Source organism: Thamnophis elegans, chromosome 6 (assembly GCF_009769535.1).
Source record: "Thamnophis elegans isolate rThaEle1 chromosome 6, rThaEle1.pri, whole genome shotgun sequence".
NCBI classification, from domain to species: Eukaryota; Metazoa; Chordata; class Lepidosauria; order Squamata; family Colubridae; genus Thamnophis; species Thamnophis elegans.
The window spans coordinates 78,864,484-78,969,751 of NC_045546.1; the positions used below are offsets into that span (position 1 = coordinate 78,864,484).

The window sequence follows — 105,268 nt, forward strand, 5'->3', positions numbered from 1 at the left end:
CACTCACTCTTCCTCCTCTCTTTCTCCGTTTCTGATGCCTCCACCCCCACCCCACACTCCCTCTTTTCCTTCAAATTGCCTTTTTCCCTTTTTCCTTTAATAAATGCAATGCTCAGTCATTCTCTCCTCTCCTGTGACATCCCACTGACTAGAGCAGTTTCTTTTGCCCGCCTGAGCTCGCGGCAGCCCGCCTGAGCTCTACCGCGAGCTCAGGCGGGCTGCCACGAGCTCAGGCGGGTGAAAGAAAGCACTTTAGTCAGTGGGGTATCAGGGGGAGAGGACTGCCTCACCAGCCATAAACCTCACCACACGTCACTGGTCAGAACCCATTTTTATTTTTTTTAAAAATGAGCTCCTCTGTACAATGAATTGCAACAGTTACTCAGGAGCAAACTGAAACAGATTTTTTTGAAATGGATAAAAGCCTAAAGGCGACATAACATATAGATGTGTACTTCAAAAGTGAAATGCAGCAGAAAAATGCAACCTGAAGTCTCAGACAGTGAATAGGGTGATAACATCCATTTTTTTCCTTCCAGAAGAAATTGTGTGCCTGTCTTACACAGCACAGATATGCTCCTTGTTTGAGAGAGACAGACAGAAAAGAGTACTCTGTTTGTAAAACGGTCTTACTTATATAGTGCAGTTTATCCTTACCAACAACGATTTAATACTGTTCGAATGGAAGAAATAATAAGTGTTCTTTGTTACCATAAAGGGAGACTCCAGCCTTTAATTCAGGATTTGTTAGCATCACGTGATGTACAGCCATTCCACCCCAGGAAAATCCAACGATACCAATCCTGATGGCATTACACTGCTCTTTTAAATATTTCAGGACTGCATCGACTGTCCTAAGAAAATGAGATGCATAAACAAAAATGACATCTTTGTATGTACCTACAACAAGCTACACGGTTATCAAAATGTATCTTTCCTGTTCGTTAAAAAAAAAATTCTTACAAAACATTATTGAGAGACCGCCTGCTGCCAATTACCTCCCAAAGACCCATCAGATCCCACAGATTAGGCCTCCTCTGGATTCCATCTACCGGCCAATGTCGATTGGCGACCACCCGGAGGAGGGCCTTCTCTGTGGCTGCTCCGGCCCTCTGGAACGAACTCCCCGCGGAGATTTGGACCCTCACCTCCCTTCAGGTTTTCCGTAAAGCCGTTAAAACCTGGCTGTTCCGGCAGGCCTGGGGTTGACGAGTTCCCTTCCCCGCTCGAATTGTGTGACTGTTGATTGTTTTTAAACTTTTCTCTGTATTTTGTTTGCTGTTTTACCTTGTGTGTACTACCCCCTCCCCCTGAGTTTGTTAGCCGCCCTGAGTCCCTCCGGGAATAGGGCGGCATATAAATGCAATAAACCTATAACCTATAACCTACATTATCCACTCAGATGTTGGTTTCTTAGGGGGATAACAATACACTACCAAGTTAAGAATGGATTTTCTGAAATTAAATGCCAGTTGTGAACAACTTATTGTTGTATTCACTACTCATTTACAAATAAATGCACCAATGACAAATACTGATCATATTCTAGAAAGCTGAAACCTGCATGAATTGAAATTTTATAACCTGCATAATTACAAAAGTCTTATTGTCCCTTTGTTCTGCTCAGACATTTTTACAGAGAATTAGGGTTTTTTTTTTAAACCTGTTCTTCTGGTCGTTGTCCTTTAGACTTCTCCAATTCAGCTGCAGGGGGATGGGATTAAAGCATGATAATATTGGCCCTTTACTCAACTGACCACATGGCATCTGAGAACTCAACCAAACCTGGATTCAAAACGCAGCCTAGAGAGTTGCTCCTGCATGGCCCTATGAGAGTCTGACAACCAATCAGAATACATTTCTTACACAGGAACAGGAAACAGAGAGGTGGGACTGAACAGGTTATGAAAAGCCTAGCAAGCCCCTCCCTCAGCCCTTCTCTTCTTCTCCACCAACATTGAAGCATGTGATCACCTTTTCTGTTCAGGGCTCAAGCCATGTGGTCCTGTCCACCAATAAACCATCTTTCCAAGCAGCCTCCATGTCTCCGGTGTCTTTTTCCCCACTTGGAGCCGAACCCAGAAGGACATTTCTTTCATCACACTGTTGTGAAGCTAAAGCATATTTTATCTTAAAGGGTATCAAGGCTGCAATTTTCTCTCCTCACTCTTTGCTTGCTTATCCATTATGAATAACTGTCTGCCTTTGCTTAATTAACATGTTTTCTTTATCAAACAGATATCAGTTGCATTTACTTTTCAATAAATACTAATCTTACTTGTCCACTTTCATGGGATCTCGATCCTTTAACCAGTCTCCAAAATTCTGCCAATGATCATTAGGTGTCCAAGGTACCTTTCCCAGAAAAAAATCTGGACAGATGGTTCTGTAGAATTAATTAAGTTAATTAATAAGTTATTTGAAGATTTCCCTGACAGATAAATTCCCAAGCTATCTCTTTAGTTCGCTCTTTATTTTTCTGCTGTAGTCTAAGTTATCTAAAATATTAAAAGTGGTATTCATCTCCAGTCAATACTATACAAATATCACAGAGGTGGGTTCCTACCAGTTCACACCAGTTCGGTAGAACCGGTTCGTCAAATCTACTGAACCGGTTAGAAGAGGTTCCACCAGTGGACCCGGAAAGCAGGCCACACCTACAGAAGAGGTTCCAAATTTTTTTGAAACCCACCACACTCACTCTCTCTCTCTCTCTCTCTCTCTCTCACACACACACACACACACACACACAGATAGAGAAAGAGAAAGAAAGAAAGAAAGGAAAAAAGAAAAAAGAAAGAAAAAGTGAGAGATGAAAGAAAAAAGGAAAAAGGGACAGAGACAAAAGGAAGGAAAGAGAGAGAGAGAGAGAGAGAGAGAGAGAGAGAGAGAGAGAAGAAAGAAAGAAGAAAGAAAGAAAGAAGAAAACACATGGCCGGCAAGCCACTCCCATCCAGTCACATGGCCAGCAGCCACTCCCACAAAGGAGGGCCACACCCACAGAGTAGGTTTGAACAATTTTTGAAACCCACCACTGGCCTCAACTCTATTTGCCTTTCCTTGTGCAATGAAGAGCTGACTGTTAAGCACACTCTGCTGGCTGAGGTTGTTTTATTATCAGTTGAAATTGCAGGTTATGACCTTGGACATTTGTGATTTTACATGCCACCCACAGACATTGTTGTAAGACTACATAGTTTAAATAGATGACTACATCTATGCTTTTCCTTTCAAAAAAAATAGCTGCATTCTTGCAGGGCAGTGTTGATTACACCAGCTAAAGAAGAATGCTCAGATCTCTACGCTATGAGGCAAATTATTTGTACTTCTAAATTAGGGCTACTATATCTGGGCTGACAAATATAGCAATAGCAATAGCAATAGCAGTTAGACTTATATACCGCTTCATAGGGCTTTCAGCCCTCTCTAAGCGGTTTACAGAGTCAGCATATCGCCCACACAATCTGGGTCCTCATTTTACCCACCTCGGAAGGATGGAAGGCTGAGTCAACCTTGAGCCGGTGAGATTAGAACCGCTGAACTGCAGATAGCAGTCAGCTGAAGTGGCCTGCAGTGCTGCACTCTACCCACTGCGCCACCTCGGCTCAATGTTTTAATGTTACTAGATAGCAGCAAAACAAATGCCCGTGCCCCTTTCCTGCCATCGAATGGTAGTCCTCACCATTTATCACCACCCATTTTTTTTTTAATTCTTGACATAATAGGAACCCTTGCTTACGTGTATCCTTTGGAAGCAATTATATCAGCAACGTATCTTGTGTCTGGGAATTGCCACCCAAATATGTCATGAACCAAAATCACAGCTGTGTTTGTATCAGAAGGAGGTTGACAAACATATGCTTTGATGTTCTGAATTTGCACTTCCTGGCCACGCCCTTCATAATTCCTTCTTTTTCCGATGTCATATTGGAAAGGCAAATCTCCACTCGTCATTTAAAGAAAACTGAAAGAGAAACACAATGATTAGTCTTAAACCCCACGAAAGGTATAATTAAGGTGACCAGACGTCCCGCTTTTGGCGGGACACCCCCACTTTTTGATGCATTTTCCCGCGTCCCGCCCGCTTTTTAAAAAGGCACGCTTTTTTTGGCGCTTGCAGCTCCCGCCCATCAGCTGCTGGGCTGGCTCATCGTTCTGTTCTATGCTACCACCTACAAATTTAAGCCAGCCCAGCCTGCCGCTCACTGATTTGATTGGCTGGACTTCAGCCAATCAGTGAGCTGGCCAACCAGCTCACTGATTGGCTGGACTCCTTAGCTGAGGACGCATGCGCGAGTCTCCATTTTATTTCGTCTTTGTTTTGGGCAGCTGCGCTTACTCACTGGTGGTGAGTAAATCATGTTTTGTATTAAATTTGGTACCGTGGGAATCGGGAGGCGCTGGGCTGGGGGAAGGAGACAGCCCCCTTGCGGAGTTCGCAGCCAGCCCCTGTGCTGCGCTGGAACGGGCGGCAAAACCTTTGGAACCACGTGGAAGTTCTCGGGCGGCTGCTCCCAGCTCTCCTGCCCCGGAGGGAGCAGCCGGCGGCGGCGGCGGAGGAGGAAGCAGCCCGGCATCGCTGCTCGCCGCGCGCTCCCTCGCTCGCGGCCAGGCTTTGGTGCTGCCTTTCCCGCTCTGTGCGTGCTGCCCAGACCAGACCTCTCTTCCTTCCGTGGAGTCCGTTCGTGAATCCATGGGATTCGCCGCGGAAGGAAGAGAGGTCGTGGCAGCGGCAGACGCCAGCAGAGAACGTCCCCTCGCTTCTGGGCCTCCCCGCTGCTGTCCCGATGTCTCTTCCTTCCGTGGAGTCCGTTCGTGAATCCATGGGATTCGCCGCGGAAGGAAGAGAGGTCGGGGGAGCGGCGCCGCCAGCAGAGAACGTCCTCTGGCTTCTGGGCCTCCCCGCTGCTGTCCCGATGTCTCTTCCTTCCGTGGAGTCCATTCGTGAATCCATGGGATTCGCCGCGGAAGGAAGAGATGTCGTGGCAGCGGCGGACGCCAGCAGAGAACGTCCTCTGGCTTCTGGGCCTCCCCGCTGCTGTCCCGATGTCTCTTCCTTCCGTGGAGTCCGTTCGTGAATCCATGGGATTTGCCGCGGAAGGAAGAGAGGTCGGGGGAGCGGCGCCGCCAGCAGAGAACGTCCCCTCGCTTCTGGGCCTCCCCGCTGCTGTCCCGATCTCTCTTCCTTCCGTGGAGTCCGTTCGTGAATCCATGGGATTCGCCGCGGAAGGAAGAGAGGTCGGGGGAGCGGCGCCGCCAGCAGAGAACGTCCCCTCGCTTCTGGGCCTCCGAGAGCGTGGACGCAGCGGCAGCTGCCCGCAGACAACTTCCACGCGCTTCCGGGGCTCCTGTCGCTCGGCAGAAGCTCCTGAAGCGTGTGGAAGTTGTCTGCGGGGCAGCTGCCAGCGCACCCACCTCTCCTCCTGCCTCTTTGTGCATGGGAGAGCGTGGGAGCGGCCGCGAGGAGTCCGTTCGTGCAGCGCCCCCACCTCTCCTCCTGCCTCTTCGTGTATGGGATCGCCGCCTCCGAGAGCGTGGGAGCGGCCGCGAGGAGTCCGTTCGTGCAGCGCCCCCACCTCTCCTCCTGCCTCTTCGTGTATGGGATCGCCGCCTCCGAGAGCGTGGGAGCGGCCGCGAGGAGTCCGTTCGTGCAGCGCCCCCACCTCTCCTCCTGCCTCTTCGTGCATGGGATCGCTGCCTCCGAGAGCGTGGGAGCGGCCGCGAGGAGTCCGTTCGTGCAGCGCCCCCACCTCTCCTCCTGCCTCTTCGTGTATGGGATCGCCGCCTCCGAGAGCGTGGACGCAGTGGCAGCTGCCCGCAGACAACTTCCACGCGCTTCCGGGGCTCCTGTTGCTCGGCAGAAGCTCCTGAAGCGTGTGGAAGTTGTCTGCGGGTCAGCTGCCAGCGCACCCACCTCTCCTCCTGCCTCTTCGTGAATGGGATCGCCGCCTCCGAGAGCGTCTCTTTGGTTCCCTTCTCCTCCTCCTCCTCCTTTCTGGCGCCCCTTCCTTAAAGATTTGGTACCAAAGCAATGGCGGTGAGGTCGTGAGGAAGTTGTGTCTTTTGGATTTTGCTGCACTGTTGTCTTTTCAATGGTTCTCAGACTGGTTGAACCTTTAGCAGCTGGGGTGATATTCTTTACTGTTAAGGTTACAATTGGATGTGTTGGACGAATCTTAAAAGATGAAACTTTTATTAAAACGTTTGACTTAACTAAAAACGTCTTCCTTTTCTTCTTCTTCTTAAATATGATTTATTTATTTATTTTTACTTCAGAAGTTTGATGACTGTTGTACAAACTAATCCAACCTAAATGTAGAGGAGGAGAAGAAGGGGGGGGATTTAAAAAGAGCAGAGGAAAAAGAAAAGAAAGCATGAAGAAAACATAAAGAAAACATAAAGAAAGGGATGGGAGGGAGGGAAGGAAGGAAGGCACTTATGTTGAAACAGAAAATATTATATAAGGAAGAAAATGGAAATAACTTAGGAAGGAAGGAAGGAAGGAAGGAAGGAAGGAAGGAAGGAAGGAAGGAAGGAAGGAAGGAAGGAATTGCACTTAATATTGAAGGAAAAGAGAATGAAGGAAAAAGTTGGAAGGATTGAAAGAAGGAAGGAGGAACAAAGAATTACACTTAATATTGAAATGGAAAAGAAAATATAATGAATGAAAGAAGAAGTATAGGAAGGAAGGGAAGGAAGGAAGGAGGGAAGGAAGGAAGAAACAAAGACTGTTGAAACAGAAAAGATAATATAAGGAAGAAAATGGAAAGACGTATAGGAAGGAAGGAAGGAAAAAAGGAAGACAATGTTGAAATGGAAAAGAATATAAGGAAGAAAATGGAAAAAATTATAGGAAGAAAGGAAGAAATGTACTTAATATTGAAACAGACAAGGGAATGAAGGAAAAAAATATTGGAAGGATTGAAAGAACAAGGTTTTCCTTGTATGGGATTGATAGTGTCATTCTTAAATTTATTCCCCAAATTTTTCCCATTGTCTAGTTCAATGTTATAGCCAAAGTTCTGTGCCCATTTTATCATTGGTTCTTTTACAGTTTCCAATTTCCTCTTCCATTTGATACTTCAAGAGGAATTTGTATATTTTCCCTATCATCTTTCTGTCCAGACTTTGAATAATTTTATTCAATTTGTGTGGTTCTGTTTCAATACCATATATTTTAGTGTCTTTATTGTATTTAGTTTTAATTGGAGGTAGGTTAGCCAGTCGCCTTTCATATTCTGATCTGCCAATTCTTCAATTGTTTTTAAATTTCCCTGTCTGTCATTAGATCTCTGTATCTTAGAATTTTGTTCCAATCTGTAAAATTTGGGTGTGTCGTTCTTTCTGTTGGTGATAGCCAATTTGGGGTTTTCACATAGTGGATTTTTTTTGATTTTGAGCCATTGTTGCAGTAAAGTTCTAATTAAATGATTTTGAAAGTATTTGTGCGTTTTATGTTTGTCATTCATTCCATAAGAAATTATGCCAGCCTGCCTGCAGGTCATGGCCTTCTAAGATCAGAATTCTTTTATTCTTTAACTCAATCCAATCCTTCATCATTGTCATTGTTACTGCAGTTGCGTATATATAGGCTCCCTGTGTGCTTCCATCCATCCCTACGAAGATCTGCTGACTCTGCCTGCCTGCTGGTAAGTGAGCTGGGTTTTTTCTTTTATTTTTTTAATGTATTTTAAAATAATATTTTATTTATTGTGCATCTGATTTTTAAAAATAGGTTATTCTGTGTTGATTCTTTTTTTAAATTGTCTTAAACTATTTTAAAAAAGATTCTATCCAAAATAATTGAAACACAGCCATTTTTAAAATTTCCCTATGGCACCAATACTTTGAAATGGACTCAGGGGGAGTCATGATTGACACTGAGTGAATTTGCAACTTTTAATAATCAGGAAGATACAATGGCATTGACAAAAGTGACCTGATGACCATTTTTTTTCACATCTTAGCGACCCGTTTTTTGCGACCATTTTTCACACTTAGCGACCTGTTGCAGCATCCACATGGTCACGGTGATCAAATTTTGTTTGGCAACAGATTCGTATTTATGCTGAGTTTCAGTGTCCTGGGGTGACCTTTTGACAAAAAAATTTTTTTTAATCAAGCCCCCCCCCCCCCCCCCCCCCCCCCCCCCCCCCCCCCCACCCCCCCCCCCCCCACCACCCACCCCCCCCTCCCCCCCCCCCCCCCCCCCACCCCCCCCCCCCCCCCCCCCCCCCCCCCCCCCCCCCCCCCCCCCCCCCCCCCCCCCACCCCCCGTCAAGGGCGTCCCTCTTTTCCAATCTGACAATTGGTCACCTTAGGTATAATGACACCAGGGCATTTCAGGTGGTAACACAAAGAAAAGATTATTGGCTTGGCTTAGGCCCAGGATACCTGCGAGACCACCGGTAGCCTCCCACCGTCCAGTGCGATCTCACAGAGTTGGCCTCCTCAGGGTGCCGGCAGCCAGACAGTGTTGGCTAGCGACCCCCAGGGGGAGAGCCTTCTCTGTGGGAGCGCCTTCCCTCTGGAATGAGCTGCCCCCGGAGCTTCGTATAATCCCCGACCTCCGGTCCTTCCGACGCGCCCTAAAAAGTTGGCTTTTCCAGCAAGCCAGCCTGGCCTGAACAAAACAAAATAAATCCCACAGATTAGGCCTCCTCCGAATTCCATCCGGCGGCCAGTGTTGACTGGCGACTACCCGGAGGAGAGCCTTCTCTGTGGCTGCTCCGACCCTCTGGAACGAACTCCCCGTGGAGATTCGAACCCTCACCACCCTCCAGGCCTTCCGCAAAGCCCTTAAAACCTGGCTGTTCCGACAGGCCTGGGGCTAAAGAACTGTTGGCCCCCGTCTCGAATTGGTATGACTGTTGTGTGTTTTTAATTATGTATTGTTTTGTGTTGTTTTAATTTTTTGTTTGTATCCCCCTTCCCTGGTTGAGTTGTGAGCCGCCCTGAGTCCCCTTTGGGGGAAAAGGGCGGCATATAAATAAAATCAACATTCAACATTCAAATGATTGATTATTGTTAATTTTAATCAAATTTGTTTTAAAAAAATGTTATTGTTAATCTTAATTGGGTTTGTTTTGGATATTCTATTTAATTTTTTTTAACTTTTGTAATATGTGTTTTTTTTTTAATGTTGTACGCCGCCCTGAGTCCTTGGGAGACAGGCAGCATATAAATCCAATAAACCTATACCTAAAATGAAATCTCACTGGCAATTATGTGACTTTTCACAGGTTGTCTCTTTAAAGTTGTCAGGAAGAGAACAACTTCTCTTATCAGGAGTAGGAATCAGCTACTCCCAAAAGTCAGTGAGAACTCTACAGGATGTTGGGCTTGACAACTTTACTTATAAGGAGAAGAGTTGGAGTCAGCAAGAAAAAAAGTTAATTAAAACTTAAGTAAAACGAAAAGATAAACAGCCTGAAAAAAAATAGGAGCTGGTCCACAGAACTGCTGAGAGGCAGACTTGACTAAATAAATAGCATCAAGATTATCTCCTTCTGCAATTAAGAAGAGAAGCCAATGCAACATGAAAGGATAATTTCCTAGTCACAACTTTGAATCTGACTCTGTTTCCATCCCATTGTTAAAAATGGGAACTTTCCAGTGCCTTATTGCTAGGCAATGCACAAGTTTGATGGGTGAGGCTTTCATGTTCAGTTTCAAGTTTTGCTATTATTTAAAAAAAAAAAAAAAACAGCCAAAAAGTCATCAGATGCAATTTTCCTCTGCATAAAAATTATGTGCAGGTATCGTTTGCTCTAAATGGTTCTGAGTGGCACTGGGAATCTTCCTCTCTTGACCGTTCTATCTTGTTATAGTCAGATTATGACTGATTCCTCATAAGAATCAACGGCAAAATGTTTTATTTTAAAAGGAATTGATAGTGGTATTGGATGAACTCATGTTCACCGTGACCCGTCAAATGCGCGCACGTCAAAAGCGTGCCGACAAAAGCGCGGCGAGAAAACAGCGAGGACAAAATTGCGCCCACAGAAGCGCGCCGATGAAAGCGCGATTAGGGTTAAGGTAAGGGTCAGGGTTAGGGTTAGGGTTAGGGTTAGGGTTAGGGTATTACGTTGTTTTCGCATTGTTTCTTGGCGCACTTTCGTCGGCGCGCTTCTGTGGGTGCGATTTCATCCTCACTGTTTTCTCGCCGCGGTTTTGTCGGCGCGCTTTTGACGTGCGCGCATTTGTCAGTGAACCCATGTTCACAATGCAAGGCATTATAAAAAATAATTCAACATTTTTTCTAGACATAAATCTATGCTCTGTATACACAACAGAAGCAACAGACCCTCTAATGTGGCATCTTAAATGTTCAGAAGAGTTTTTGCTTCTTTGTTTCATAAACACTTACATTTTTTAATGTTCCATAATGCTGCTCAACAAGACTATTTAAAAGAAGAAGACTCAAAATAGAAAAAAAGGATGTTCAAACTACAAAGTTTGAAAATAAAAATCCTTGGAACGCTAATCCATTCTATGAGCAAAATAGATGCTAAGCTAAACCAGAAAACAGTTAGTTTTGATCAAAATAATAAAATCAAATTTTGAAAAAAAAATAAAATAAAAAATCCTGTGGAGATTGGGTGGCTAAGAGCTTTTAAATATATGTTGGTGGTGCTTCAGATTAAGAGAACAAGTAGCTATAGTGATAGTCCTAATAATGATCACTGATAACATTAATGAAGCAAAAATCTATTCAGCGGCAAAGAAGATGCCAAATAATCAAGGCAAGTTATAACTAATCATCAGCATGTCAATAAGTTCTCTCTGTTAGCATTTTTGTGTAAATAGCCAGAGGGAAGGGTGTATCAAAGCATCATCATTCAGAAAATACTGGAGACTGGAAGATGAACAAGTTATTCAAATTCAATGCATTATTTGTCCTGATTTAAAAGAGTTTATTGAGAGAGATGCATACAATCTTCACAGAACTATATTGCTGAAAGGATATTTTGAAAAGAGTGCCAACTGCAAACAGGAAGATGGAGTGATGCTGAAGACAAATTGCTAGCGGCACACTTTGTTTAATGTTTGTGTAAACATTACACACATTTTATTTTTATTGTATACAGCTTGCTTTAGTTTAAACAAACAAATATTTTAAATGAGTAAATGAAAGGGCAGAGCGTGATTAACTAAATTACATAGAGAGCTGTGAGATCTTATCCATCCTCCTTTGATTTTAATGTACTTTCATCTCAACTGTATATTCCTGTACTTCCACCTGCCTGATGGCGAGAAATTCTTATTTCTCAAAATTGCTTTCAGAAAATATTTACTCAGCAGACACACTACTAAAGGAATTGATATCCAAATGTTTGTAATTTAAAAACCACAGTAAATAAAGTTATAGCTTTTTAATGAACATTCTGAGAAAAAGCTATTCAATTAAATGAATTATTTTGTAAAAAAAAAAATCTTAATGCCATAAGCTGTGGCCTCTATGCCAACTAGCATACTCATTCAGCCACACAATTCCCATCCCCATGAGTGTAATATGGTTCACTGTCATAATAGGAGATTATGCGGAGGCTGACAAGACAATGGAAAGGAGATTGGACATGAAGAATCAAAAGACCAAATGTGAACCCCTGGTCATAAACTTCACCCATACGTCAAGACACCTGGGAAGAAATATTTCAGTTTATTCAGAGACCCTGTCTTGAAGGACTCGCGGCAAATGAGAATGAGTGGAAGATTTCTTTTACAATTTCCAGGACTAATGTCACAATAGGCAAGATTAAAATCATCAAGAACTACACAGGTTTCAATAAGGTACCAATAGTGCCAGTCTGGGGTAAATACTGTAGGAAGTTATCACCCAGCCCTTTCCCAGAAAAATGAAATATCCTAGGAAATATTGAAAAGGCAGAATATTTCTCTGGATGTGAAAAGAAAGAAACATGTTTTAAAAGACAGAATAGCTGCCTGTAGCTTCCTGCCCATCCCCACTTTGTTAATGGGCCATTAAGACGGCCAAGCTAGTCCTCTTTACATAATAAAGACTTCTCCACTTCAGCTACAGGAAAGCATGATAATATTGACCCCAATTGAGCACATGGCATCTGAGAACTCAACCAAACCTGGATTCAAAACACAGCCTAGAGAGTTGCCCCTGCATGGCTCCATGGGAGTCTGACAGCCAATCAGAATACATTTCTTACACAGGAACAGGAAACAGAGAGGTGGGACTGAACAGGTTATAAAAAGCCTAGCAAGCCCCTCCCTCAGCCCTTCTCTTCTTCTCCACCAACATTGAAGCATGTGATCACCTTTTCTGTTCAGGGCTCAAGCCATGTGGTCCTGTCCGCCAATAAACCATCTTTCCAAGCAGCCTCCATGTCTCCAGTGTCTTTTTCCCCACTTGGAGCCGAACCCAGAAGGACATTTCTTTCATCAATACAAAATTTTGGCGTACTCTAGCATATTCAGATGAACACATCCTGAAGAAAAATGGACTGATTCTGTGACAAACCACTCAATGTTGCAATTCTCTCCTTAAAGCTAATTATCTCGTAACACCATGGAAATGGCAAGTTCTTGCCTTATCAGAGTAAAATTGTTAGTGCAACCATGCACAAGTTCATCTTCTAGCCTTTATTCATTCTTAGTTTATATTCTAACTAATTTGTTTTTCCCCCAATAGGCATCTAGCGATGTATTTATTCCTAACAAAGCAAAGTGAACAATTTTGTGCCATCCTGTTTAGCCCAAGGATCTTACATATTAATTATTCATTTCCACTTTAAATTTGCTCAACAATTAGAACGGGGAGCATACTTTCTTCCTGCTTCTCCATCCAACCATTCATAATTATTCTTTACAGTTTCTGTTAGTAGTATTATCAACTCAGCAATGCTTGTTCTTCCTTTCTATATTTCAATAGTACAGAGCAGGAATGATGAGTTTCTGTCATCGCTGTTGCTATTATTTTACTGTTGTTTCTTTTTTCATTATAAATCCTTCTTTATTTATTTAGAACCTTTGTGGGAATATTTACATTATTGTTGGTATGGCTATATTCTTGGCAAAAAGCATTAATCCACAAGTGATGATTGAAAGGGATTACATGCTGGATCACAGGTTTAATTTAGCAATAGCAATAGCAGTTAGACTTATATACCGCTTCATAGGGCTTTCAGCCCTCTCTAAGCGGTTTACAGAGTCAGCATATTGCCCCCAACAACAATCTGGGTCCTCATTTTACCCACCTCGGAAGGATGGAAGGCTGAGTTAAGCCTGAGCCGGTGAGATTTGAACCGCCGAACTGCAGCTTAGCAGTCAGCTGAAGTGGCTGCAGTACTGCATTCTAACCACTGTGCCACCTCGGCTCTAGTGTAGACTATTTATCCAGGAAAAAAGATCAGCTACAGGTTGGGATTGCCACATCCAGGCCTCAAGTCCTTCTACAAGCTTACTTGATCTCACAGATAAACTTGGCTTTATAAGAATTGGGTCAGTGGTGGGTTTCAAATTTTTTTAGAACCTCTTCTGTAGGTGTGGCCTGCTTTGTGGGAGTGGCTTGCTGGCCATGTGACCAGGTAGGAGTGGCTTGCCAGCCATGTGACTGGGTGGGTGTGGCCAACTTGTAAAATGTGGTGAAACTCACTTAACAACCCTCTTGCTTAGCAACCAAAATGTTGGCTCAGACATTCTGGCATTTGAAGCACGCAAGTCTTAAAGCTATCAAGTTACAAGACTCTTGCAGCCCTAACCCTTTAGAAAAAAACCCCCAGGGGTGTTCAAAGTTGACAGCTTTAAGACTTGTGGACTTCAACTCCCAGAATTCCTCCTCTCGCTCTTCATCTTGATGATGTGCGGACAGGCGCAGGGAGGGAACTGGAACCAGTTCTACTGTAGATTTGTGGAACCTCTTCTATAGAAGAGATTAGAACTGGCAGGAACCCACCCTTGAATTGGGTAGATCCAAACAAATGAACTGATTATTCCATTCATATTCTGCTACCAATGACAGATTTTTTTCCTCCAATCCCCTAATTTTCCAAAAATGAAGTTTGGCAGATATGTACAAATCAGCACTTTTCCAAATAATAGGCTTAGATGCTGGTGAAAATGTTGAAAAGTGGGCTTTTGCCAGTTAGAATCACGCATAGGGAAAAGCTTTTCCCTATTATATTCTTAGGAATGTAATCACCGCTGTCTGGACTTAAATAACTTTTCCCCACCTTATGTTTTATTTTTGCAATGCAAATCTGGGCTTGATTCCTTAGAATAGAACTACCAGTAAGTTCATTGATTCACCAGGACCTATTCCTAGTTACAGTATATCTTCAAACTCTTGAAATATCACATCTTTGTCTAGGTTAAACATATATGTCTTCCTAAACTTTTAAAAAGTTTCTCACTCTAGAATTATTTTTATACATTGGAATTCTTTTTATTATGACACATGAAGCTAATACTTTATGAGACAATGTCAAAGGTGGTTGGTTGACCAGTGCTTTTTTTTAATGCTGGTGCCGTACTAAAGGTTTTTATCATTTGCTTTCCCAGAATTCTGAAATAAGGGAATTCTTCTACCTAGCCAGTTATTTTTGGCCACAAATGTTTGACCTTATAGGATAACTCATATTTGTATCCATTATTCTAGAAATGATAATGAGGCTGTTTATGAGCTTTTCCATATGGCCATGACCTTGAGTCAACATAACTCCGTGCTGGCATAAATTGTGCTGTTCCCATGCTAATCTCTTTTCTCTTTAATAAGACCAGCAGATAGTACTGTCGTTACTGATATAATGTGGCTCAAATTAAGGAAAAGATTGGATGAACTCAGAGGTGGGTTCCTACCAGTTCGCACTTATTCGGTAGAACCGGTTCGTCAAATCTACCGAACCGGTTAGAAGAGGTTCCACCAGTGGACCCGGAAAGCAGGCCACACCTACAGAAGAGGTTCCAAAAAATTTTGAAACCCACCACTGGCAAGGATCTTGTAACTTGATAGCTTTAAGACTTGCATGCTTCAATGCCAGAGTTTCTGAATAGTTACTTGGACCGACCTAAGTACTAATTCATAATTTCATATCTGGTCACATGGGCGGCAAGCCACTCCCATCCGGTCACATGGGTGGCAGGGCCACTCCCACAAAGGAGGCCACACCCACAGAGTAGGTTCCAACAATTTTTGAAACCCACCACTGGATGAACTTCCCTGCCTTTGTTTTTCCTTGTATTAAGCAAGTACATAAAATAATTCTGATCACTTTTTAGCATGTTATATCCTGAATCTTGAATTCATCCGTTTGCCTAACTGCACTGAACTGACTTTTTGCTAATCTAATTCAGTTCATTGTCTATTTTATTCATTATCTAATTCATGATGTATTAATCAGTGAGTTAAAATTCTGCCTTTGGTGACAGTCCTTATGCTTCTATTTATGCATCATTTAGCAGTTCTATAATGATTTATTAAACCACAATTTCTTTTTATATCCAAGTCAGGCAACTTTGCTATAACCTGTTTCTAAATGTAGGCATGAAACTTGGCCCAAACTCTAGCTGCATGCTTAGTTAATAGGGAAAGAATAATCCCCATTGAGCTGCAATGAAAAATTATAATTCAGCAAATCATAAAAGTATTACATTATAGTCTGTGAAAAAAAAATTCCATTCACACATCATTGTTTTGATAATCATGGTTTATTTAATAAGCCAAAATTAACTAAGTTCATGCAATATACTAAGCTCCAATAAGATCGAACAGGGCGGGCCTTCTCTGGGTACCGTCGACCACACCATGCCATCTGGCGGCTCCCCGGGGGAGAGCCTTCTCTGTTGCTGCCCCGGCCCTTTGGAACGAACTACCCCCCGAGATCCGGACCCTCCCCACTCTTCTGGCCTTCCGTAAGTCTGTTAAGACCTGGCTGTTCCGGCAGGCCTGGGGCTGTTGAACTTGACTGTGCTTCAGCCCCATTACAACTGAGTGTATGTTGTGCTTCTGTTTTTAAGTCGTTTTGTCTCGTGTTTTTTTAAATCTAATCTTTTTAAATATTTTAAATTGCTTTTATGTAAGCCGCCCAGAGTCGTTCGGGATTGGGCAGCATACAAATCTATTACAAATTACAAAAATTACAAATTAAAATCAACTAATATTATGGTGCTTTGATGTGGGCAGGAACTCCATTGCCGAATGGAGGAATGACAGAATAGAAAAAGTGCAGAACTCAGTTCTCAATCCTGCTCGAATCAATTGTGATTAATCTTAGATCAGTGGTTCTCAACCTTCCCAATGCCGCAACCCTTTAATACGGTTCCTCATGTTGTGATGACCCCCCAACCATAAAATTATTTTCGGTGCTACTTCATAACAGTAATTTTGCTACTGTTAGTGATCGCAATGTAAATATCTGATATGCAGGCTGTATTTTCAGTATTACAAACTGAACATAATTAAAGCAGAGTGATGAATCACAAAAACAATATGTAATTATATATTGTGAAATATTTATTTCTAATTACAAATAAATGAAATTTTGTCTTGAAGCATGATGTAGCATGGGTAACAGTCTTGATATAACAACAGTAAACTACATTGCTACATTTTGCGACAGTATGCGCAATGTGAAATAGCAGAGCATTGTTCGGCGCATCCAACTCGTTGCACAGTTGCACAGAATGTGGTGAAACTCACTTAATGACGCTCTTGCTTAGCAACCAAAATTTTGGGCTCAATTGTGGTCATGCGTTCTCTTTTTCTTTCTTTCTTTTTTTATTTTATCTCTCTCTCCCACTTTCTTTTTCTTTCTTTCTTTTCTTTCTTTCTTGAGAAAGAACAACTAGCCTCATACTACAACTGGAACAATCTGGAACTGAATACACTCAAAACGGTAGAAAGGGTGGTAGACTTTAGGAGAAAACCTCCCATACTACCACCTCATACAATACTAGGCAACGCAGTATCAACAGTAGAGACATTCAATTTTCTAGGTTCTGTCATATCTCAAGACCTAAAACGGACACACCTAACATCAAAAGCGTCATCAAAAAAAGCACAACAAAAAATGTTCTTCCTGCACCAACTCGGAAAGCTCAAACTGCCCAAGGAGCTACTGATTCAGTTCTACAGAAGAATGATTGAGTCTGTCATCTGCACTTCTATAATTGTTCTGGTTCGGTTCTGCAACCCAACAAGACAGACACAGACTTCAGAGGATAATTAGAACTACAGGGAAAAAAATTACCACCAACCTTCCTTCCATGTATATTGCATGAGTCAAAAAGAGCTGTGAAAATATTTACAGACCCGTCACATCCTGGATATAAATTGTTTCAACTCCTGCCCTCAAAATGATGCTATAGAGCACTGCACACAGAACAACTAGATACAAGAACACTTTTTCCCCCACATACCATCACTGCTAAACAAATAATTCCCTCAAAACTGTCAAAAGTATTTACTAAGTCTGCATTACAATTGCTATTAATATTCTCATCGTTCTTATCACCCATCTCCTCCCACTTATGACTGTAACTCTGTTGCTTGTATCCTTACGATTTATATTGATTGTTTCCTAGTATGATTTGATTGCTTACTTGTACCCTATGACTATCATTAAGTGTTGTACCGTATGATTCGTGATAGCGATAGCGATAGCGGTTAGACTTATATACCGCTTCATAGGGCTTTCAGCCCTCTCTAAGCGGTTTTACAGAGTCAGCATATTGCCCCCAACAATCCGGGTTCTCATTTTACCCACCTCGGAAGGATGGAAGGCTGAGTCAACCTTGAGCCGGTGAGATTTGAACCGCCGAACTGCAGAACTGCAGTCAGCTGAAGTAGCCTGCAGTGCTGCACTCTAACCACTGCGCCACCTCGGCTCTGTATCTTTTCTTTTATGAAGACTGAGAGCATATGCACCAAAGACAAATCCTTTGTGTGTCCAATTACACTTGGCCAATAAAGAATTCTATTCTATTTTTCTACTCGGGGAAAAAGGCGAGCACATGTTTTTATTCCACTTGTACATACCTGAATCGGGAAGCTTGTAACAAACTCCTTTTGAAAGAGCCTAGATGTTTGTGTCTTCCGCTGAAGAGAAAAACAGCAACTGCAGCCTTGCTCTCTGGGTGTCTGCTTCCCAACTATTCTGAATTTTAGATGTGCTAAGAGATATGAAGTTGTGGGAAGAAGAAGGAGGCTCCTTGAGAATTAAACGTTTGATTGAGGGAGACAGGAAGGAAGCAGAGGCATGAATCATAGAGGCCAGCTTCTCTTGTTCCTCAAGTATTACTTTTAATGGGGAGGGACGACTTTGAGAGGAGAAGTTATCAAGAGGAACACTCCAATAATGTTTGTAACTTTCCCCCTTTCCTTTTCAGCATTTGTGTAAACAGAGAAGATAATCCTGTGGCATGATCTGTGTCTATCCATCTTTGCTGGCCCATAGGAATTGAGCAAAATCATGGAGTGTGGAAATCTGGATCAATTCAAATCTGAGCTCTACTGAAGAGACACAGTGCATCCTTTAAGACCCGAGGTGGTGCAGTGGTTAGAGTGCAGTACTGCAGGCCACTTCAGCTGACTGTTAGCTGCAGTTCGGCGGTTCAAATCTTACTGGCTCAGGGTTGACTCAGCCTTCCATCCTTCCAAGATGGGTAAAATGAGGACCCAGATTGTGGGGACGATATGCTGACTCTGTAAACCACTTAGAGAGGGCTGAAAGCCCTATGAAGCGGTATATAACTCTAACTGCTATTGCTATTGCTATTGTCCTTCAATTTAGTCTACTCAATAGTGGACAATGGGAAGGTGCCACATATATTGGTTGGGCTCACATGAATAGCCAATATATTCTGCTTAGTTTAGGCTTAGAATGTTGCGCAAACTCCATCATTAGGATTGATGCCTCACAATTAATGTTTGAGCGTGTTCCAATAAATCACGATTAAGCAAACTGAAATTAGCATCTTCTGCAAATGAAGTTTAATGTAGATGGCAGTCCTTGGAAGTCCAGTATTATCAATCAGCTTTCAATTTTATCAGTCTCTCAACTGGCCTTATAACTCAACCGCTTGACACTGGAAGTCAGGACCAGTCTATATTTTGCCATAATTCTGGATATTCCCCTAAATAAACAAGAAAGGAAAATTGAGAAAAAAATGGTCTGTAGTGAAGGATTAGGGTAAGTTAGCATAAAATCAATGATTGGTTTAAACTCAATTAACTGGACAATTTAACAAATCATATTTATATTGTTTCAAGGGAGTTTTTCAAGATGTTGAAGAGATTGGAATTAGAGTTGCTTTTTGTCTTAAACATTATTACTACTGTAATGCGCTCTACATGGGGCTGCCCTTGAAGAGTATTCGGAGACTCCAGCTTGCCCAGAATGCAGCCGCGCGAGCGATCGTGGGTGCACCTCGGTACACCCATGTTACACCTATCCTCCGCGAGCTGCACTGGCTGCCTATTGGTCTCTGGACACGCTTCAAGGTGCTAGTCGTTACTTTTAAAGCCCTTCATGGTATCGGACCTGGGTACTTGAGAGACCGCCTCCTGCCAATCACCTCCCAAAGACCTATCAGATCCCACAGATTAGGCCTCCTCCGAATTCCATCTGCCGGCCAGTGTCGACTGGCAACTCCTCGGGGGAGGGCCTTCTCTGTGGCTGCTCCGACCCTCTGGAACGATCTCCCTGTTGAGATCCGGACCCTTACCACCTTTCCGGCTTTCCGCAAAGCTACTTAGACCTGGCTGTTCCAGCAGGCCTGGGGCAGTTAAATCTTTCAGCCCCAGCCGAGGTTACGACTGTTGTGTGTTTTTAAAACTGTCTGTCTTTTTATTTTTATTTTGTACCACCCCCACTTCCCCTTTCTGATTGTTAGCCGCCCTGAGTCTCTCGGGAATAGGGCGGCATACAAACTGAATAAAAATCTAAATCTAAATCTAAAATTATAATTAATAAATTATTCATGTGATAGCAATAGCAATAGCAGTTAGACTTATATACCGCTTCATAGGGCTTTCAGCCCTCTCTAAGCGGTTTACAGAGTCAGCATATTGCCCCCAACAACAATCCGGGTCCTCATTTCACCCACCTCGGAAGGATGGAAGGCTGAGTCAACCTTGAGCCGGTGAGATTTGAACAGCCGAACTGCAGAACTGCAGTCAGCTGAAGTAGCCTGCAGTGCTGCATTTAACCACTGTGCCACCTCGGCTCCTAATGTGAATGTGTGTGCTTTAAACAATCCATTTATATGCCTCGTTACATTCTTTTCTACGATGGGGCGGAATTCCATATAAGGCATCATTCAGTGTGTCCTCCACATTAGCCACTTTATAAATTGGAAAGAGAAATGCATGAAAGGAATTTGACAAGCAACTGACCTGTCTTTGCCTCAGCTCTACAAAGAGATGAATCAAGTTAAAGAAGTGATCTTCTAGTCACTGCATGTCCAATTACAAGAGTCAAGTGCACCATCAAACACCCTTCTATTCTGTAGTCACCCAAAGATAAAGGTTCCCCTTGTATATGCATGCTAGTCATTCCCGACTCTAGGGGGCGGTGCTCATCTCCATTTCAAAGCCGAAGAGCCAGCGCTGTCCAAATACATCTCCGTGATCATGTGGCCGCCATGTCTAAACGCCAAAAGTGCACAGAACACTGTTACCTTCCCACCAAAGGTGGTCCCTGTTTTTCTACTTGCATTTTTACGTGCTTTCGAACTGCTAGGTTGGCAGAAGCTGGGACAAGTAACGGGATCTCACGCCATTATGCGACAGTAGGGATTTGAACCGCTGAACAGCCAACCTTCTGATCCACAAGCTTAGCATCTAAGCCGCTGCCCCACCCCATCCCTGCAGTCACCTAAGCAGGTGAATTAATTTCTTTTACTAATATTAGAGTTTCCTAGGGCTCCAGAACACATGTGCTATCAGGAGAGCTCTTTACCTCTCCAGCAGATCCCGGGAGAGTAGATTCTTAAGGCCTGGGGTGCTATGAGATTACCTGCTGTATGGACCCCACTCTGTGGGTAAGCACTTAAGTGTGTCCAGTTGAGTAAGCGCCATCATTTAACTGAAATGAAGCAGGCATAGGCAGATCTCCGATTAGGAAAGAAACTCCAGGCTGGAATTTGACTCATTAGTGAAGGAAATCATAGTCTTCTTGGGTTGGAGAAATGCCTGTATAACATGTTCTTGCAGTTATAATTTCAGGAATGTGTAGGGATACTAATGCTTCTATCCTGAAGCTCATCTCAAGAGATAAGAAATTATCACTTTAATTTGTATTTTATTGTTTGTGTTACTTGTATTTTTATTAACCATGTATATGATATATATGTGTGTGTGTGTGTGTGGTTTATTTGTGCTGATAAATAAATAAAGGGAGACTAGTGTAGACCTATTTCAAGCTATTTAGCTCTCATCAGCTAGCCATACCCTTACTGGGATTCGAACCTGTGCTGTATTGCATTTTAGGCAGACGTGTTAACCACTAAGCCACAGAGTTCTACTCCTTATCAGCTGAAGCCAGGGAAGAAGGTATATATTTAGTGTCACAACCCCTGGTAAGCCCCAATTATGGGAGGAAGCTAACTGCTTCCATATATATATATATATATTATAGTCTACATATAATTTAGTTAGCATTGACCCATTAAAGAAAACACTACATTTCCCTCCAAGTATTCCCTCCCTTCATTTTTCATCTCTCTCACTTTTCTCAGGTATATTAAACATAGAATAGACATTAGATGGCAGTTTGTCTCAGAGGAAAATGTATTAATTATTGATTGCATTACAAGCAGGAGTTGTTTGGATTAAGCAACTTGTTTAATACTGTTTAATAGCCTGCTGAATGGGCTATTCTGGGAGTTGAAATCCACACAGCTTAAAGGTTGAGAAACACCGGTCTACAATTTAAATAAAGATCTTCATGGCCTCTTACACTATGAACTTGTAGGAAGTTATCACCCAGCCCTCTCCCAGAAAAAATGAAATATCCTAGGAAATATTGAAAAGGCCGAATATTTCTCTGGATGTGAAAAGAAAGAAACATGTTTTAAAAGACAGAATAGCTTCCTGCAGCTTCCTGCCCATCCCCACTTTGTCAATGGGCCATTAAGAAGGCCAAGCTAGTCCACTTTACATAATAAAGACATCTCCACTTCAGCTGCAGGGGGAAGGGGTTAAGGCATGATAATATTGACACTTTACTCAACTCACCACATGGCATCTGAGAACTCAACCAAACCTGGATTCAAAACGCAGCCTAGAGAGTTGTCCATGCATGGGCCCATGGGAGTCTGACAACCAATCAGAATACAAGATCAAGATCAAAGGCCAGAGAGGGCATAAAACCAGGGACTCAGCATCTCAGTCCTCCCTTCTCTTCTTCTCAACCAACATTGAAGCATGTGATCCACCTTTTCTGTTCAGAACTCAAGCCACGTTGTCCTGTCCACCATTAAACCATCTTTCCAAGCAGCCTCCATGTCTCCAGTGTCCTTTTCCCCACTTGGAGCCGAACCCAGAAGGACATTTCTTCTAACAAACTCAAAGATCTCAATTTCATATTTTCCAGGTCAAATTCTCTTTAATTTTAAATTGTTTCTTATTTTGTTTTTTTAAAATTTTAATGGGAAATTTTGGTTCCAAGAGTAAATGCAGATTAAACTTAGAAAACGGCCTAGAACAAAGAATAAAACTTCAATGAAAGAAAAAAGAAAAATGGATGGAACAAGAAACATCTCAAAAAGGGGCTTCCAATCTTCATCGCAGCAGCTATGGGAGCCCAACCAATACATGTGGCACCAAAGCTATCAGTGCTCCCATTTTCCCAATATTGAGTACACTAAATTGAGGGGCAAAGGATGTGGACTACTGCAACGTGCTCTACATGGGGCAGCCCTTGAAGAGCATTCGGAGACTTCAGCTTGTCCAGAATGCAGCCGCGCGAGCGATCATGGGTGCACCTCGGTTCACCCACGTAACACCTATCCTCCGCGAGCTGCACTGGCTGCCTATTGGTCTTCGGATACCCTTCAAGGCGCTAGTCGTCACTTATAAAGCCCTTCATGGTATCGGACCTGGGTACTTGAGAGACCGCCTCCCGCCAATTACCTCCCATAGACCCATTAGATCTCACAGATTAGGCCTCCTCCGAATTCCATCCGCCGGCCAATGCCGGCTGGCGACTACTCGGAGGAGAGCCTTCTCTGTGGCTGCTCCTCTGGAACGAGCTCCCCGTGGAGATTCGAACCCTCACCACCCTCCAGGCCTTCCGCAAAGCCCTTAAAACCTGGCTGTTCCGACAGGCCTGGGGCTAAAGAGCTTTTGCCCCCCCCCCCCTCGAATGGTATGATTGTTGTGTGCTTTTAAATTGTGTATTGTGTTCTGTTCGTCATTTTTTATCCCTTATCTGTACCCCCTTCCCTGACTTGGATTGTGAGCCGCCCTGAGTCCCCTTTGGGGAAAAGGGCGGCATATAAATGCAATAAATTCAATTCAATTCAATTCAATTCAATGTGACTCTTCAACAGAGCCCAGATTTGAATTGATCCAGACTTCCACACTCTGTGTTTTTTTTGCCCAATTTCAATAGGTCAGCAAAGAAGGTGAAAAATAAATTTAAAAAAAAACAAACTGGAAGAGATCCAGATAGACAGAGGACTCAAATTATAACTCCTGTGGGATGTTAATTTTTTAAATTATTGTTTGTTCTATTTCGAATGAGGTTTTTTTTAAAATTGAAAATGATTACCTAGAATTATAAATAAGGCGCCATATTCATTTCGTAAGTAAATAAATGTAAAAAGAAGGAGATGCAAGAGAGTGAGAAAACAAACAACTACATGAGACTTTTTGTCTAGGTTGGGATATTTTGCAGGGAGAGGCCTGTTTTATTCAGATTGCAAGCCTCCAATGAGAGACTACAGTAGCTTCAAAGCAGAGGTGGGTTCCTACCAGTTCGCACCAGTTCGGTAGAACTGGTTTGTCAAATCTACCGAACCGGTTAGAAGAGGTTCCACCAGTGGACCCGGAAAGCAGGCCACACCTACAGAAGAGGTTCCAAAATTTTTTGAAACCCACCACTGACACACACACACACACACACACACACACTCACACACAGAGAGAAAGAGAAAGCGAAAGGAAGAAAGAAATAAAGAAAAAAGAAAAAAAAAGAAAAAGTGAGAGAGAGATGAAAGAAAAAAAAGGAAAAAGGGACAGAGAGACAAAAGAGAGGGGAGAGGGAGAGAGAGGGGGGGGGAACACATGGCCGGCAAGCCACTCCCACCAGGTCACATGGCTGGCAAGCCACTCCCACAAAGGAGGCCACACCCACAGAGTAGGTTCAAAAAAATTTTGAAACCCACCAAATGGATTTCTTGGAAGGGAGTTTGTTCTGGAGAATGTGTAAGTGGGTGCATGCATAGATAAACACTACACATCAAAAGCAGAAACCCCAGCTCTTGAGACAAGATATTGATTTTTTAATAGGTTTGTTCCTTGCCAGACATTCACAATAGCACAGGCTGCTGGCCAGACAGAGAAAACACACGAAGTTGACAATCCCATTGTCATCTAACAGAGAAGCTCCATTCTCCCGACTCTTCCTCTGCTAAAGAGAGAAAAAGGAGGGGGGATGAAGCTTTTATAACTTGAACTTAAACAAAACTGTGAACCCAGCTTGGGAAAAGTACTGTAGGAAGTTATTAGCCAGCCCTCTCAAAGAAAAATGAAATATCCTTGGAAATATTGAAAAGGCAGAATATTTCTCTGGATGTGACAAGAAAGAAACATGTTTTAAAAGACAGAATAGCTGCCTGCAGCTTCCTGCCCATCCCCACTTTGTCAATGGGCCATTAAGAAGGCTGAGCTAGTCCCTTTACATAATAAAGACTTCTCCACTTCAGCTCCAGGGGGGATGGGATTAAATCATGATAATATTGGCACTTTACCCAACTGACCACATGGCATCTGAGAACTCAACCAAACCTGGATTCGAAACGCAGCCCAGAGAGTAGCCCCTGCATGGCCCCATGGGAGTCTGACAACCAATCAGAATACATTTCTTACACAGGAACAGGAAACAGAGAGGTGGGACTGAACAGGTTGTAAAAAGCCTAGCAAGCCCCTCCCTCGGCCCTTCACTTCTTCTCCACCAACATTGAAGGATGTGATCCCCTTTTCTGTCCAGGGCTCAAGCCATGTGGTCCTGTCCACCAATAAACCATCTTTCCAAGCAGCCTCCATGTCTCCAGTGTCTTTTTCCCCACTTGGAGCCAAACCCAGAAGGACATTTCTTTCATCAGTACCAAATAAACATTCCTCCAAGTTGAATAAATTTGCTTCTGTTTAAAATTGGTAAAAAATGAAAAAAAGCAGTGGATCTTTGCCTGAAGCATTGGGAAAGCAGTTAGAAAAAAAAGAAAGTGGATCTTTGTTTGAAGAGGATAATATTTCTCACGGCCACAATAATATTTCTCACGGATAATATTCTATAGAAGAGGTTACAACTGGCAGGAACCCTCCCCTGGGTACACACACACACACAAACACAAACACAAACACACACACACACACACACCTACATACATTCAGAGAGGGAATACGCATTTAATTGGTTGAGCTGACTTTTTTGTGTATCACTACCTAAAAACCTAATCTCACAAAATATTGATTCTGAATTGGAAGTTAAGCTGGAGACATGACCACCTCTTCTGAGTATAATAAAATGCTCTAAATATTAAAGACCCATGATATTTTGGATCTTTTTGAGATGAGAGGCAGTACAAAGGACTGTTATATCGACAATTCCTGTCAAAATAATATTCGACATGTGTGACGATTCATTTGTAAAGAATCCTTTCGACCACCAATATAAATAATTATATATTAGACATACCAAATATACATAAAAGATAACGTGCTTTTAGAAAATACAGTGATAAGTGACTTGGTCATACATAGTGGGAGGAGAGTATCCTAATGCTTTAAAAGAAATACTTTAATTAGAGAAATGAACTTTTATAAAATCCTTGCAAGCTCTTAAATGTCAAGCAGTCTTCACGAGGCAAGATGGGGGAAAAGGGAGTGGGATGGGAAAATGTGATTGAATCACACCTCTATTTAGAGATATTATTAGATGGTGTAGTCGAGAATCCTCCCGACTTGCAAATTGAGTTTATTTGATACAGAGAAGTGCTTTGCTTCTGGCTCTATAGCTTTTAGAATTTGCCATGCCCCTTAATTTATTTCATACTTTATCTTTGAAAGATTTTTCCAAGAATGCCTCTAAATTGCAAATAGGCTCCAAAACCTACATCAGACAGTAGAAATGAAGGGCAGGTCCCCATGCTTTATTTGGCTGTAGGTCCTCTTATCTGGAAAACAAAGATAACTCAGTGTTGTGGCCCAGCAGGAGCTGTTGGAGCTGCCACCAGACTCCGACAGCGAGGGGCCCTATGAGTCGGCTCTGGAGGATGTGGAGGACCCTAGACAGGGTTCCGACTCCGAGCAGGGTGCTGAGAGGCTGGTTGGCCACCAGGAGGCGCCTGAGCCTTGGACCAGTGGGGAGGAGACAAGGGAGTGTGATCCGGACATCAGCAGTGGGGAGGAGCCAAAGGAGCTGTTCCTGGATGCCCGGCACCGGAGAGCTAATAGGCGTAAGGAACAGTTATGCAGTTACAGGAGGTAATTGCACTCAGCTGGTGGTCATTAGGCTCCTCTCAAGACTATAAAAGGAATGCTTGTGCACACGCCCCTTTTGCAGGAGTCAACGTCATTCCTAACGCTGGAGAAGCTGTTATCTGTCGAAGTCTGAGTTGCTGCCAAGGTTCTTATCTGTTTGTTCTGCTTGGCTTTCAGCCACCAAGGTTTTGGTTTCTTGCTATTAAAGTACATTCCAGTTAAGCTTGTCTCGGCATTCGTTATTGGACGGAGGAGGGGTTCAGAACAACTCAGTATATGAAGCATCATGCTAGGAAGGGAAAATCTAGCTGAGTAACAGGTGCCTTCCAACTGTTTAGACTTTAGATCCTCAATGACAGGTAATTTGTTCAAGTCGCTCCCCACCTCGGAAGTCAGTTTGCAAAAATCCGCACTTTCTTGTAATTGCAAATGTGCACGTCAAAAAAAAGTGAGGTCTCAAAAGTACTGCTAATCTCTAATACTTTCATTTAGTAGGTTTTATATATATATATATAATATATATATATATATATATATATGTATGTATGTATGTATGTATGTATGTATGTATGCATGCATGCATATAATGTGTGTGTTTGTGTGTGTATGTGTTTATATAACATATGTATTTGTGTATATGTATATGTACAACTATATAAAATGTGCTTCCTTCATTTTCTTCTCACAACAGATTTTTGAGAATCAAACTAATAGATAATTGTGTTATTATACATTCAGACTGTTTTCAGTTTCAATGCAAGATGGTCAAGATTGGTGAAATCTATTCAGGATGATAGCTGGCATATAGACTGTAGAACGAAAGAGAAAAAAGGAAATGATATGAAACTATATGGGTTTGTGGAAATACCATCCCCAAGAAAACATAAACTGGGATTTGAAAAAGACAACAATATAACAATAGAAAAAGAAAGGGAGGGAAGAAGGAAGGAGAGGAGGAAGGAAGTAGAGAAGGGAGGGAAGAAGGAAGGGAAAGGAGTGGAAGGTGGAATGGAGAGAAAGAGAAGGAGAGATAGTAGGAAAGGAAGAGGAAGAGTGGAGGAGAGGTAAGGGAAGAAGAAAGAGGTAAGGAGAGGTGGGTGGAAGGGAGAGAAAGAGGGTAGGAAGGAGAAGAAAGAGGGTAGGAGTAGGGGAGAGGTAAGGGAAGGAAGAAGGGGAAGTAGAGGAGGAAGGAAGGAAGTAGAGAAGGGAGGGAGAAAAGAAAAGAAAGAGAAAATAAGGTGGTGTTACAGCAGGTTCTAGGGATGGTAAACAAAGCAATCCAAACTATACCTTATAACCTTTTAAATGGAATAACAATAGTATAAGAATGGCAAAGAAAAAGAATAACTATGTGAATAACTATAATTGTATGTAAGAGAATAAATGACAGTAAAAATATAAAGCACAATATAGGTAAACAATATTTGGTTATAAATAGCTAAGTATAAATAAATATAGAATTGTACATAAAAATGGATAACGAACAAGGAGACCATGAATGCAAGATAGAAATGTATAGAAGGGAAAACACTAACTGCAAAGAAACCGATACGGAACTGCTGTTATGATATACGATGGAACCTTTTGTTCCTATGTTGTTTCAAGTTATGTGTCTGTTTCTGTTGATGTGTATAAAATAAAAATTTATATTAAAAAAAATGCAAGAAAGGAAATAGAATTGTACTTTGGAACATAAAATTATGCAAGATGCAAACATCCAAATGTTTGACCTGAAAATATGCCATGCCACAGTCTGTCGCACTGCTATATTTGATCAGGATAATGTATGAATAGTATTACTGTTAGGATCTTCCTTCTACATTAGTCTATATAGCATAATAATTAAGAAGAACCCATGCTTAAAAAGATAATGACTTCCAAAATTTTCTGTATGTAAAACTTTTAACTTTTTAAGATAAACGTGCGTCTGATCAGTTACACCCCGCTTTTTATGGGAACTCCAGTTCCTGCCTTCGCCCGGTGGGAGATAAGACTTGGTCAGTCTGCTGGATGCGTTTTGTGTGGAATGTTGTTGACATTCACCGCAAGGGAGTCGTGCATTGCTTTAAATAAGCCTTGTGTGTACATGCGGCATTAGGTGAATCATTGTGTGATTGCCTTCCTGTCAACCGCATCGACTTAGCCGTCTCCCTACGTCTGCATTTTTCTCTGTGACGTTTCACGGCCAGGCCACAGCAGTTTGAGGTAGCGGCGGCTCAAAGCCTCTAGGGCAGTGGTCTCCAACCTTGTCAACTTTAAGACCTGTGGACTTCAACTCCCAGAGTTCCTCAGCCAGCTTTGCTGGCTGAGGAACTCTGGGAGTTGAAGTCCACAGGTCTTAAAGTTGACAAGGTTGGAGACCACTGCTCTAGGGGGAGCCCAAGGGGCCCAGGCTACGCTCTGCCTTTTCTCTGTGACGCTTGACGGCGAGGCCACGGCAGTTGGAGGTAGCGGCGGCTCAACGCCTCTAGGGGGAGCCCGCCCAGGCTACGCTCTGCCTTTTCTCTGTGACGCTTGACGGCGAGGCCACGGCAGTTTGAGGTAGCGGCGGCTCAACGCCTCTAGGGGGAGCCCGCGGCAAAGCCGCAAGGGGCCCAGGCTACGCTCTGCCTTGTCTCTGTGACGTTTCACGGCCAGGCTATGGCCGTTGAGGTAGCGGCGGCTCAAAGCCTCTAGGGGGAGCCCGCGGCAAGGCCGCAACGGGCCCAGGCTACCCGGAGCCAGCTGGGCCTGCTCCGTAAACCGCTTCTTTCGGGCCTCCTCCCCTCTCTCTCTCTCCCGTCTCCGAGCCGTCCCACTTTCGCATCACGCCTCACCCGCCTGCGCGGCCGGACTGCGTCACCCGGACAAGATGGAGACCGCCGAGGAAGGTAACGTCCGAGAGCCCACTCGCGTTCGCGGGGCTAAAAGAGCCCACTCGCGCTCGAGGGCGACGGCCGGAGCGAGGGTGGGAGAGAGGCGTCTTGTGGGGGGGGGGGAGCCGGAGAAAGGGAGCCACCTCCCGGGACCATATTTGTGCTCTACACACAACACAAACGCACACACACACACACACACACCCCAGTGCCTGGCCGTCCGAGGCCTATTGAGGCGCCTGCAGATGTCGTGGGTGTGATGGATACAAGGCGAAGAAAGAGTTTGTGGAGTGTGGCGTTGGGGCATATATAGGTGCACGTATTGAGGCATGTGGCAAATGGCCGAGGCGGTTCTGTTCCAAGTGTGTGTGTGTGTGTGTGTGTTGTTGTTGCGTTCCAAGTATGTGTGTGTGGTTGTTATTCAGTTCCTAGTGTGTCTGTGTTGTTGTTGAGTTCCAAGTGTGTGTGTGTTGTTGAGTTCCAAGTGTGTGTGTGTTGTTGTTATTCAGTTCCTAGTGTGTGTGTGTGTGTCTGTGTGTTGTTGAGTTCCAAGTGTGTGTGTATGTTGTTGAGTTCCAAGTGTGTGTCTGTGTTGTTGTTGAGTTCCAAGTGTGTGTCTGTGTTGTTGTTGTTGAGTTCCAAGTGTGTCTGTGTTGTTGTTGAGTTCCAAGTGTGTCTGTGTTGTTGTTGAGTTCCAAGTGTGTGTGTGGTGTTGTTATTCAGTTACGTGTGTGTGTGTGTGTGTTGTTGTTGAGTTCCAATGTGTGTGTGTTGTTGAGTTCCAAGTGTGTGTCTGTGTTGTTGTTGTTGAGTTCCAAGTGTGTCTGTGTTGTTGTTGAGTTCCAAGTGTGTCTGTGTTGTTGTTGAGTTCCAAGTGTGTGTGTGGTGTTGTTATTCAGTTACGTGTGTGTGTGTGTGTTGTTGTTGAGTTCCAATGTGTGTGTGTTGTTGAGTTCCAAGTGTGTGTGTGTGTGTGTTGTTGTTGAGTTCCAAGTGTGTGTGTTGTTGTTATTCAGTTCCTAGTGTGTGTTGTTGTTCAGTTCCAAGTGTGTGTTTGTGTGTGTGTTGTTGTTGTTGATGATGATGATGTGGTACGTGCTGCTATTCCTAAAGCAGAGAGCTGGGTCAAAAATGGCAAGGAAGTTTACCTTGTTTGAAAATATGGCACATCTGGATCTGTGCCTTGATCTGGGTTGATCAGCTTATTTGGAAGTTGTGGCCTGGATTGGGGAACATGATGCAGGTGTTTTTGGTGGGTGTTTTGGAGAAATGTGGGTGTGTGTGTGTGTTACACCGAACTTGGAGTTAAGGAATAAAAAAGAGATGACTACGTCAGCTGTACCCATTTCTTTTTTCACGTGTCCCTTATGTAATTATTTGGAAAGGTAGTCTGCAGTTAAATGCAGCTACAGTTGAAAGAGTTCTTGGAGTAGGTGCTGTCTTTTATTATTTTCTGCTTGAAAGGAGGAAAGATAATGGGGGTAGATTACAAAGGAGCATTAGTACACTTTTTTTTTAAAGCAACACAAACTCATATTTAAAGTGTGTGCATATTGGGTGCGTATTGGATCATGAGCTGACATCAGAAATCTTGCACTCTGAAAAATCTTTTGAGAAATCGCACAGACACTAAAATCTGCAAGGAGCAGACTGAAGTGAAGCTGCTTGGCAGAAGTATAAACAAACCTGGAGCTTATTAATATTATAACACAGCGTGCAACTTGCTGTACATTGCTTTTGGTCACTTCTTAGTTTGAATTAGTTGAAACTAATAAATAATACTGGCATTCAAGATCATCTAGAAAATGTTATTGAGATGGATTGAAGGCAAATTATTTTTTTTCCTTTTTAGCTAAAGTGTCCCTATCACGATTTGCAGATGTCCTTCTTCACAAGCCTAAATCTACAAAACACAAAAAAGGGAAAAAATGTTTCTAATAACATAATTGAGAAGGCTTCTGGCCAAGGAGCTGAATTTAAGTCCAGAAGCAGGCATTCTGTCTTTGGTATAGTCTTATTTTGCAGCTACCTCCTCTGATAGACTAAATAGGGGGCAATGGCAGCTAGAGGAATCAGGCTATAAGCTGAAGGGATAGTTATTTTATCATGTCTAAGTTTACACTGTTCTTTACTGATTTTCAGGTGAGCTCCTACAAATCCAATATTATACCTTATATTTTTATGGTTTAGAGGTTGAGGGAAAAGATAGCTGTTTGAATTCTATAACTATTAGAATGTACTTGATTTCATCTTTGGAGGTTAGAGATCAGAATTTGAAAGCATAGTACTTGCACATCCAGTTTCATCTTGGAGAAATGCAAAGGAATAATGGATACAGCTAGTGAGAAGTGTCTTCATTGACTAGCTGTCTTGGTATAGAAAATATATTTACTTCCTTTCATTTGTTTTGTCTGTTTACCTCTGAAATATATCCAGTTAAAAAGAAAACCTTAAGTACAACATTTTTATCAAACTATGATCTACATCAATATAATTAGAAGCAGAATTAAATGGGTATTTTATTTATTTATTCAATTTATATGCTGCCCAACACATTGTGTATCTACATGCTCTTTTCTTCTGTCACACAACTATTCCACTTTATGCAATAGGTTTTAATTTTGGGAAACAGTGTTTAAGCCTATCTTACAAAACAGAACCATTAAAATAAAAGTTATTTGATTCTTAATATTGATGTCACTTTCAATGTATTCTTTGGTAGCTTGCTTATCCTAGTGCAAGATTTACAGTATATAGGAAAGAAGAAAGAAAAATACACCTGCTAATGTCTATGCCTTATCAGTTTTTAATATTAAACATGGCATTTTTATTATCTGTGTAGACTGAAAATTGGAAATTTTAGAAGCAATATCACTGGATTGTTTCCAAAATATACGAATATTTACTTTCTTTTAGTGCTGTGTTAGGCTAATACAGTATGGTATTAGCAAAATAATGTTCTTTTTACCAAATATTGCCAATATGATACATTTCTAAATGGAATATCTTTTACTAACTCAGCCTCCCTCCTACACAGATCCATTACTCTGACTTCGGCATTCATATTGAATGTCATCTGGGTTTACTTGGAATTGTATTTGGTGTTAAATATAGCAAATAAGAAAATGGAAGAGCTAGCTTTGTGGCCACAAGTTTTGAAGTGGGATTCATGGTGTCTAGGTTATTGACTGAATACAGCTAGTCCTTGACTTACAACCACAATTGAACCCAACATTTCCATTGCTAAGTGAAACATTTGTTAAGTGAGTTTTGCCCCATTTTATGATGTTTCTTCTCACAGTTGTTAAATTAATCACTGCACTTGTTAAGTTAGTAACACGGTTGTTACGTCGATCTGGCTTCCCCATTGACTTTGCTCTCAGAAGGTCGCAAAAGTGATCACATTACCCCAGGACATTGCAACTGTCATAAATATGAGTCAGTTGCCAAGCATCTGACCATGGTGATACTGCAACTGTCATAACTGTGAAAAATTGTTATAAGTCACTTTTTCAGTGACCTCGTAACTTCAAACAGTCACTAAATGAACTGTTGTAAATCAAGGACAGTTTGAAGTATTGTTGTTAACTAGAATTCTAAATGCTTGAAACAAGCATTCGTGATAGAGAACCATTGGTAAGATCATCTTACCTTTGCATTACAATAAACATGATGGGTCCTTTTCTAGATATAATCCCACCATTAGAAATTAGGTGGGTGCTTAGAAATTGGTTTTTCATTTTCGGCACCATTCACGATTCTGGAGTAGTTGCCACAAGGCTGCCCCTCTAGTTTCCAACTGATTGAGCGGTTGGTTATTCCTAACACATTTCTATTTGTTTCAAATGACCATGCACTTCATTATTCTATATATACTGTATTTTTCGGAGTATAAGATGCGCCTTTTTCCCTCAAAAAAGAGAATGAAAATCTGGGTGTGTCTTATACACTGAATACATCATTTTTGGCCTCCCAAAACCCTGCCCCCTTTGCAAAAATGACTGTGCATAGCCTTTAGGAGGCTTCCAGATTGCTCCTGGGGGCTGGGGAGGGCAAAAATGAGCAAAAAATGGGCCTTTTTTGCTCATTTTTGCCCCCCCCCCCCCTAGCCCTGAGGTGCACTCTACAAGCCTCCTAAAGGCTGTTCATGCCCTTTTTTTGATGAAAAACAGGCCCGTTTGGGGGGGTCTGCAGAGTGCAAAAACTTAATTTGCTTCTTCAAAATCTTGGTGCGTCTTATACTCCAAAATACGGTATATTTTAAAAATTGACAAATACATCCTATATTGTTTTGCCATTTTAATGCTTTAATTAGACGCTGGCTATGCTTTAAAATACAGGGTGGCTCAGTGGCTAGGATGCTGAGCTTGTTGATCAGAAAGGTCGGCAATTTGACAGTTCGAATCCCTAGTGCCACGTAACTGAGTGAGCTCCCGTTACTTCTCCCAGCTTCTGCCAACCTAGCCGTTCGAAAGCATCTAAAAAATGCAAGTAGAAAAATAGGAACCACCTTTGGTGGGAAAGGAACAGCGCTCTGTGCGCCTTCAGTGTTTAGTCATGCCAGCCATATGACCATGGAGACGTCTTTGGACAGCACTGGCTCTTCGGCTTTGAAATGGAGATGAGCATGGCCCCCTAGAGGTGGGAACGACTACCACATATGTCCAAGGGGAACCTTTACCTTTACCTTTTATGCTTTAAAATAGGACAAAAATTAGGAGGTAAATGGTATGTTAAATGTTTATCTCATGTTTAGTTGTAACTTTAAAAAATGGCAATGTAACTTTGAAGATATTCCTATCAAAATGATTCAGTCACTGCGTGTTTGTTTATTATCATTCTGTAAATTGAAATCACTCTCGGATGTAATTCCTGGTTCTTTTTAAGAAACATAAACTATAACACTCGTTTGACACAAACCAAGTTAGTTGGGAATCTGCTATCTGAAAATTTTGGTAGCATGATTCTGAACTGAAAGTTAGAGATGTTTGTCTTCAATAACGATATTCATTTACAGCGTTATATACCCATTTTCTAAAATAAAAGTAACAATGTTTATGATATCTAGCTTGACTATCAGACAGTCAAATTTTCAATGAGTCTTCTTCCTAAAACTATAGAGCGCTAGCCTAAATAAAATTATTGCATATATAGTGATAACTATTGAAGAAGTCCCTCACCCCACATTTTATATACAATTCACAGATTTCATAAATCTTTGTACTATTGCATTTTGACATCCCGCCATCAGTTCTGCTGGAGAGCAAGTTTCAGAAAATTCCCTGTGCAGAAAGCCTCTGCCCTTACCAATCTGGGAATAGCCCTTGTATTACTTTATTGCAGTGGTTCTTAAACTGTGTGTAATTACCCCAAGTGGGTAATTTGAGTACATCTGGGATAATGAAGCAATTTTAATTGTTGGTTTGTGAGTTGAGGATTCAATTTGGAACTCCTGCTGCCAAGATACATGTGTAAAACAACATTCTGGATTTGTTTTTGTTTTTGTGGGGTTAATGACATTTGAGATTGGGAAAAGGTTCAGTTGGTTAAACAATTTTAACAACTAGTTACTCTTAAAATTGTATAGAGATACACACAGAGAGATCCAAATTAATTTGGAGTGTTTTATTATTGTTGCTTTTGTACTGTGTAGAGTACCACATAAAGTACTAAAATGGTATATTGGTTTCACCCTATTTAATTATGTAGTTTAGAGCAGGGTTATCCAAGTGTTTCTGATCTGAGAATCAGATTGGCACTCGTCTGGAGTGCTAAACCTATAGTGCTTGGCCAAGTCAAATACTAAATTTTATATCATTTCATCTATATATTTATTAATATGAAATAATTAATATTTCTATTATCCATGCAGCAAGACAGTGACCCAAAACACGAAAATATTATGTTTTATGAAAAGCAATGGATTCATCCCCCACCCCAAAATACACAACCTCAACATACCACTTTGTCCAATTGTATTGTTACCAGGGATCCCAACTTGCAACATAGCCAAAGAACTCACAAAAAAACCTTTGACATCTCATAAAGGGGAGTTGTTGTATCAGTTCCCCACTGCCTTGCAGTTGTTAAGTGACCTTGTGGGTTATTAAGCAGACAATCCCTGGAAAGGAGAATAGAGTACCTTGGAGTAGGGAAACTCTGGGTGGAAGTATGTCTCCGCTCAAGAGCTGAACATCCTCCCTGCTGATATCCAAACACGATTTTCAGTCCCTGAGTGGGAGACATGTGGCTTACACCAGGACTCCTAAAAGCTCCCCTTCAGGAGGATGGCTGAGGCCCCCCATGCTCCTTATCTGTCCTCTGGGGCAATAATTGCTTCATAGTTGAAAATCGTGCTTGGATATTGGCATGGCCCTTTTTCAGCCACCCAACATCAAGAAAAGCAGGAATTAACAACTTTTATGGCAAACTTTTATAGACATGATCTTTTTGGAGATCTAAACTTTTACTTAACTCTAGCAACTATTTTATTGTTAGTATGGCTGCTATGTTGCTGAAAGTGGCAGGAAACCTGTTATTTATTTTTTGAACTTTAAATTCTGTATTAACAAGTCAAATAGTCTTATAATTGTAATCTTTACTTCCTTTTCGCTCTTTTTGTAATTTTTGTATTCTGTAATTTCTTAAATATTCTTTGTCGCTCTCTCCTTACTTTATGTTGTTTCTTTTGTCCTTTTCTTTATTTCCACTTTTAAATATCTTTAAAAAAATAAAATGATATTTACGGTACTTTATATCAACTCTCTTTGTTGTCAACAGACATATGTAGAGTATGTCGGTCTGAAGGAACTCCTGAAAAGCCTCTCTATCATCCATGTGTATGTACTGGCAGTATTAAATTCATTCATCAAGAATGGTAAGTTGGTTTTTCATTGGAAATATCTGTACATGGCATTCTACAATTTGTGCACAGAAACAATACAATAAGTTATCTTCAAAATGATTGTATACTAGATATTAATATGGGCTGAAATAATTAAATAGCACTAACTCTAACTTGACTTGTGTTGACCTTCTACAAATATTTGCTTCCTTAACATTGTAAATCTTCCAAAGACAGCCATATAAACTCTGATAATGACCATGCACTTTTTCCATGAGCTTTCAACCTCGCCAAGAATAGCTTTTCTAAATTGTCATCACTGAAATAGGTGGATTTCTTCCTTGCTGATATTTTCCTTAACGAGGCTATTAGTTTCAATTTTGTCTAGGTTTCATTGATTGGTGTTGCTTGTAGTTGATAGTACTCCATTACGGTAATCATCTCCGATCCATAATTTGAAAGGGTCTTTCTCTCACTCTTAATATTCAGATTTCATAGCAATACGTTCCCACTCGAAAGATCACTTCCACTATTTTGCTCTATTGACAGATCTTGTCTCCCACCCTAGGATTAATCTTCTCTTTACTTCTCCAGCCTACTGTCCATCTTTATCTCTTTACTTCTCCAGCCTACTGTCCAAGAAAACAAATTATGTACCATCTTCACATCTTCATCTTCAACTGTAAGTTCACTAAGCATGTTGGTTGACATTATCTTTGTCGTCTTAATATTTAACATTAACCCAGATTTTCACTTTCCATTTTTAATTTTACATTGAGCTTTTCTAAATCATCTCTACTTCCAGCTAATAAAATTGTTGTCTATGTATTTCAATATGATAGTGCTTCAGCCTCCTCTTTTGAGTCTAGGTGTCATCTCTTAACAATACTGCTTGTCTGCTTTAGAAGTTAAACAGATAAAGGGGCAACAAATCTCCTGTCTATAGCTACTTCTCATTTTCTGAACTACTATCATTTCAAATTCAGTTCTTACAGCATTTTCTTCTTTATTGTAATGATTCTTCAGATGTTCTATTACCCTAAATATATTCCACATTCTGGCATGATCTACATATTCAAGATTTTTCTTACAATCTGTTGCTGTCTTCATTATTATATTACCTATTTGATCTCATGGCTCTCTGCCTTTTTTGAACTTGCCATGCTTCTGTGTAGATAGGCATGATTTTATTTTTATTTAGAATTTCTCAAGTTAATCTTGCTTGTGCAAGAAATTAGCCCAGTGATTCAATATTTACATTCTTTAGATTGGCCCTTTTCAGCATAGCTGAAAGTTGTAATCTTGATTTAATGGACCCCCCTGTGGATCAAGTTTCATCTGGATACCATACTAAAATAACAGAGAGGTTCATGTATACAAAATAATCCGGATGAAGCAGTCAAACTTACATTAATTTTACTGTAATGTTATGATCTATACATATATGTGTGGTAAAATTTAGGCAATACCATTTCTGTTGTTTGTTTAACAACATCATTAGGCAACAGTGACATGCTTTTATATATACCGTATTTTTGGGAATATAAGATGTACCTTCCCCCCCCCCCCCCAAAAAAAGAGGGTGAAAATTTGGGTGCGTCTTATACACCAAATGTACCCCCCCTCCACTACAGGCCAAAAACGCGAGGTATGGAGGCAGCGATGGTCCCTGCAGCTTGGAACAACTGATTGGGAGTATTCTGGCAGTTCGATCCCCCACCAATCAGCTGTGATGAATCAGGCTGCAATAAGTGCTAAAGCTGACCTGCCTGGTCAGAGCTTGCAGCAGCAATCATATTTAGAAAGCACACACAAATAACTGATTCAGCAGGATTCAAAATAATAATAATATAAAATACCAAAAGCAGGTTTTCCAAGGTAGCAGTAAATACAAGCAAAATACAAGCAGTTTCACTTTCAGTTCTCAGCTAAGCCAGGCTCCTTCCTGTCTCCTTGTTGCTCACACAGCAAATACTGCTTCTGAGTCCAAATATCCCTCATTGGCTGACTTAGTTGCTATGCCTATTCATTGGCTGACCTTGTTACCATGTATTCCAAGACATGAACTCTCACATACTGACAGGAAGCTAGCCAGCTGAATACCATGGATGCTCGTAGGCAGAGGCAGAATTTATTTTCTTCTCATTTTCCTCCCCAAAAACTAAGATGCACCTTATACTCCAAAAAATACGGTCATGGAAATTTGGGAATAACGGACATCCCCTTTCCCCAAACTGTCAGTTAAATGAAGTTTAAGTGTTCATTTTTCCCAATCTCAAGACCACAAAGACATACACCATGCTTGTTTTCATAGAATCTTTAGCATTTTAACTATCTCTACAGTCTCAGAAGGTAATTTTTTTACACCTGTTTTTTCCCCTCAGGTAGTCGATAATGCCTCAGTTTCTTCTAGAGTTGCTTATTTAATATATTCTCTCCCTGAAAGTGCTTTCATCATCCTTCAGTAAGATTTGTAAAGATTTTTAGTTTAGGCTTCATTTACATCCTTTGCCTCTAGATATTCTCTTCTAATAATTATTTTTATTCCTATTTTGACTACAATTTTTCCTTTTTTCTTGGCATTTTCATGTATTTATTGATGTTTTAAATTGAGTTAGCTTTCCTTTGACTTTCTTGGTTGATGTTGAAAGTCTGCATTCAATGCATCATTCTATTGTCCAAGTTCTTTATCTCCCATCTTTGCCCTACATGATAACTTATGTTGGAACTCACTTGGATCTTTTCCCTTCCATAATTTTTTTTTGTTTCACTTTCCCTAATTTCTCCATCAATTTTCAGGTTCTCTTTTACATAGGTAAGTATACAAAATCTGTTCTTAATCTGATTTATATTTTTACTATATACTCTTCAGGTCGAAAATTGCTGGTTCACTTTAATTTCCTAAGTCAAACCTACACGTCTGACCCTAATGTTCTCCATCTTCTGTTTCCTTATTAAGTAGTTTATTTGATTATAGTATTTTTCTAAGAAATAATAAAATAATAGTTGTAAAGTAGTTGTTGATACTAAGAATTTTTTTCCCCACAAAATTCTTTCTCCTGCATTATTGAATCTGTTTAATCAAGATCTTCCAATAATTCTAGGACCCTCTATTTTCCCAACATTTTCAGTCACCAATTATGATTGGAAATAACTAATCATACACCCTTTTGGTGATGGGTTTAGCACCTCTTTCAGCATGCCCTAAAATTCTTCAGTGACTTTCACTCTTGCACCTATAGTATGCTATATTGTACAAGTAGCTCATACTTGTTTAACATTTATGTTCACTGAATATCCACTAATTTTGCTAGAAATAATCCTGTCATTTAGTGGGTTATAAAATTATTTTAGCGATGTCCTTTATGAATATCTAAGTTACTTCATTCCTTTGTATGGTTTCATGTTTTGAATACTTTCCAAGTTGATTTTGGAGTTCCTTCTTTATTCTTTTACTGTACCTGCAAAGCCTTTCTTCATTTCCATTGTGGATTACCCTTAGCTAAAAGCTCTTTTTCATATTTCCAGCAGGGTTAACTTTGTCAAGAGTTTTTGTTCCTATCATCTCAAAACTAAATAAAGCTTTAAAAGCTTCCTACAAGAAACTAAAGAAAAAAATATTATTAAAGGGCTAAATATTTTTTTGCCTGTGAAAATGTTAATTATAAAAACATATTCTTGAATATGAGATCAGAATTCAAATTTTTTATGCAATTTAAATCATTGAAAATGCAAGAATTCTGTAAATGTCTTTTGCAGTATATATTAATGATTAATGGGCATTATACATTTAGTAATAAAGGTCTCCATTATATTCATTTTTTTACATTCTGTTTTCTCATTTTGTTACATTTGCCATGAGTTACGTTGGCCAGTATCAAAGTGTAGGCTTGGTCATTTCTCTGGTGTAGCATTAGTTATAGAAGCAGTTTTTAGTGGGATCTAAAACAGTGGTTTGTTACTATAGAAGAATTCATTTTTCAAAACAAAAATAATCATAACAGTATGCATTTTGAGCCTCTATTTTGCTTATAAAATTCATTTAAATTAATTTTGTTGTATTTAAGTACAATGACAATAAAGATTATACTTATACTTAAATGTTTATTTTATGCCCTAATTTGTTTATTTTATTAATGTAATTTTGCTTAAGTTTTAAGCAGAAAAAAAATCTAGTTTGGTCTAATTTGTCCGCACGATGTTCTTCCAAAGCTTTCTAGTTTGTCTAAATGGTCTTTCGCAAACTATAGATGGGGAACAATGTCCTTTCGGGAATGTAGTGACGTTTTCCTTGCAACTCTGCCACACACCCCATTATTTTTTCAATACATGAACACTGACATTTGCCAAGGCAAAAAAGATCCCTGCATGTTAGTTTAGGGTTTTTTGAGACAACCTGAAATATTACACACCTTGTTTTTGAAATGTTTTTGTTTATTTGATGGCTTGTATCACAGTTCATATTTATTCAGAAATATTGAAGATTCAATATAACTTCACAAACCCATTTTTAAATTCAAACAGGTTTACAAACTGATTTTTTTTAAGCAGCACTGTATCTCAAGTTAACTAAAATGTCTCAATCATTTATATTTTTAAACATACTTTTAATAGATTGGATTGGATTTATTCAGTTTGTATGCCGCCCTATTCCCGAGAGACTCAGGGCGGCTAACAATCAATAATACTAATAAGTATTACTTAAGGCTAATAATACTTTGCCTTAATCAGCACTGCCCCATGCTTTGCTTATTCAATTCAAAAACACTCATTCTTAACAAAAGTACCGTATTTTTGGAGTATGAGACCCATCTTCCCGCCTCTAAAAATGGGTGAGAATTTAGATGCATCTTATAGACCAAATATGGGTGTTTGGGGGTTCCCAAGCCCTCTGTGCATTGCATTTTCGTCCTCTCCGGACCCCAGAAGCTCTGTGCAGTGCTCCACATGGCCTGTTTTCACCAAAAACGTTTTTAGCAAAAACGGGCCATTTGGAGCACTGCGCAGCACTTCTCGGGGCTGGGAAGGGTGAAAATAAGACACGTGTAGGCCAAAAACTGTTTTTTCTTGTTTTCTTCCTGTAAATTTAGGTGCATCTTATAGTCCGATGCATCTTATAGTCCTAAAAATACAGTATTTGAAGAAAGTCAGTACTTATATCATAATTAAATTATAAAATATAAATTGAGTTATTAAAATATATATTTTATTACTATTTTCCTTTTTAAAAATTCTTAGATACTTTCTCTTGAATATTATGTTTTTTTTCTAACACTGTAAATCCATTACTACCATATATTTTAATTGCAGCTTAGTCCAATGGCTCAAACACAGCAGAAAAGAATACTGTGAATTATGTAAACACAGATTTGCTTTCACACCAAGTAAGTATATGGCATGAATATATATATATACTATGTGTACATGAAATAGTTATTCTAAGGTTTATGTTTCTTGTAAGGGATTATTTAGCCAGATTGAAAATTCAAATAATTGCTTCCAAGAAGTGAAATTACACGTGTTGTAATTGGCTTCATTTCAACCAAGGCAGTGCAGTGTCTTGGAATAAATGGTGTTACAGTGGTACCTTGGTACTCAGTTAATTGGTTCTGGGAGGTTCCAATGAGTACCAAAAATGATAGTACCAAGCAAATTTTTCCCATAAGGAATAATATACTGAGACACAAAGGATCTGACATTGACATGTTTTAGCTTGGGCATTGAGTACCAAACAAATGATGAATATCGGGACAATATTTTCATGTCAAAATGCGTTGAGTACCAAATTTTATGAGTTTCAAAGCAGTTGAATACCAAGGTATCACTATACTGCTTTGGCTTAGCTCAAGGAGGCAGTATATACATGCCAAATAATTCTCTTTTCAAGCAATCTTTCTACTAAGAAATATAAATACATAAATATATCAAATAACTTCTAACATGTATTATGTGATATGTCATAAAGATAAAATTTTCTGAACACTGTGGCATTTACATAAAGAAGTCATATTGCCTTTAACCAATTTATAAATTAAAGTCATTAGCTATTAGAGTCATTTAGCCATTAGATGTGGTAAAAAATTAAGTGATAATTACTTCATTTGCAAACTTCTAATTCACTATGATGGGAAATCTTGAAGAATCATTACTGTACTTTTCCATGGGAAAAATGCTGCAAGAGAAAGAAAATAAAAGCAATAGAAAGCCCAAGAAGAAAACAAGTTCCTTTTTCTTTATTTCATTCATACTCCAGTGAACAGAATATTAAGTCACAATTTATTTAATTCAAGATAATTTGAACAGACCAGATCCAAAGTAGTAGTGATTTCTTTAGTCAATTCACGGTTTATTTGCTCTTACTTTTATCAGTCTTCAGATGACATCCTAACCATCTAAGCCAGGGGTGTCAAACTTGATTTCATTGAGGTCTGCATCAGGGTTGTGTTTGACCTTGGAGGGCCAGAGTGGGTGTGGCCAGGGTGGGCATGGCCAGCTTGACATCATTCATGTCAGGGGCGCCTGTGGTGGCCCGAGCGCTCTGCTAGAGAAAACGGGCTCCCGAGCTTCATTTTCAGCTGCAATGACCTGCAACCCCCTGAGAGCGAAAACGGGGCTCAGGAGGGCCACTGGTGGCCCTCCCAAGCTCTGTTTTTGCTCGCAGAGGCACCACGGGCCAGTCTGTTGCTGTTTCCAGGGAGGCCCCACGGGCCAGATCTAAGCACTCCTTTGACCCATTCTGGCCCCTGAGCCTTGAGTTTGACACCCCTGATGTAAGCAGTGGGTTTTTTTTTCTGCTTCTAGGTTTCTGTAGGTCTTTTTCTATAGGTTTCTATATGTTTTGCTTTCTTTAATGGAGTACATGTGTTGTCTATTTCATGGGCTTTATGTGAGGATATGCCTTTCTAAGTTTTGAGGGGTTTTTATGACGTATATGTTTTTTTTCTATAAGAAGCAGGCTGTTTATGCTGTTTTTTTAAAAGATAGAAATAGATTTTATGTAGATTTTTATGTTTAGCATTTGTGTAGTTTTCAGAGAATTACTACAGGTAGTCCTCACCTTTCGAGCACAATTCAGCCCAACATTTCTGTGGCTAAGTGAGACATTTGTTGAGTGAGTTTTGCCCCATTCTGCGACCTTTCTTGCCACAGTTGTTAAGTGAATCACTGCAGCTGATGTTGTTAAGTGAACCTGACTTCCCCATTGACCTTGCTTGTCAGAAGGTTGCAAAAGGGGATCACTTGACCTGGGGACACAGCAACGGTCATAAATATGAACCAGTTGCCAAGCATCTGGATTTTGACCACATTATCATGGGCATGCTACAAAGGTCATAACCATTGAAAACTGTCAGAAGTCACATTTTCCAGTGCCATTATTGTAACTTTGAATAGTCACTAAGTGAACCTTTGTAAGTCAAGGACAACCTGTATTATTATGTGCCTCTAAGGAAGATGGTCCAAAATTTAAGACAACCCCAAATTAAAGTTTAAGCTAATCTTTAAGCTAATCATCAAGGCCATTTGCCTTTTTACTGCAATGTTTATTTCAATGATTTGAACTTCTAGCCATTCTTTTGTGTACTTAGCCCAGAATCCTAGATAGTTGTGTAGAAAAACAGTCTACCTATTAGGTAAACATGATAATTACTCTTGGGAAATGGGTATTCTATTTTGCTCTGTTGTGGCAACTATATGTTTTGGTGTGGTTTGATGCTACATTTAGGTTCTTCAATAAGTCACAGTTAAATAAAACAAATACTCTCTGGTTTACATGCAATTAGGCCATAGACTTTTCTTTCTTCCTTTTTGAGCATGACTGGCTCAAAGTCGCCCAGCTGTTTTTTTATGGCTAAGGTTGAGACCAGAACTCATCGTCTCCTGGTTTCCAGTCTGATGCATCATCCACTAGAACATGGGTGTCAAAGTTGCCGCATCATGTTGGCGTCATGTGACGTATCGTGACATTTTTTCCCTTAGTAGAGCTGAGGTGGGCGTGGTCTGTACATGACACAACCGGCCCACATTTACTAGTTTTGTAGAGAAGTAATTTTTGGCTTCATTGTAAAAACCAGAATTCTACAAAAATAGTAATTTGAAACTAGTGCATTTTTGAAAACGAAAATTTAATTTTGGTATTAATATAACTCAAGTTCTTGCTCCCTTTGAAAGAATAGATAATCTGTTATCTGTAAAGGGTGTGTGATAGCTGTGTAGTTAAAGATGGTGAGTGGGTTTGAGACCTGAGCATTGCCCGGCAGGCTGAGCTCCCGTTACGTGCCCCGACTCCTGTTAACCTAGCATTTTGAATGCAAATGCAAGTAGATAAATAGGTACCGCTTCAGTGGGAAGGTAACAGCATTCCATGTGCCTCAGCATCTAGACATGTTGGACACATGACCATGGAAATACCTTCGGACAATGCTAGCTTTCTCAGTTAAGAAATGGGGATGAGTACCACTACCAAGAGTCAGACAAAAGTGAACAGGGGAAACTTATAGCTTTAATAGTTATATAGATTGACAAACAATGAAAAGAAGTACAGGTCAGAAAGATAATAAAAGAATTGGAAATGTTTATCAACCCTAAATACAAATTACATATAGAGCCGAGGTGGCGCAGTGGGTAGAGTGCAGTACTGCAGGCCACTTCAGCTGACTGCTAGATCAGCAGTTCAGCGGTTCAAATCTCACCGGCTCAGGGTTGACTCAGCCTTCCATCCTTCCGAGGTGGGTAAAATGAGGACCCGGATTGTTGTTGGGGGCAATATGCTGACGCTGTAAACCGCTTAGAGAGGGCTGAAAGCCCTATGAAGCGGTATATAAAAATCTGCTATTGCTATTGCTATTGATTACATTTCTGTTATATCTTGATGTGTCCTTTGTCTGTGACAAAATTTCCCAACCTTTCTCGGTTGGGGGGAGGGCCAGGGACCTTTACATACACATGTGCGAACGGGGCCGTGAGCAATAGCAATAGCAGTAGACTTATATACCGCTTCATAGGGCTTTCAGCCCTCTCTAAGTGGTTTACAGAGAGTCAGCATATCGCCCCCAACAATCTGGGTCCTCATTTTACCCACCTCGGAAGGATGGAAGGCTGAGTCAACCCTGAGCCGGTGAGATTTGAACCGCTGAACTGCTGATCTAGCAGTAGCCTGCAGTGCTGCATTTAACCACTGCGCCACCTTGGCACGCACAATGCAAATGGGGTGGCAACAATAGCGCAGCAATCACAGCAATGTAGCGCCCACATGACGCTCGCAGCAACCTATAGGATGAGAACACTTGTGCTGTTCATACAGATCTTGTATTCTCTCCCAATTTAAATGTTTAATGGCTGATTTATTATTCTAACCTATAAATTGATTAAACCTTATAACCTTGGAGAACTGTTATTCATTGTTAACAATGCTGAATTCTGTGCATTATCAAAGTAGCTATTTAACTTTGTTTATATTACCCATAATTGGATGACCTCTCTTGAGGGAGCAAGTCTCCCAGATGGACGATACAGGTAGTCCTTGATTTAAAACAGTTTGTTTAGTGACCATTCAAAGTTGTAATGGCATTAAAAAAGTGACTTGTTTTTCACACTTACAACTGTTGCAGCATCCCCATGGTCACATGACCATAATTCAGACATTGGGCAACTGACTGGTATTTATGATAGTTGCATTGTCCTGAGCTCATGCGATCACCTTTTGCAACCTCCTGACAAGCAAAGTCAACAAGGAAACCAGATTAATTCAACAACTATGTTACAAACTTAACAACTGTAGTGATTCGTTTAACAACTGTGGCCAGAAAGGTTGTAAAATGGGGCAGAACTCACTTAACAAATGTTTTACTTAGCAACCGGGCTCAATTCTGGTGGTAAATGGAGGGCTACCTTCAAAAATATTTTTGGATGTATACTAACAGGATTTTTAAAGTAAAATTTAATGCAATAATTATCAGAGTATTATAAAATATGATGCAATAATTATCAGAGTATTACCAATTTGGAATAAATACAGGGAAAGAGTCGGTCCAGACATATTTTCTTGCTTCATTATGAATTTTTATTTTCATGAAGAGGAAAGCACAAAGAAGTTTGCTCATTGGAAAAACCTGATTGCCTCCAGTTCTTGCAACCAGTATAACCCAGAATTTGTGAGTTGCTGGGTTAATCATAAAGCAATGCTTCTTAAACTGCTTGACCACTATTTTTTAAACTAAAAGCCACTATTATACGGAATTCAAGAGTTGACTATTAATAAGACAAAAATAAAACATTTTGAGGCTTTCTTCTTGTAATGATTAAAATCATCTGACCTGTGTTCAGTATCTTCAAATAAGCCCTGCTATTTTAAAAGAACTACCCTAGAAAGAGTCTTGGTAAAATTTAAAAACCTATAGCACAAAATCCAGAGCATTTGCTGAGCCTCATTTATAAATTGTTGGTGAAATCGAACTAAGTAAAAATTGAAATGTGAAGAATTTAGGTAGAAAAATTGATATGTAACAGTGGGAATTTCAGTGGGAAAAACATTAAATTCACATTGGGTTTTGTGCTTAGGAAAAGCTAATATAGGTGGTTTTATCATTAGTATGTTATTCCATTGTTAATTGCTAAAATAGTTCATTTTCTGCATATTGTTGGAAGTGTAATTAGCAGGTTGGATCATTTCCATATTTTGTGGCAATGTTGTAAACCAGTGGTAGTCAACCTGGTCCCTACCGCCCACTAGTGGGCATTCCAGCTTTCATGGTGGGCGGTAGGGGTTTACTGTAGCTCTGCTTTATAAATTTTTATAAAGTAAAGTTACTTCCCTACTTCATAAATCACCATTACTGTGGAACCGGTGGGCGGTTAGAAAATTTTACTACTAACAGAGATACAAAAGTGGGCGGTAGGTATAAAAAGGTTGACTACCCTTGTTGTAAACAATTTGGAAAATACTTTATAGTGGAATGCTGTAAATCATTTTTCAATTTTAAAAACTGAATTTCTCTTCCAACCTACTATTATTTTATTTAATATTAGTGAACTATACTCCTGCAAAAATATATTGGGTTTGTACATGGGAAAATGCTACAAGGATATTTTGTGGTTCCTATTGGAAAGTAGGCACAGTTTCTTCTGTTGAAGAACGACTAATTAACTTCCAGTACTGCTGCTCCATGTTCAAAATAACATTGTATTTCAAAAGTAAACCTGACATAGAATTTAAATTACGTTGGAAATTGATTTTGGATTACAGATCTGTATACAGATTTTGTTGGACTGACATCCAAAATGGGGATTTCTTTGAACATAAATTCTTTGTTTGAATAGGAACTACTGTTGTTCTTAATGTTACATATTTTATACAGTCCTATTGTTTTTGATATTCATTATTACTTGGCATTTAACAATCATTTATAATTTTTAGAATGATGCAGTATATTCACTTATTTAAAACGAATGAAATATTGGAAATGTTAACCTAATTTAATAATGCTGATAAATTCCATTTCATCAGTTGATGCTTTAATTTTAATTTTCTTTTTTGCTCCCCTCTTTCTCCATTACTTTGTTTGTATTTTTTTCTTCTTCTTTCCCTATATAAAAATGTAGTAAAATAAAAATACTTAATTCTGTAATTCACTTAATGGTCCAACTTGATATAAAGAACTTTCTGATGTGTTTTTTCTCCCCATTAATTTTAGCCATTGTTTATTTTTGTCATATACATTATTAAGAGCAGTTCTGTTTTGTATTAGTTTTATTAAAACAATAAAAGTTTCATGGTTTCCTCCTTTTCTTAAAGTTTATTCTCCAGATATGCCTTCTCGGCTGCCAATCCAAGATATATTTGCAGGATTGGTTACAAGTATTGGCACAGCAATACGATACTGGTTTCACTATACTCTTGTGGCCTTTGCATGGTTAGGAGTTGTACCTCTTACAGCATGTAAGTATGTAATACAATATAAATCGGCAGTACAAGGCAGTAGGAAAAATGTATTTTCAGTTTGCCTCTCAGGAAGTGAATTTACCAGCAAAATCAGACCATACATTTCAAGGTCGACTCAGCCTTCCATTGTTTCAAGGTCGGTAAAATGAGGACCCAGATTGTTGGGAGCAATAGGCTGATTCTGTAAACCGCTTAGACAGGGCTGGAAAGCACTCTGAAGCGGTATATAAGTCTAAGTGCTATTGCTATCACTGTACGTTACAGAAAAGGCAATTGCTAGAGTTGCATGCACAATTCTTCAAAGATTACTCTATATAGCTTCAAGTGTTACTAATGCTTGCACAAAGAACAGGGCCACACTTATATGTGTTAAGCTGCTTTCTAAAGCATTCCAGAATATTGTTTACTCTGTTTTTTTGGTAGTTATGCTAAAATCATAAATAGTGGTGGAAAAGACTATCTTTATCTATATTTTAGGGTTTTTAATCCCGTCTTTATTATTTTTAAAAATAACTCAAGGTAGCGAACATATCTGATACTTCTTCCTCCTCCTATTTTCCCCCGCAACAACCCTGAAGATGAGATGGGTTGAAAAGAGAATGACTGTCTCAAAGTTACCCAGCCGGTTTTCATGCCTAAGGCGCAATTAGAACTCAGCGTTTCTGGTTTCTAACCAGGTGCCTTAACCACTAGACCAAACTGAGAAAGCAGCGCATTGTGATGCTAATCTTAGTTTTTATGTTTTGATTTATCTATCTTTATATAGAGCAGCTTAATCCCCTGTATACTAGTTATATGAAGGTTTAATTTTTATATATTACGTGTTGTCCCAGAAACTTCAGCGGCAATTTTCTATTGTTAATTGGGTAATAAAAAACAAAACCTTAAAGGGATTAAGTTACTGGGTGGATAGACGGACCTGATTCAAATTTCTGTAAGTATCTTAAGTGTTTAGTTTTGGAACATGACTCAATCCAAATCTAAAGAGTAAAGATTGCTGTGTGGGGAAACATATGTATTGCTCTTTTTAGCTTGAATTGGTTCATTTCCTCAGATAGGCTGTGAGATTTGCTAGTATTGGTTAAGATAACCCTGAAGAAGCTGCCAAATATGCTCTTATCAGTTATATTTTGATAACGTTCACCACGAATTGTATTTACTTTCTCTGCTCTTTAGGCCGTATCTACAAGTGCTTGTTTACTGGCTCTGTGAGCTCACTATTGACGTTGCCATTAGATATGTTATCAACGTAAGTATTAACTCTATCTATCTATCTATCCATCTATCTATCATCTATCTATCTATCTATCTATCTATCTATCTATCTATCTATCTATCTATCTATACACACACACACACACACACACACACACACACACACACACACATATATATATATATATATATATATATATATATATATATATATATAAATTTCTCATCTCTGCTTCTAAATTACAGGTCACCCTTTTATGGACTGTTACCTCATTTGTATACGTTAGCATCTCTGTTGTGTAATTCAATATAAAATTGTTGCTACATATTCATTAAATGCAACATACTATGGAATTTCACTATTAGCTTTGTATTATTAGTAGAAAAGTATATGAATATGTCCTGACCCCCGCCCCTTCTCCGTCCCGGAATGAACGCCGAAACCAACGTAAATAAGAAGGTTTCTTTTAATCAGTCAAGACTCTCGTTGGCTGCAAGCCACATAAACAAAGAGATAAGCACTCTGGCAGCAAGTCCTACAAACCTTGGCAGCAATGCAAACAAACTCTGGCAGCAATCCAGCCTGCCAAGTTTGTTTCTTGTTAGTCCTTTGAACTTGAACGTTGACTTCTGCAAAAGGGCGTGCCACAAGCAGTCTCTTTTATAATCGGGAGAGGATCTTAATGAGCATCAGCTGAGTGTAATCACCGCTTGTAATTATGCCGTTGTTCTTGACGCCGAGTAGCCCTTCGATGGCGTGCATCCCGGAACAACTCACAGGTGTTTTCTGGATCACTCACTCTTGTCTCCTCCCCACTGATCCAAGGCTCAGACGCCACCTGGTGGCCAACCAGTCTCTCCTCGCCCTGCTCGGAGCCGGAACCCTGTCCAGGGTCCTCCACCTCCTCCAGGGCCGACTCATAAGACCCCTCGCTGTCGGGGTCTGGCGGCAGCTCCAATGGCTCCTGCCGGGCCACAACATGTAGTATTTCTTTGGTTTGAGAAAAGCTTATTGGGCTTCTTTATTCTGCAAATGCAGCAGAATTCTTCAGTTCTATCATTATATCGCTTACTCATACATAAAACCCAGTGAATCAATATTGAATATCAATCTAATTTTAACCATACTTTAATATATATATATATATATATATATATATATATATATATATATATATATATATATATATATATGTATGTATGTATGTATGTATGTATATATATATATATGTATATATATATGTATATATATATATATATATATATATATATATATATATATATATATATATATATATATATATAAGCCACATTAATAATATTGTGAAAGAATATCAGACCATTATTTTAAATTGTAAATAAAGTAAGACTTTAAACATTAAGCTGGATGTTAAAAATCACTTCAGTTTAGTTTAAAATGTTTATAAAAGGAAATATTATTTAATAATGCTAATGTCCAATAATATGGGGAAGGTACCTGCAATGATTTGTGGTTTTCATTCCAATTTTATACTGTATTCATGCACTACTTGTCAGATACAAAAACCACTAGGAAGTACAAATATGAACTATTATAATATTACTTTAATATTAATATTATAATATTTTGTAATTTTACATTCTAATGTTTTAAGCAGTCCAGAGTAGCCCCACAGTGACATGGGCAACAAATAAATTTAATAATGAATGAATAAATAAATATTAATTATTCGTAGAAAATTAATGGCTAAGGAGTTCTTATATTAATTGGTATGATATAACCATAATTAGCATGGTTATTAATATAAAATAGAATAAACCTGCGGTTTATAATTTGCTGATAATGACTTTTATTCAATAGCAGACTAATTTGTAAGGAAATGGATAGATTAGATTGAAGCTGAAATAATTACAAGCTACCGAAGTATGTTTTTTGCCTTATGGGTACTTGATAGTAGAGGCAATCAGCAGCAGTGATTTCTACTAACAGTTATGTCAACTGTTGTATAATGTGTTGGATATCTCTTCAACAGGGAGAATTTATTGGCAGACTGTTTGCAAGGTTGTTTTGTTGTGACGTGCACACTCTGTGCGTTTATCAGCCTTGTATGGTTACGTGAACAAATTGTCCATGGAGGTGCACCACAGTGGCTAGAACAGAATCAGCAGCAAGCCATTAATGGTGTTGGGCAACAGAATGAGGTAACGTTGTTTACTTTATATGCAGTAACTTTCAGTTTTTATATATTTTCATTTTCATAAGGTATAACCCACATGTATACTATTACATAGGCAACATCGCATTGTATTATGAAATGTTTACATTAATTCAGCTTACCATTAACTCCCAAAAATAATTATTGGCTCTTCTGCTCTCCAAACACCATATTTGTACTTATCCATCACTTCCTTTCCCTCTCTCCTCCCCCTCCCTACCTCCTTGCTTCCTCTGTCACCCTTCTCTTCTCTACTTCCCCTTCCTCTCTCCTCCTCTCTCCCCTCTCCATTCTTCCTTTCTCTCCTCCTCTTCCCCCCGCCGCCCTCTCTCCTATCCCTCTCTTCTTCCCTTACCTCTCTCCTCTGCTTCACACTCTTCATCTCATTTACTTGGTGTATTTCACTTTCTGAGCAAGCTCCATTTTATGTTGATGTATTTATAATTCCTTTTCAGTATACATATTTAATTTTAACATATTTTCCTCCTTTTTTAAAAAAACAGAACACACACACACACACACACACACACACATATATATATATATAATTTATGCTCTCAAAGTTCTTTGCCTTTTCCAAATTCTGATTTATAACTGTGGGTTAATAGATCTTACCAGGCTTTCATCTCGCCTCTGCCCGCTCTTGTTCAGCTGCTTTGGCCTGGAGCCAGCGTCTTGTGCAGCCATGTTGCCATGCTGCCGTCCTGGCTCCGATTCAGAGAGTAAATCTCTGACCTACGAGGGACCTGTTGCACTCCCTCTGGGTCTGATGAGATGCTGCCCCTTCTTCACCCCCCACAGGGGGGTTCTGATCCAAAAACGGATCTCGGAGACAGTTTGTCAGACAGGGTTCATGTGAGATTCTTCAGAGCTCACATGCCCCACATCTGTCCAGCTGGAGAACTTCAGGTCGACTCCCCCCAGTTTGAATTTTTTTGATACATGTAAGCCTTTTCTCTTTCTTTTTCCTATCTTTAAACAGCTGGAAGTGTTTATCAAACATGTTGGATCCATTCATATAATCTGTTGCATAAAACATTTTTTTCTAGCACTAGCTATACGACTTGAGGGTAATCCAAAGAGTGGTATGTTTATAATGATATTGAACACTGATGCTTTATTTCTTATGCTTATTAAATGTCAAAGAAAGGCTATGTTTAACCACATTACTAAATCATTGTTTACCATGAGAATGAGCTTCAGTAAGCAGCTTTATGAACTACCTCCTTCTGCTGTTGGGAAAACAGACTTGTTTTTCATTATTTTGAAATAATAAAGTTTATGAATAAATGCACATTTTCTTTTAAAACAAATTTAAAATATTTACATATTTTTCATCATGTAAATAATTCACAGCACTCTACAGGATTAAAATACATTTTGACTATAATGACCTATGCAGATTAATATATGGATCTTAATGAAGGACTGGTTGTTTTCTGACATGTTTCCAGGAACACTTCCAGATGGTATCCATTGCTCCTAAAATAAAAAGAACATTTTCAAAAAAATGGCAGACTTTTCCTGGGATCGTTAGTTCTCGTGAGATTTCATAAATATTTAAAAACAATTTTAATTTGCTTTGGCATTCCCATCATTGTACAAGAGCATACAATGCTTTCAATCCTTGCAAAGTTGGCAATTAAATTAGAGTTATGGTCCAACCACCATGGCCTCTAATATCTGAAAAGGCATTTTTTCAGATTTCCTAGACTTACTTTTTTAGGCTAACCTCAGCATAAAAGTGGTAGCTAATGCAGTTTTTCTACTAGGTGTATCATAGAGCAAGCTTGCAGCTATGTGGTATACTATCCATAGCTTTCAGATGGTTTACAGAGTGCATTATGTTATCAAGTGTTGAGGCTTTGAATTCATGCCTGAAGTGATCATATTTCTTCAGTTAACAATGCTTCATCAATCTTATTAGAAGATTCAAATTACTTGTCATGATCCAGACACTGACTGAAATATTTGTAACCCTTTCTGATTCTGGTATAACAGATGTAAAACTGTTGTCATTGACACTGTAATGGAATTTTGTTCTATTCTGTTGATGACTCCCCTTACTAATTTCATATAGTTATTGAATAACATTTATTGTAGTCTGGATCTACCATCTGGGTCATTCCACCAGCAGTTAAAACACCAACGGTGAACAGATTGAGAGTAAATAATCAGTCAGAAAGTTTCAAGCATCTTGTCCACATCCTTAACCTTCAGCTCCTGATCCTTCAGAATTGAATGTCCCACTTGAATTGCTCTGAAATTTGGCATCCAGGTTGTTCATTCATGAAACTATCATAGCAGGCTCAGGCATTTTCTGAATAAATGTTATCTGTCTCAGTACAAAATAGTTTTACTATATGGGTATTTGAAGATGCAACAAAAGAAGCAAAACATATTCTCCTTTATTGGGAAGCAAAATATGCTGCTGTACTGTTCTCATACATAATCAGATGCTCTCATACACATTCATTTTTCCTGATGGTGACTTCTCAAGCATATATTTTCCAGTCATGGTTCAGCATGTTTTATCATCTGCTGTTTTGCTGCATATTACAATGCCTTATGGTCTCTATTAGGTTGAAAAATGCACGTAGAAGAAAATATGTAAATGGCTTGTGTTGTTACTCTGGCAGCATGACTAAAGCCTCAACAGGATGACCTCTGATAGCTAGGAAAATCTCCAGTCCATCTCAGAAATTCATTGGTTTCCATAAATCTTTCCATAAATAATGGGTAACTATTTTAAGTGGTCCCTTACTTCTGCAGGAGGAGAAGAGTTACTGTAAATTTCTCTCCTGGCAGAGAACATATAAATCCATCATTATCATGGCACTTTTCCTTTCCCATCCCTCTAACTTCTGTTGATACTAAGTAGAGTATCAACAGGTATCAACAGATGCTTAAAGATATTCAACAATAGAGTTGTCAACAAATACGAGTATTAACAGATACTTACAGTAAGTGGTCTAAGAACTCAGATTCCCTTGATGCATGTAGACATAATTGAACATACTTCTAGAACTGCTAAGAGGAGAGCTTTGAAATAGTCTCTGGAAAAAAGCCCACTATAATTTAAATTAAGGGAGAATATATAAATATTTTTCTGGAAAGAGCTCTGAAATCCTCTAGCTGTTACAAAGCATACACTACTAGAATACTGGAGTTGGTTTTTTTCCCCGTTTACAGTAATTTACTAGTCAACCAAAGATGCAACCTATTTGTACCTATATCTCACCCTAGTTATATCTGTCATTTCAAATACACATATTTGTTCCATTACCAAAACACTTAGTTCTCAGTTGTCACATAAGGCCATCTGGTAGATTTGAAGAGGAGTTTCACCTTAATGTACCAAATAGAAAACCAGCCAAGTCATAGTTTACGACGTTGTCTTGTTTCATTTATCATAGATTACAGATTGCTTGTTTTCAATTTTCACAGATTATAACTGTAATAGCTTGGAAATGTATAGACTTCAATTCCCAGAATTCTTTATGCAGCATGACCATTGCTGAAAATTGTACAAATTGAAGTTACATATCTGGAAGTTGCCGAGACTGGGAGATTTTGGTTTTCCACACTTTTAAAATATTGTGCATATGAAATTAAGACTCCTCTCCCAATGTATTCTAATGTCATATAATAGTGATGTGAAATCAAGGAAGCCAAGGCTTTCAGTCTTATAAACTTTTGAAGTTTTCAAACAATTAAATTTGTGATATATGAACACATTGCTATATAGTCCAGAATAATTTCTACATCTGAAGCTTGGTTACTCAGCCTTTGTCAGATTATAGTTATTTCCTCTTTAAGTCTCAGTTTAGCGTATTGTTTTCTAAGGAAACCATGAACTTAAAACTTGCCAGGAACTTTTTGATATACTGTATATTCATATAAATTTCTACTCATAATATACACTGGAGTTTTGCAGTTACACCCTGATTCTAATGCAATTCATGGGCTTTAGGGATCTCTTTCCTGCAGCCTACACTCAGCTGATTGGTAGGTTGCATGGAATATGACACCAATGTATGCAAAACAAGGAGAGTAGGGGGACATCAGAGGCCACATACAGTCTAGGATCTACTTTTCATACTATAGAGGGAACTGTAGAATAGCTCTGTGCTGAAGTGTTAAGAATCTCCCTATAGCAACCTTTGTTTTTCACCTTAGTGTTTTCCTGCAAATACAGGATATCTTTTTTTTCAGGACAACTGAGTGTTGATCCATTGGCTGCAGCGGGAATTGGTTTATTACCTTCTGGGATGAGAGAGAGTAACTAGTGCAAAGTCACTCAGCTGGCTTTTAAACTTAAGGCAGAACTAGAATTCATGGTCTCTTGGTTCCTAACCAAGCCTTAATTATTAGACCAAATCAGCTCCCAGCTGGGTCTGAGTATTAATCTATAGCAGGGGTGTCAAACTCAAGGCCCATGGGCCGGATCCGGCCTGCAGTGTGCTTAGCCTGCGGTGCCTCTGCCAGTGAAAATGGAGCTCAGGAGGGCTGGCTGCAGCCCTCCTGGGCTCCGTTTTCACTGACAGAGGATTGCACAAGGCCTTCACAGCGCTCAGGCCACCCATAGGCGCCCCTGACACAAGTGATGTGCTGGCCATGGCCAACCTGGCCACGTCCACCTTCACTCCACAACCCTGATGTGGCCCTCAATGAAATCCCTGCTTGACATCCCTGTTCTATAGCAACGAGGCCTTGTTAAAAAGAAGTTTGTTTCTACATTTGCTGTTTAGAATATTCGAACAATTTTCCTTGATAAAAGTACAGTGCATCATCTTAGTTCGACTGAAATTTTTGTTGATTTCTCTGCACTCAGGCTCAGGGTGTAGGAAACGCTGGTGCTGAAAATGCTGTACTTGATCAGCCTGCGGACCAGCCTGCTGAGAATGTAGTTGTAGGTGAAAATCCAGAAATCCTAGAAGAACAGCCAGACGAAGAAGAAGAAGACAATGAAGATGAAGAAGACGTTGTAGTTGAAGATGCAGCAGACGCAAACAATGGAGGACAAGGTATACCGATTATATATTGTGGCCCATTTATTTCAAGGGTTACTTTCTAGGAAGAAATAATAATTTCAAAGATTACTTAACTATACTTTTTTTTTTCTTCTTCAGATCGTATAATATTAGTAAACACAATTACATTTTAAAAGCATCACTGTGCATTTTGTATTACGGTAACAATACAGCAAGTAAAATGAAGTTTCAGACTTTTCTGATAATTGAGTAAATTATAATAATTATTCTATTGAATTCTGATAAGCAGCTGACCATATCTACCTAAACATTGAAAAGACCACCTTTACAGTTGCCAAAATATTTGTACTTCTTTGCATGTTATTATAAGAGGACTATTTAATTGTACAGCTTGTTATCCTGCATTTATTTATTTGTACAGGTATTTCTTTGCCAAGGTCAGAACTGTCTCTGACAGTTTGAATTTACATAGGGACAGGTCTCTAATTATACACTCTGCATGCAGGCATGGACTAGGCAGATTATATCTGGAGATAATAGCCTCTGGAGTCAAGCCATATAAGATTGGCTACATCAAAAATAGTGTGATAACCAATGCAGCAATTGAAGAAGTGGTGTAATATTTATAAAGCATCGGTCACCTACTGGTAGCTTGGCAATCTTATATTCCAACTGTAGCTTGTGAACTTAAATTCTTTTATAGACCACAATGCAGTTAATTTGTACAAGTGATAATGACATGTATCACTGTAGGCTGAGCATCTTGGTCAAAGCTTCCAATCAGAGTTTCTACCTTCTTTAGCGGAAGTGTGGATCACTTTCTTTATTAGTAGAGCAACTCTGTCCAGAACGAATACCGGAATGTTCACAGATCAGGATGTTTCTGGATAAATGGTAACTTTGTCTTTCTGAGGTTAAATCTGAAGTTTGTTTCTATCCATGTGGACCTTCATGTTTTCCAGAGACCAAGTTCTGGCTCAGGCAGGGGTGGAAACTATCTGCTCAATTGCCCCCCATTGATAAGCACTGAGTAGAACCACCAGCAGACTGACCTTATAGGTAGTTCAATAATGTATCATAGTGATACTGAAGGATGTGAAGTAGTCTAACAGAAACAAGAGGGGGGAAGCTCCCAACTCCTAGATCTCACTGGGTCCCAAGAGTGCTGCTTCTGTTCTGTACTAAGGCTTGAATCCGGTCAAAAAGACTCCAGATGTCATCAACAATCTTCTGCACCTAAAACAATACATTTTCAACAGTTTTCTCCACAAAGGGGAAGTATATGGAAATAGGATGATAATTCTCCAATAGGACTGGAAAGAGGGATTGCTTCTTCAACACAGTGTTCTTTCAAGGCAGGTGGCTTATCAATAAAGGAAAATATTTTTAGCTCAGGGTTGAAATGAGGGGCCCTTGCTCCTCTCTGACACTGGTGTCAGATGTTTCATTAATCCAAACTGGGTAACATTATCAATGCTAGTAGCATATCCTCTGTCCAAGAAGAGAAAATCCAGTCTTTTGGATCCAGTCATTCACACACCCCTTTCCTGCCTGAATAAGCTAGGAGTAACGGTCTAGATCACATGTACAGTAGCAGTGTTTATAGAACAGACAATCCTTTCCAATTCCTCTGTTTCCAGAAGTTCAAACATATCCTAGATAACATCACAATATACCCAACCATCAAACTAGAACTGTCCAAGCCTGGAGCAAATATGAATAGTGTTCTCCTTGAAGACTATAGCAAATATATCAATTTCTTTTCCTTTAACAATATTTTGATACTCTCTGTAGATGACATGAATTGGAATGCATTGGAATGGGATCGAGCAGCAGAAGAACTTACATGGGAGAGAGTGAGTATACAATCGACACAAAGCAACCTGTAATAATAAAAAAAAAGTCCCCTCACCCCTTTAGTAGAGAGAAAAGACAGCAGTTTGGAGAAGACAGAGAATATTGTTGGTAAAAAGGGCGTATTTAAAAGAAAATATGCTTTGTAAAAAGTCTTGAAACAATTTAGAATATGAAAAATTTAAAGTATAACTTTATAAAGTATCCTTTTCCCTTTTGCTATTTCTCTAATTCTTGAAGTTGCTTTTCCAGTTGAAAATAGCAATAGAAGATAATGCATTTCTGATTCTTTGTAAAAATATTAGATTCATCAAAACAAACTTATTGTGGTCAGAGACCAGCATATATTGGCTGTACAAATTGTACTAATTCACAGTGTTCGATCCATTAGCATAATATGTGAACTCAACCATTTTGACTTATAAACCATAATTAATGGTTGAACACAGTGTATCAACCCACCTGGTATGTCACTTTTAACCCAACTTAACTTTTGCACATTTCCAATAAGTTGAGGATAGATTGTTCTTTAAAACTTAGCAGCCTCTTGAATGCTATAGGCTACGTCAGTTAATGTTCAAAATTATTTCTTGTTTATAGATGCTTGGACTTGATGGATCCCTAGTTTTTTTGGTAAGTGAATTGTAATGGTTATTGTTAGTACTGTCGTTCTGATCTAGCAAGTAAAATCCAAATATGTTAAATTTTTGAATATAGTGTCAGCTAAATATACCACATACTTTTTAGAAATGCCAAGTTTTTAAAAAAACCTAATAGTGTGTGTGACATATTTACTGCACAGATAGTAATTACTTGACATATATAATACCCATTACTTCATGAACAGCATTGGTTTCTGTTCTGACCCCCTCCTCCGTCCAGTAACGCATGCCGAGACACGCTTAACTGGAATGTCACAGCACTTTATTAGCAAGAAACCAAAACCTCAGTGGCTGAAAGCCAAGCATAACAAACAGATAAGAACCTTGATAGCAACTCAGACTTCGATAGATAATAGCTTCTCCAGCGTTAGGAATGATATTGAATCCTGCAAAACCAGGCTCCTCCCAGTCTCTCTTTAAATACAATCTTGAGAAGAGCCTAATTACAATCACCTGGGTCCAATTATCTTTTGTAACTGCGTAGCTGCTCTCTATGTCGATCTGCCTGGCGTTGCCGGGCATCCAAAACCACCTCCCTTGTCTCCTCATCACTACTCCAAGGCATGACGTCAGGAGCACACTCTCACCGCTGCTCCATGCCTCAGGCGCCTCTTGGTGGCCAACCAGCCTCTTGCGCCCTGCTCGGAGTCGGAACCCTGTCCAGATCCTCCACCTCTTCCAGAGCCGACTCATAAGGCCCCTCGCTGGTGGAGTCTGTTTGCAGCTCCAACGGCTCCTGCTGGGCCACAACAGGTTTCTAGTGTGTTTCTGGGTGTGCTTCACCTTTAAAGCCCTTCCTGGCTTGGGACCAAGTTATCCGAGAGACCATCTTCTCTCCCAGTTTCTACCAGTCCAATCTGGTCCAGCAGGATGGGCAAATTCTGACTCGTGACAGCCAAGAAATGTTTGTCTTCCTTGGTATTTTTTCTTTGCCTATTGCCTGCCCTCTGGAATATTCTCCCTCCAGCTATTAGGAGAGCTCCATCTCTGTCAGCCTTTCGGAAGGCCTTGGAGACCTGCTTATATGCCCAGGTTTGGGGTCCCAAGTGTCTGAAAGGATCCATTTCCTAGCTATGCTAACATATATGAATTATAATAATACTTCTGCTATATGTTTTTACTTTTTGTATGGTGATTATAACTTTTAATTGATGTTATGATAGTTTGCCATTCAGAGTCACTTGTTTGAGATGGGCAGCCATACAAATTGAACACAGAAAATGCATTAACCTTTCTCGTGATGATGTGAATGTGCAGCCTACAGATAAAAAAAAATTATTGCAGAAAACCCTGCATTGCACTGTAGAAAAATTAGAAAAGAAATTAGTAGCAGAATGAGAAGAACACAATAGAAGATAATATTGCTTATCAGTTAGATTTGTATGGTTACTTTTCATTTTTCCCTACCTCTTCAGGAACATGTGTTTTGGGTGGTATCATTAAACACACTATTCATACTTGTCTTTGGTAAGTTACAGCATTTTCAATTATTTCAGAATATTTTCTCATATGGTAAAAATTATACTAGAGCTGCATGGATTTTAACTACTAATTATGTGTTTTTGTTAGGAAAAGAAATAGCATTTTTATCTTTCTCAAAGAAAATTGACTCAATAGTAGGCCTGCATGCAATTTAGTGACTGCATAATTATAATTTTACATATAGCATCAAATGGTTTTTTTTAACCCATGAATGTGCTCATACCATTATTTGTTGCATCTGATTTTTACTCTAATACATGCCAATTATAATCCATGCAAACTGAAACCATAGAAAAATAGTTTTGCTATGAAAACTAATCCTTTTGAGGCAATTTTTTAAACAAAATCTATAAAATCCAGACAGTATTAATCAAATGTTTGTTTATTGAATAATTATATTTTCACCCAAAAATAATTGGTCCACATAGAGACTTGGACTCATGGCTCTCGTTGTCTAGAAGAGGCTGATATTTCTGCTTTCATTTCTGCTTTTAATTCATCAAGTTTCTGAATTCAGAACTATAGTTAATTGTAATTATGGTCAGCTTAATTCTGAAGTTGACTTGTTTTTAACCAATTACAGCTAATCATGACCAGAATTGTTTAATCCAGATAATAAAACAAGACAACAGGCTGAAGAGGTTTCTGCACTAAATTGTTTCATTTCATTTGCACTAAATTGTTATTTGGCATAACATGGGCCATGTTTATATAGCAAATTTATAAATCCAGTTATTTACATCTATTATATCTAATAGTTAATTTTAAGATGTATATTTATCAAAAAGAGCCACTTGTCACCAATTTCTTTTTCTCCTAGCATTTTGCCCCTATCACATCGGACACTTCTCTATAGTTGGGCTTGGCTTTGAAGAATATGTAAGTGATCCTGTAATCCCACAGAAGTTTTACTTATGAAATGAATCATCCTTCTTTCCTACTGGTTTCCCAGATTTCCTGGAGTAAAGGAGGGGTGATTTTTATCTGATGTGTTGGTTTTTTATAAGAAATCCAAGCACAACTTTCACCAAAAACATAGGGAAGGAATGTATCTGTGATTCCTTTAACTTTCCTTTCTGCAAAAATTGTGATAGAGGTGAGAGGGCACCCAGTTTTCCCCATAATATGTATTTTTGGACAGAATTTTCTGTCCCCATGTTCAGCAGAAGCACAAAAGAAAAGTAGTTATTTCTTTTTGAAAAGCAAAAAATCCTCTTAAACGCATATTACGTGCACATTCCAGGAATTTGGGGAAAGGGAATGTTAAGTGGTAGGCACAAACTATGGTATGGCCAGAGGAAAGACATTTCTACCTGATAAAAATCTTTCACTGAGCTGCTTTGGGTGGGAGGATGATTATGATTATTGGGTGGAGCATCAAGTGAATATTGATTAGGATTTTCAATCCAGTTTACCCTCTGCTGTAGTTGTTCAGTGAATGATTTTGGGACGCTCACTCTCTTTCAGCCCAATCATCTCACAGGTTTGTTCTGGAAGGAAAATAGGAAAGGAACACTGTGTGCCTACTTGAGTTTGTCTACAAAAAGGGCAGGATATAAATCTAGTATGTTTATAATTGTTTGATTAACCTGTCATAGTTAAGCAGTTGTGTAGTATAAAGTCAGCTAATAATAAATATCAGCATCATTAGTGTTAAAATTTGTGTTAAAATTAACATTATTTAGGAATGAAATACACATGTAACAGAAAATCTGAGGGTTGATTTATAATGTATAGTATGTGCAATGTTTTATAGGTCTTCCCCAAGTGGTCTATTTGATGTATACATGTTGTGTGTTTATGGTTTTTAGGTTCAAGCTTCTCACTTCGAAGGCCTAATCACAACTATCGTTGGCTATGTGCTGCTGGCAGTTTCATTAATTGTCAGTCATGTATCCTTTTAAATACTTATATAAATCTCAACATTTGAACATTGGTTGGTCACTCTACCAGCAGATCAGTGGTGGGATTCAAATAATTTAACAACCGGTTCTCTGCCCTAATGACCAGCTGGGTAGGCGTCGACCAGTGGTCATGTGACCGTATGGGAGTAGCCAACTCAAAGTCACTCACGACAATGGGCGCTTTGCTTTAGCTGTTACAATGTAATAAGGGTTAACCAGAGAGGCAGTTTCTGTAAGCAGGACAATAAAGATTAGGCTAGAAACAACACTAGAATGTTTCCTTCCTGCCTTTCTTATAGGATTAGCCCCGTAAAAATGGAAAAAACCAAAATGAGATTTCTTCCAACAACCAGTTCTCTGAACTGCTCAGAAAGTTAACACCCGGTTCTCCCGGATAGGTGCGAACTGGCTGAATCCCACCACTGTAGCAGATTTTACTTTATCTATTTTGGGGTAGAAAATAGAGGTGGGTTCCTACCGGTTTGGACTGGTTTGGCTGAACCGATAGTAACTGGGTCACTGGAACTGGCAGCGACCCAGGCCTGCCACACCCATGAACCAGTTCTCTCAGCGTCGTCATAAGCACTGCCATCATGTTTTTTGCTTCTGCGCATGCGCAGAGAAATTTTAGTGGTGCTGCGCATGAGCGCGCAGTGCACATCAAGCACGCATGCGTGCCGCGCCCCTGAGCAAACTAGCAGTAGTGGCTGCCAGAACCTGCCCCTGGTAGAAATTCCATTCTTAGATTATTAGTATCAAGCTTCCTCTGTAGTGGAGTATTGGAAGCACAGTGGATTAACTACTCTATTTGTGTGGGGTTCAGAATGTCCTATTGACTGAAATGATTTCCTGTGAATTAATACTCATATCCATAAAATAATATGACACTATGAAATATATCTATTTCTTTGACCATATTATATAGGGTGTGGCAGCGCTTGTAAAATTTCAGAGATCACGTCGCTTGCTTGGTGTGTGCTACATAGTCGTCAAGGTAAGACAGTCTTAAAAATCAGATATTTAATAAAATAGAATCTGTAGGCAGAAAGTTATAAAAATAAATATGAATTTAGTCAATATTCAGTACTTGTGAATATACAAACTATCTGACTTTTTTGTATTGCAGGTGTCCTTATTAGTGGTGGTAGAAATAGGTGTTTTTCCTCTTATCTGTGGCTGGTGGCTGGACATTTGTTCGCTGGTAAGATTAGCATTTTTGGGGAAACCATTGCTTTATTTTGCAGTGATAATTTTGCTTGAGAGAAGTTATACAGGTAGACCTCAACTTACAACTGTTTGTTTAATGACCTTTCAAAGTTAAAATAGCACTGAAAAAGTTAGTCATGGCTATTTTTCATGTTTAAAACCGTTGCAGCATCCTCATGGTTGCATGATGAAAATTCAAATGCTTGGCAACTGGTTCATATTTGAGACAGTTGGAGTGTCTGAGTGTTATGTGATCATTTTTTGTGACCTTCTAACAAGCAAAGTCAATGAGGAAGCAAGATTCACTTAACAACCTTGTTATTAGCTTAACAACTTCAGTGATTCACTTAACTGTGGCAAGAAAAGTCATAAAATGGGGCAAAACTCCCTTAACAAATGTCTCAATAACATAAATTTTGGGCTCAATTGTGGTCATAATTCGAGGACTATCTGTATTTGTAAATTGGAATTGGAAAATTGAAGAGGTTATATTTTTCAATTGGAATTTAATATTTATTTATTTATTTATTTATTTATTTATTTATTTATTTATTTATTGAATTTATAGGCCACCCAATCCCGAAGGACTCCGGGCGGCTTACAAAGAGGAAGAAAAAATAAAATAAAAATAAAAAGAATAGTTTAAAATTCCCAACACGTATTCGATCTAATCGGGGCTGGACCTTAACAATAAGGTCAACAGCCCCAGGCCTGCCGGAACAGCCAGGTTTTAACAGCTTTCCTGAAGGCCATGAGAGTGGTTAAGGTCCGGAGCTCTGGGGGTAGCTGATTCCACAGGGTCTGAGCAGCCACAAAGAAGGCTCTCCTCTGGGGGCCCGCCAGCTGACACTGTCCGGCTGACGGCATCCGAAGGAGGCCCAATCTGTGGGATCTTATCGGCCATTGGGAGGTGTGTGGCAGTAGGCGGTCTCGCAGATACACTGGTCCTAAGCCATGTAGCTTAGATTTTAGGTTTTGTCTAGCTCTTAGCGAAAATTGTTTACTATAGATGTATTTTCCAAATGCAATGAAGTGCTGCACTTTTCTATGAAATATAATTGATAGGCCATCCAGTGTCATAATGGAATTTCTACAGGTGTTTTCTTATTATGAGAACATGTGAAAGGTTTGTGTTTTTTGTCATTGTAAAGCTATGAGTCACTCCCAGATTGAAAGGCTGAAAAATATCATTGCTATCTTTTACATAGGAAATGTTTGATGCTACTTTGAAGGATAGAGAATTAAGCTTTCAGTCTGCCCCTGGCACTACAATGTTCCTACATTGGCTAGTCGGAATGGTATATGTCTTCTATTTTGCATCCTTCATCCTCCTCCTGAGAGAAGTAAGTATTGGAAATACATTGAAAATCTGGGTGTTAAATGATAAAAGTTTTCCTCATCTGTGTCTTTGCAAAAATCTATTGGGTGTTCAAATTAATCTAATTTTAAAAGAAATTAAAAATGTATATAGGACAGCTGTATTATTTCATCAACAAACAATCTGAGTAAGCCTTTCATGCCAAAATATATTGAGATCAGGAATAATCAGGCTAAATACTATGCAGATTTAATTTTGTAAACCCATTAGTATCACGTTCAATTAAACATTTTCCCAAACCAGTTTATGTAAGATGAGTAAAGCAAGAAAATCCCAGCCCACAGTTTTACACTTTGAAAAGAAAGGGCGCAAAAGAAAAGAAGAGAAGAGAAGGGAATGTGGTGGTGGGGGAAACAAGCTCAGAGACAATTTTTTAAATTGCCAGATGGAAGGGAAGCAGTTTTGTAGAGCTCTAAACAAAGTAGGATTAGTGGTTCAGTAGAGCTAGCAGATTCTGTATATGTATCGGATTTATATTTATTTAAATTTCAACTCTATATTTTTTTAAAATATGTAAGTCATGGGCCTTTATACAAAGCGTCAGAATGAAATGCAATAATAGTGGTATTATTTCACATGCACGTATATGTTCATGGGCTACATTAGACATTAAAAAAATCACAACACAGTGTAATGCATGTATAAAAATTTTCAAATGTCTTTTAACTTGGGCACTATCTTAATTTAAATTGGAATTGGGTACTACAGCTGAAAAGAATATATTTTTCCAACATCATATTACCCTAAAAGAATAATTTTAAGGTTCCTTTTAAATATGGGAAGGTCAAACTCAGAATATTGTTCAAGTTTGGGAGATAGTCAAGTTAATTGTATTAGATGGGGAAATTCCCTGTATAATCAATTGCCCATCATTTTAAAGCTGCCACGAGGAAAGAAAAAAAAACATGTTGAAAACTCTAGAGGACATGAGAGAATTATTTTCCTGCCCAATTAAATGTAAATGAACAGTGAAGCAAATCAGGTAGATTTTTTAATCTGGCATGGGCAAGAAATGCAAAAGCTTTGAGTCAGTGACATTTGATAAATAATCCATTAGTTACTGCTATTGCCGTAGCTTAGAATTTTAAGAGAGATTTATGTAACATTATAATTACCAAGAAACCAGCTCTTGGATGGTTAGTTTTAGTGTAGAGTGTCACTAGCTTGATTGAAGTGTCCACCATTGTCTTTTTTGACATCATACCATTGATGAAACCCTGGAACCTTTGAAATAGCTTGCTGACTTGCTTTCATTGTCAGCACTCACTATGATAATTGCAAAACACTGCACAGTGAATATTATAAATTTTTTAAACAATCTTTTGCTCAGATTCCCGCTTCATTGTTGTAAGACTTCTCCAAAATGTCAAACTTCTTCTAGGCTCTGTTGCATTTATTTTTAAAATATTTTGGCCAATCAACAAAATACAGTAAACCCCACAACTGCGGCATCATTGTTAAAATAAATACAATAAAAAAGAATATATGTAGCTGAGGATTGAACTGAGTCATCCTTGGTTCTCTCTGAGCTTGGTTGTTTGCTTGCAGATGTTTTGTTACCCAACTAGTGCTAGTAAGTATGGGTCTACTCCCTATTTATATATAATAGGTTGCCCTGCCAGTGTTAGTGGGAGTGTAGTTTTCTCCTTGGTTGTTTTTTGATTAAATTATTGTTTCTGCTTGATTATTTGTGTGGTGTTAACCCATGCTTATCTGGATGTTGGTTGCTGGAGGGAGTTAGGATTAAATTATCAGAGCACATCCATGAACACCAACTAATAATCAGAAAACACAATGAAAACTCCTTTATATCACAATACATGGACAGACTCAACCATAGTTTCAACTGGGAAATGTTGAGAATCCTGGCCCAAGCTAAATCCAATAATGCTAGGGAATTCTTGAAAACTTGACTTCCAGACCAACCACACATATAGGGCTGAGTTTAAAGTAGTTTACTTTGTATTACAAGTATCATATTTTTCAGAGTATAAGATGCACCAGAGTATAAGACGCATCAAGGTTTTGAAGAGGCAAATTTTTTAAAAAGTAGGTAGATAGATAGAGGGATAGAGAGGGAGAGAAAGAGAGAGAAATATAGTAGGTAGGTAGATAAAGGAATAGATAGAGAGAGAGAAAAAGAGAGATAGAGAGATACAGAAATACAGTAGATAGATAGGGAGAGAGAGTGGGTAGGTAGGTAGAGGGATAGAGAGAAATAGAAAGAGAGAAATACAGTAGAGAAGTAGGGAGAGAGAGAGAGTAGGTAGGTTGCTAGGTAGAGGGCTAGTGAGAGAGAAATAGAGAGAAAAATACAGTAGATAGATAGGGAGAGAGAGTAGGTAGGTACCAGGGTATATAGAGGGGGAGAGAGAGGGAGAGAGAAATACAGTAACTAGGGAGGGAGGGAGAGAGAGGAGGTAGGTAGGTAGATGTTTCCAGGTGTATTTATTCATGTGCTGGAGAAGGAAATCGCTGACAATCTGCAGCACCTAAGACTTTGTTTCTGCTGGCACAACACTTGATCAATTCTCATCAATCAGTTAAAGAGCGTTCCAAAAAGAAAGAAAAAAGTTTTGCAGTCTGCAAACCTCCCAAAAACGGGCCCTTTTTTTTTTGTTTTTTTTTAAAAAGAGGCATGAGTAGCCTTTGGGGGGCTTGCAGAGTGCTCCTGGGTGGGTGGGGGCCAAAAACAAGCAAAAAACAGGGCCTGTTTTTTGTGAAAATAATTGCATACATAGCCTTATAGAGGCTTATAGAGTGCTGCTGGGGACTGGGGGGGGGCAAAAAACGGCCCAATTTTTCCTCATTTCTGCCCTTCCCAGCCCCCAGGAGCTCTCTGAAAGCCTCCATAAGAGTGGAGAAGGGGGCGGGGCTTCAGGAAGCAAAAAATGCTGTATTCGATGTATAAGACGCACCCAGATTTTCAGCCTCTTTTTTGAGGGGAAAAAGGTGCGTCTTATACTCCGAAAAATGCAGTAAATTAACAGGCAATGGCACACAAAACAGGCCTGTATGCTGTTGGACACAAACATAGTTTACAGAAATGCAAGAGGTTGATTGTGAAGAAGTCCAAAGTTAGAGCAGCAGAAGAGTAGCATAATAAGATCAAGATCCAAACTTTAGTGGTTTTGGGAGGGTTATTGGTTGGCCCAAGATCAGAGAAACAAGTCCAGGATACATGGGCTACAAGACATAAATACACAGAATCTAGGTTGGATAGATTGTTCTCATTGAAGAGCTGCCAGAAGTACATCAGCTTTCTGAAGATTGTGACTCATTCAGAGGCTCAGATTGGGATACACAACATGTGGCCCAACTGCTCCAGGTGTTTCCTAGTGGAGTCAGCCTCAGTGGTTTGAGTGCTTCCCAACTCATGAAGATAACATTCAACCAGCAGGCTTTTTACATCAGAATCATCTGATACCCTTTCCTAAAACATTGTATCTTTCCTTAGCAGCAAAACTGGCTCACTTGTTTTTAACAAATTGAGGGTGCTATAATTATACTGAAAATTAATGTGGAGCATTACAGATTTCTAGAAATTAAATTATTAGAAAAATAATTTCAAAACATTGAATTATTAATTTTCCTTTTCAGGTACTGAGACCTGGTGTCCTCTGGTTTCTGAGGAATTTAAATGATCCAGATTTTAATCCAGTTCAAGAAATGATTCACTTGCCCATTTATAGACATCTCAGGAGGTTTATTTTGTCAGTGGTAAAGTTACATTTCCAGTTTCTTTATAATGTTAATTTTCTTATTATAACAAATAACTCTGCATTCAGATTCTTTTTATAATTAAATGTCTTGCCCCTGCACTCAGCATGTCAACTAACAAATTATAATTACTCTCAGATTTTAATAGGCATTGATGATATCTTAACTTTTGTCACATTGAATCTATAGGAAACTAAACCATAAATAATGATTTATAAATATGTGTTTATTACTGTCTTATTCTAAGGAAACGTGTTCTAAATCACCAAAAGTCTGGTTCATTTTTGTGCCTTACACTAATAGAACTTGACAAAAGCTGTCATAGATAATTTCAGTTTTTTCTACATAATCCGCATCTGTAGATTATTTAACAATGTATACACTACATTGACTTCTTATTTTTTATGTTTTATACGAGTACTCACATTAACAGTAACTTTTTAAAATTAAGGGAACCTGATAATGTGATTTCAAGGTCAAAATAGTTATAGTTGAACTCTTACTGGTTCATAAATGTGGCTTTATGAGCAGACCACTTATCAATAACCAAATTAATACCTAGATTTTAATAGTTTTTGAAATTCTTAGAGAAAACTCATTGTGCATTTGCACTTTTCCCTCTCTTAATTTCTGTCTAAACATTGTTTACAAAGAGTATGGCTAAAATGTCTCCTAAATTCTAAAAAAAATAAATTACAATTATGATAGGATTTTGATTCTGTTAAATTCTATCTACCTTTTTTTTTTTTTTAAAGTCAGGGCAAAATATGGTAATGAAAAAATGGAAGCTAAGAAAGGGGAAAGAAATTTGCTGTCGTCAAACATGTAGTATGAATTATGGTCATTTTAAATTTGCTTTAAATTGAAGCTAAAAATAGAAAAGTTAGTACAGAATCTTTTTTTTTATTGTTGTTTCAGATTGTCTTTGGTTCAATTGTCTTGCTCATGCTTTGGCTTCCTATACGAATTATTAAATATCTGCTGCCTCACTTTCTACCATATAATGTAATGCTCTACAGGTAAGAAAAACTATTTCATTCCATAGCTGATACTCTTTGACTTTAACATTGTATGTTTATTTGCAATGAACTACTGGTAATATAACTGTGAACTGACAACAGTGAATCAATTAATATTTATCTCGTTTGGATGGATGTTAAAATGTGGATTTAATAATATATGAATGGATCTCAACTGTTTCCCCTTTCATAATCTCTCCCACAACAAAATTGGGTTTTAGGCAACTCTTCAAATCATGATTTCTCTTCTTGGCTTTCTCACCAAAGCATATGTAGTTAATTGAAACCAAAATGAAAACAAGAAAAACAAGAGACCCAAGTTTTCCACTGAAGTTAACATTATATTTGACCCAAACATTTATGAAACATAATTTTTTCATATATATGAGTTGACTATCATTGGGAGGATTTTTTTTTACACGTTATGATCTGTATCCTAATATGAATCAAGCTAGTCATGTGGGAGACATGCAACACTTATTTAATTTTGCCTTGGAAGGAATATCCACAATTAACAATGTTTAAGAAAAAATGCAACTAATGATAATACATCAGTACAATTAGATTTGCATCAGTAAGACAGTGAGTTTGTTTAAAATATGTCAGCTTCTTTTATTCCCACAGTGATGCTCCTGTAAGTGAACTTTCCTTAGAATTACTTTTGCTTCAAGTGGTTCTGCCCGCTTTGCTTGAACAAGGGCACACAAGGCAGTGGCTGAAGGGGCTTGTACGAGGATGGACTGTTACTGCTGGCTACTTATTGTAAGTGTGAAGAGTCCGGTCCTTTCAAATGATTGAGTTAAACTTTTTATTACTTAAATAATTGAAGCTGAGTGTCCAATGTTTGCCTGCTTTATCTTTACAGTCCAACTCAAAAGAATATGCATATAAGGGCTTAGCATGTGTTAAAAATGAAGCAGTATAAATTACTACGCAACATTTATATTATATTTTAAGTTTGTGCAAGAGAAATTGTTTTATTCCTTTAAAATATACATTGACGATAAGTACAGGTAGTTCTTGTAACCAGAACGGAGCTTGCCCCTTATGGTCACAAGTTTTGTTGCAATCATTATGCAGATGGCGTACCCTATTTTTCGGTTTATAAGACGCACCGGAGTATAAGACGCACCAAGGTTTTGAAGAGGCAAATTAAAAAAAAAAGTTTTTGCACTCTGCAAACCTCCCAAAAATGGCTTGTTTTTCACGAAAAAAGGCCTGTATCCCCCTCCAAAGGCATGAATAGCCTTTAGGGGGCTTGCAGAGTACTCCAGGGGGGCAAAACGGGCAAAAAACGGCCCATTTTTCATGAAAACGGGCCTGTTTTTCGTAAAAAAAACCTTGTTTTTCATAAACAAACTTTTCGTGAGAACGGACCATTTTTTGCTCATTTCTACCTTCCCCAGCCCCCAGCAGCTCTCTAAAAGCTTCTTAGAGGCTCTGCATGGCCATTTGGTGAAGGGGGGTTTCAGGAGGCAAAGAAAATGCTATATTCAGTGTATAAGACGCACCTAGATTTGCAACCTCTTTTTTGAGGGAAAAAGGTGCGTCTTATACTCCAAAAAATATGGTACCTTGAGTGGAAGGCCCTGGGATGCCTAGCACTGTAGTACCTCCCCCAGCTCACACATGGCCTGGCCCAGACCTCCCCCAACCCTGAGGCATTCTGTGCTTCACTTTCTCCCCTCACTGGGTCCCCATAGGCCTTGGGCCTGCTTCCCACTCTGCTGGGTCCCACACACTCCTCACCACGCCCCTCTATCATAGACCTTTGTGGTAGATCTTTGGGAAGCAGCCTCTACACAGTGGAGACCACACAGTGCCATCCCAGAAGTGGGTGCAATTTCAGAGTGGCCACAATGTGACTCTTTCCAAAATGGCACCTGCTTTCAGGATGACACCATACGGCCTCCACTGTGTGGGAAGGATGAGCAACGAACCAACTGCTTTCCAGAGATGTAAAGGTTAAGCAACTTTCATTTACTTTCACTTAATGAAAGCAATATTTTGTTTCATTTAAATGGAATATAACTGGGCATTTATTGCTCAATTGTTGTTGAAAACTCCTTGAATGCTAATGGCTATAGTCATGTATTATCCTGTGTGGTGCTGCAGACTTAGACAATTTTAGTTATTTTGATCTTAAGGAGTAAATATGAGGTTGTAGCAATCTCATGTGTTTATCTCTGATAATGTATTTGCTTAATGTAGTGGTTAAGGCATCAGGACAGAAACGGGGAGATCGTAGGTTCTAGTTCTGCTTGAGGCACAAAGGCAAGTGGGTGACTTTGGGCCAGTCACCCTTTCTCAGCCCTAGAAAGCAGGCAGTGGCAACCGCTTCTAAAATCTTGACAAGAAAACTGAAAGGGCTTTTCCACACAATTGCCAGGAGTAAAAAAAACTGACTTGAAGGCACAAAATAAAGGGGAAGAGGCTGCTTTCCTGATATTACATTCGTTTAGTCTACTTATTATTTTGCTATTGTTTGTTTTGCAGTGCTCCTTTTAAACATGCCACTTAATTAAGGTGACACCTTTGGTGTCCAGAGTCACCTATTTGAGATGGGTGGCTATAGAAATTGAACAAATGAATGAATATAATGTTTGAATCTGCCATGAAAATAGTTTATTCATATTTTATTGCTTACTGCCATTCTTATTCTTTTCGTGTTAATATATTCAATTAAATACTATTACATCTTGTATTAGGGATCTTCATTCTTACTTACTGGGAGACCAGGAAGAGAATGAAAACAATGCAAACCAGCAGCCTAATAACCAACCAGCTCGCAATAATAATGCCATTCCAGTTGTAGGAGAAGGTCTGCATGCAGCCCACCAAGCCATATTACAACAAGGAGGACCTGTTGGTTTTCAGCCTTATCACCGGCCTTTAAAATTTCCTCTCAGGGTAGGCAATTTTAATACCTAGAATAACTAATTACTGTCTAATGTATTCTGTGTTTCTCCTATCTGCAGAAACTAATTCTTAGGGTTGTAGTTTTAAGAGGGTATAATATCATCTGCCTCTTTGGCTTATGTTCACTTTGAATCCCATTGTGATATGATTGATAAAATATTCTCACTTGGCTGGGTCTTTTTCCTATGGAATATAACGAAACAATTATAAAGGGAGTATTTCTGTCTTGAAGGGTGCAGGGGTTCAGCAGTTATGACTTTGGGTAAAGTCAACAGCCCAGGTTCGAGACCTGAGCACCACACAAAGGGACGAGGTCCTGTTACTTGTCCCAAGTCTTGCCCAGCTAGCAGTTCAAAAGCATACAAATTCTAGTAGATAAATAGATGCCACTTCGGGGGGAAGGTAACAGTGTTATGTGCATCTTGGTGTTGTTGTTTTTTTATGTTTTATTGAACATTTATATAGTCATTATATAGTGTATATAGTCATTCTGGCCCCATGACCACAGAAGTGTCTTCGGACAACACTGGATCCCTTGGCTAAGAAACAGAGATGAGCACTGCCCCCTAGAGTCGGTCACTACTTGCTAGGGGAAACTTTTACCTTTCTTTTTTCTATTTTAGGGTTGTAAGGACTGGGCTGGAAAAATCTAGACCCACCTCTTAACAAAATCATAGACTGAGATAGCATTTTAGTAGTTCGTGTTGGCTTCTCACGCAGAAACAAGCATACACCATCTTTTAAAGTATCTGAATCCTCTAACCATGTGTGAATCAGTATGTCTATATATTTCTGAGAAAGTTTGAAATCTGCCATCCTTTTTATATGAAAAACTACTTTGATTCTTTGAATGCTGGGACAATATAATATGTAGAAATGGAATGCTGAAATTGCACTAGTGAAGATTAAAATAAAAATTAAAAATTATGCCCTGGGTTTTCAGATAATCGGAAATTATAATTACAGTTGTTCAGACACGGAAGCTAAAATCATACAACAGATTAAGCATGGTTTGCTTAGTTATGGCTTATGGAACAAACAAATGGTCTGATTCATAAAATCAAACATCATTTTGATTTATAAATTAAGGTATCCTATCCAGAGAGTAAATCACATTTAGGGCTTATTTGTCATTATATAATCATAAGATTTGTGAGGTAACTATCACTTTCTTTAATACTGTTTTTCATACATATATACCTGTATTAAATTCATTACTTTTTCTATATTTCAGATATTTTTGCTTATCATTTTCATGTGTATAACACTCCTGATTGCAAGTCTTATCTGCCTTACATTACCAGGTATGCATTGCACAATTGAAGGTATCCATTTTGGTCACTTAATTTTTCATTAATTTTGATTGATATAAGACAAGGTGACAAGACTGGAACAAACTTTATATTGTGAATGGATAGAAGGATAAACAATGTATTAAGTAGGCTAATAGTTAATGGTTGAGACTAGTTGTATATAATGTGAATGTATAATATATATGTTTGTGTGTGTGTGTGTGTGTGTGTATGTATGTATGTATGTATTTAGTGTCACAACCCCTGGTGTGCCCAAATATGGTATGCCTTTATTTATTTATCAGCACAAATGCAACACACACACACACACGTTTTTGTAGTGAAGGTGTGTTAGATATTTGCTGCCTTAAGTTAGTTATAAAAATAATTAAAAGGATAGAAACCAATAAATTCAATAGTTAGGGTGCTAGAATAGAAACTGAATTCCAGTCTTTCTTCAGACATAAATGCCAGCCCAAGTTATATTAGAAAATGCCTGTTTATGAATTTCAGCATTTATTGTTTCACCCATAGTTGCTTGTTTGGTGGCAAGTTGGAATCAAGTTATTCTGTGTTGCCACTCCAAGTCTTGGGAATGCTGCTTTTGCAGAGTTGAGGGGCCTAACATTTTTATTGGCTTCCAAAAAGGCCTTCAAAAGACATTTTCTTGTTCACATTTTAGCTGTTGATTTTAACTGCTAGCGTAAATGATTTGTTTTACTTTAAATGTTTGGATTTTAAATGTGCTTTTATTGCAAACCACCAAGAGTGGTTAATTCAGTAAATCAATATACTGAATTATATGAATAATCTATCTGGTACACAATTCAGCTTTCTAGGAAAAAAAACATGGTGTGCTTTTGATTTTATAGGAAACTGACAATGTAGTACAAAGAGTAGCAAGTGTTTTTGCAACTACCCATTGTTTTTTGTGTAACGCAACTGTGCAATGTCCTTGCAATACATACTATTTGAATCAATAAAAAGTAATTTTACAATAACTTGTTAGGATTTCATCCATCCCTTCCTTTATTAAACAATGGACCCCCCCAGGTAATTAAATTGCTTTTAGTTTCATTAAACGTTTGCAGCCGACAACATTGGACTGACCCACTATATTTATGGAATGAGTTTTTTGGATCCATATTATTTTATGACCATAAGATAATACAAAGCTTTCTTACTGGGAGTAATTAATATATATTTTTGCTTTTAGTGTTTGCTGGCCGTTGGCTGATGTCTTTTTGGACAGGAACTGCTAAAATCCATGAATTATATACAGCTGCTTGTGGGCTGTATGTTTGCTGGTTAACAATTAGGGCTGTGACAGTACTTGTTGCTTGGATGCCACAAGGTCGTCAAGTGATTTTTCAGAAGGTAAAGGAATGGTCCCTTATGGTAAGTTGTTAGAACATTTATTCTTTTCTTTTTTAATTTGGAAGATAATTCAATAGTTGCAATGAGACCATATCTCTTGGTATAATTATAACAAATGTTTCCTTGGAAACAGGAAAGCTACAGAAGAAAACTAATATTAGTAATTTGAAAAAGCACCAGAGTCTGAATGCAAGGATTTACAACATTGGAATTCTAAGCGTATAATTTTGGAGGTTTTTATAAGCTGCCCATTCACAAAATCATTGCCGATATAGATTTGACAAGAGAATATCCATTTACCATTAAATGAATAATGCTTCTGGTCACCAACCTGCATGGATATTCTCCATTATTCTAGTTTATTAATGTTACCAGTTAGTAGAATTCCAGTCGAGCATTAGGAAAAAACAGTTCTCACTTTTATTTTCTTATTTATTTACATGTATAATTAACAAGACAGTCTTTAATCTTAAAAACAATTAAAATATTAAAAATACAAGAAAAAAACCTAGAAAATATTTTTTTTGTGTTTTACTTTTAAAAATGCCTGCGGGGCCTTTGTAAGGAGAGAGGAAATTTGAGCTCTGTGCCTGTAGCTTACAATCATCTCCCTGCCTCTGAAGACTCTCCATAGTGAGAGAGGGATTTGTGGCTCCATGCATGCTTGGATTTTGACTGCTGAGAGGTTCAAGGAAGCACAGCATTTGGGCTCCTTCTCTCCCCAGAAGCTGTTGTTCTCTCTGCAGTGTGTGTGTGTGTGTGTGATAGATAGAGAGATAGAGATAGAGAGATAGATATATAGATATATAGAGAGATAGAGATAGATACATAGAGAGAGAGAGAGAGAGATATACATAGAGAGATAGAGAGAGAGAGAGATAGATATAGATACATAGAGAGAGAGAGAGATACATAGAGAGATAGAGATAGATACATAGAGATAGATACATAGAGATAGAGTAGAGATAGATAGATAGATAGAAGAGAGATAGATAGATAGATAGATAGATAGATAGATAGATAGATAGATAGATAGATAGATAGATAGATGATAGATAGATATAGATACATAGAGAGATAGATAGATAGATAGATAGATAGATAGATAGATAGATAGATAGATAGATAGATAGATAGATGAGAGAGAGATAGAGAGATAGAGATATCAAATGTGCACTTGCCTGGATCTCATCTGCCAAAATTCAAGCATGCCCAGAATCCCAAATCCCTTTCTTCCCTCCACTGCAAAGCTCTCTGCCAGAGACAAGGAGAGAAGGGCCCCAAACTCCATTTCTGCCTGCATTTCCAAGCATATATGAAATGCAAAATTCTCCTCTCCCCACCACTGTGGGATACAGGTAGGAAAAACGGAATTTTAAGTTCTGCGCGTGCTTGAATTTTGGCAGTGAAGGTCCAGATATGCATGGAACTTGGGATCCTTCTCTCCCCACCTCTGCAGTGAGCTCCGAAGAGAGAGGGAGAAAAGGATTTTAAACTCTACGTCTGTTTGGATTTTGATTGTCAAGATCCAAGCAGGGACACAGATTGAACAGAGCTCTTTAAGTTATCCTCCAGCAATGAGACAAAATCCTTTCAGCAGGTGGCAGCAGCTTGCAATCTTCCTTGCTAGCTTTCCCATTCACTTTCTGTGGAGGCTGGTAGAGAAGATTACAAATGGCGATCACGTGATCATTGTGTGCTTGGCAACCAGTCATAAGTAGGACCAGGTTGCCAAGTAAGCAGATTGCAATGATGTAATGGGAGCAGAGTTTACAATATTTTGCAACAGTCAGAAATGTTTTACAGGCCACAAAGCGCCCTTTCCAAGGTTGTCACAACTTTGAATAGTCATTAAGCAACTGGTCATTAAGCAAGGACTTGTAATCTTTTTTTAAAAAAATTCAAAAACATTGCATGGATAGACAACAACAGGCACAAAGGAGATACTTTTCGACCCTCTGGCATCTCACTGTCCTTTTTTCAGTTCTATCTAATTTTCCAGGCAAAAAATGGGCAGAGCATCAAGAAACATCAAGTTTGCCTTGGTACCAGGGGTAGGTTCTGGCTTCTGTTACTGCTGGTTCGCTCAAGGACGCGCTACGTGTGCATGCACAGTAGTAAAAAAATTGCTTCTGTGCATGCGCAGAAGCAAAAAAACAAGATAGAACCGGTACCAGGGGTCGGGGGGTGGGTGGGTGGACGGCCAAGTTACTACCTAGTCGGCCAAACCAGTCCGAACTGGTAGGAACCCACCTCTGCTCAGTAGTCTTCCTCTCTGAACCACAATCCAAAAGAATGGAGTTTCTGAGAGTGAATTCTGAAATTCAACAGAAATCACTTCACAATTTTGGGTCATAGTTAGATGTAAGTCTCCAGAAGGTTAACACAGAACGGGGGTGATTTAAAAAAATCTTTAACAGAAACTTTTGCCCTCTTTGATGACATGACACCATTGCTCTGACACCCAGCTGACATGCTAATTTTGTCACACATCTGCCCTTCATGGTATTGGACCTGGGTACTTGAGAGACCGCCTGCTGCCAATTACCTCCCAGACCCATTAGATCACACAGAGTAGGCCTCCTCCGGGTTCCGTTTACCAGCTAATGTCATCTGGCCACTACCCGGGGGAGGGCCTTCTCTGTGGCAGCTCCGGCCCTTAGGAACGAACTCCCCACAGAGATTCGGACCCTCACCTCTCTCCAGGCCTTCCGGAAAGCCGTTAAAACCTGGCTGTATCAGCAGGCCTGGGGTTGATGAGTTCCCTTCCTCTCTCGATTTGTGTGGCTGTTGGTCGTTTTTTAAAATGCCTGTATTTGTCGTTTTGTTGTGTTTCCCTTTCCCCTTTGGGTTTGTGCGCCGCCCTGAGTCCCACCGGGAATAGGGCAGCATATAAATAAAACTAAATCTAAACCTAAACCTTAAGTAAAAAAAAAAATGTCTCTTATAATTCTGGTTTTATGCATCTGCACAAATTTATATATATTTTTGTTCCTCTTGATTTTAATGTTATTTATGTACTCACTTGTCTATTTAAAAACAGCATATTATGTTATTCTTAATAAATGAAACTTTTTTCTTCTTCTTTAGATAATGAAGACATTAATTGTTGCTCTATTGCTGGCTGGCGTAGTCCCACTGTTGCTTGGACTTTTATTTGAGCTAGTCATTGTTGCTCCGCTAAGAGTTCCCTTGGATCAGACCCCGCTATTCTATCCCTGGCAGGTCAGTTCTCGCAGCTTCTAGAGTTGTTAATCTGTAATTGAAGGAAGGCACATAGCAATAGCAATAGCAGTTAGACTTATATACCGCTTCATAGGGCTTTCAGCCCTCTCTAAGCGGTTTACAGAGTCAGCATATTGCCCCCAACAACAATCTGGGTCCTCATTTTACCCACCTCGGAAGGATGGAAGGCTGAGTCAACCCTGAGCCGGTGAGATTTGAACTGCCGAACTGCAGATAGCAGTCAGCTGAAGTGGCCTGCAGTACTGCACTCTAACCACTGCGCCACCTCGGCTCATAGAGGGCCTACCTTGTTAAAGCAATACCTTACAAAATTAAAATATGATCTAAAAATTAAAATCAGTAAGGAGAACCAATAGCAGTTAAAATGTAGAGTTTTAAAAGCAGCAGAACATATAATGCAATTAAAGTTCTAAAAAAAGTCTGCTTAAACAAATAGTCTGTGTTGTTCAAAATACACCTTCTTTCAAGGCTATTTCACATCCTAGATTCCCGAACTGAGAAAACCTCATTCTGGCTCTTTATGTATCTACTTTATTTGATGGTTAATCTTGAAAGAAAGCTTCAAAGTGCCAAATAACGTGTTTCAGATAATGCTCTTCTAGAGACATTCTGATCCTAAATTTAGGCTTAAATCAACGTATCTTTCAAAACATACAGAAATAATAATATTGAAAATGGACTTAGAAAATTGCTTTCTATTCGTTCATAACATAGTTTAACTGTTTTTCACCATACATTTCGGTACATGCCTACTTACATATTTGTGTTCAGTTCTAATCATACCTGTGGATTCCTCAGTGCTCCCTGACATTTAATTATCTTCAGTATTAGAATGGATTGGGATTTTTCTCTATTTATATACAGTAGCCTCCTATGTAATCCCTTTTAGATATTGTATAGAAATCTGTTCTGACCCCCCTTGTCCCACACCAACACATTCCAAGCCAAAGATAAGTTACGACATTTAATTAACAGACATACAGGTCCTTGGCAGCAAACCGGCACAGACAAGCTTGGGCAGCAATCCAGCACAGATAAACCGTGGCAGCAATCCAGCCTGCCAAGCTCACAATAATGTTCTCCAACATTAGTTCCTGCGTTGACTTCTGCAAAAGGAATGTGTGCACAAGCAGTCCTTTTATAGTCTGGAGAGGAGCCTAATGACCACCAGCTCAGTGCAATTACCTCCTGTAACTGTGCAACTGTTCCTGATGCCTATTAGCTCTTCGGTGCCAGGCATCCAGGAACAACTCACTGCTGGCCTCCAGATCACTCTCCCTTGTCTCCTCCCCACTGGTCCAAGGCTCAGGTGCCTCCTGGTGGCCAACCAGCCTCTCTGCACCCTGCTCGGAGTCTGAACCCTGTCCATGGTCCTCCCCATCCTCCAGAGCCGACTCATAGGGCCCGTCACTTTTGGAGTCTGGTGGCAGCTCCAACGGCTCCTGCTGGGCCACAACAGAAATCTATTATAAATAGGATCAGTTGATTAATCCGGACAACTTTAATATCATAAGTGGTAGCAAGTTAGCAAAATCAGACAGATGTTCCGTGTGAATTTTCATCAAAAGGTGAACAATTGTTTTTATGGAGATTTCTGAATTTACATTCTTATGTTGATGTAGATACAAGATAAATATATTTCACACGAGGTTTGTTTCCTAATAAATCTTAATTGGACTGAGAAATGCCCTGTATTGAAATAATAACTACAATATTTGCTTTTGTTTAAATAGGACTGGGCCCTTGGTGTTCTGCATGCTAAAATAATTGCTGCCATAACTTTAATGGGGCCACAATGGTGGCTGAAAACAGTCATTGAACAGGTTAGAAATATTTATCTTGTTTGCTTTAGTGACCAGAATATTGATGGAATATATCAATGTGTGATATAATGAATAACATTTCTTTTTAGTTGGAATTGCTTTCCTCAGAAAACTGACTGGAGGCAATAGTTTTCCCTTGCACATCTGTGAATTCTGCTCCGAAACCAATTTGGAAGATCATGTACTATCCGGAAGGAGGGGGGTGGGATTTCATTTAGTAATCGTTCAAAATTACAATGATACTGAAAAAAGGGGCATGACTATTTTTCACACTTACAACTGTTGCAGCATCCCCCTGGTCACATGATCAAAAATTAGGACATTTGGGAACTTACTCTCATTTATGACCGTTGCAGTGTCTCTGAGTCACCTTTGGTAACCTTTTGACAAGCAAAGTCAATGGGGAAACCAGATTGACTTAACAACTGTGTTACTAACTTAACAACCGCAGTGATTCACTTAACAATTGTGGCCAGAAAGGTTGCAAAATGGGGCAAAACTCACTTAACAAATGTCTTATTTAGCAACAGAAATGTTGGGCTCAGTTGTGGTTGTAAGTCAAGGACTACCTGTACTGTTCTATGAATGAAAATCAGTCACATGGCCTATTATCACAAAGATAACAGTTTTGAGAAAATAGTTTGTTTTATTAGAATTTTCATGTATACAAGATTATTAAAATGGTCCGTTTTGAATTGAGCAGTAGTATATCAGTAGCGAAATTAACTTTGATTATATGGCCTGGATACAGATTTGTATTTTGTAAACAGAAAATATTTTTTTTCTATTAATGGAAAGCAATGGAATCTAGCAGAGGCATTCAGTAAAGGAGGGTCTGAAGAACATCTAACAATTACTCCCTCCATCTGGGTCAATTTTCACGTAGCTATAATCTCCCAGGCATATACATGCTTTAGTGAGGAAGAATCACATACTTTAGTATTTTGTTTGCAAGTCAACTAAATGGTAATCGTTCATTTCCTTAACTTAGTTCATGATTACTGTGGCCTTGTTTAGGTGTCTTTCAGTCAGTAAAATATTGCCCTCATTCTGGAAAGCTCCTCACAGTCATTATTTCTCAGTGCATCTTAGAGTTCTCATAGAAACCCTAGGAAAGGAAAAAAAATACGTATTTTTAAATAAAGTTTTATTAATTTTCTACTATTACATTTAATTAGTGCTTAATAAACATTGTGTTGTCTGGGTCCTTTTGTTTGCTTAACAATACAAATTACATTCCTAATCTTTACCATTTTTCCCAGCCATTGATAAAATAAATTCCATGTATGGTAGTATTCTGTGTCTTCTTTTTGTTTAATTTTCAATGTGAATCTGTCCATTTCTGCACAGTCCAATATCTTCTTAATTATCTCTTCATTAAATGGTATTTCTTCATTTTTCCAATGCCCATCATAGGAACCCTAGTATTTTTATTGTAAGTATTTTTTAGACAGCGTGTATAATTTGTTACCCCTCAAACCATTTGGTGGCTACAGAGCATCCCCAGATCATGCCATTTAGGTTTGCTGACAAACTAGGTAACTTTAGGTGCTAGAAAGATCAAACTAAATCCATTTTGCATCCTTGAATTTCCTACCACCAGTTTGTTTGGTCCCACCCACCTTGAGTTCCTGTATATCAGACATATTCCCTGAATTTGTGGAGGCCAAAATAAATGCAACTAAAAATAACATGCACCTCTCATCTCTGTTTATGTTGACAGTCTCTTCCAGTTATGAATATAAGCTTTGCACTAAGTATAATCTTTGCTGGACAATAATTATTCATATATCTTTAATCTTATATTTCAGGTTTATGCAAATGGAATTCGAAATATTGACTTACACTTTATAATACAAAAGCTTGCAGCACCTGTTATTTCAGTTTTACTGCTTTCTCTCTGTGTACCTTATATTGTAGCTTCTGGTGTTACACCTTTGTTAGGTAAGATTTCATATTTAGACAAGAAATTCAGTTAAGATTTACAGTAGAAATATATTATCATTATTATATTAAAATATCAAATCTTCATATGGTGCAATTTAAATGAATGATATGTCAACTATATCCATATCTTTCTAACACATTAATCAATCGTTTCTATATATTTATTGTATTTTATGTTTATCTTAAAAACTCAAATAGTGAATTTAAGAAATTAAAACTATAGAAACTGATGCTATATCGGAGAGTCATCAGGTGAGCTTTAGATGATATTTAAAATTCCAGTTTTTATCCTCAAAGAACAAGTCTAAAGATAAGCCTTGAAACCTAATCCAAATGGATAAAAATGATTTCTTGAATATTCAGTATTTGTGTAGAAGAAAGATTAATAGGACATGGCATTTTTTTTTCAAATTTATTTATAAAATTTATAGGTTGACCATCTTACCTCAAGATAAGTCATATTTGCATTATAATCAAAATTATTGCAGAGTAGTATAAATTCAGTAATCACAACATAAACATATCTGTACCATCCCCAAAATAATCATACAACTTATTTTTCACCTGTTGATTTCAGTATTGAAATGAGAGTTCATAGAACATAGAAAATTACTTTGTGCTCCTGTCATGTTTGCAAGTGTTTTCTGAATCTGGAGCAAGTTTGGGATGAATGAATATGAAATTCAACATAAAATAGGGTTCAAATATGCCATAGTTTTATTAGTTCTCATTTCTATGAATTTGGCCAGCAGGTGACCAAGAACCTGCCAAATTTCCTTTGGGAAGTTAAAGAGTGGAAGCATAGCTGGCATCAATGGACAGTACAGCCTGCTTCATTTGTTCACTACTACTAGTCTACAATGTAGCTGATATATAGTATGGAAGGCAGATTGGCCTATGCATCCTATATATGTGACCCATGCCCCCCTTAAAATTTTCATTAGGCATATATGCCAGTTGTCAATTCCTGATAATCTTATGGTATGGTTGTTGCTCAAGTTTCAGAATCAGCATATTAAATAAAAACTTTTAAGTAATTTCATATAAAGAAGGCAAATGATTTTATTTGCCTTTTTGGATAAATGGGATCCTACACAAAGTTCCTGGTGTTACACTTGGCCTTATTTTCGGGGAGGTGTTATTATTTTTGAGGTGCAGGAGGTGGCAAGTGTGGTCACCTCATAGCTGCTGCTTTGTTGCAGTATTTTCGGGGAGGGTGCATGCGCTTAAAAGTTTATTAACCGGGGAGGTCTTATTTTCAGGGAAACAGGGTACTACCAAGAATCCATAGTAAGGGAGAAAGAGGAGAGAATCAATTTCAAATGAATAGAAAAAAGACTAGTTGTTGAGCTGTTGGATTTTTCAGTTAACCACAATTTCTTTTTTTGAGAACATGCTATTATGTCATAGGTATTAACTGCTTTTTCAAAATACCTAAATGACATTAACAAAGATAAACATATAACCTTTGTTTTAAAATAATGCATTAGTTGAAATGTAATATTTTTATAATTGTTTATATTTATAGTTTATTACAAATGAAAAGGTAACCTAATTAACATTAAAATTTCACAATCGTAATAGAAAAGTTTAGAATTTGCATTAATCCAATTTTTAATTTCTTTATTTTTCTATTATTATTTATAGGTGTCACTCCTGAGATGCAAAATTTAGTACAACGACGGATTTATCCTTTTCTACTCATGGTAGTAGTTTTGATGGGAATATTATCCTTTCAGATCCGTCAATTCAAGCGCCTTTATGAGCATATTAAAAATGATAAGTAAGTATGCTAGTCAAGATTTATTAATACCAGAGTACAGTGACAATCTCCTAAATATTTAGGGAGCTGGAGTACTTGGGACCTATGGACAGAATTTTTCCCACTCGTAGCTCTTCCAGAAACACCTGAAATTGTAGAGTGAATTTGTGTTTATTGTGGTTTGACTAGATTACAGTAGTAATGCTGCCTTCCTGTATCTCTTGAAAACAATGGAAGTTTCTTTTTTTAAAACTTTAGTGAAATTGTATCTTTTGTGAAGAAATGTTCTTAGTATTTCATTTCGGATCCAAATTGAAATGAAGACTATTTTTTTTAAATACCCTCTTTTAAATCCTAGATATCTTGTTGGGCAACGACTTGTGAATTATGAACGAAAAACTGGGAAACCAGGGACATCACCGTCACCTCCTCAGTCTTCACAAGAATAGAAATTGGTCACATGGAATTACTTGATCTTCCTTTGCCTTTGTGTTCTTTCTCATAGACTGGTTGTTATTATTTGGGTATTTCCAAACTATTTTCTCAGCTGGGTTTTTATATTTTAATTTTGGTTTCTTTTCTCATGGCATTCAGATAGCAGTTAAGGCTGTGTACTATCTGCAATTTCTGAACTTACCAGTACTGAGATCTGTAAATGTGTAAATAGCAATATCCCAATACCCTACAACCTTGGATTAAAATGAATGTTCATTGTACATCTTTAAAGAATATTAATTTATTAAATCTAGTTGTCACTTTATTTTGGATTGCTGTTCTGTTGACATATGTGCCACAAAACAATATTGCTGTAGGCAAGATATATATTTCAAAAGAATCAATTGCATTTTTATAGCAATGGCTAGCTTATCAAGAATATGAAAATGAAATTACCATTACAGTCAGCAGTGAAGTGGCTGTGATAAGAAAACATGAATTTCATTTGATTTTTAAAAAAATATTACTGTATAACGTCAAAGCTGTTGTACATTTTCTATTGCCTGATTTTTTTTTCATGTGATTTCATTTGTAATACTGTACAGTAGAATGGATCAGGACAAATTTTCTCCTTCAGACAATTTTAATTGCTTGGTTGTGAAGCATTAATTTTTTTGGAACTGGAAGACAGAATTTCAATGAAATTTTATGCACTCAAAATTCATTACAACAAGTGGCATAAATACCTAAATCAGCTAATTGAGAGGTTTGTGTAAGAATTTATTTCTAGTGTTTATGCCAATATTTCCTTTGCTATGAATTAAAATGTACAAAGATTTGTTTACATTGGAGTATAGGAGAAATGGCTATCTTACTTATTTACCAAATACAGAAAAAGTAAATGTTAAAAAATGCAACATTTTCTGAATTGCTAGAACTTTATTGCAACCAAAATCACAAAACATACCATGGAGCTCATACTCTCTTTTATTAAAAATGAGCATCTGTAATTTTAGAAATGGTCAGCATTCTGCATGGCAATTAATTTTGAAGGATTTATGAATTTGTGTATGTGGGAGGGAATCTAAGTACTATAGTATTAACAGCTAGAACAAGAAATATAAACATTAAAGAATCAGTTGATTTCTACAATAATTGCACCAAAAGTATCCCCCGTCAAGTTATTTTTATATATATATATAATTCTTTTCTGCAGGTAATAATATATTTTAATGTCGTTACTTCTGAAACAGAAGATGAAATATGAAACCTTTCAATTTATGTGCTTGAAAATGCAATATCCTATTCAAAAATGGCGAGAAGGTTTTTTTTAGATTTATTCAGAAAATGCTATGCAGCTGTGTTATCACTTAGGACTGCAGCCCTGAATATAATGTAGTTAAATTATGTTATCAAATAGCTTGCTGTCTTCAGCATGTTTTTGTACTGAAAAGGGTTATTTGGATTTTATGATTTTAGGATGGGGGTGAAGATTTGGAGTCTAGATTTCCAATAATTTATACTCATGCACACTGCTAAAATACAGTAGAAATGGGGTTGTGCTCTTTTTCTACTACTGACAATTTGAGCATTACCTCTATTTTGGCAATTTGAGTAAAATAAGGAATAATGCTTTTTTATTTTGATGCTGTTACAATGTTTTGACATTGCTCTCATTAAAAAACATAGTAATGGGAAGATAGCCAAAATCCCCCACTTGTTTTTAACTCTCTACTTTTAGACAGATCTTATTTGTGAGTTTTTGTATCTATTTCTTTAGAAATGCAAATACTACAATTTCAGTATTTTGTGCAAGAGCATAGTTTGCCCACAATTACAGCATTTTCTAGCAACAAACTTTCAGTTGCACAAAATTAGTTCTTGACATCTTTGTTTTTTTTTTAAAAAAAGACAAAGCAATCCAGTTTTTCCGCTAGGATATTGCCAGCCATGCTGTGCTTCTTCCTGTAGCATTTTGCAGAAATGCGGTATCTTGTAATTTGTGTTTTTATCCCAGACAACCTGGTGTTCAATGATTATTAAAATTTGTTAAGAAAAATATTGGTACTTGTTTTCCTTTTGCTGCTATTTAACAGTAATTATAAATACAGTTTGCCTTACAACATGTCTTTATATCTGATCATCTTCATGTGTATTTGATAACTTAAAATAATGTACCAAATATTTAATTTAACATGTCCTGGTTTGCCCAAAAGATGAATTGTATACTGCATTCTATTTCAGTGATACAAACTGACATTTGTATCAACTGTATGGAACATTTTGTTCCAGGTCACTTCATTATTTTTTATATTTTTGTGTATATACCATACTTTTGTGCCTTTAAGGCTCCAAGATCCCAAAAATCCTATCAGCACCAAACATTGAATTCTGCCTGCTGTGATTAAATTGCAAAATATGTTTAAATCTGCCAAAGGAAAGTACATATTAGAAAAGCTGTATCTGTCCAGTTACTGGAAATTAGCAATTGTGCTTAACACTTTGTTTCATTTGTAATCAATTTAATTTCTTAAAATATTTATTGTTCCAGTAGGATATTAAGTTTCTGTAGCTACATATATGCATAAATATTTGGCCAGCAGTTTTGACAAGTGTTGCAGTTCTAAGCCTTTTCTACTTCCTTGTAGGTCTGGAAGTTGGTGTTTTAATACAGGCACATCTCCCTTTCAGGCAGGCTTTGCTGTTTGTTAAGAGAAGATATATATTCTCCTTCAATGAATAAAAACACCTCCATATGGAAAAAGGGATGCACGATAGATAGATAGATAGATAGATAGGTAGGTAGGTAGGTAGGTAGGTAGGTAGGTAGGTAGGTAGGTAGATAGGTAGATAGATTAGATGATAGATAGATAGATAGATAGATAGATAGATAGATAGATAGATAGATAGATAGATAGATAGATAGATAGATCAGTGGTCTCCAACCTTGGCAATCAAGTCTGGAGGACTTCAACTCCCTAAGCTAAGCTAAGCTGGCTGGGGAATTCTGGGAGTTGAAGTCCTTCAGGCTTAAGGTTGCCAAGGTTGAAAACCACTGAGATAGATAGATGATTTGTGTTGCGTTGTGGCCCTTTATTTAACCAAAGAGAATATCCAACATCTGGTATCCACATGTTGGTGTACAATCTTTGGGTCTTTGGCATAAATATTTTTAAGCTTTTAGTAATAAAAGTAATATTTAAAAGTATGCTATGGCTCCTTTTGAAAAAAATTACCGTGTATGTTATTTCTATCTACACTCTACTATTTAAAATTAAAGATTAAACAGCATTTAAAAGTGCGGTTTAAAGTTTATCCCAGAGCAAATCTTTAACAAGCTCCTCAAATATTGACAAGTTTCGAAGGTAGCGCTGTGCAATATTAACGGCGCCCCCTGGAGGGCGCGACGCGTTCGGCATGCGCATGCGTCATCAAGGGTCGCGCGGCCTCGCGTTACGTAAAAAGTAAGCTGACGCAGGAAACTGAAGAGCGCGACAGCTGTTGTTAAATTCCAAGTGCGGGAGACGGGAAAAGAGAATTTACCATAGAGATTCGGCGGAATGGGACGGCCAAGGGCGGCTCTGGGTTGTCAATTCTCGATTCTTTCCGTCGTTGCTAGGAGACAGAGACGCGCGCGCTGCCATGGAAACCCAACTGGCTCAGACCTTTCGAGAGAAGCAGCCGAGAAACAAAAGCCTTTGGCGTGGCGGCGCCTTCAACCGTTGTCTGAACCAGCAACTTTAGCCGTTAGAGCAGAAGAGCCACTTGAAGCCGGAGGAAGGGAACGAAGCTCCCGTTTCAAGCCTGGGGAGGGGTATTAAGCTGGGATACTGCTTTAATTGCGGTACGGTACATTTCTGCTCCCCTTTCTTACAGAGAGCTTAGGAGAGCTTATGTGACAGGTGGTATGTGTTTAGGATTTTTAAAGGAGACCTTGTAAAACGTTTGAAATGCGAGTTTTTAAACAGGACTCTCTTCACTTTTATATCGTTTTTAGGCACAGCATATAGTTGTAGGAAGTTATCACCCAGCCCTCTCCCAGAAAAAATGAAATATCCTAGGAAATATTGAAAAGGCAGAATATTTCTCTGGAGGTGAAAAGAAAGAAACATGTTTTAAAAGACAGAATAGCTGCCTATAGCTTCCTGCCCATCCCCACTTTGTCAAGGGGCCATTAAGAAGGCCAAGCTAGTCCCTTTACATAACAAAGAGTTCTCCCCTTCAGGTCCAAGGGATTGGGATTAAGGAACTTTACCCAACTGACCACATGGCACCTGAGAACTCAACCAAACCTGGATTCAAAAGACAGCCTAGAGAGTTGCCCCTGCATGGCCCCCATGGGAGTCTGGCAACCAATCAGAATAAATTTCTTACACAGGAAAAGGAAACGGAGAGGTGGGACTGAACAGGTTATAAAAAGCCTAGCAAGCCCCTCCCTCAGCAAAGCTGGCTGAGGAACTCTGGGAGTTGAAGTCCACAGGTCTTAAAGTCGCCAAGGTTGGAGACCACTGGCTTAGGATACCTTGTTATGACGTCCCGCTTCTAGCATCGTATTTTATTTGAATAATAACCCCGAGATAGGTTGCAACTAGAGAGAGAAGGTGTATATATACCTATGGATGACTGACACCCCCCCCCCCCTCAAAAAAATTAACTTCATACTTGAGAGGATTTTTAAACTCTAGTCTCCCTCACTCCAGCCCAGCCGGAATATTTACTGCTAGTTACCTCATGCCATCAGCTGAAAACGCGTTTATTGAATACAAAACAGAGAAGTAGAATTACACTTGCTACCCCCACAATGAGTTATGAATACTGTGATGGGTTACAAGGCGGGCTATAAAATATATATTTAAAAGAAGCTAAGCAGTCATTGCAGTCAAGGCTGGGCTTTTGTCTTAATCGTATTCATCTAAAAAAAAAAACACAAGGGAGCCTTAGGCTAGCAGTGTTTTAAATAGGTGAGCAGTACCAAAAATTAAAAGTGTAATACACCTGTATGGCTGCAATCTAAAAATATCTGGAGGCATCCGTATTTGATAATAGCAATAGCAGTAGCAGTTACACTTATATACCGTTTCATAGGGCTTTTAGCCCTCTCTAAGCAGTTTACAGAGTCAGCATATCACCCCCACAGTCTGGGTCCTCATTTCACCCACCTCGGAAGGATGGAAGGCTGAGTCAACCTTGAGCCGGTGAGATTAGAACCGCTGAACTGCAGATAACAGTCAGCTGAAGTAGCCTGCAGTACTGCACTCTACCCACTGCGCCACCTCGGCTCTAAAACTGAATTGTTTAAGAGAATGGGATTTACAAATGTCTATATGTAAATACAGATCCTCCTTCTCAAGAAGGAGCCCCACATATTTTGTATTTATGTAATTGCCCCCCAAAATAATCTCATTTGGCTACAGTGCTTCTTTGCCTCATGCACAATGTCCCAGAAATTGAATTTTCTATAAACCAGATTTTCTATAAATCATTTCTTCTCTAAACTAGATATGTTAGATCAATAATTCTCTGGGGTCCCTGAGTAATTCACATAAACCCAAGCTATAGCAATAGCAGTTAGACTTATATACTGCTTCATAGGGCTTTCAGCCCTCTCTAAGCGGTTTACAGAGTCAGCATATTGCTCCCAACAATCTGGGTCCTCATTAGCAATAGCAATAGCAGTTAGACTTATATACCGCTTCATAGGGCTTTCAGCCCTCTCTAAGTGGTTTACAGAGTCAGCATATTGCCCCCAACAACAATCCGGGTCCTCATTTTACCCACCTCGGAAGGATGGAAGGCTGAGTCAACCCTGAGCCGGTGAGATTTGAACAGCCGAACTGCAGAACTGCAGTCAGCTGAAGTAGCCTGCAGTGCTGCATTTAACCCACTGTGCCACCTCGGCTGCTTGGGATCCTCAAACATTGTTAAGACCAAAATATTTGAGAACCACTATGTTAGACTATCAATCTCATTCCATGCACCTTAGAGAAAGGGTATTTTCTAACCATACATTGTAGGCAAAGATGATGTGGAAAGCTGCTATGAACACTAATTGTAATTTTAGTACCTTGTATATTGAAATCTATTCTGATGAGTGTTACGTTCTGCACTTTTGCATTAAAACTAATAGCAATATGTAAACACATTGTAGAATAGTATATACTTGGATTGTATATTAGAAGAGAAAAATCAATAAAAGAGATTTGTACTTGTGGGGTCCTGTGGTGTTCTCTGAGCACCATTGTTTTCTTGCAGACATTTCATTATCCAAACTAGGTAACATCATCAGTGCTAATGCAAGAAAGGTTTGCAAGAAAACAGTGAAGCTCAGAGAACACCAAGGACCCATCAGAAGAGAAAAATGTTAGTTTCTAGCTCTGGATATTATTCCTGGAAAATTGTATTGTTAAGAACAATATATTTCTTGCTAAATGCCTGAGAATTATTTGATTAATATGCAGAACCTAACTTTTATTTATTCTAATATAAGGATTCTGATTTCATGATTTGTCAGACATCATTGAAGTAATTGTTTTATTTACTTTCAAGGTACATTTTATAGTGGTATGGAAAAATAGGAGAGAGTTTGACTTACATGGAACAGAGATAAACATGCAGATTTTTTGAGTACTCTACACAATACTGTAACTGCTGGTTGCTTCAGAAAAGATCACAAAAAATGACAAGAAAAAAAAACTGTGTAACTTAGCTGGTGCAGATATTTACTGATGTATGGCAATCCTATCTTACTAATGAATGATCTGAGGTTGATGATTTAAGCAACAGTGAAGTGAGATCTTATAGCCCTTAGCAGGAATAAGTTGTTTCTAATAAAGTGAGCCATACAAAACCTTATGCCTTTTAATACAATTTGTTAGTCTTGACAAGTGCTACCAGAATCCTGATTTTTTAACAAGAAGAGAGTAATCAGTGCCAGGTATGGGAAGATAGACTAAAGGAATTAAAACACATAATTTGTGGCAGAGCAACAAGTACATGTGAGAGTCCACTCTCAAATTATGAAGTGATATTCTAATCCACCAAAGCATATATCACCTACTTATAGTGGATTGTATTTTTTTTCCCCTCCCATAATCTGAAAGTTGGAAAGATTGTTCTAGATAATATTTGGAATATGTGCAAATGACTAAAAGTGAGGGAACAATACTTTGATGCAAGCAAATGTTTACTTTCATAATTTGGATGTAGCCTAATATAGTTGTTAATTTTGTACTAGAAAATGAGTTGGCATTGTTTTTGCTATCACTATTTGTTGGCTACCAAATTTATCATCAAAATACTTTTTTGAATTATGTTTAGATGTAAACCATATTTCAATCATAAATAGGTGTTACCTATGCTTGTATGTTTTCAAAGTAAGCTGTTATAATATGAAAAAGGATTTCCAGCTTGTTAATGCTTAATAAAAGGTGGTGTATTAAGTAAATTTTGTTAGCCTTATAAGCTTATTGAGAAAAATAATTTCTTAGTCTACCAAAGTTATGAGGTATTACTAAATTCCTGTGAAGATAACATGTGATAGTCTTATTATATATGTACTCCCTTGAACCCATTAAGAGAAAAGTGAAGTGATAAAGTGATGTGATAAATGTGATAAAGAATGATATTGACATATATTATGCCTTTATACATCTCGAGGTTTTTTTTTAGAATACATTAATTAATGAACACTTTCTTTTTAGTTTTCATAGGATTGTAGTTTGGGGCCTTGAATAACCATGCCTGTTCCAGATGTTATGTTCTGTGCACAGCAGATTCATGTTCCACCTGAACTGCCAGATATTATGAAACAATTTACCAAAGCAGCTATCAGGACCCAACCACGTGATGTTCTCCAATGGTCCTATGGGTAAATAGAAAATCAAAGTAAAGTGTCTTGATTAAGAAGACTTCACACACACACACAGAGAGAAGTATATCTCTGCTCAGAGTAATTACCGTATTTTTGGAGTATAAGACACACCTTTTTCCCTCAAAAAAGAGGCTGAAAATCTGGGTGGGTCTTATACACTGAATATAGCATTTTTTTGCTTCTTGAAACCCCGCCCCACCAAAATGGCCGTGCATAGCTTGTAGGAGGCTTTCAGAGAGCTCCTGGGGGCTGGGGAAGGCAGAAATGAGCGAAAAATGGGTGTTTTTTTGCTCAATTTTGCCCCCTCCCCCAGCACCCAGGAGCACTCTATAAGTTTCCTCTTTTTTTTTTTGACAAAAAATCGGGCCCGTTTTCACAAAAAATTGGCTATTTTCTGCTCATTTCCCCCCCCCCCCCCGTACAAACCTCCTAAGGCTATTCATGCCCTTTTTTGAAAAAAAAATGGGCCAGTTTTTGAAAAAAAATGGGCTGTTTTGGGGAGGTTTGCAGAGTGCAAAAACATTTTTTTTTAACCTCTTCAAAACCTTGGTGCGTCTTATACTTCAAAAAATATGACGTCAATGTTCACATATCACCGTGGACATATCATTAGTCTGTTCACAAATAGCTGTTTAGGTGCCCACCTAGCCTCCTGTCCCACCTGACTTTTAAACTATGCTTAGATCTTTAAAATTATTTTAAGGAGTCTGATATACTGAGTATTCAAAAATGCTTTTAAGCCTACAGAGGTATTCCTAGAAATGGTGATAGCTGCATTATTCTATTTTATTTGGAAATATATCCACTTAAACAGAAAGCTGTTTGAGAGAGCAAGAGTTGATCAATCCCTGTCACACCCTAGCTGAAGGGAGTAAGCAAAAATACACTTTTTTCCCACTTAGTGTAAGCTTTAGTATTGATTTTGAAAATTTTATACATTAACATCATGTTTTTAACTTGAACTGTCTTTTGGTATTTGGTATGGCACTATGATAGGTACTTCTATGCTTTGTCAAGGGGAGAGCCTCTTCCTGTGAAAGAACGTGTTGAAATGCCAGTTGCCACACAGAAAAATGATACTGGTTTGACCCCTGGCCTCCTTAAAGTTTTGCATAAACAGGTAAAATATTTTTAAACAGCTGAAATCTACAATAACACTATAGATTTTTAAATGAACTGTACTATCTAAAATGATTTTTCCTTGAACTAGCTTTTCTTTATTCATGCAAAAGGACCTTCAAATTATGGATATGTAATATTCAATGCTGAGTAAGTAAAATAAATATAAAATAGGTCACAGAAATATAACACATATTAAAAAAGTAAATAAAATTAATAGGATTAAAACTAAATGACATTCACCTATATCAGGTCACATTGACAGCATTTTCTCTTGCCAAATAATGTCTTCCTCCATACATGTTGAATGGCTCATATGCACCGCAGTACATGCAAGATAGATTGTTCTTGCCCGCGTTCACATAGAATATCTTCTGTGGGGAAACCCCATTTTCTTAAATTGTCCTTTGATCCTACTACACTGGCGCACATCCTATTTGGCAATTTCCATATGGGCCACAGTTGTTCTTGACATGATTGTCTGCCTGGTAGCAACTAGTTTTTAAACTAGCTAATTAACAGTTAATTTCCAATTTTGTTTTCTTATATTTTCTTTATGATGTATATGCTTTTATAGTTGTCTCAAAAGAAGACTGTGGATTTAATAGATCTCCATAAAAAGTGGAAGATTTTGTGCTTACCAGTAGAACAACTGCGCAATCTTCTTCAATTAGATACCTTTGAAGATGGAATAGAATGGATGAAATTTTTTGCCCTTGGCTGTAGTGCTCTTGGTGGGGTATGTAAGATATAAAAGTCTTTCTTGTATAAAATTGTTGTTCTACTAAAATGAATAGTAGAGGTGTTTAAAGATAAAATTTTATTTTTAATTTTGGTTAAATGTATAAGGAAATGAGATGAGAATTTAAAAAAAAAGCAGTCTGAGGTTCGGAAGATAGGATCCATGATACATATGCAATATTAATTGGATCGAATTAGACTGTTTACATAGTTTAAAATATAGAAAATCATGTATATTATGGACATTTGAGTGTATGCAAATACAAACATACACATACATATATAGATAAGATTTTTTAAAAGTTTTAAATTTATTTAACCCTTTGTTTTGATAAATCTACTTTTTAAAAAACTGGAAAATGCACTTATAGATTCAGAATCATTTCATCATTTAAATTTTCATTCTTCAGAGTGTCGGTTGCATTTAATGAGTATTCTTTTTTGTCACATTTTCATTGGTTTATCAACATATAAAATACAAAGGGGAATAAAAAGTAATAGAAATTTGGGGAGAAGAAAGGAAGGAAGAAAAGAAAATATAGGGTAGAGAGAGAAAAAGAAAGAAAAAGGCATTGACCTCCAATTCTCTTTGGCACAGTAGAAGATAATAACATTACCTCAACTTTCTACTTTTACACAATAGTACATACTAACCATTTTGTAACAATAAACTTAACTAATCAATGAAAACAAAATCAAAGTTTCATTTTTTTTTCATTGCAAGTATAGAATCTGGAAGCATATACTATTCCCCATAGCAACAAAAGTAGATATGGTTAAATTGATTCCTTTATCCAAAGAGAATATATTTAATTTTGTTTCTATTTAGAAATCACTTTTAGCAACTGTTCAAAGTTGTGATGGACCTATCTTGGGGTTACTTACAACCCTGATTCAAAATTACAATGGAAACCTTTCCCAGGTCGCAGGACTGAACTTTGGGAGCTCAGCAGCACAGCTTCATTTACGCTCTTTGCAGTGTCCTGCAGTCACATGACCACGTTTTACGCGTTTTGTCCATCCTTCCAGTTTTTGGCAAAACTGCAGCCATAGTGAACTATTGATTCACTTAATAACTGTGATATTCACTTAACGATAGCATTCACTTAACCACCGAAAAAAAGTTGTGAAATTGATTCAGTCACATGACCAACTCAATTTAGCCCATCATGACTTATGAGTGTGATAGGTAGACTCCAGTATGGTTGCAAATCAAGGACTACCTATATTTGGGTTTGTTATCATTTAAGCTACAATATATTAATCCAAATTCCTTGAATTTCACAATTAAGAGGAATTTAATGGAAACCCACTTTATTAGTGCTAACTAAAGAACCAAGACAAACTTAGAGGACTACTGGAGGAAAACCAGGCATCAATCCAAATGGACATGGGTCACAGTTACTATTAAGGACTAGTTCATGGTAAGAGTGGTAACAGTATTATTTCTCTGCTCTTACTGCATCTACAGAGTGTCACCTGGTGGTCCTATTCAGGGTTACCTGGTACCTCCTGGGGAAGGAGGACTCAGATGATCATCTTCAGGGCCATGTGGAGGGATTTTTGGAACCTCTCACAGACAGAATTGATTGGCTCCATTCCCAGTTGGGGTCTAAGTGTGGATCAAGTTCCTTGGAGATGCCTGCAAGTGTCTTGCCTAATTATCTGGGAACATTTTGGTCCTGCTGGATCTGATGAAGTGGACAGGGTCCTCTGCTGTCAGCACAACAATCTGCCATGTAGATCATTGCCCCTACCAGTTGGTAAAAACCTCCAGGATGGGAACTGCCATATGGGTCCAAGCAGTGAAAAAATGCATCACTGCAAGAGGGGATGTTCCTGAGACCTTTTCAGGAGGCCTTGGTGTATCCCAGTGGTTCCCAAACTTTTTCAGTCCACCGACCCCCTGGTGCTACAAACTGATCCTCAGTGCCCCCCACCCAGTGGTGGAATTCAATTTTTTTTACTACCAGTTCTGTGGGTGTGGCTTGGTGGACATGGATGGGGATCATGTGACTGGACGGTTTGCATGACGGAAGGAAGATAGTAACAGTAAAATTCAAAACTGTAGCAATTAATTGCACATTTATTCAAAATCCAATTTAAAAACCTTTTTAAGTAATATTAATTCAACAAAATTGTTGAACATGATCCAGTGATACCAGGTTTTCAAAGTCTGATAGTCATTTTTCAAGAACCTTAGTAACTAGTAACTTAGTAAACTCAGTAAAATTTAGTAACCACTTCACTGTTCAGTAAATTCTGTGTAATACAATACATGCTTGATCATTCACACACACACACACACACACACACACACACTGCTGCCTTTTTTCCCCTTCAAAATAACAGGGTGGGGTGGGGGTAGAGAAGGAAGAAGACTTTGTTCTGTGGTATCTGCCATTTCAGAAATGCTCATTAGACTGCCCCATGTGATCAATCTTTCCGTATTTCTCAATATATTGGTGCCCAACAGCTGGTCAAAATCCTAGTAGTACTTATGGAGCTGTAGATGATACTATAGCAAAATATAAGTCTTGCAGCTCATGTATATTCACACAACATAAGAGTGATGCCATTATCCAGGTTTATCTTTGACAAAAGTCTCACTGTGCATAAATATCAAGATAGGAAGGGCACTTTATTAAAAAAAACCTGCAGTGTTTTAACTCCATTTGGTTATAAAACATTTTGTTTGGCATACTAGGAACATTTGAACAGCATTTTCTTCTAATATGGGACGTTGTTCTATCATAATTTTGTTTTGCTTTGTTTTTTCCTATCTGTGATAATATCCAACTTTAGACAGTAATTAGACCACTTTTTTATTTACTTTTTAAAAATAGTATATGTTGGAAATGCTTATCCCTTTTCCACAATCTCCCTTATATTTCAGCCTTCAATGAGATTACTTTGCAACTCAAAGTTTGAGAAACAACCCCAAGTGCCCTTCCTCCCACTCCTCGCTTTTTAAGGGCACCTCTACGAATGGAGCAAGGAGGCAGAGGGGGGCTAGCCTCTCTCTCCCCCCCCCACTGCATGTTTACCTGTGTTGCATTTCTAAGGTGGGAGGGGTAGAGGCAGGCGAGAGTGGTGCGTCCGTGTGGAGCGGGTGCAAGAGGGATTTTGGGGTGGCTCTGTTGCACACACGCGCTGCGGCGCAATCCTCACCGAGGCGGCTCGCAGCACAGTCCCAGAAAGGGAGTCAGAAGTAAAGCCATTTATAAAAGCGCGAGAGAGGCAGGCAGGCAGGCAAGCACTCTTGTGCAGTGACATCGGACTCTGCTGCATAATGCAGCACCAATTCCCAATCCCTGAAATGCAGGCCCAAGGACAGCCCCGTTCAGTCCCGCATCTCTTCTCCATGCACAGCACACACAGAGTCGTTTCAGAGGAGAAATGCAGGCAAAAGGCTCTTCTCTTCTTTCTCTGCCCCCCTTTGCCCCACCCCCCCAGCCTGACATGCTTGTATGTCTCCTGAGCGAGCGAGCGAAAAATCCTTCCAGTCTTTGGGACGTTAGACTGAATTTCACCCCTGCTGGAAGTGCTCAGATGACTGGCAGCCAACAGAGCCCCAGGCAGAATTGCGCCCTGCGAGGGGGGCCATTTCCAGCACTCCTCTGCCCACCTCCTTTGGCTCTTAACGCCCCCCTGCCGCCCCCCTTGCCTCTTAGTGCCCCCCTGCTGCCCCCTTGCCTCTTAGCACCCCCCTGCTGTCCCCTTGCCTCTTAGCGCCTCCCTAAGTCATCCCACTGCCCCCCAGGGGGCAGTACCGCCCACTTTGGGAACTACTGGTGTATGCCCTTCTTTAAAAATCATCTTTAGACTTTATCTTCTTGGACAATTTCCATCCAGACTCTTACCTCCACTTTTTAGAGAGTGATGAAAAAGATATTGATCTTCAATTTATTTTATTTATTAGATTTATGTGCCACCCACCCTGTCTAGTAGCGATTCTGTGTGACTTACCATTCAAACTGGTAACACCATTAAAATTTTGTCCATCAAGTGTTGAACAGATTATTCTGTGTTGCCCCAAAGGTGATCACCTGAGGTCTATCCTGAACCAAGCCACTGGGTAACATGCTGCAGATTCAGTAATTGTTTTATTCTGTTATTTATGTTATTATAAGAAACCAGAATCATTTGATAGTGAGATAGGTGGAATACAAATTTACAATAAAAATAAATGAATAATACAGTGTTAAACTGAGTGATTCCTGCTTGCTAGCATTTTGTATTAAATATTTTATGATTTCCATTTTGATTGAAAATGAGATTTTAAAAATGTTTTGTGCGATCTGTTTGCCACTCCAAGCATAGAGTTATGAGCAAATGATAGCCATTAAAACACAAAGCCACATAACATATATTTGCAACAAATGGATAAAATTAATAAATGCACCCAGCAATGCAATAAAATAAAATAGCCACCCCCAAGATCAAAATCCAAAAGCTTGATGGAAGAGAATCATTCTAAGTTCTTTCTTAAGTGTCAGCATGGTTTTCTGTTGGTGAATTATAGAGAACTAACCTCATGCAGAGGTAAGGAAAAATATCCCCTATGACCGTGATGATGAATCTATGACAGGTGGCACGCGGAACCGTCAGCTCCAGCACGGATGCACGTGCCGGCCAGCCAATTTCTGGGCTTCCAAAGGGAGGTCATTTTTGCGATAAACAGGCCATATAGTGTCTGAACTGGTTTTCACCCTCCCAAGGCTCCAGAGGCTTTCTTGGAGAAAACGGCCTCCCCCGGCCACTGGAGGCTCTTCAGTAGCCAGAAAAGGATCATTTCTGAACTTCCAGTTGGGCCCATATTTCACCCTCCCCAGGGTCTGGAGGCTTTCCCTGACCCTGGAGGAAATATCAAGCTGAGCTTGGAGGCGAGCAGTGCGGAGCGTGGGTGTGTATGTGTGTTGTGCACGCTTTTCATTATGGGTGCTGGCATGTGCGCACACTATTGCACACATGCACTTGCATTTTGTCACCCAACAACACAGTTAGCCATCACTGCCCTATGGAGTGTTATATGTGCCATTTTCTGCTGTAACCATGAGAATTTGCCAACGTTCTGGTTTCCTCACTAAATATGTGCAATCAACATGCATTAAAATCTCTGGATGATTTGCATGCTTTTCACTAAGAACTGCATAATGTTTGAAGTGGTATTTCTAGGTGTTTTCCCAATTTATTTTATGAATGAACCTGGGATGAAAACTGAAATAAATGCAGGTTTCATTCTGTGCCTATTTATAAAGAACTGTGCTACTTTTGCACATTTGCTGCCCTGGTGGCGTTTTACTTTAGTTCTACATTTCTGTGGAAAGAGAAGCTATAAGTCTAATTAAATACAGTATTAGAATAGCTACAAGTGAATCTTAGTGTTTGCCTTGTGTTCTAAAGTATACTTGTTTGCTTGCTGTTTTGGTTTTTTTTAGACCCTGCTCAGTTCAATGAAGCATGCATGTGAAATTCTAACGGATGATCCAGAGGGTGGACCAGCCCGTATCCCATATGACACTTTTCAATTTCTCTATTCCTACTTGGCTAGCTTAGATGATGAAATAACAGAGGAGGTATCCGAGTCTTTTCTCAAGTCTCTTAAAGAACAAGTGTAAGTATTAATGGGTATATGAATCTTGTGCCCCCCTCCTCAGCAAACTGTACATCTGCTTTTTACCTCCTACTTCAATCCAAATGCCCAGATCCTTTTGATCAGGAGAAGAGACAATAGCAATAGCAATAGCAATATAGCAGTTAGACTTATATACCGCTTCATAGGGCATTCAGCCCTCTCTCAGCGGTTTTACAGAGTCAGCATATTGACCCCAACAATCCGGGTCCTCATTTTACCCACCTCGGAAGGATGGAAGGCTGAGTCAACCCTGAGCTGGTGAGATTTGAACAGCCGAACAGCTGAAGTAGCCTGCAGTGCTGCATTTAACCACTGCGCCACCTCGGCTCTAAGTCTTCGAAGTCTCTATCAGTTTGGCAGAGTGCTCCACTAATTCTTTCTTACATTTCCAAAGGGCCCTATAATTCTCTGAAGCAGTTTTGAGAAGTTTAATAAAGGAGAATCCAGTACAGGGCAGTTTCCTACTCTATAAGCTATGCAATGTTTAAATACAATTTCCACTTTCCTTTTACAGCAAAAATTAGGATGCATCTATATCTATAGTATTATCTTTAACTAGGATTCACAAAGCAATTTCATGGTATAATTTTTAAATTGTGTGTTTATATACAAATGTAAAACTTTCATGGTTGAAGGTGAAAAGTAAAACTAGGGAGAATAGTGTGTCAATCAAAGGAAGAAAATTATTAGCTTGACGTAGGTCAGGAATGCTCAATTTGTTGATGGGAAAATGCCACATTGATAAATGAAAAGTCCTTGTGGGCCACAAAGAAATGCTTAAGAGTGCCAGCAGCTGTTCTATGGCTACTAACATTTTGGAGCTGTGCAAACCAGTAACAAAGCTTGGATGTTCTGAGCAGCATGCTTTTGAAATGGTAGCAGTGGCTGTAAATTTACTTTGTTGGAAAACATTGGCTGGCTTCATATTGTGCTGGCCTGTTCTAAGTCTATCAATCCATTTCATTATGGTCCCAGACCAGCATTGCAAATAGAAGCATTAAAAGTAATAATAAAAAATAAAAATAAAAAACAGACGAAATAGTATATCATGATTACTGATAATCAGTGGGCAGTTAGTGTCTCCCTAACTCTGCATACAGTATAACAAAATTTGGCCATATTCAGAAAAACAATTTCAGACTGAGCTGATAACAGGTCTTTAATTCAAAATGAAATCATTTTATAAGTTCTAATTCTTATGTAATATTTACTCTACTTGTATTCATTAGAGGAAGGGGCAGCAAAACATGCTTTTATCCACCTTAAATGTACTTTTGTAAATGCTGGATGTTGTCAATACAGATTACCTTTTAATGTATCTTATTTAAAAGAAGAGACAGGATGATATTACTAGTTTCCCCTTTTGTCTTTGTTTTCCTGCCTGATTTGGGCACCTAGATGTTATAGATGTTGGAAATCAAGTTAAGCTCCAAATTGGAGGTCTACCTTGTATAATAGAAATGTATTTTTTTAACAAAAGAAATTTTGTTAAATTTAGAATTTTTCCTTCATGTATAAATTGCATGCCTGTGGGGTAAGATGGATTTGATGCATAATATTGGTTCCTTCAATAATAGTAATGAAAAATAATTATTTTCTCATTTAGGGCACGTAAGGACTATATGGTTGGCACTGCAGATTTCTCCACTGTAAAACTGATGCCTTAAAACAGGAATGTTTGAGAGTAACAATTTTTTAGTACATAGCACAATGTCATGTCAAATAGTGTAATAAAATTAGAGTTTTCATTTATGTAATCTCTAATGTCCTTTTCAGTTAGTGAACTACCAATAAAATCTGTAACACCTAATTGTCTGAAATCAGATCATGGTATTTTATGACAATTGACTGCTCCTTCAACAAGCAGTATTTAGAGTAGAAAATCTAATCAGTAAGCACTTAATGAATGGAGGCTTCTGTTTCCAGAGCCAACCTGACTATGCCATCCATTCAGTGAAGAGAACATCATAAGTGATTTAGTATCAAGTGTATAGTTCTCCCAGGGCTTCTTCCAGACTCTGAATTTAATAAGAATCTTCTAGATTTTTCCTTCTGTGCTTCAGATCCTTATATATAATGTCTGGGCAACAATCATATAAATCAAAAATGATAAGTCTACAGTTGTTGATTATTTTTCTTTCCTAATGTCTGGATATACATATGGTATCAATTCACTATCTGCAAAATCGTGATAACACTGAACATCATATATTTATTGGCACTGTCAAAATAATTCAGTTTGGTCTAGTGGTTAAGGCATCAGGCTAGAAAGTGGGAGTTCAAATTCCACCTTAGCCATGAAAGCCAGCTGGGTAGCTTTGGGCCACTCTCTCTCTCTCTCAATCCAACCCACCTCACAAGGGTGTTGTGGTGAAAATAGGAGGAGGATGTGTTGAATGTGTTTGCCACCTAGATATTTATAGTAAAAATGTATTTGTACTATAAATATTTTTTATTTTTACAATAAATATATTTATTGTTAAAATAAAGGCAGAATAATTTGTTGAATGTTACTAAAATGAATGTTTTTAAGAATAGTTTAATATTAGAACCAACAACAATTGATTTAAGGGGTGGTAATTGTCTATGTGAATAATTAAACAATGTATTTATTTTATTTATTAATTTTTATGTCATCCATTTCACTATCCAAAGTGACTCTGTGTGGCATATATCCAGTTTCTGAGTGTGATAGAGATTTCAAATGATATTTATTGAAGTAGGTAACATCTTAGTTGTCAGTGAGATATGTTACTGGAATTAAACAGATACAACTTGGTTTGGCTCCACATCTCTTGTAATAGAAATGGAAGTATTATTTTCTTCTTTTATGATGCTTTCCTTCATCTCTGAAATAAAATGAAAGCCAGTATTATGTTGGAGCTTATCTTGCTACTACATTTTTAAAAAAACCACATATTTCCATAAAACAAGGCTTTATCCTTATAATTCTCATGCATACTGAAATGAAATTGAAATACACACTGCTGCATTTGCTGATATTTATCTTTTGATACCTTTTTCATCAGCTATTTAGAATATAGAATCTTTGAGGGAATATTTTAACTATCTCCCCCTTAATCTTAAATCTAAATGGACGGCACAAAATGAATGAGTTTTTAGAGAGAGAACACAGAAGCGTGAAGCAGAGCAGTATAAAGGCTAGTTAATTTACACTATTTATTCCCTCTTCTGTTTTCAGTGTCTCCCTTCCAATGGAGGGGAATCTGTTATTTTTCATCAATAGGAAAAAGGAGAGAGAGAAGATAAAAAACCTCTATCCCTTCTCTTGCAGTCCAAACACTCATGGTGAATATGTTCCTATAGCACAAACTAAAAGCTACTTAAACACAGTTTACTGTCCAGATTCACAGAATGTGTGAACCCATAAAGTGTGATTTATAATAATACAAGTAATCCTCACTTTAACAACCACAATTGGGAACGGACCCTCGGTTATCGAGTGAAGGGGTTGTTAAGGAAAATGACCCACCTCACTGCTTCACTTAACGACCATGACCCAACAATCCTCATTGTGGTCATCAAATGATCTCATGGGCTGTTAAGTGAACAGAGACTCTGTGCCTATGGAGGGATTTGGGGTTCTGTCCATGCTTGAATTTCAGCGGCCAAGGTACACTTAGGCATGGAGTTAAGCATTCTTCTCTCTCCACCTTTGCAGAGCTCTCTGCAGGGGTGGGAAAGAGAGATTTTGGGCTCCATGCATGATTGAATTTCAGCTGCTGAAATCCACAAAAGCACAAAATGGCAGGAACCTCTTTCATTCAGCCCCCATAGATGACATGGAATCCTCTTGGTAGGCTGAAGCAGTCCACAGCCTTCCCTGCCAGCTTCTCCATTGACTTTCTGGGGAGGCCAGCAGGAAATATTGCAAGTGACAATCACATGCTCATCAGGCATTTGTTAACAGTCATAAGTGTGAATACATCGCCAGGCAGCCAGATCATGATTATGTGACAGCAGGGGGTGGAATGACATTTTGCAATAGTCCATAATTTTTTTTACAGGCTGTAAAGCACCCTTTTCAAGGCCTTCATAATTTCAAACTATTGTTAAATAACCAGTTATTAAGCAATGACTGAGCTAAGCAACGGATAAGAAGATCACATTTTGGCTTAGTTTGGTTGTGTGAACACATCCTATATAATACTGCTGCTACCAGACCAAATGATGGCTATTTTTAATATGGTAATGTATAAGTAATATCTTACTCTGTACACTCTATATTAATCAACATTATTAGGACAGCTAATTGATTCAGTTATCCCCAAAGTACAACAGTATCAAAACAGAGCTACACATTCATACAAGTTGCTTATATATTGTATACTTCATTATTTTTTAAATAGTTTAGCAACTTATCTAAGTAGATTAAATTACCCAGGCCACAGGACAGGTTTGAGCAGACTAGTAAAGAACTCATTTTTAAAAATGTCTATGGAGATTCTCAGTCATCCAGGTCATGGTTGTTTCAAAGGTGCTTTATGAAGAGGCAACTGGACTTTCTTATTTTTAAAAACTTTCTATCATTTAAGATTTAATTCTACACAGAATAAAACAATTGCCTATTAAAAGTTACATTTATTCACCCTGGTTTTATGGGACAAAAAAATTACAGGTAGTCCTCAAGTTACAACCGCAATTGAGCCCAAAATTTATGTTGCTAAGTGAAACATTTGTTAAGTGAGTTTGTCCATTTTGTGACTCTTCTTGCCATATTTGTTAAGTGAATCACTACGGTTGTTAAATTAGTAATACTGTTGGTTAAGTGAATCTGGTTTCCTTATTGACTTTGCTTGTCAGAAAAGGTGATCACATGACCCCGGAACACTGCAACCGTTGTAAATGTGAATCAGTTGTCCAGCATCCAAATGTAAATCACGTGACCATGGGGATGCTGCAATGATCATAAGTGTGAAAAATGGTCATAAATCACTTTTTTTCTGTGCCATTGTAACTTCAGTCACTAAACGAACTGTTGTAAGTTGAGGATTACCTCTATTTTGCTTTAAAATCCTAAAGAAAATACTTTTATAAAATTACAATTACTGTCAAGTAATATTTTCATCTCTTTCTGTATATTTGGTTGTCAAAACAGAACCCAATGCTAAGTCTTCAGTTTTATTTACGCCACT

The 105,268-nt window shown here is 38.6% G+C and overlaps 3 protein-coding genes across 3 annotated transcripts in view; 2 read left to right on the forward strand and 1 right to left on the reverse strand.

The window, feature by feature from the left end:
* Positions 1-3,954, reverse strand: part of LOC116510807 (carboxymethylenebutenolidase homolog) — an 11,116-nt gene extending 7,162 nt beyond the window's left edge. Inside the window, exons 1-3 of the mRNA XM_032220458.1 lie at positions 3,740-3,954; positions 2,279-2,386; positions 712-854 (exon numbers count right to left, since the gene is read on the reverse strand). Coding sequence (XP_032076349.1) covers positions 712-854; positions 2,279-2,386; positions 3,740-3,954 — 466 coding nt within the window. The remainder of the gene's footprint in view (positions 1-711; positions 855-2,278; positions 2,387-3,739) is intronic.
* A 25,410-nt stretch (positions 3,955-29,364) lies between these two features.
* Positions 29,365-86,803, forward strand: MARCHF6 (membrane associated ring-CH-type finger 6). The gene is made up of 26 exons (XM_032219281.1): positions 29,365-29,547; positions 36,313-36,409; positions 41,687-41,760; positions 48,168-48,311; positions 49,491-49,563; positions 51,542-51,710; positions 56,559-56,751; positions 58,513-58,574; positions 59,173-59,205; positions 60,650-60,701; positions 61,537-61,595; positions 62,528-62,608; positions 63,546-63,614; positions 63,747-63,821; positions 65,035-65,169; positions 68,805-68,924; positions 69,843-69,943; positions 70,568-70,705; positions 72,652-72,853; positions 74,097-74,166; positions 75,371-75,552; positions 78,622-78,756; positions 80,511-80,600; positions 82,412-82,544; positions 84,195-84,330; positions 84,668-86,803. Exons 1-26 carry the CDS (start codon positions 29,529-29,531, stop codon positions 84,756-84,758), a joined length of 2,733 nt encoding a protein of 910 aa, XP_032075172.1. The 5' UTR covers positions 29,365-29,528; the 3' UTR covers positions 84,759-86,803.
* Positions 86,804-88,207: 1,404 nt separating this feature from the next.
* Positions 88,208-102,417, forward strand: ROPN1L (rhophilin associated tail protein 1 like). The gene is made up of 6 exons (XM_032220129.1): positions 88,208-88,588; positions 92,445-92,611; positions 93,611-93,734; positions 94,311-94,472; positions 99,916-100,091; positions 101,719-102,417. Exons 2-6 carry the CDS (start codon positions 92,481-92,483, stop codon positions 101,777-101,779), a joined length of 654 nt encoding a protein of 217 aa, XP_032076020.1. The 5' UTR covers positions 88,208-88,588; positions 92,445-92,480; the 3' UTR covers positions 101,780-102,417.
* The last annotated feature ends 2,851 nt before the right edge of the window (positions 102,418-105,268 follow it).

Bases quoted from the DNA above. Each gene is read 5' to 3' on its own strand.
- ROPN1L (XM_032220129.1), top strand. From the start codon at position 92,481: ATGCCTGTTCCAGATGTTATGTTCTGTGCACAGCAGATTCATGTTCCA. The intron at 93,735-94,310 runs GTAAAATATTTT...ATGCTTTTATAG, and splicing joins TTAAAGTTTTGCATAAACAG to TTGTCTCAAAAGAAGACTGT. The intron at 100,092-101,718 runs GTAAGTATTAAT...TTTCTCATTTAG, and splicing joins AAGTCTCTTAAAGAACAAGT to GGCACGTAAGGACTATATGG.
- MARCHF6 (XM_032219281.1), top strand. The intron at 56,752-58,512 runs GTATACCGATTA...TACTCTCTGTAG, and splicing joins CGCAAACAATGGAGGACAAG to ATGACATGAATTGGAATGCA. The intron at 75,553-78,621 runs GTAAGTTGTTAG...CTTCTTCTTTAG, and splicing joins TAAAGGAATGGTCCCTTATG to ATAATGAAGACATTAATTGT.